Raw genomic sequence first — 142,305 nt, 5'->3', positions numbered from 1 at the left:
ATGTCGGGGGGATATTTTCGCTGTGGCTAAGGGTTTGGACGTTCGTTTTAAGTAGTCGTCAAGCTGGAAGCCAAGTTGTCTTGCCTTTAGTCCCCACGGCGTGTCGTTTTTTGTGTCCCGGACGTATTCTACTTACATCACTGAGCTCCCCGCTAGCTCGTCTTCGCCTGCCTTTCTCTATGTCACTCCAGACGGGCAGGCTCATCTAGGGGCGTCCCGCAGGCCCATCTCTTTCGAGGCCACTCTTTTCGCCGTGGGGGCGCTAATCATTCATTTGCGTTAGGTATTCCTGCGGAGATTATTCAAGTGTTCGGAGACTGGCGCTCAGATGCATACAAATCGTATTTAGAATTTGAGAAGCCAGCGAAGCTTCGTTCAGCCTCCGCAATGGCGCGTGGTATGATTGTGTCATAATTTATAATTTTTCTTCCTCCCACCCTTAGATAGTGGTGGGCAGAGAGGTCGTATTTCTTTTCGGTGGTAATTTTATTGTTCTACCGGTTCTCTGGAAATAAACCTCTCTCTGTGCCAAACAAAAATCGAGTGTGTGTCTTTTCTTATAGGGGTTCATTTCTGGGTAATTAAGATTGCGGTAAGCTGTATAAGGTTTTATAAGCTTTGCAAGGGTGTTTAATGCATATAACGCTGTATAATGTCGATACAATTATATTAATGTCAGTATAATATAATATACCATATGTCGGTACAATATAATAGACCATATGACCATAAGTCGGTAAAATATAATAGACCATATTTAACAATTATACTACGAGTTCGAGTTTTCTATGAGTCAATAGATAATAAACGAGGCGCGTATTTGACTCATAGAAAACGAGAACGATTAGTCTGATTGTTTTAGTATAAATCCACCCAAATACTATCTTCGAATAGCTGACAATTTTAATAATAATTCATGTTGTTTTTGTGAAAAACGCCGGTTTTTTCGCTACTCGCTATCTATCGCTCAAAAGATAGCGAGTACGGGAGCCAATCAAATAGCAGGATTCGTGATAGTATGTGAGTAGATTTATACTAAATATAGAAATATATATGGTACAATATAATAGACCAAATATGAAGTACCTACCTGTGCTTACACAGGCCAAACATCGCGGGCTCGACACTTGAATTTGGCGCGCAAAAAAATTGAAACCAACCAAAGCTCAAAACTTTTGGCATCTTCCACTCAAATTATCCTCCAAGAATTTATAGATGAAGCACACGCTACGTCGATCATGTGAAAGAGGACTCCTATTTGCTGATTGAAGGGTTTTCTGAGGTTTTGCGGCTTGTACGCGCTTGATGTCGGCGAAAATGTTGGGCGCTGCTTCGATGGCCAAGGAAATTGACGAGGCAAAGGTGATAAAGTTAACAATTTATTATTATTTTCATTCCTCACTTGATTTTACCTTTTATGCCGCCTTGATCGATCGTATGAATGCTGTGTACTGCAAAGTGTAATGTTGTTTGACGTATTTCTGTGCGAAGTTATATCACGGGCATCTTCTGTGGTTTTACATCGACGGAAAAGTACTTTGTAGAAATGTACAACCTCTGTTAGCTTTGGCTTGAATTATAATTCACTTTTTCAGTCCAATTATAATTTCACACATTCTTCATCGTGAATCATACACAAATATGATTGTTATATCACAAATTCACTTTCAGCATCTCTCCCCTTCTTGTTGGCTAAAATTCTAGAATGCAATCTTTAAAAGTGGCTCAAAATTCTGTCATTATTCTAGGTGTCTCCTGACAGGCCCTCAAATCAAAGTAAAAGCATCAAAAGCTTTTTCCAGAGCCGGTCACCCGAGAGTGACAGCTCCCCTATCAGAGAAAGCCCATCCCAAGAGAGTAAAGACAGTAAAGATGCTCCTAGCGAAAGAGATACTGCCCAAGATGATGCAGTTCTTGAGGAAAAACTTGATGGGATGACTAGATTGCAGGGTAGTGGGAATAAAAGTGAAGAGAAATCCATTAAAAAAACTAAACAAAAGTGGTCTTTAACATGGAGGGTTGCCAACAAGTCCAAACAAAATACTACCACCACCCCAGACTCTGATTTTGAAGAGGATTCCTTGCCCACTTTAGAGTTGGAGGATAATGATGAGAAAAATTTTAATAAAGATAACAAGAATACCAAGGCAAAGAAGAAGGGAAAAGTGGGTAAAATTAAAAATGCTGATGAATCCATAACTAAGGATGATAACACAAGTAGAAATTATAAAGCAGCTCAAGATGGGCGAAGTAAAAACAATGTTTTTACTGTGTTGATGAGTAAACCAACATCTCGGCAAGAATCACAAAGATCACAAGCTGAAGTTGCCCATCAATTACAAACTGATGAGAATGTTGACAAGAAAGATATAAAAAAGGTTGAAGTATCAATAATAGAATCACCATCAACTGCTAAATGTGTGGATAGTGCTGATCTAGAAGATGATACGGGAGTTTCAAATACAACAGAAAAATCATCTATGAAAGGGCCTAATGCATTTAAATTGATGATGCAAAAAAGTAGAAGCCCTACATCTGACAAAGAAGTCACTAAAAATGTAACTGCAAAGCCTGCTGAAAAGAAATTTAAGCTGAATATCTGTTACTCTAAGAAGAGAACAAACTTTGAAATTGAAGATGATGATATTTTCACTGGAGAAATTATTGGAGGTAATAAGAAGTACAAATCTGCTGATGCAAATAGTAGCATAAATAGCAAAGGTAGAAGAGGGACATCTAGGAAAGCAGACAATACTGAGAAATGCTCTGATGAAGGTGTGGATGACAATGGTGGAAGCAGGGGGTACAATACTACAAACCCAAATGAATCATCTAAGAAAACTAAAATCAAAAATAAGAATGTAAAGAAACAAAATGAGTCATTAGATGCTAAGGAACCAGTCAATATCTCAGACAGCTCAAATCTGAGCAGCCCAAATAGCTGTCAAATTGTTGAAAAAAAGGAAAAGTCAGTGAAAAGAAGAAGAAAAAGGGAGGGTGACCAAGATTCTACCATAAAGTCATCAGGAAGCGAGGACTTTGACCCCCCTCCTAGACGGCCAGGCCTTAGAAGTAGAACCAAATTGACGCAAAGTGTAGAGGAAGTTGATACTGAGAGTGAAAGAGATGAGAAAGAGAAAAAGAAGAGAAGTAAAAAGAAGGAGAAGGAAGGGACTTCCCTTAAAAATCCTTTGACAGACCAGGAGGCAAGGTCACAGAACAACACCCAAACAATTGGTAAGTGCTCCATTAATTCCAATAAATTGGTAAAAATAGAAATAATGGAAGAGTGTATAGTCAAACCTTGCTCTATGAACCCCCACTGGTTTAGGGTACATCTTTATTGAGAACAGTTTTCAAAGTTGTGATAAAAAAGTAATTATTTTTTCTGTAAATGATGACCCATCTAATGAGGATGCTGTTTGGGTCCCAGAGGTTCCCTTATTTACAGGTTTCCACTGTACCCAAACATCTTATTGGATCCAAAGGATGATGCTAAACTTAATTTGTTTATGCTAAAATACGGTATCTTGTTATCCTAGTTCCGCAAAAGCTAGCCCCCATTTTCCTGCAAAGACCAAAACCACAGAAGAATGTAACACCTGCTTCAACATCAAAAGACCAAACAGAAGCTACTTCCACAGACAAACTCAAGCAAAAATCAGCAGAAGTTATTAGACCTGAGATCCCAGCAGTTAACCAAGAAGAATTAGCAGCAGCTAACAAGGTATTTAACTCCCTCTTTTCTGGGAGCAGAGGGGTGAAGGGGATATCATCCACTGTGCAGATTACAGCTGACATGCCAGCGCCATGGCCGACTGTCAGTCATGTGCTTCAAGCGGAGGAGTCGTCATGGAAACTTGAGGAACCAGTCTGGGGTCGGTTTAAGTTGGGTGATTATAAAGGTAAATTATTTCTGATTGGTTGACCTTACAATATAATTAGGGCTGTGAGAGAGTTTGGGAGAGGGGTTAGAGCAGCTCTCTTTCCAGTCAATCTCTTGGAGGGAAATGATTTGCCATCACACGTGCCCATTCAGCCCCCTCCCTGTCTACAGCTTTGCACTATCAATCTTAAGAATAAAATCTTTATTTGTTTGCTTGCTTGTTTTTTTTTTCTTGATCTGTATGTTTGCTTGCTTGTTTGTTTGTTTCTTTGCTTGTTTGGCTAGCTTGGTTTACAAGAGCAGAGATGCATGTTGACATATTATGTTTGTCGTCGTTTTAGTGAATGTAATGCCAGAGATGTCAAGTCTTGCTTTAGGAGATGTCACCCACTCCTCCAATCGATACCTTAGAAGAGAAAAGCAGGCAAGTTGTTCACTCTTCCCTTTATTCTGGTGATAACTGTTTATTAGATATTTTATGGTTGTTTCCATTTTATTTTAAAATCTCTAGAAACCCCTGTTTACGTTATTACATTATCCAGAGGTTGTATGTGAAAGTTCAGTATTTGACTCTTGGGCAATATTTATCCAATATCAAAATTACAAGTAGCAGTGCAGTGGACTTAGCATGTGCTAAGGCATAGCTGTAGCAGGGGGGCGGGAGAGTGAGATGTACAGAAACGTTAAGAATAATATATTTGGGGGGGGCATGCGTACCCCATTTGAGAGGCCCGTGACCCTCTTAAGATTCATTATTCATTCCTTGAAACTTTTTTTTTACAATGTTAGGAACAAGTCCCCCAATATGAGCCCCTGAGCTCTGCTATGGTAAAGAAAGTCCTCTCTGACATCTCAGCCCATTATCCTGGCATTCCAGTCAAGAAGCTGTATAAGCAATATAAGGCAAAGGAGGATGAAGCTAGAAGCTTTGCCAAAGTGAAGGCAGGGTATCCTACAGAAAAAGAAGACAGTATAGATGGAATGGTTGATGAGAAAACCAAGGCAAAGATCAGCAAAAATAAATCTGTAAAGACAAAGGGAGGATCCAAGAGGAAGCTGTCAGTTGAAAGTGGGGAAGAGGGGTCTTGTAAAAAGCAGCTGAAGAAAGAACAGTTCGATGAGGAAGTCCTGGACAAAGGTAAAATAAAAGAGGATAAGAAACCAGATAAACGCTTTTCAAGAAAAGGACAAAAGAGAGAAAGAAGTGTTGATTATCAGTCAGAATGTCAGAGACGTTCTACTCGTACAAGAACACCGTCTTCAAAAATTGAACCAGAGGGAAAAGTGGAAAAGAAAACAGAGACTTCAAAAACAAAAAAGCGCAAGACTATGGATGATTCAACTGATGACATTAGAAAAACTGATAAAACAGATGGTGAAACAAAAACCCCCAAGACCTTGCCATCTGAGGACTCTAGGTTATCTCAAGAAGGTCAAAGGGCTGCTAGTGTACAGGAACTTCCCTGGAGTGAAAGGTTTAAGCCAACCTGCTCATCTGAAGTCATGGGGAATGCGTCGACCACCACACGGCTCAGAACATGGCTGGAACAATGGAAGATCAAGCGGGAGAAGACACTACGCAAGGAGCTTGAGTTACAGAAAAGGTTAGCTCATAAATTCATGGTGTCAATCTGTAAACATTAGGGCTGAGTTTAAACATGTGTGAGAAAACACTACGCACTGGAGTTAAAGAAAAAGTAAACACACAAAATTTGAAATAAATGGAGTAAACTACAAAACTATGTTAGCATGTAGCCTTGATAGAGCCTACTTCTATGTGTTAGCATGTAGCCTTGATAGAGCCTACTTCTATGTGTGAGCATGTAGCCTTGATAGAGCCTACTTCTATGTGTTAGCATGTAGCCTTGATAGAGCCTACTTCTATGTGTGAGCACAAGCAAAAGGATTAGAACTATATTTTAATTTGAAGTAGTTTGACAGGCTATTCCCAAACAAAACAAGGATTTTGCATTCACAGAAGTCAACAACAAATTTGACTATAAGCCAATTTTAGTGGGAAAATTCTCGAAAACAGGCATTTTTAAATACTGTTTTCTAGGGTGATGGTACTGTACATTATTTTTCCAACAAAACTGATTTAATCCGTAAGTCATATGCAAAGAGTAATATTTAACTTTTTTCCATTTTTGGGAGATTTCTCTAAGCTCACGGCTCTAAAACTGTGGTACTGAACCATATCAATACAGTACAGTATATGTTAGAAAATTATGTACCACACCAATGTACACTTTTTCTGATATCAGACTCCTTGCCAAACAAAATAAGTCCAAGGCTGCAAGCTCATCCATGTGGAAGGAGGACAGCGACTCAGACTTTCAACAAAGTGACTCAGACAGTGAGGGAAGCTGTGTGGAGGACAGTGGACTCTGTAATGCCATGCTTGTTGTCGGCCCAAGGGGTGCTGGGAAGACAGCGTCCATTTATGCATGTGCTGGAGAACTTGGATACAAGGTTGGTTGAGTTGTTTGCTCCTGTGGCATTATCAATGTTTGTAGTTGGCCAAAACTCATTAAGATGTCTGTATGTGTTTATCAAGGTGTTTGAGGTTAACTGCACTTCTAAGCGCTCCAGCAAACACATCATCTCCCAACTGGAAGAAGCTACACAGTCTCATCTTGTGATGACCAACCCATCAACCACTACCCCCCACTCGTCTGCTTTTGGTGGCCTGTTCAAGAATATCTCAGAAAAAATAGAGCCCCCAGTGAAAAATCCTGTCTCAGCATTCTTCAAATCATCAGAAAAGGATAAACCTAAAGAAAAGTTGTCCAAGAAGAGAGGGCGCAAAAGTGAAAAAGGCCAAAAAAGTGAGCGAAAAGAGAAAAAAGAAGAAAATGATCAGAGAATGGATGGCTCTGATGGCAGCTCAAGTAAAAAGATTTCTATCAAGGCAGCATCTCTGATTTTATTTGAAGAGGTGAGGTGTCTTTGTTTATTATTCTGCTTAGCAAGATGCTGCTGATTCCTCTAGCTTAAAGCCTTTCTGAAGACCTTCACATTTATCCCTTCCAGTGAACAGGGTAATATACCATTTCAGACTTAATGACAACAATGGAATCTCAAAAGTTTGTTTTTTGGCTTTTTAGAAATTGGCTTTTTCTGTACATTGGACTGTTCTACCTCGCTTTCTGCCATTTTCTACTGACCTCAATTTAGGTCTGGGTGTGTCTCATGAACATGCAATCGTGAGTGAGGAACAGTTTTCTTACTCAGAATAAAAAACAATCAACAGCTTATGTATTTTGTGGCAAAAATATGCAAATCAAAATAGAAATCCTGAAAGCATAACAAGTTTTCCTCTCTGCATGCCGTTTTTTTTGTTGCTTGGCTTACTGAGGAAAATGCCCATTAGATTGCACGCTCGTAAAAATCAAAGAGGGAGACTTGGGGAGGTCTAAGCTTTCTAAACCTGGAATGTTTTTTTTTTATACCCATTAAGCACTGCAGGTTATGACAATGGATTTTTATAATAAAACCCCACTTGAGATAGGTGTAAAATGATCAAATACTTCATTCAACATTTTATCTATCTCAGGTTGATGTAATTTTTGAAGAAGACCGTTCTTTCTGGGCCGCAGTCAATTCCTTCATGCGCAACACAAAGTGTCCGATCATCATGACTAGTAATGGTGAGAGTTCAGTTTATCTAGATAGATCATGACTAGTAATGGTGAGAGTTCAGTTCAGCTAGGTAGATCATGACTAGTAATGGTGAGAGTTAAGTTCGTCAAGATCATGACTTGTAATGGGTTTGATTACTGGTCGAGACATGGATAGTATCTACTGTATCTATATCCCATCCCTGAATTTGACTTGTTGAACGTCATGGATGAATGTTGATGAAGGCCATATAAAAAGTATTGGTAGATAAATCCAGCTAACCCAGATCAAATTTTATGCACTATTTAAAGAACACTTTCCTGGAACATGTTGTAGAAACCCATCCATGACTCTTTACCATGTTACTTGTAGTAACAAAGCTGAGAAGTAAGTAATAATCAAATGCTGCAAAGAAAAACTTGTGAATCATTTTTTTTTTATCATTGTAGATGTACATGTTGGATGTGACGGGCGGTATGAACAGCTGTTATTCAAACTCCCGTCAATCAACCTCTTGTCAGCCCATCTTCAACTTACTGCACTCATTAATCATGTGGTTATCCAACCCAGCGACATCAAGGCCCTCGTCTCTTTATATGGAAGTGACATTCGGCAATGTTTCCTAATGTTGCAATTCTGGCTACTCTCTGGGGGAGGGAAGAGTATGGAATATGCACAGTCTTCCTTAGATGAGGCTGCAAAGAATGTAAAACAGACAGGGTTTCTCTCTGTTCAGGTGATGTACTTGTAATTGTCTTGTAAGTCCATTACTGTACATAGCAAAGTTGTTTTGTTATTATTCTGAAAAAACAATTTCATTGCACTTTTTGTTGGAACTAGAAATATGAATGGAAGATCCGTATTTATTGCAGGTTCAAAGGACTCCATAAATTTTGCTATCTTTTCATACAGACGGAGCCCTCAAGCCAAGGTGTCAGCAGTCTTCCAACAGGGAGCATGAGCATTATGGAGGATGCCGGAGAGGAGAGCATGTTCCTTTCATTGGATGATTGGCAGTCACTCAGAGAGACGAGAAGAAGAGGCAAGGCAGGAGCCGATATCATCAACAGCACACAGCTATATCAGCATAAACAACATGAACTTTACCATGGCAAAATGATAAGTCAACCATTGGGACAGGTATACCACCATTTTACACAGGTAACCTATCCACAGGTATACCACCATTTTACACAGGTAACCTATCCACAGGTATACCACCATTTTACACAGGTAACCTATCCACAGGTATACCACCGCTTCATACAAGCAGCTCAAAAACTAGGCAGGAAATTGTACAGAAACCCTAATAAACATGTAACCCAACAACATGTATAGCACCACTTCATACAGGTAGTCCAACAACTATGCAGCAACACTACCCCCTAACACAGGTAACCCAACACCCTTTTACACAGGCAGCCCAACAACTATGCAATGCAGGAACATGTGCAGGTACACTACCTCAATACACAGGTAATCCAACAACAGGTATAGCACCACTTTACACAGGCAGCCCATCATAACCTAACAAATATGACATTCCCATTATTGCCTCAGGATGTAGAATGTGACACGGATGCATCTCAGGGTGTGGTCTCTGACATGCTTGAGGACACCCGGACAGAGTCCATGCTAGCAGAGGCCATGACGACAGAGAGTCAGTCACTACAAGTGACACCTGGCACAGCAGTGGATGGGCCACTACCCAGAGTGCATTTCGGGCTGACTGAGAGTGCCCTTGGGATTCTGAACTGTGCAAAGGATGCTGGGAAATGCTGGAATGAGATGTTTCAAGAGGAGGACACACGGGAAAGGGTAGGTTGCCATCTTTTTCTGCATCTTTATTTGATTATATTCATAGAATAACCATTATCATGTATTGTACATATTATTTGCATTTTACTTGCATATATCCATGTAATCTTAAGAGACAAAAACAATACCCTTGTATAGTACTATGTAGTCCAGTTTACATGAAGAATTTAATAACTTTTTGTTTTGAAATCGCGAGCATTACTGCAAAGCCTTGTGAAAAAGATTTGCATGAATTTAATTTTGTAAAATTAAATGCAAAATGTATTTCTTTCGCGTGGCTACTACAAACGAGATCTTTGGCTGGATTTGTTCACGAGTTAACGTCTTTCATCTGGTAGAGGCAAGTTAATTAATGGAATGCATATTATACTGATTTTTCGAGAAAAATATATTTTCACATTTAAATCATGGAATTAAAAATTCACGAAATATACATATCAGGGGCGGATCTAGCTTTTCGCTAAAGCGGTTGGCTTAATGACACATTGAGGGAGAGGGTTATTTTTTACGTTACATATGGCTTTCTGGCAGCCCAAAGGGGGGAGAAACCCCCTAAACCCTCCCCCTAGATCCGCTACTGATCATTTTTTCCTCTAAAAACATTTCTTGCTTCTTTTCTTTTCTGTCTTTGATATTTTCCAGTTAACATAAGCGATTTATTTATCATTCAGAAGTTAACCAAAGACTTCACTTGTCTGCCTTCAGGTCTTCAGATCTGAGAAACTGACGAACCTCACAACGTTCACACAATCCTCCGGCTTCTCCATCGTAACTAGCAACCTCGCCTCTTTCCTACCGAGGCTGTTTGCCCCCAAACACAGCATCTCAAAATACGAAAAACAGGTTACAATACATGACAAACCTGTTTTTGAAAAGACAGCTGTTGGGTCCCTCTTCATGGACAAGAATATTTTTGATGATGACGTTTCTAGTGAAGGTGCGCAGGCAGGAGTTACAAATATGGACATGGAAACAAAGGCAACCAATGGCAAAGAGGAGGAGCAATCACGTGGTAAACATCCCCGGACGCAACTCACAGGTAACCTAAGCAAGATTTCCAATTTTCAGTTCATGTTACGCTTAGTGGAGAGAAATTGTTAATTCCAAACTGTCAATTCTTTGGCGTTCTGTATGCGCATGGTTGTTTTTCTTCTGCGTTTTGAGAACACGTCTTTACTGAGTTTTATTGGTGATATGCAAGAACAACGGCAACGCGAACGACAACGGCGAAAACAAATGGACATCCAAAGAGCCAGACATGAAATGCACTTTGATACATTTCAGCCGTTTTCCTTGGGTCTAGATAAATCATGACTGGGCGAGGACGGGAATGTGTGGGCTAAAACTAGACTATCCATGTTTGCTATTGTAGAGTTAAGTTTCTAAGTTTCTAGGCTTGTCTTGTAGTTTTGGGGACTATATAAACGAGTGAATCTTATCGAAGCTGGGTGGGTTTTTTTTTAAGAATTTTAAATTTAGATTATTTATAAGTTGCTATTAGAAGCGATCAATGAACATAGGATTTTTTTATCCTTCAGGTAAAGCAAAAATTCTAAACGACAAAGCTCTGGATGTGTTCACAAACCTTGTTGAAGACAGGTCATTCATGGACTCCTATATTCCGAGCTCACACCCCAAACCAGCGGTATTCGGGTGGTGGCATGCGCACATCAAACCAGGCATCAGTGACGATGTCATTACCATCAGAGACCGCCGTGATTTGCTAATGAAATCGAGGCTGACTGCCATTCGTGGTGCTCTAGAAGTTGCAAGTTTTAGAAACTCTCAGTCGACCTATCGTGATTTTGTGGAACTTACAGGGGAGGGCTCAGGAGAGGACTTGCATTCCCCTCCTGAAGAAGACTGGGTCGGTGTTTTACCGCTGGGTGAAATGTCTGACGTCATAGGATTGGAAGAGCTCACAGACCCCCATCAAAGGTAATAAGATTCCCATAGGAATATTAGATTTCTTAGATGACGTCCTGTTTCTAAACACCTTAACTCAGGAGATTGGCGCCTTGCGTTGTGGGCTAATTACGCACGCCATGATTATATTCAAGTCCTCTTTTGATCGTTTTATAATTCCTGGCATGAAAAGGCTATTAACAAAGAAATAAGAAACGTTTCGCTCTGCAAGACGTTTTATGTTATTTTTAAAACTATTTACAGATGGAATGAACTGAAAGGCAATACGGACAATCTTATTTACAACTTGTTAACATATTTAATGTGTCATTTATGTCAATACCTCCAATTGTCTGATAGAAGGGTGTCGTCGCAGAGCAAGTTGTACCGCAGTGTGTCCTCCGCTCTACCCCCGAATATTTACTGCTGTCATCGCGCCGTCTGCACGGAGTACCTCCCCACACTCAGGGCAATCTGCCACACTGAGAGGCTTAGGGAGGCAGCCAACACTAAGAGAAGGTGAATGGCACCTGTCAATCATAAGTAATGAGGGTGCCCGTGAGAAGATATATCTTTCCATTTTTGTCTTTTTTGACTTTTTTTTCTTTCTTAACCTCATACTTTCCATCTATTTTTCGCCCTTCTTATCTGTTCGACTCGTTTCCATACACTTATCACGTATATATACAATTTCTTCTATATTAATTTTTTTTGTTATTTTGTTCGTTAGTTGATTATGATTGTTGCTGTTTAATTAGATCGCTAGTTGATTATTATTATCGTTGTTGTTGTTATTATAATAATTGTCGTTGTTTAATTGTTTATTTATTCATTTATTTATTATTTAAGTAGTTTTTTTAGTTTTCTAGTTGATTATTGTTATTTTTGTTTGTTTCTGTTGTTGTTTATTAACTCATACGTTTCTTATACATTCCAGGTTTCTCCATTATCTGAACTCAAACTCGTTCCCATTCTCTCGCACTACACTTCAGTCTATTGCTGATTCCTATCTTGGGTGAATGACACCTGTCAATCACAGTAATGGCACCTGTCAATCACAATAAGCATGTCTATATATGTGGAAATGATAAAAGTTCTCCTTATCCATTTACCATTTGGTAATTGCTCTAAAGTTTATCGAGTGAGTGGCATCTGTCAATCAAAAACAAATGAGCATTTCCAAAAAAAAAAGATATAAATTCTCTCCAGCCTTTCGCCATATTTGGTAAAAACTTCTGTGTATGTGAAAGCAATGAGCATTTTTATATATGAAATGATGTGAAGTTCGCCTAACCCATTAACCATATTTGGTAAAAGATCGTGTCTATATATAGTCCTATTATCTGTACCTTACCAGGACTAATAGATGTCAAAATGAAGAATAAACGCACAGTCAAATTGATCTAGTCATTCAGCCATATATGGTGAGCGCTCTACCTATATGGAAAGATGCATTCCCATATTTGGAATGTCCATATTTGTAGACTGCACTTCGCGCCATATATAGAGTTAGCTAGTGTTATACCTTATATATTTGTAAATACTGCATCTGAATAAAGCGACAATACTGCACTGTATGTACGTATTGATAGAAACATGTTCCTTTTTATTTATCAGAACACGAGATTGCGCCACTCGAAAGTCTTAAAACCCTTAACTTGAATAGCATTTCTGTTCTTCGTAAATACGAGAGCGAGAGAAGAGTATGGCCGCGAGAAGGCAAATAGTTTTCAGCGTTTTGTCATCAAAGTGACCACCAAAAGTAAGAAAGAGGACAACTTGGATCACTAAATTCGAGGATATACTGTATCACAGAAGTATTTGAAAAAGACGGGGGAGTGGGCGGGAGAAATGAGGGAGAGCACGCTCATTTCTCTTCTTTCCCTAGCCCCCCTCCGCCGGCCTTGTTCTGCCTCGTTCTCGTGCCCTTGACCTTGATGCCCTGGGTTCCCGAGGATGGAAGAATAGCTACCACGTGATCTCCTTATCCAGTCTATAATGGTTGTCAAAGTATATGTTATCCCATTACGGGATTACTTTAACGTTGGAGAAACTACTTAGTGAATTTACACATTTCTTTTCATGGGGCACGTAGTTCAGGCTAAAGCTCCGGTATTTTTTTTAGAAGGAATCACAAAATCGACCACCTCTTCCTCAATCTGTGTGATGTAGAATCCAAAATGTTTCCAAACCCTATGCAGATTCATGTGCATTTATTTTGTGCGTGTGTTTGGGTTCCTTGTGGTCCACTCCTAAAGTCTCCATTCCCCGCGCGGCCTTTCGGTCACCCTCTTCTTCAAGTCGAGGGCTAGCCTCGTTCGCAGGCGTCTCGTAACAGCATTCTGTTGTCCGAATATTCTCTGAGATAAGCTGTCTATGATGCCTGGCAAAACACCAGGACTATTATTATAAGTCTGCCCTGAAGAAGTCTTATTAAAGACGAAAATTTGGCAGAGTCGAATTCCAGTTTTTGGTGTATAGGACTATTATTAAAAATCACTTGTTAATCTAGCTATGGCGGTAAATTACAAATGTTTCACGAATAAGACTTCCTCCCAGGCCCCCACAAAATATTAGCATTGGGTTAGAGGTTTCTAAGGCGATCAGCACTGCAATTTATGCGGGAGATGGAAATTATCCGCGGAGGATGTGTTTGGTGATGGTTGAGAAGATTTCGTCTGCTTGTCCCCAGAGAGTGATTTGATGGTCTGCCATATTTGCATCTCCTTGGTGTTCGTCAAAAAACGAGCTGTAAAATTGTACTTTCGCAGACTTGATAGCATTTCTGTTTCTGGCTGACTTACCGGTATACAAGTCCGCAGCTGTATTTGATTAACAGCGTATCATTCATATGGATGAGGTTAAGCGCGTCTTGGTTTATCCACAAAGCTTAGTTTTTCACGTGACTAAACTATCGAAAACTAGGAGACATGTTTCCTAGTTTAACCACCTCGAAAATCCTCGAAAATCATTGTAGCGGGCGGCAAATCTTGTAGCAGCTAAAAAGATATGTTTCTCGGATAGTTGAGTAATCCTCGTGTAAACTTTGATGGATGCAGTATGATCCAAAAGCTATGTTACCCATGAGCAACCGCGGGCTGAACACCTCTGTCCCGTGAACACTTGCAGACGAGGTGTTTGACCGCTCTGCGGTATTCCTTCATACGGAACATGTAGATCACCGGGTTACACAGCGAATTTCCCCCACACGCTGTAAAAGCCAAAGTTTGCGTCATGTAATCAATACGACCAGTTATGACCATTCTAAGCCCTACACCAATCTGCGGCAGCCACGTCACCAGTGACGTCATAGTTACTAGTAGCAACGTCTTGGCGAGTTCCCGCTCTTTCTGGATGGTTCTCTGAAGGTGGGACTGATTGTGAAGCTGATTCTGTTTCTTGATTTTGATGAAGATGGTGGCGTACGATACAACAAGTACTGCGAAGGAAATGAGAACGAAACAATAAACCACTCGGGCACTCTTGATCGTGTCAACATAAGTCAACCCTCCTGATCCAAGGCCTGAAACCCACGTAACTACTATAAACACAATGTACATCCGGGGCTTTGTGTTACGATGACGTAACGGCCACACGGTGGCGTGCATTCGTTCGATCGCAATAAAAGCGAAGGAAATCATGTTAGTGCTCATGAAAGCTGTTGAGATTATCTCAAAGACTTGTTTCAAACCTAAGCCAATCCCTTCGTCGGTTGTTCTTATAAATAATACGTTAGGGACATCAGTTTCGCGGGTAATCATTTTCCATATAAAATTCCCGAATATCGGAGCGAGTACGGCGCCGGTAAGAAAGTCAGCCAGAGCCAAATTGGTGACAAAATTAGGAACTCGGTTTTCTCAGATGCGAGTTGAAGATGAAAACGAGAACAACTAGAATGTTTGCTGTGATAATTCCAAATCCTCCCATAATTATAAGTGAAAACATCGAAATAAGAAAACCATCGGAGGGAAGCTTGATGGATGACCCTGGCAAAGTAGTCTCTCGCGTTGTATTCATTTCAAAATCCGTTATAATTATTATAATTATTTGTGAATTGGCTTTTCTCCGGTACGATATGTCCAGTGCCACATTAGATCAAGATTTAAAAGTTTTATTCACTTTTTTTATTAGTTTTTATTGTCAACAAAGAGTATTTGCTTTTTAGATAATGAAAAGTCGCCCATTGGTCAAAGAAAATTGCATAAAGCGAATTAGCAAATTGCAGTCTGTTGAAATAGGTGATCTCAAAATGTGTTTAAAGTATCGACAACTACAAATACTGTTTTTATCAGTTAGGTGCCTGCCGTTTACAAGCTCAATTTTCTTTTCTTTCCTTTTTTTTCTTGCTCGCATGGAAAACACTCCCTATTTTATCGATAGAAAAACTAATTTACTGCGCTGGTGATTGATGTAAAAGTATTGGAATCTTGAACATTGTACACAAGCGGTAGAATGATAGACTGGTAATTAGATTCGCACATGTTGGTTTGACAAGATCATACATTAAGTCCATATGGGACCTTCAAAAAGTAATCAAAGCTCATACCCGAAGCAGGACTGGAATTATCTGTGGGGGGGGGGGGGGGGGGGGGCATGATACAGAAAAATTAAACAAACAATGAGTGGCACAGTCACGCCCCTTCTGGTCATTTCCTTATAATTTTTGAAAAATATTGGTGGGGCACGTCCCCCTAAATCATTCGCTTCACCTTCCCAAATTTGCCAGTTTATTTATTTAAAAAACGGAAATGAATTTTAGCTTGAAATATAGTGATGGAAAACGACAGAAAAATATTGATGGAAATATGCTAAAATGATAGATTGGCTTGTCGGGCAAAATAAATAATAAACGAATAGATAAACAGATGAATAATAGATATAATCTGAGATAGTAGAAACCCACAAACAGACGGCCAGGCAAACTGACAAGAATGAAATAACAACGAACTTCAGGCGCGTACACAGCGGGGTGCGCAGGGTGTGCTTATTCGAGTCCCCCTAAAGGCTTATTCGAGTCCCCCTAAAGGCTTATTCGAGTCCCCCTAAAGGCTTATTCGAGTCCCCCTAAAGGCTTATTCGAGTCCCCCTAAAGGCTTATTCGAGTCCCCCTAAAGGCTTATTCGAGTCCCCCTAAAGGCTTATTCGAGTCCCCCTAAAGGCTTATTGGAGTCCCCCTAAAGGCTTATTCGAGTCCCCTAAAGGCTTATTCGAGTCCCCCTAAAGGCTTATTCGAGTCCCCCTAAGGCTTATTCGAGTCCCCCTAAAGGCTTATTCGAGTCCCCCTAAAGGCTTATTCGAGTCCCCCTAAAGGCTTATTCGAGTCCCCCTAAAGGCTTATTCGAGTCCCCCTAAAGGCTTATTCGAGTCCCCCTAAAGGTTTACTCGAGTCCCCCTAAGGCTTATTCGAGTCCCCCTAAAGGCTTATTCGAGTCCCCCTAAAGGCTTATTCGAGTCCCCTTAAAGGCTTATTCGAGTCCCCCTAAAGGCTTATTCGAGTCCCCCTAAAGGCTTATTCGAGTCCCCCTAAAGGCTTATTCGAGTCTTATTCGAGTCCCCCTAAAGGTGTTGGACTGTCACATTAGTTCTACAAAGGAGATTGTATCGAATATTTATCGTAAAAATAAAACAACTTAAGCCTGAAATAGCGTGTTTGAGTCTCCCTCTATTTTATTTTTGGGGATAGAATGCTCATATAGCGAGTTTCAAATTTTATGATTCAAATTTTTAAATCATTTAAAAGACTCAAACAGGATACACTGAGAGAAACTCATCTTAAGGTGCATTTTATCTGCTATCCATTTAGAGGTTGTTCAAAGAGTCTCGATTATACCATCCCTGGGGGTCTCGCGCTAATGGTGTCGCGAGACAATCGGCGCTTTTAATACTTCCTTCTTTTGGCAACTAACGGTAGTGCCAAATCGAAGGGTTATAAATGCATCCGGCACATGTTGACCACAACCAAAGTGCTAACTAACCCTTCTTGGTAAAAATGGATTTGCCTGACTGCCATCTGTTTTTTCTTTTTTAGCGTTTTACGTGCTATAATTGCATCTCTAGCAGGGGTAGTAAATTGTATCAGAGAGCATTGGCGAGAAATAAAAGTGAAAACCTATTAGGCTTAAGTGGGCGTAAAAGTGGGCGTCCTGTAGTCTGCGAATCTACAGGTAGCCCGCAATGTAGATTCTATTCACCGAGTCCACAGGTAGACCGGCCCGACCCGCCCCCACCGCTCAGTGATCTAACAGGCATAAAGTTGAGCTAAAATCTTCAGTTTTATTTGGATTCCTCGACAACCACCGAGAACCGGAATAGTGATACAGCAGTAAGCCGTTTTCAAGGTAAAAAAAATTGATTAAACCATAACATGTTTTGATGTGTAATGTGAGGCTATGATCTGGTTGCCTATGTACGGTTTTGTCAGGCCGATTTGTAAGCATTACTTATGCAAGCTTGGTATTCAATAAATTAAACCACGATTTATCCGGGACCCCGGAAATCGCTAACACGAGTCAAGTGATGAGTCAAGTGATAAATTAGTTTGATCAGATTTTCATCGGTCGGGCAACAGGCTTACAAGCCTCTCAGTCAGTCTCCAGTCAATCTCAGTAACAAGCTCGAATATTTTCACGATTGATCACCTCCTATAATTGTCTTATATCCTGAAATAAAGGTCAGAGTTAGCTCTCATTGCTTTGTGATGTGTATTTATTCAGAATTAGTGGTATTTCTAATATTTTAGCAGTTGGGGGATTCCGCGTTTACTTGATTCAATAACAGGAGGTGATCAATCGTGAAAATATCCGAGCTAGGTACTGAGATTGACTGGAGACTGACTGAGAGGCTTGTAAGCCTGTGGTCGGGCGGACAGCGAAACATAATCTCGATAATACAATGCATTGCCATAAGATATTGACTAATTTTTCGAAGCTATTAACTGTGAGTTCAACTTCTATTTATTTCGATCAGAACTAATAGAAGCAACGATGCCACAATCACATCTATCAAACGGTGACCCAAGACCACCCCCAGGGGATAAGCTTCGTCTCTATAGTATGCGGTTTTGCCCCTATGCGGAGGTATGCGTATCATCAATCTTGTCTAGTTATAACCTGACTGCAGGTCAAACGCCTCACCTCACAGCGGGGGAATATTATGTATGATATACAGTAGCTGATTTAGGGGAGAGTTTGAGGGTTCTACCCCTGCATATCCCCTTACCCACCCCCTCCCATGTGTAAAGAAGAAGAATTCGATATTAGAGGTTTATCATATGAATGGTACACCATGTTTTTTCCTGTTGGGTGTTTTCACTGTAGCGTTACTGTTTATAGCCATACCTCTTGTGTGTTTTCACTGTAGCCTAACTTTTTATAGCCATACCTCTTGTGTGTTTTCATTATTGCCGTACTGTTCATAGCCATACATATTGCATGTTTTCACTGCAGTCTTTTTGTTCATAGCCGTAAGTTGCAAGTTTTCACTGTAGCCTTACAGTTCACAGCCAGCAAGTTTTTTTTTTTTAGTTTTGTGGAGGTTGACAATTTTCCTGGGGGAAAACATGCTCAGTTTTAGATTTTGGAAGCCTTTCTATCTAATCAATTGTTTTTTGCAATTCATGATTATAATATTTACCATATTTACTACCAAAACATTAGCACTTTTTTGTGAACACCTCAAAATACTGTTTCCAATAGAAAAACATATTTTCTCTCAGATACCCCCTAAAGGCTCACTTCTGGCACCTATAACTATCATACCTGTCAGGTTAATATGGAAGGAAACCCTCCAGGGATTTCTGTTTTAAGTAAGAGGGACCAGATGGGATAAACATGGTCTTTGATATCTGATGGGGAATAAGTTTTCTTACTTTGCTAAACTACCATGGCTAAATATGTGCTTTTCAACTCCAGAGACCCCGACTTGTCCTAGCAGCAAAAGGGGTAGATTATGAATGCATCAACATTAACTTGAAGAACAAACCTGACTGGTACCTTGCCGAGCCAAATCCCAGAGGTCTTGTACCAATGATTGAAATGCCAGATGGGAGATTGCTCCCAGAGTCATTGCTTTGCTGTGGTAAGATAGATTGCTTGACAACACAAAGGTGCACCCAGTGAGGGGTTTCCAGTGGGGAATTTTATCCAGGAAGGGGTGTACCGGTGGAGAGGTGTTTACTGGGGGTCTACCTATGGATAATTTGTGTACCCAGGGGGAGGTGTACCCATAGGTGGGTATTCCCTGGGGGAGGTGTACCCAGGGGGAGGTGTACCTATGGGTGGGTATTCCCTGGGGGAGATGTATCCAGGGATGGTGTACCCAGGGGGAGGTATACTCAGAGGGGAATGTGCCCAGGGGGAAGTGTACCCAGGGAGAGGTGTACCCAGGGCGGAGGTGTACCCAATGGGAGGTGTACCCAGGGGGGAGGTGTACCCAGGGGGAGGCGTACCCAGGGGGAGGTGTACCCAGGGGGAGGTGTACTATTATTATTATTGTTGCTGTTGTTATTTTTTTTTTCTTTTTTTTTTGCTTAAAAACTTTGCCTGTGATTTGTGGGGGGTAACAATACAGGAGGTGCATAATAGCCTAAAGTATTCCTATTCACAATGGTTAGGGATTGCATTGTTGAGAGGTTTTTAGTACTTGGGAAAACCTTTTCTTTTTACTCTTCAAGAACCCCTTTTTATTATGTTAATATCTGAGCAACCCCCTGTGAACTGGTTTTGTGTAAACCCCTAGCAGAACTGCTTTCCAGGGCGCCACATTATGACATCATTTTTTTCTGTCGTAGAGTACCTTGACGAATTATTTCCACAAAACCCAATGTATCCGAGTGATGCATTTGAGAAGAATCGTCAGAGACTGCTTATTGATAGATTTGGAAAGGTACTTTTTCTTATTTGCTTATTTCTATTTCTGTTTTTTAATTGTCAATATCTTTACAATCATGGAACGTTTTTTCTTAAGTAACTTGGTTTTGATATATACAAAGATCTAAATAATCAGTTGAAGCATACAATAATATGAAACATATCAATGTCTTCATCAAAATGTCACTATGATTACCGTGTGAGCCTGGTAAGAGGAAACGATAACTAATGATGTACCCCATGATATACATAGCTCTCTTCCTCCCACACCCCTGCACCATGCAATGTTTGTATTATATCTATTGATCCTAGAGCAATCTGGTGTTTTACAGGTGACGTCCAGTTTTTACCAGATGTTGATGAGAGACATGGACGAGGACGCTCTTAAGGGACAAACAGAAACCTTGAACAAAGACTTGAGTCTGTATGAGAACGAGCTGAAAAACAGGACATTTTTTGCAGGTTAGCTTTAAATAAAACGAATTATATGGTATTTTCCATAGCAAGATCAGAGGCAGGTCTAGGGTTGGGCCAAGTGGGTCCCGCCCCCTATTGTCAGATATTTGGCTTAACAGAACATTAAAAGTAATATACGGAAATAAATAAGGTTCCCCACATCATCGTTCATTTAAATATTTGCCACAAAAAGTTAAGGGGGGCGGGGTGGCATCTGTTGATGCATACACATTTTACCAGAAATGTTCAAATGTGGAAAACTTTTAGATATGAAAAATATTCAGATATGGAAAAGGTTTAGATGTGAAAATATGGTTATTAGGAAAGTGTTTAGATGTCACGTAAATGTTTAGATGGAAAACTTTCATATATGGGAAATGTTTAGAAGTTCTTCCATTGGTAAGAATCTCCAATATAATCAGGCTCGTACCCAGGGCTGGCTGAGTGGTTAGGGGGGAGGGGGGGCACAGCAACAAGCATAATATGGAAGGATAGTATTTAACAACCCTTAAATAAGAATGACCCACTTTTTGACGGTCACGTGGGGAAGGGTGCGCACATCCTGTTTATTCGTCTGACGATCAGCCATTTATTCACATTCTACCAAGCCCCCTTTTCCAAAAGTGTAGAAGGGCGGGCCTTTCCCAGGCCTCCTCGTCCGCCGCTATACTGGGATAAGAAAAGACCGTGGACATCCCTCCAAATTTTCGCTCCGCTAAAAAATTCCGTTATTTGTGACTCCCGAACCATCGCATTCAGATAGGCTTGAGATACACTTGTACTAGCATTTGTCTGTCTGACGTTAGTTACGTAGCTAGGGGTGAGCGCAGGAATGCGTGTCCCTCTCAGCCGCAATATAAACCGATGATTCTTTCTACACAAATTTATAGTGTATTTTAAATCTTTTTTTTTATGATTATCTATGCCTGCTAACTCCCCCCTCCAGTTGCCCTAGGTATGCCAACACCAAGTGTGGTTTCTCCTTAATAGGTGAGAAGCCCGGTATGGCCGACTTTATGCTCTGGCCGTTCTTCGAGAGGTTCTGTCTCCTAGAGGGGAAGTACGAGATATCGGCGAAGTCTTTTCCTGCCTTGACTAAGTGGATATCATCCATGCACCAAGACCCGGCCGTCAAAGATGTTGAATTCAGTCCTGCCCTCCACAGGCGGAATTTCGTGGACTCCGTCCACAAAGGCATTCCTGAGGCAGCCCTCTACGAGTAGCCGCAAACATGACTCTTATTTAGACAAACACGTTGCACTTTAGACACAAGACAAGAGACGCCAATAAAGTACACGGAAACGGAAATCTTGCTGAATAATATTGTGACATAAACCTAGACAGAAAGGGGGGTCAGTGCTTTTGGTCAGGCGGGTGGGTAGGGGGGGGGGGGAGAGACATCTTCTTTGTAAGGTAATTTGTTTGTACCCCTCCCACTTTACCACCCAGAGCTCACTTTACCTCCCCTCCCCTCCCCTCCCCTGTTTAATATCTTAACGTCATAAAATGCTTCAACTTTTTTATCTGTTTTTCGCGGATTTTTAGCTCTCTTTACAGCATACTTCAACTTTTTTTATCTGTTTTTCGCGGATTTTTAGCTCTCTTTACAGCATACGTCAATTTTTTTTATCTGTTTTTCGCGGATTTTTAGCTCTCTTTACAGCATACTTCAACTTTTTTTATCTGTTTTTCGCGGATTTTTAGCTCTCTTTACAGCATACGTCAATTTTTTTTATCTGTTTTTCGCGGATTTTTAGCTCTCTTTGCAGCATACTTCAACTTTTTTATCTGTTTTTCGCGGATTTTTAGCTCTCTTTACAGCATACGTCAAATTTTTTTATCTGTTTTTAGTGGATTTTTAGCTCTCTTTACAGCATACTTCAACTTTTTTATCTGTTTTTCGCGGATTTTTAGCTCTCTTTACAGCATACTTCAACTTTTTTTATCTGTTTTTCGCGGATTTTTAGCTCTCTTTACAGCATACGTCAATTTTTTTTATCTGTTTTTCGCGGATTTTTAGCTCTCTTTACAGCATACTTCAACTTTTTTTATCTGTTTTTCGCGGATTTTTAGCTCTCTTTACAGCATACGTCAATTTTTTTTATCTGTTTTTCGCGGATTTTTAGTTCTCTTTGCAGCATACTTCAACTTTTTTATCTGTTTTTCGCGGATTTTTAGCTCTCTTTACAGCATACGTCAAATTTTTTTATCTGTTTTTAGTGGATTTTTAGCTCTCTTTACAGCATACTTCAACTTTTTTATCTGTTTTTCGCGGATTTTTAGCTCTCTTTACAGCATACTTCAATTTTTTATCAGTTTTTCGCGGATTTTTAGCTCTCTTTACAGCGTACTTCAACTTTTTTATCTGTTTTTCGCGGCTTTTTAGCTCTCTTTACAGCATACGTCAATTTTTTTATCTGTTTTTAGTGGATTTTTAGCTCTCTTTACAGCATACTTCAACTTTTTTATCTGTTTTTCGCGGATTTTTAGCTCTCTTTACAACATACGTCAAATTTTTTTATCTGTTTTTAGTGGATTTTTAGCTCTCTTTACAGCATACTTCAACTTTTTTATCTGTTTTTCGCGGATTTTTTACTCTCTTTACAGCATACTTCAACTTTTTTTATCTGTTTTTCGCGGATTTTTAGCTCTCTTTACAGCATACGTCAATTTTTTTTATCTGTTTTTCGCGGATTTTTAGCTCTCTTTACAGCGTACTTCAACTTTTTTATCTGTTTTTCGCGGCTTTTTAGCTCTCTTTGCAGCATACGTCAACTTTTTTATCTGTTTTTCGCGGCTTTTTAGCTCTCTTTACAGCATACTTCAACTTTTTTATCTGTTTTTCTCGGATTTTTAGCTCTCTTTACAGCATACGTCAACTTTTTTATCTGTTTTTCGCGGATTTTTAGCTCTCTTTGCAGCATACTTCAACTTTTTTTATCTGTTTTTCGCGGATTTTTAGCTCTCTTTACAGCATACGTCAATTTTTTTATCTGTTTTCCCCGGATTTTTAGCTCTCTTTACAGCATACGTCAATTTTTTTATCTGTTTTTAGCGGATTTTTTAGCCGCACTTTCGAATTCGGAGAAAGCGATTTTCATTTGATATAAGATTGTAAGTGTGCGCAGAGTCAACTAACAATCATTTATGTAAAATATGTTTTCTCATTCGTATAGTAATCCTTTATCAAAAATGGAACAGTACGGTTAAGATCTAGGTTCTTAAATTCATGATTTTTCCCAAAACAGTCGACTGCCGGCCACGGAGTATTTTCAATATCTTGGCGGCTGCCAGCCAAGAAGACAATTCGTTTTTAAAAGGGCAAAAGAAATTGATTTGAGATACTGTATGTCAAGAACTATCGGGAAATCCCAAAGTGCATTATATATTGGTGCTTGTTCTCCTTGGAAAATATAAAATGTGCACCAGAAAATGTAACTAGCCAATTTATTGGGAGAAGGACAAGATATATGACTCGAAAACAATATGGCAAACCAGTTAAAAGGCAAATATATATCAATTGGGCACCTCGCCTTTGCTGAGGAGGCCCGGTTTTTACAGAGGTCAAGATATATAGAGAAAATTACTTGAAAGGAAAAGATATCATTTCGGGAGTTTTCAAAGAAAACGGGTTAAAATACAGTAAATATACGGGACAGATCCAAGAAAAGTTGACTACGTTTCTATTGGGGAGGTTTAAGTGACCTAGGGTTTGAGTTACCGAGGGTTAACTGTAAGGATTTGACCTTGGCTTGACAATACTATATTGCTTCACTACCCGCCAATCGAGGTGCTGTTCTTGAACGTCTTCAGAATAAGTGCAGTTCCGTTAACACTTCAGCGGGTTAAAAGTAACAGTGCTGTAACTATTATGTGAGCCCTTTGGTGTGTGCATTAAGCACGGGTAGAACAAGATTGGCCTAGGAGCGTGAATGAGGATAAAAGCCCCTTCTGTTTGACACTGGTAACAATGCCAGCTTTATTCTACGGCTATCCGTGGAATGTAAGGTATCTTATTATGAGTACAACGCACTCTGTCACTAGCTGTATCAGTTCTTCATAAGCCACAAGGGTGAAGCTATGGGAATACTTGCATCGCAGGAGATTTTACGCTGAATTCGAGAGCGGAAAACTAGAGGAAATACCCAGGAGAAACTATGTTGATCGATCTTCCCGCCACTGTGTGTGATCTTAATGTCCTGGAAGTTCTTACGAGATTGGCGACGTTTAACAACACTCTGGAATACAGAGGTGTTTGGAAGGTTTGGAAATTTTACGAAAGAGCTCTGCAAGGGAAGGTCGGGTATTTCAAGAGGATTACTTTTAGGGAAATTCTTCTATAAAGGTATAGGATCTTGAAATGAGAAGGGGAACTGCAGCTCGTGTGTTAATGACGGCATGGTAGCGACACTCCATCGCTCACTCGACCGGTTGCAGAAACACTGCGGATTTTTCTTCATAAAAGGTAAAATATTTAATATGAGCGCAAATCAACCAAGAGAATTAAGTTTATTATTACATAAAAAAGCTTTTCGTTCCACAACAAAAAAAATAGAAAAAAATGCGAGATTTGAGGAGAAACCATTTTCGCGGCTGATAGCGCCGCTTTTTTCTTTTTACAATGTGTTTAAGGTGCCGAGCGCATATGTCAGAAAGAATAGAAATCCCCAGTAAATAACATAAGGCGGCCTTGTAAGTGTGCGGGGCTCATTAACTTGTAAAAAGGCCTTTGTTGTTTGATCCGTGAGATAAGTAACGACTAGACACAAGGGACCAGTACATCGCTAGATACTACGCCAGCTTATCCTTGGAATAAGACGCGTGGACGATCCTAGGACCGGGGATAACATGGACCGGGGGTAACATGGGCCGGGGGTAACATGGGAGGCCTGTGGTACCGTAACCCTTCCAGCGGTATAAAATACGCGATCTAGAACTCTAGCAGGTTGAATAAAAGGCTCCAGCGCGGTGCTGCTTCACTAAATTCAATGATTTCATATAACGCATTGATTTCATGAAAACAATGCTGAACGGTAAATAAACTAAGTAACCTTTTTGCTCCACTTTCCATTCATTTGGGCCCACGGATCATTCTTCTTCTTAAGTCTGAAGGGCTATTTAAACCAACATCTCTCACTCCAAGGTCTACTCTATGTGGTACTGGATCTTGTTTTCTTCTTTAAAAGTTGAATGTTTTCACTCTTTTACATTTTTTTAGTTGACAGTGCGCGAGTTCTTCTAGTTTTCCCGCCTTTTTGAAATCGATCGATAAAGTAATCGATCTTCGCACGAAAGCAAAAGTTGAGCTGTTTTCTTGTCGCTTGTTCGGGCTGTACGGAGAAATATCAGAACCCCGGTCTTATATTTCTCCGTACAGCCTCGAGCTCGGTTAATAAATAGGTATTAGTGCGCTATATAGAATAAGTGCGCTATATAGAATCAGCGTGCTATAAAGAATCAGTGCTTTATATGAAATCAGTGCGCTATATGGAATCAGTCCGCTATATGAAATCAGTGCGTTAAAAGAAATTAGTTCGCTATATGAAATCATGCGTTATATGAAATCAGTGCCTTATATGAAATCAGTGCGCTATATGAAATCAGTCCGCTATATGAAATCAGTGCGTTAAGAGAAATTAGTTCGCTATATGAAATCATGCGTTATATGAAATCAGTGCGTTATATGGAATCAGTGCGTTATATGAAATTAGTGCGTTATATGAAATCAGTGCGCTTTATACAATCAGTGCTTTAAATGAAATCAGTGCCTTATATGAAATCAGTGCGTTATATTGAATCATTTCGCTATATGAAATCAATGCGTTATATGAAATCAGTGCGCCAATGAAATCAGTGCGTTATATGAAATCAGTGCATTATATGGAATCAGAGCGTTATATGAAATCAGTGCGTTATATGGAATCAGAGCGTTATATGAAATCAGTGCGTTATATGAAATCAGTGCTTTATATGAAATCAGTGCGCTATATGAAATCAGTCCGCTATATGAAATCAGTGCGTTAAAAGAAATTAGTTCGCTATATGAAATCATGCGTTATATGAAATCAGTGCGTTATATGGAATCAGTGCGTTATATGAAATAAGTGCGTTATATAAAATCAGTGCGTTATATGAAATCAGTGCGTTATATGAAATCGGTGCGCTATATGAAATCAGTGCGCTTTATAAAATCAATGCTTTAAATGAAATCAGTGCCTTATATGACATCAGTGCGTTATATTGAATCAGTGCGCTATATGAAATCAATGCGTTATATGAAATCAGTGCGCCAATGAAATCAGTGCACTATATGAAATCAGTGCGCTAATGAAATCAGTGCGCTATAAGAAATCAGTGGGCTATAAGAAATCAGTGGGCTATATGAAATCAGTGCGCTATAAGAAATCAGTGCGTTTTATAAAATCAGTGCGCTAATGAAATCAGTGCGCTATATGAAATCAGTGCGCTATAAGAAATCCGTGTGCTATACGAAATCAGTGCCTTATATGAAATCAGCGCCTTCAATGAAATCAGTGCGCTATATGAAATCAGTGCGTTATATGAAATCAGTGCGTTCTATGAAATCAGTGCGCTTTATGAAATCAGTGCTTTCAATACAATCAGTGCGCTATATGAAATCAGTGCGTTGTATGAAATCAGTGCGTTGTATGAAATCAGTGCGTTGTATGAAATCAGTGCGTTCTATGAAATCAGTGCGTTCTATGAAATCAGTGCGCTTTATACGATCAGTGCTTCAAATGAAATCAGTGCGTTATATGAAATCAGTGCGTTTATGAAATCAGTGCCTTATATGAAGTAAGTGCGCTATATGAAATCAGCGCCTTCAATGAAATCAGTGCGCTATATGAAATCAGTGCGTTATATGAAATCAGTGCGCTATATATGAAACCAGTGCGCTAATGAATCAGTGCGTTATATGAATCGGTGCGCCATATGAAATCAGTTTTTTTAATGAAATCAGTGCGCTATATGAAATCAGTGCGTTATATGAAATCAGTGCGCTATATATAAATTAGTGCGTTAATGAAATCAGTACGTTATATGAAATCAGTGCGTTCTATGAAATCGGTGCGCTATATGAAATCAGTGCGCTAATTAAATCAGTGCGTTATATGAAATCAGTGCTTATTTCGTATTACCACAGGAAGCCCATTCGCACGGGCGTCTGTCTCCGAATGCAGAATTGCTGAGTGACAAGGACCCTGTGCTTGGGAGGTCAAGGGGTTCAAGAGCCTCAAATCTGCACAGAGTGGTGAACTCGCAGAGGTATTTGTTGAATTGTTCAGTTGCAACATGTCTAGACAATCATCTTGTGCTTGGACCCGTGTGAAACGTGACGATTTATGCTGTGCAGTAAAAAGCTTAATCGCTTGCAAATAAATTAACTCAAAAACGGTCCCCAAAAAGAGCTCAATCAGCCTTCCTCTAAGAATAATTCGTGCAGTTGTTTTACTTTGTTTTTCCTTTAAACGAGTAACAGAGATAAAAAGAAAAAAATAAATTAACGAATCATGAGTGATCGTGAGAAGACACTAACTAAACTAGCCATGTCCTTCATCACAGATCTTGGTTTGAACCAAATTTAGCGGCTTCTATACGAGTGCCTAGACGCATACATTACCTCGACCTCAAAACTAAACAGGGACATGTTGGTGGAGAAACATAGCGCGCACGCAAACGCTTTAGAGATGGGTCCTTTTCTAGCCAGCAGAGGAAAACACTGTGAAGACACGAAAATGTTTCTTTACTTGCGTGCTGGTTTGGTCCGTGCTTTTATTATGTCATCTTAAGTGCCCGGCAAAGCTTTTGCGTAACATGGTTGTGTTTAAGCACGTTGAAAAATAACCATCCACCTCTAAGGGTTATGAGTATGGCGATGAGTACCCAGCTATAACCACCCCACCACCCGGGCTCTTCTCTCTTTACAATCTGTCATCTCTTTATTCTGACACTTTAGAGTTAATAGTGTTTGGACAAAGCAATGAACCATGATCCATGATATTGATCCATCTTTTGATGGAGAGAATACAGGCGAAAACTCAAGCATGCTCTTTACCCTTTTTCTACGGACGAAAAGTAGAAGATAGCCCTCTCACCTCCACATTGCTGCCGAAACCACCGTTATCATCGATCACCATCACCATCATCATCATCACGAACCGTCACCGGCACCACCACCACCACCGTCACCACCACCACCACCATCACCACCACCACCGTCACCACCACCATCACCACCAGCATCACCACCACTACCACCACTGTCACCACCGTCACCACCACCACCACCACCACCACCGTCACAACCACCACCACCACCATCGTCACCACCACCGTCACCACCACCATCACCATCACCACCATCACCACCACCACCACCACCACCGTCACCACCACCACCGTCACCACCACCACCACCGTCACCACCACCGTCACCACCACCGTCACCACCACCACCACCGCCACCACCACCACCACCGTCACCACCACCGTCACCACTACCACCACCACCACCGTCACCACCACCGTCACCACCACCACCACCACCGTCACCATCACCATCACCATCACCACCACCACCACCATCGTCACCACCATCGTCACCACCACCACTACCACCGTCACCACCATCACCACCACCACCACCACCGTCACCACCATCACCACCACCACCACCACCGTCACCACCACCGTCACCACTACCACCACCACCACCGTCACCACCACGACCACCACCGTCACCATCACCATCACCACCACCACCACCATCGTCACCACCACCACTGCCACCGTCACCACCATCACCACCACCACCACCACCACCACCAACACCGTCACCACCACCACCACCGCCACCGCCACCGCCTCGGCGGTCGTCATTTTCACCATCTCAATAATTATCATCTGCATCATTGCCAATATCATCGCCACGTGCTCGCCTATCGATCATCAAAGATTCTAAATGTGGAGCCACGCACCCGCTCCACCCTAAATCAAGTCGGTTCCGGGCCCGTGTCCTCTGAGGCCACGTTTAACTGTGGCAAATCATTCTATCTGCCGAAACAAAACAAATGCAAATACCCCAAGTACATTTTTGTCGTTTAAACAAGCCTACAAAGCATCCATGCAATCGGCATTGTATAGACAGTTTTCTAGCTTGGGTACCCAGACTTTTGAAACTGTTTGAGTACATAATAAACTGCATATAACAGGCACCCTGGTAACCTCGATGAAAACGGACACCCTTGCTTATCTTATTAACAGTAAGAAGCAGCAGAACCTCTATAAAACGGACACACTTACTTATCTTATTAACAGTAACATGCAGCAGAACCTCTATAAAACGGACACACTTACTTATCTTATTAACAGTAACATGCAGCAGAACCTCTATAAAACGGACATCCTTGCTTGTCTTATCTACATTTAGATACATTAAAAACCTCCATATAATGGACACCCTTGCTTGTCTCATCAACATTCAGAAACATTGGAACCTCTATTTAACAGACACTCTGGCTTGTCTTTTTTGCCGTTAGATATAGTGGACTCTCCATTTAACGGACACCCAATTAAGGTTTTATTTATAAAGTTTTACAAGAGAATTTATAATCAGGGGAGGCTTAAGACGTCGGCCAATGTTCTGAAGCCTTGAGATTCACTGTAAAAGGTGAACGTCCTTCTAGATGTCTCTGTATGTATTCTCCAGTTAAGGGAAGGGTCATTATTTAACGGGGGGAGGGCTGCTATGTTTGGAGGGAGGGTTGGCCTCTACTATTTTCATCTATTGCAGTATTTTCCATACTTTCCATCAATAAATTTAATATTAAATAAGTCCCCCCCCTACTAACTTTTCAGATTGGTGGTATGAAAACATCTCTAAATAAGATTTCAATTAAGAAAGAACTAATGATGCTGTTTTCTATTCAGGTTTTAACAATAACTTGCATTTCATATTTTTGAAAATGGCAAAATTGTAACGGGGGAGCATGCCCCCAAACCTCTCTATACGATAGTATTTACACCCCTGAAAAATGGGCTGGAAATCAACTTTTTCACCAAGTCATGGCATGGCTTGGTGGGCAGCTCCGCCGCCCCGGCATGTCTAAGTCAGTGCCCCCCCCCTCCCTCCCCCAACACACACACAATACTTTTAGTCCCTCCCCCCAACCCCCCCCCCCCCCCCCCCCCCCCAACACACACACAATACTTCAATACTTTTAGTTCTTTTTTGTTCTGGGGGAGGGTCTTAATGTTTGTTCGCCTTTTGGCGGCAGGGTCACCGTGTTTGTGCTTTAGATTGGAGGAGGGTCGCAATTTTTGAACCAGAAAAAAATAGGTTAGCAGCCCTCCCCCCCGATAAACAATGACCTTCCCTTAGAATATGTTTCCGTGTTCGCGTGTATACCTGTACAAATCGCCCCTACATTTTGACGTCCGACTGAACATCACTGAAATCCTTACACAAGAAGTCATGACAAACTACACTGTCCATACTTCTAGCGGCAGAAAAAATAGCTTTCATCATATATTTTGATCATCCAGTTTGTAGCGTTTATATGGGTCGAGAATTTTGACCTCATTTGCCGAAAAAATATCATATTTCAAACGGGAGACAAGATATTCTAGACAGGAAACTTCTTGCTCAATAATACAAAATCACAATACTTTAAAATTTTTAGTTGCTTCGAAATTATTGCTAGCGGTTCTGCTTGATGTACGTCATGGTCCATGGGCGAAGGTGTCATTTGACGACAGCTTTTGTTGTCAATATCGTGTTGCCACACGAAGCAAACATTTGGATGGCTTTATTCTGATAAATCTCGACTTTTTAAAAGCCTAGATAACTGTGTTATGTCATTGCCTTAACACTCATAAAGAACATAAGGAATTCATGAAACCCTTCAAATAGTTTGCACACTTTCTAGCACTGACAGAAACATGCAAAAGATAAAACCAGTATTTGCATGTTGAATTTGATTAGAAGTCATAATTATAATGGGGCACGACGGATTAAATCTCTGGTGCGGTTTACGCATCTGTCGCTATGATATTGAGAATTATATCATCTTAAACACTTGTGTTGTACCAATAGGAAAACGCAAATTTATAGCTGCTTGTGAAATTACTTTTGCGAATTTCTAAAAAAAACGAGTCGTGTTTAAAGTTTGTTGGCCGTGTTTTTGTCAGAGGGCAATGATCCCCGCGGCACTCGAACGGAACTCCGATGATAAAAAAAAAATCAGATAAACTCACAACAGACATGGAAATAATTTTCTGTTTATTAGAATAAAATATATTTGTATAGGCATGGCAAAAATCTGTTGTGGAATGCTCTTTGTCAAAAAAAGACAGAGCGATCGTTGGTCGATTTTCAAGTCGCCGCTTTTATGTACATGTGAGCCCTAAAATCACGCAACGGACGGGTCGTTGTCGACTATACTAAACAATGTTCTCCATATCTATGAAAACGACTAAATTCTACACTAAAAAACTCGATCTTATATAATTAAATCCAATTAAAAAATATTAAATCAATCTTAATTTTGAACACCTTAAAATGGTATTCCATGTTCCAGAATAAGCATATGATACAAAGTAAAAAAATAAATGACTCAAATAGGTCACAAAAAGTTCGGGAAAAATACCTAAAATCCATACGGTTCTTGAGTGAATGGTTAGGCATTGTTACATAGAAGTGATGCTAGGACAGTTCGCTCAAACTATTGCATGCTCTTCCCATCTGGTCACTTTGTTTACTTCCAGATTAATGTGTGTGTGCGTCCCGAATTAGAGCTACTCGAGAGGGTACCAGAGGTTGATGGAGAACTCAAAAAAGCCGGCTGCCTGGTGGCGGCGAGAGAGGAGCATACGTTAACCTCCGACTCGGAGAAAGGAAAGAAGGAATTGGAATCAGGTTGATTGCGCTGTTGCATGGTTGCAGATGGAGCGACCCTGTTAGGTGGGAAGGAACCCTCGCTTGGAAGTTTCTGTAACTGCACCATGAACTCCCTGTAACTTGATGGAAGAGGCGGGGGGGACTGCACCGCCTGGCTTGTCGTAAAACGAGAGTTTGAAAGCGACTGAGTGTTTATCTGTGTCGTATTGATAGCTTTAGTGAGGGTTGAATCCAGCAATGCTTGTGAGTAGGTCGGCAAATATTGATCGAATTCTGTCGAGTCGACATCTCCCATTGCCATTAAATCGGTGGTTAGATCACCAACGTCAAAATCAATAGCGTGGCTATTAGAATCGTCCTTCTTGGAACAGGATGGAAAGCCTGGCTGGGCTGAGAGCGCCTCGTCGTTTTTAACATCTTCGTTCTTGACGGGAACGGCAGTCGGTGTCTCGGGGCTTGGGACAGAGCAGGATTCCGAGCTGCTGACTTCTCCATCACTCACGCTCTCAGGGCTGGCGCAACTTGCACTCGCATCCCCATTATTAGGAACTAATTTGCTGTCGCCCTTTAAAACTTTAAGGAGATCATCCGCAGAAATGGTCGCATCTCCGGCATCCCCGTTTCCATTGCCTTTCTGTTTTTTTCGTCTCGGTTGGTATTTATAGTCTGGGTGCTCACGCTTATGTTTGATTCTTAACCTCTCTGCTTCCTCGATAAAAGGTTTCTTCTCCGAATCGTTTAGTAATTTCCATAGTTTTCCTAGTGTTTTGCTAAGTTCAGCATTGTGGAGGTGAGGATATTGATCGGCTAGTTTTCTCCTCGCTGCCTGCGCCCACACCATAAAGGCGTTCATCGGTCGTTTCACATGCGGCTTTTGAGTTTTAATTCCATTCACCCTCACAGGCAATGGGATCAGGCTCCAGTCATATCCATCTAGTACATGGTTGACGGCCGAGGCGATCGCGTTGCTCAGCTGATGGTTGCGAACTTGTGATCCATCCGTATCGAGGCCTAGTACCGCTTGTACTTGTTGTTCCGTTACTTTCTTGTCCATTGCGGAGGCTGTCAAAAGTTGTCTGCACTCGACGAAATTCTTCTCCTTTTGAAAATCGAACTTGGTGCCAAGTGATACTATTGGTATATAATTATACAAACAGAGATATAATTACTTCGGCCCCAACCGAGCGTGACATGTATACATTTACTAGCTTCCGATTGGCGCACCTCAAACCTGTAGCCAATCACAAACACGGGTTTTCAATGTGCGGCCACGGGCGTGTGACGAGTTTAGCGGTCGCGTCACGTGTAGGTTTTGGGTGTGTAAAAAACAGACAGCTTGACTCATTCACACAAAATACTGTCCTTCCGCTCCCTTTATTATCAGACTAAAACTAACATACCATTCCCACCACGTAGAACTCCCAATTCCCAGCGCTAAATACACAAATCGGCCCAAAAGGATTACCTCCTTAGAGACAATATTTATACACATCACAACCAAACAGCGACAATGACAGATCTAGAAATATATTCACCGATAGCGACTAGCGAGTAAACATCCATGGACACCTAGCGCGCTCTCACGGAAGGGAACACGAGATTCGTGACAGTGTGTGTCTGCGCACACGAGTATCCAGGCGTAGCGTGAGGCGAGAGAATGACCCGTGTCTCAAACACGAGCCCCAGCAGTTAGAACTCGGATCTGCGTAACAGAAGGGTGTAAGGGAGGCACCTCGTGGGTAGTTTGCTGCTAATGTTACCGTGGGTAGAGAGTAGGGGGGAGGGGTGGTAGTATGGTGTCATACGGTGTAAGGGAGGCACCTCGTGGGTTTGCTGCTAATGTTACCATGGGTAGAGAGTAGGGGGGAGGGGTGGTGGTATGGTGTCATACGGTGTAAGGGAGGCACCTCGTGGGTTTGCTGCTAATGTTACCGTGGGTAGAGAGTAGGGGGGAGGGGTGGTGGTTTGGTGTCATACGGTGTTAGGTGTGTCGTGTTCAGATTTCATAATATTTATTTTTCCTTTCCGGTGAAAATTCGATGTTGCGTGACGATGCTACTCGATGCTGCGTCAAAGGTCTATGTAACCTAACCTTATCCCCTCCTAAACCTATTCACGCTGTCGCGACGGGCTTTTAACACATGAGGATTTTCAGCTTGTGCTATCGCAAGAAATAATTGCATAAGGATCGGCGTGAAAACTAATAGTAGCTTTCATCATCCATAGCTACCAGCTCCTATCCCACCATTACCATCCATAGCTACCTGCACCTATGTATCTGGGAATGTGCGCAGTGTTCCGATTGAGTAAATTGTAACAGACGCAGGCGATGTAAGCCAAACACTTGCTTGCGGCGGTACTGAAGAGTTAAGAGCTATTGGTCTGACCGCTCCGGCTAGACGGGAAATGCTCCTCTTCGGCAATAAACCGGGGTTAACAAGTTAAGCAACCCCAGTAGTGGTTAAAAACAAATATAAAAAATCGTTCCCTGTTCAATGTTATGTTTCCACTTGTATAAGCCTACTTTCTGATTCATGTGCTGGTGTTATAGACTTATTAAGAGTTTGAGCGAGTGGATAGCGGGTTGATAGCGAGTGGATAGCGGTTTGTCACTAGGAGTGTGTTTGCGTTCCCCGACAAGGCGAGCCGCGGTTCAGAGACCGACTCAGCACACAAACCGCAAAGTTTTACACCCAAGATAAACACAAGAACAACTCAACGACCGACGACTGCGCGGTCTAGTGCTCTATCTATCTGCGCCTAATTTCATATCAATCTGTGGTATCTTGCACACCCAAATTTAACGAGATTTAGATTCGCGATCATGATAATTTGACAAGTTGCATAACTTGGGATAGAAGCCATCAAGACTCTGAAATATGATTATAATAACAACATGCTTTACCTCATTTGACGTCCTGTTTTTTGAAAGAAAGAAAAAACAGGACGTTTTTTTTTTTAGATCTGGAGGCCCGATGTCCCAAACACAGCTCTTACTCATCGAGGAGTTTGTTTTGTTTATATTTCTTGGGATCAAAAATCTTTTCGAACGTGCTCGTCAACAAATCCTAAATACCGGAAGTGAATCTTTAATTCAACCACAAATGCCAATCAACTATTGTTTGACGTATTTCCTGTTGAACCACAATTTATCCGACCGGAAATGTAGGCGGAAAGGCGCCCGTTTTCGGTACAATACGGAAAGTAAAGCGTAATAGATGTAAACAACTTTAGGAAATGAACTGCAAGGATCGCTGGCCTAGTTCGTCGAGCGTTTCGAGGGGATTGGATTAAAGTAATCGCAAATCTTCGCTAGAGGGCCTGAAGGGTACCTAGAGCGAGCGGCGAGACCCATAAGGCTTTACCTAGCCTAAGGCTACGACAAGCGAACACAACAGACTTTATAGCCAGCCCCCTGCCAGCGTGATCATACTGGGGGTTTGAAAATCACAGTTTCCTGATTGAATGTACTTGCCGATAGAATGCTAAACTCGCGCCTAAATTTTACCCTCGCCCCACGCCCTCTATAGGGTAGACAAACAGATAGGCCAACAAATATAGCCCATCAAGTAGCATGAATTAGTAACATCGGACAAATTTTATTGTTTATAAGAAGATATTCAACAAACATGTCTTATAGAACTATAGTGTACACTTTCGTTAGGGTTGGCAATGGCTTTTTAAATATTTGAGTAATCGACAGCAGTTAAAGATGTCATTTGATGCATTTGGTATTCCGTTATTATCATTTTTTTACAGCTAAAAACATAATCATTCATGATAGAAAAAAAATTCAAAATAATCATCTACGATTGAAGTCTGATACTATTAAGACTATTTAAGATATTTCAATTAGCCGATAGAGATGAGAGCATGCGAGCCTAAGCCAAAGGCCCTGGTACCCATGATACCCCAAACAAGCAGTCACACACTGTCCTGGGTCCCAAAAAGATAATGATACAGGGTGCCAATTCAAAGATTAATTTAAAACCCTTGGCATAATGTCTTGCATTCGCAAAATTGCTATTCGAGGTTTTCAGCTACAGGGTGCAAACTAAAGCCATGGGTTTCCATACTCTCTGAACAGCAAGTTATTTACAAATTTTATTTTGCATATTATTTCATTACTTCCCTATATTTGTTATTATTTATTGGGACAAAAATGCAGAATCAAATTACTATAGATTTATTGTATACGCGGGATATGGGGCGCAATGGGAGGGACTCGACCCTATGAGGGGTACGGCCCCACCCAACCACAACCCCCTATTGAATTCGACGGTTCTGGAAGCTCGACAATGTGTGGAAAAAGACATCTATATCCGCTTTAGTGGCCATGGTATCTTGGCGATGTAGACGATATAGTTAAGCTGCGGGGGTAATGATTACTGGCCGATAATGACTAAACAATATCCTTCCGCGGGATGAGAATAGAAACAAGTCAAGATATCACACCCAGCCTGTGTGGGGTAAGCTGCAAGAATGTTCTGTGATACAATAACCCCGTATGCTCTAGAGTAACAAAAATAAGTTTGAACCAGCGGGGGTTTCGAAATTTAGAGCCTTTTTCTAATAAAAACGTCCCAGATATTTCTCCAAGCTCTAAGATTGACCATTTGTGTAATTCTCTTCTATTACTTTATTGGGTATAATATTTTTATATTTCCTGAAAGTAATCTAATCCGTAAAATGCTTAAAGAATGTTCACTAAACCACTCCTTTGTTATTGTTTATCATTGAAAATACAACGGTTTAATCGCAATCGCAAAATAACAATCTACAAATAAAGCAATTGACTATATTTGATTGAAAATATATTCGTTACTTGCCTGGATTGGCCGATGAAATGGATACTTCGTGTTGTTTGCGTGACTCGGCATTGAACAGGCGCATACAATGGCGGCGTAATTGGTCTTTTTTAAGAAAATTAGAACTGCCCAGTCTCAATTGAAAATTAATTAGACGTTCTTAAAAAAAAAGAGTATATGTATATGCATGGCAATTACCCAATATGATAATAACCAATAGGAACGATCGAATTATTTTATTGCAACTTTAATGACCGCACAACTTGTTGAGCTCCGCGGTCTCCCTGTGTTTGAGCTCCGCGGGCTCCCTGTGTTTCAGTAATTTCTACCGGGAAACTTAAACGTCTTCGTTGATCTCTTTGCCTAAATTTCCAGCTCGAGGCAACAAATTTCTACGTATAACCAAAATTTTGCTTTACGAATATGGCTTTAAGTCTCTGACCGTAGCGTAGGAATTAGTTTGTTATGGCAGGAAAAATTAAGAGAGTGGAGACGAGAAAAAAGAGAGGGTTTATAAACACAGTGTAGACAATCGCTACCTAGTGAAGAAAAATGTGGAAAGTTTATATGATAGAGAGAGGCAGAGTTTAGGCTCTTGTAGTAACGGACCTTTGGGAAAAGGATAGGGGGAGGGTGAAAAAGGGTAAACAAGCAAAAAACGAGGGGAATTTCTGAAAAAAGTTAGCTTGTAAGTACATGTCCTACTAGCGATAACATCAGGACACATTCGATCACATTGAATCACTCTACATACAAACGATCAGTATCTCTACCTTCACCTTGGCGAGACCAAGATCTTCGAAAGACTCGAGAATCATAAAATCACTTGTATGGGACAGAATACCATACGATAAGGGGATAATACAGCAAGCTATGATAATAGTGGCCATTTCCTTGATAAGTTATTGCGGGCATATGGACGACATTCTGTGGCTGCACCACTTCGCTCGTTTTATCGCGCAAGGAAGTATGTTGAGTTCTAGAATACTAGGATGGGGGTTATCTTTTTTATCGCATAATGGCGGACTTGGACCACACAACCTCGGTAAGTACAAGAGAAACAGCCGAGGATCACACAATCTACACGTACACTTCTTACGTACACTGGTACAAGAGAGACAGGCGAGTATCGACCACACATGCATCAACCTTGCGAATAAATGAACTGATATGTTAAATTGATGCTTACAAATGGCTGTTTAATTGTGGTAGTGGCAGGAAAAAACAGGGGGGAAGGGGGACTGACTGAGCACAGAGTACCCAGGATTTGCTGGAGAGGGGGTGTGGGGCAGCAGCGCGTACCCTACGGAGGGTGGTTGGGTGAAGAAGGTTTCATGTCATCATGTTTTTATTGTCATTCCTTGTAATTGCAAGGGGAGGAATGGGGAAATTGACAATAGTGTTAATTTACTGACAATGTACCTAGCATTAGAGCGGGGTCAATATATTATGGCCTTGTATACCTGAGGACTGCCCTAAGACGGGTTTTATTCACGTCATCACCCCATTTTGAATGCTATTTTGGGACGTCCCAATTCTTCCACTTCCTAGTTCGTCTAGGGCGCGGTAGACTGCGCCTCGGCCCTGTAACCATCATCCGCCGAAACCGAAGGGTTTCTTCTCTCCTGGGTGAAAAGGGTCAGAAATATCTAATCCTGGGATTGTTAGGCGTTAGCGGAGGGAGCCTCCGCCGTCTCTTGGAATGTTGAAGAGGGATACGGGACATTTCGAGGTGTGGGGAGGGGAGACTGGGGTTCGCTTGTATATTTCGTCTGTTTTCAGGGATATGGATACGGGAGGTTTATGGGGATGATGGAGGAAGGTCGCGCAACGGTCCCCCAACCTTCAGATTGATGGTATCAAAATATATATACCAAAGTGGAGGAATCGAAAGAAAAGGTATTTATTACGCCATTTTCCATAATTTTTTAACAATTTTTAGTGTTATAAAAGCCAAAAATATTAAAATTCCTTCGGATAAGCATGCCCTCTAACCCCCCTACAGTCGTAAAATTTCTTTCGTGAGTTTTGTCTTATCCCCCCCCACACACACACACACACATCACCCCCCCTCCCCCTTCCCTTATAGACCAGCTCCGCTGTCCCTAAATATGCTCAACATCTCTCACTTCACCGTCGAAACTATAATCTTCATAGAGGCGGAATGATAGGATTCATAAAATAATAATGAAAAGGGGAAATACCAACACCGACTTATCGGAATAAAATAAAGAAAGGAAAAGAGGAATAAATGAATAATCGAGCAATCTAGCTAATAGCCTGTTTAGCAGCCGCTCTTATTGTCACGTACGCATGGAGTGTCGCTGTATATTAAAGCAAGGGTTGCTTGTTCGATTTTTTTTATTGCTGTTCCAGTTTTTGGTCTTATGATATGAAATCATCTTTTTTTTTTTTGCGGGGAATTTTCATGTAGAGTATTCTTGTTTGGGTTGCCTGTGCCATTACTTCTTGAACAGATCAACTCGTCCAAACATGGCTTCCGCTTTCGCTGGAGTTCTTGTTGTTTTTCTGGGTTGTTGTTCGCTGATCGTCACCTCTGAGGTAATTAAAATCTCTTTTTATATATCTTAAAGGCTTTTCTTCCGCTATTTTTTGCATATATCATCGTTTCTCACAGAAACCTATGCCTAAACCTTGGTCTCTTCGTAGTAAAAATGACTTCCAGAGCTTGTTGGTTGTTATACGCGCTCTGCTTGTACGTTCTTCGTAAATAGATACTGCTGCACTTGATTTAGAGTGTACTTGAATATGATTTATGTGCAAACTGCAAGTTTCCGTGCTGTTTGATTTCTTGCGTACTTCCCTCCTCGGCTAACAGAGGTTTCAGTATCTCGTAAGAGCTCTAAGCGAGAGAGCTTCCTCTGCGTATCGTTTTATCTATAGAGGATATGTTGTACTATTGTTAATTTGTTATGTTATACCAAACAAATAGACATAACTTGTATATATATTTTTTTACTAAAAGAAGGAAGGGTGTTAATCTCACCCCCGTCACAACCCCCCCTTCCCCCCCCCCCCCCCCCCCGGCCTGGATCTTGGGGTTAAATTATTCCATCCCAATCTAGCCTGCGTAGCGGCGGTTTTATTGTGTTTTATGCAGTGCAAAACTAGGGCTGTGGAATTTAGGTAAGGCGAAGTCTGGTACTAGGGTTTGGGGTCTCTCTGATCAACCGTCTGCAACAGAGCCCAGACGAAATGCATAAATCCAGTTCACTGGCAAACTAGAAAATCAAGGATCGGCTCCGTTTGTACTATCAATCAAAAACTCATAGCTGTCTAGTCTGCGTCTAGTGTCTAGTCGGCCTCTAGTATATTTCCGGCTTGGATATATTTAGCAATCATCATGCGAAGGCTTTGGAAGACCTCGAAGATCTCAGATTCTCAAGAATTTTGAAAAGTGAGCAGAAGGATGCTGTTTGACAGTTAGTAAGAGGGAGTGATGTATTGACAGTTGGTAAGAGAGAGTGATGTATTGACAGTTGGTAAGAGGGAGTGATGTATTGACAGTTGGTAAGAGGGAGTGATGTATTGACAGTTGGTAAGAGGGAGTGATGTATTGACAGTTGGTAAGAGGGAGTGATGTATTGACAGTTGGTAAGAGAGAGTGATGTATTGACAGTTGGTAAGAGGGAGTGATGTATTGACAGTTGGTAAGAGGGAGTGATGTATTGACAGTTGGTAAGAGGGAGTGATGTATTGACAGTTGGTAAGAGGGAGTGATGTATTGACAGTTGGTAAGAGGGAGTGATGTATTGGCAGTTCTCCCATCGGGGTTCAGGAATATCCGATTTTCTTAGTTTCGAGTGCAAAGGATCCAAACTTTGTTTTGAAACTTACTTTACAAAGTCGACAAGAGCTTTTTTGCGACATATCCCTTTGCCATTTCGGCAACAAAAAGAGCCCCAAACAGACGTTCCCGCCTGCCAATGTGTACATTTCACACCATTTTGAATGATGTTGGCTGTCAACCATTTGTCACTATCTGACAGCAGCTTCATTCAATTTGACATTGCAAAAGCAGAGGGCTCTGGACCGAGTCAGGCCCATGGTTGCAGGCGTTTGTTTTAAACCAACTGATTGTTGGTTTAGAACATAGAAGGGCGAGACTGAAACTGAAAGTAGCAAATTGGGGGTTATTAAGTGTTTCTGAAACATCAAAATTTCCTAGGGGAGCATGCCCCAAGATACCCCTAAAGGGTACGGATTTCACAGTCAGGAAAATTATAAAAATAAAAGTAACATTTAAATTTTTAAGGCAATCTTTGCATACAAAAAGCTTTGTTGTTATTCTTTACATATTTGCTACCACAATTGTTTTTGAAAACTAGTAGTCTTTCTTCTCTATGTAGGCTTAATCTAAGGCTAAGGTAGTCTTTCTTCCCTATGTAGGTTTAATCTATGTTGCTAAGGTAGTCTTTCTTCTCTATGTAGGTTTAATCTATGTTGCTAAGGTAGTCTTTCTTCTCTCTGTAGGTTTAATCTATGTTGCTAAGGTAGTCTTTCTTCTCTCTGTAGGTTTATACTTTGTTGCTAAGATAGTCTTTCTTCTCTATGTAGTTTTAATCCATGTTGCTAAGGTAGTCTTTCTTCTCCCTGTAGGTTTAATCTATGTTGCTAAGGTAGTCTTTCTTCTCTCAGTAGGTTTTATCTATGTTGCTAAGGTAGTCTTTCTTCGCTATGTAGGTTTAATCTATGTTGCTAAGGTAGTCTTTCTTCTCTCTGTAGGTTTATACTTTGTTGCTAAGATAGTCTTTCTTCTCTATGTAGTTTTAATCCATGTTGCTAAGGTAGTCTTTCTTCTCTATGTAGTTTTAATCCATGTTGCTAAGGTAGTCTTTCTTCTCTTTGTAGGTTTAATCTATGTTGCTAAGGTAGTCTTTCTTCTCTGTGTAGGTTTTATCTATGTTGCTAAGGTAGTCTTTCTTCTCTATGTAGGTTTAATCTATGTTGCTAAGGTAGTCTTTCTTCTCTTTGTAGGTTTAATCTATGTTGCTAAGATAGTCTTTCTTCTCTGTGTAGGTTTTATCTATGTTGCTAAGGTAGTCTTTCTTCTCTTTGTAGGTTTAATCTATGTTGCTAAGATAGTCTTTCTTCTCTATGTAGGTTTAATCTATGTTGCTAAGGTAGTCTTTCTTCTCTTTGTAGGTTTAATCTATGTTGCTAAGGTAGTCTTTCTTCTCTGTGTAGGTTTTATCTATGTTGCTAAGGTAGTCTTTCTTCTCTTTGTAGGTTTAATCTATGTTGCTAAGATAGTCTTTCTTCTCTGTGTAGGTTTTATCTATGTTGCTAAGGTAGCCTTTCTTCTCTATGTAGGTTTAATCTATGTTGCTAAGGTAGTCTTTTTTCTCTCTGTAGGTTTAATCTATGTTGCTAAGGTAGTCTTTCTTCTCTATGTAGGTTTAATCTATGTTGCTAAGGTAGTCTTTCTTCTCTATGTAGTTTAATCTATGTTGCTAAGGTAGTCTTTCTTCTCTATGTAGGTTTAATCTATGTTGCTAAGGTAGTCTTTCTTCTCTTTGTAGGTTTAATCTATGTTGCTAAGATATTCTTTTTTCTCTATGTAGGTTTAATCTATGTTGCTAGTGTAGTCTTTCTTCTCTCTGTAGGTTTAATCTATGTTGCTAAGGTAGTCTTTCTTCTCTGTGTAGGTTTAATCTATGTTGCTAAGGTAGTCTTTCTTCCCTATGTAGGTTTAATCTATGTTGCTAAGGTAGTCTTTCTTCTCTCTGTAGGTTTAATCTATGTTGCTAAGGTAGTCTTTCTTCTCTATGTAGGTTTAATCTATGTTGCTAAGGTAGTCTTTCTTCTCTCAGTAGGTTTTATCTATGTTGCTAAGGTAGTCTTTTTTCTCTCTGTAGGTTTAATCTATGTTGCTAAGGTAGTCTTTCTTCTCTCTGTAGGTTTATACTTTGTTGCTAAGATAGTCTTTTTTCTCTATGTAGGTTTAATCTATGTTGCTAAGGTAGTCTTTTTTCTCTCTGTAGGTTTAATCTATGTTGCTAAGGTAGTCTTTCCTCTCTGTGTAGTTTAATCTATGTTGCTAGTGTAGTCTTTCTTCTCTCTGTAGGTTTAATCTATGTTGCTAAGGTAGTCTTTCTTCTCTCTGTAGGTTTTATCTATGTTGCTAAGGTAGTCTTTCTTCTCTCTGTAAGTTTAATCTATGTTGCTAAGGTAGTCTTTCTTCTCTTTGTAGGTTTAATCTATGTTGCTAAGGTAGTCTTTCTTCTCTCTGTAGGTTTTATCTATGTTGCTAAGGTATTCTTTCTTCGCTATGTAGGTTTTATCTATGTTGCTAAGGTAGTCTTTCTTCTCTCTGTAAGTTTAATCTATGTTGCTAAGGTAGTCTTTCTTCTCTCTGTAAGTTTAATCTATGTTGCTAAGGTAGTCTTTCTTCTCTCTGTAAGTTTAATCTATGTTGCTAAGGTAGTCTTTCTTCTCTTTGTAGGTTTAATCTATGTTGCTAAGGTATTCTTTCTTCTCTCTGTAGGTTTTATCTATGTTGCTAAGGTATTCTTTCTTCTCTATGTAGGTTTAATCTATGTTGCTAAGGTAGTCTTTCCTCTCTCTGTAAGTTTAATCTATGTTGCTAAGGTAGTCTTTCTTCTCTTTGTAGGTTTAATCTATGTTGCTAAGGTAGTCTTTCTTCTCTCTGTAGGTTTTATCTATGTTGCTAAGGTATTCTTTCTTCTCTATGTAGGTTTAATCTATGTTGCTAAGGTAGTCTTTCTTCTCTGTGTAGGTTTAATCTATTTTTGTTTGGAAAGAGTGCACATCTTGGCTGCCATTGAAATGGATTCCTATCCATTCCAGTTTATGCAGATCAGCAGATTAATTAATGGCCCCTTTTCGACCTCCACAAGTAATAAATCATGCCTAGTTCAATCCTCCCTTGGCCAAAAGCTAGATAACTTCTCACTGATAAAAACTATAAGTGAAATGCATTCTGAAAATGTTTCTATTTGCAGGAGAACAGAAATGCAACACATCACAAGGTAACAAGAATTATTTCCATTTGTTTTGGACACCTGATGTTACCTGTATATAATACAAGAACATGACCCTTATACAACATCATCATCTCAAAGGCATCATCATTATCGTATGTCACCATCTCAAAAGCTTCATCATCATCGTCAACATCTCATAAACCTACATCAACATCTAAAAGAATCACCTGATGTTTGACACCACTTGAAATTTGACACACTGTTTTTGTGGTTTTTGCAAAACCTGTATCAGTAGTTCTTAAACTTTATTTTTGCAAAAAATTTTTTTCCATAAATCGCATTCTAAGACGGCTTAAATGGGCCTTTGATGTTTCCTTTGACCTGTTGACCTTGTTCACGCCAATCTTTGACTTTTCTAGCATATTATTTGCGGCGAAAACTCCAGCTTGTCAGGCATAACCTCGCGACATGTTTTAAGATATCACCTTCAAATTTTTGGGATCTGATAGATAATTATGCCATGTCATAAAGTGTGCTAGGAATTTTCGACTGAAGATCGCTTTTATAGCACTTTTCGTGCCAAAATTTTGCCAGAAACGAGAGTTCCAACTTTGATTCATGATATTTTGTTGACAGTGTCAAATAAAAAGTCTTCACACACTTTCGTAGATCATCTATCTGTCATTGAGATGCAATTACGTGCAAGTTCACGTGCAATAACGCGAAGGTGCACTAGGTGCATTAACTCCATACTTTTGAGTTTGAGGCATCAAAACTTAAACATGGAATTAGCTATTGCAAAAATAAAATAAAAATGCAGGAGATAATTCAATCTTTTGTCTTTTATTTGATATATAGTTTGTACATTTAGTGAAAATTGTGGCGTGACAATATTTTTTTCCTCAGACACGTCCTTTACCGAGACCATTGATATTTGTATTTGTCTGAATTCATAACGGTCTGAACTGTGTGTCTAAACTGATGTGTTTCTAAACTGATGTCTGTCTGAACTGATGTGTCAGAACTGATGTGTGTCTGAACTGATGTGTGTCAGAGCTGATGTGTGTCTGAACTGATATTTGTCAGAACTGATGTTTGTCTGAACTGATGTATTTTAGAACTGATGTGTGTCTGAACTGATGTGTGTCTGAACTGATGTGTGTCTGAACTGATGTGTGTCTGAACTGATTTGTGTCTAAACTGATGTGTGTCAGAACTGATGTGTGTCTGAACTGATGTGTCTGAACTGATGTGTGTCAAAACTGATATGTGTCTAAAATGATGTCTGTTTGAACTGATGTCTATCGACAGGTTAAGATGACGTGTGATGAGGATTACTGTGCATCTTATTGTTGCTATGACAGCTGGAATAACTGGATTTGCTGTAGTGAAACTGATATCACAGACATGTGGTGTAAGTATTGCTATATATACCGATCAGGTGTTCCCCCTGGCTACCCTAAGAGCTGGCCATTTCAGCAAAATGACAGCAAACCTTAGAAGCTAAAATGCATGTTTCACATTTCACAGAAAAATGATTATGTACCTTAGATAGTGTACAGAAATAATGTAATGTACTGAACAGAAAAATGTTTTGGTACAGAAATATTTTTAGTTCTTGGTAAATATGTGGCACCCATAAAATAAATAATGTATTTTTCACAACAGAATTTCAATATTTCTTTTGTTTTCAGGGTTCTGGGTCAGCTTTGCCACAGGGCTATTGTTCCTGTCTTTGTGCTGCGGTCTTTGCTGTCGCCGTCACTTGCGCCACAGACGTTATTTTATCATTACAGGAGAGCAGCCAGCCACTGTTATAACTTCATATGGAACTGAGGTACTATATTACAATGATGATGATGACAACACTGGTGATCATGATTATGACGACAATGACAATGATTATGATGATGATAATATCAGAAAAAAATAATTAATGATAATTGTAATAATGATGATAATGAGGATTAATCGATCCCATAGAGGTTAAACAAGTATTTTACAGGAGTTCATGGGGTGTGTGGAAGGAGGGGGGGTGTTATTTCTTGCCTATATTTCATTTCTATAGGTTTTCAAAAAATCCTTGGGATAATCCAAGATGATTCCATTATCTTATCAAACATTTATGCGTGAAAGAACTTTGAATAACCCAAAATAATGTACAATGACATTCTAATTTTTGAACTGTTTCAGAATGTTGCCCCGATTTACAGTATTGTACACCCCTACCATGGGTACCCAGAGGCCCACCTACCACCATACACGCCAGTACCTGAGAACAAAGGGAACCCACCAAGTTATACCTGATGTATACCCTCCAAGATATACCTGATGTACCCACGAAGTTATACCCACCAAGATATACCTAATGTATACCCTCCAAGATATAACTGATGTATACCCACCAAGATATACCTCATGTATACCCAGGAAGATATACCTGATGTATACCCACAAAGATACAAATATATAATTGATGTATACCCACCAAGATATACCTAATGTATACCCTTCAATATATAACTGATGTATACCCACCAAGATATACCTGATGTACCCACCAAGTTATACCCACCAAGATATACCTCATGTATACCCACGAAGATATACCTGATGTATACCCACAAAGATATAATTGATGTATACCCACCAAGATATACCTGATGTATACCCACCAAGATGTACCTGATGTATACCTACCAAGATATACCTGATGTATACCCACCAAGATATACCTGATTACCCACCAAGATATACCTGATGTATACCAACCAAGATATACCTGATGTATACCCACCAAGATATACCTGATGTATACCCACCAAGATATACCTGATGTATACCCACCAAGGTGTACTTGATGTATACCCTCCAAGATATACCTGATGTATACCAACCAAGATATACCTGATGTATACCCACCAAGATACACCTGATGTATACCCACCAAGATATACCTGATGTATACCCACCAAGATATACCTGATGTATACCCTCCAAGATATACCTGATGTATACCCACCAAGAGATACCTAATCTACCCCCCACCAAGATAAACATGATATATACCCACTAAGATTTTTCTGTGTTTTGTTATCAAGATTATTCTGTGAATATGTCATGAAAAGTCACAAATATAGCTATTCAAATAAACTTTAGATTTTTTTAGCATTTCATTTTCAAATAAAAAATATGTGATGGATCTTAGTGGATAAAACGTAGATGGATTATTTAGCTTGTGAGACTCATGTAATCCTGATTATCCTATGATGATTTTGAGCAAGTAAAACAGATGGTGATGGACATAGTAATAGCTGTAAGAGGTCCTTTTACGGAATAGAAATGGGAATAGCTCTATAGGTTAGTTTTGTTATCTTACGAACCTCTAGCTAGGCGGTTTCATGTAAGCAACAACAACAACATTATTATCTTTGTTTTATCTTATATAGTAGATTTTTATTTTAGAATTCAAAGGCTCAGCAAAAAATATGACATGCTTGTTTAAGGTGTGAAATTATTCATCATCCAAAAAGTTGCATTTTTATTCGTTTTTACACCATTCACATTATTGGGGGCCGTACGACCTAGGTGCATACCATATTCCTGACCTGTAGTTACGGATAAAAATAAATGGTGTCAGAGGTGTAGCTTTGGGACAGGCATAATGCCACACCTGAAAGTAAGGGGTTCATTTGTACAATTTTGAACTATAGAAGGTTTGTAGAAATTATTGAAATAAAGTGAATGCTTGTTTTGTTGGTTTTAACATGATAAGTACAGAGGCGTAGCCAGGGGGCGTGCCCCACCCCTCCCCTTCTAGCAGCCAAAAATACAGTATATGTATGAAACATCATCTAAAATACAGCAGAAAATGACTTGAAAGAGCCTAAAGAGTATTGTTCTTTGCTATGACTTTTGATTAAAATAAAGTGTCGTGAAATATCTTTTATCTCAATATTGCGAACTGGAAATACTCGATAGAAACTCAGAATTACCCAAAAGTGAGATGAACAAATCTAAAGACTTGTGACTTTACTCACCTGGCGTGTAAGTTGGTCCCGAGAACTTTCTTAATATTTAAGCCATGTGAATTTCGGGCCCGAGAAGTTCGGGTAGGATTAAAATCTATAAGAGAATCATCCTTTACATGAATCTTTGTGGTTAAATACGATGTTTGACGATATTTCAACACAGATACCATAAATTTTATAGAAATTAGCCAGCTTTTCAAATTTAAAAAATAAATCGTTTTCGGGCCCGAGAATTCTCGGGTGTTTTGAGAAACGAGCCCCGGGCGTGTAAGTTGTGGGAAAAAGAAAAACAAGAGCTTTTTCTTTGAATATTGGACGCCTGTTGTTTACAACGCGTTCGGTCAGCGGTCTCCGAATTCAAGATGGCGGACGCAACGTAAATGGCACGTTGTTCAGGCTATGGACGATTCTACAGTAGAATATCGAGTCTATATACGAGATATACTCACTTCAGGCACAGGACAGCTGGAAACCGTGCTGGAGAGTCGCCTGGTTGAGTATCTTGCCTTCTTTAGCCCTCTGATTGGTGACTACATTTGGCAAAACCAGGCATTCAATTTGACAAGTGTTAAAAGTGAGTCTGAGTATATAAGTACATATAAGATACTCTTGTACCTATCAACGGACACTTAGGTTTGCACTAAAATCTTTAGAGATCAAAACATAATTGATTCCAGGGGGATAATTTTTATTTTATAAAGAATCTGCAGAAAAGGCCCTTTTTGTATATAGCTACTTTTTTTACAGAAACGCGACAGCCAGTCTACAGATCAACGTGTATCTTTACATTTTTCCGAAAATGCATCAATAGCAGCGTATTGTAGATCAACACAGCTTACACGAAAATAGGCATTCTGCGGTCCAGACATTTTTGGGAATATTGGCACGAGGTCTTGTGGTGTTTTTCTTGTCAATTTGACATAATATTTTTCTTGGAACCCACTTGTCAATACCCCATCCTATCAGAACACTTTTTATTTAGGAAAATAGGTATATATTCCACGAATGGGGGAGAGTTGGCATCTCTGTATGGGCCATGCACGAAAAACAAAGACCATGCAAATAACATCCTGGGGTATCAAAATACAATGGGGATTTGATTTGCAGCTCTAAATGCAATTGGCAATTGTTGGAGAATTTTACAGCAGAGCTCTAATGAAATTTCTCTTATCATGTATCAGTGCATATTATAAGCATATAAAATATATTGCATAAAGAGGCTTTTAGTTGGTCAAATTGTCTTTTGCATTTTCAGGTGAGAGTCCGCCATGTCTGATGGGTCGTGTAGACTTTGGTGATAGCGTGGATGATGAATGGTTTATTGTCTATCTACTCACTCAGCTGTCAATAAAATACCCTGACGTTTGTATCAGGTAAACATGTCATATTGTATTAATAATATCTGCCATGTCTCATGGGTCGGGTAAACTTTGGTGATAGTGTGGACGATGAATGGTTTATTGTCTATCTACTCACTCAGCTGCCAATCAAATACTCTGACGTCTGTGTCAGGTAAACATGTCATATTGTATTAATAATATCTGCCATGTCTGATGGGTCGGGTAGACTTTGTTGATAGCGTGGATGATGAATGGTTTATTGTCTATCTACTCACTCAGCTGTCAATCAAATACTCTGACGTGTGTGTCAGGTAAACATGTCATAATGTATTAATACTATCTGCCATGTCTGATGGGTGGGGTAAACTTTGGTGATAGTGTGGACGATGAATGGTTTATTGTCTATCTACTCACTCAGCTGTCAATCAAATACTCTGACGTCTGTGTCAGGTGAACATGTCATATTGTATTAATGATATCTGCCATGTCTGATGGGTCGGGTAAACTTTGATGATAGCCTGGACGATGAATGGTTTATTGTCTATCTACTCACTCAGCTGTCAATCAAATACTCTGACGTCTGTGTCAGGTGAACATGTCATATTGTATTAATAATATTTTCTTATGGGCTTTTTGCACAAATTGCGTCATCCTGTTTATTAAAAGAACACCCATGCAGGACCTTGGTACTAGACAGTACTGTTGTCATGTGAACACAGTGCGAAAGTCATTCCAGTATGCGAACAGCCCCTCACTCACTGCCTTTAGGGTCCCCTAGCCTGCAATGTGTACTGTTGATTGAGATGGCATAAAGGGAAGACCAAGTACACTTGCGGCTCATCCTGTGTTATGATACAATGTACCTTAGCATACATTTTGTCCAATTTCCAACCTTATACCCAAGCTCAATAACCCGCTAAAGCTTTGACTACATGTGGAGAAAATAGTGTACATACATGAATGTATAATGGCAGTATGCATGATAGTGATGGTGAATGCATGTATAATTGCAGTGTGCATGATAGTGATGGTGAGTTCCTGTTGATTGAAGCAGCTCATGTGATTCCAAAATGGCTGAAACCAGAAAGTAGCAAGAATAGGGTAAGAATACATCCCCCCCCCCCACACCCCCATACCCCCCACCATACCCCCATACCCCCCACCATACCCCCATACCCCCCACCATACCCCCATACCCCCCACACCCCCATACCCCCCACCATACCCCCATACCCCTATGAGGAATGCAGAGGGGACAAGAGGGTTGTTCTCTTAAATACTGGAAATGCATTTTGAAATAAATGTGTAATGTTTGAAAAGATGATAAAATTTTGCACTAACACTGGATGATTATAATATAATCTTGGCACCACTGAAAAGCTTATAAAATTGGGAGCTTTTAAATTCTTTATTAACTTCCTTATTGCAACTCTTTCTTTGGACTTTCTTTTCCAGGTCTTCATTCAGGGAGGGAATGTCCACATCATTCCCCTCCCCTCCTCCCCTGGGGAAATAACTATATTCCCAACAGGATGGCCAACTCTCATTATATCACTGCAACTGGTGTTTGGTCCTCATGAAACAGCAGCTGCACAAGAGATACAGCAGGCCATTAAGCAACGGCTAGACAGGTAGTATCGTGTAATCCCATGCAGATATATGTGACTTTTTTGTTGCATGTTGCATAGGTTTCAGCTATTCCTAACACAAGCCTCGGATTGGTGCAAATTTTATGTGCAAACGAGGGAGAAATCCCTAGAGCTTATAATATAGGGTCATCACTTACTAGGTAAAACTGGTCTTTGATTGATCCATTGCTTTTTTTTTTCATTTTGGATTCTAAATGGGGTAGCATGTTTTCTGACTCTTCACTGCAGCTTCACTGCAACTCATAGCAAAGATAAATAATTTCTTAGCTTATCGTGAAGGAGTTCTCCTCAAAAGGACTTCTTTTTGATCTCGCTGTTGTATGTGAATCTTTTGCCTGCAACTGAGACTCACTGAGACTCACTCTGTATTTATTTGTGTCCTTGGCCTACAACTAGTAGGAACTTCAGAATCTCAACATTTAACTTCATTATTTGAATATTCTGCTATTTGCAGATTTTATTTATGTTTCTACCCAAAGAATAGCAGTGTAGCGATGGGTACCTAGAAATGTCAAAAGTCTAGCAAAAATTTCTCAAAGTTATGGAATCTCAGCTTTTTTTAGGCATGTCTCCAAGTGTTTTTTTTTTTAATTTTACGGGTCTCAGAGCCTCGTTTTTTTTACTAAGGTCTCACAGCCTCGGATTTTTAAACACTGTCTCAAAGGGGTCAGTACGCAGCTCTTACACGCTGCAATTTGATTGGGCAAATGAACAATATCCGCACCTCGACACAAAGAGCAATAAGAGACAAAAGAACTCCTTTGTAGAGCAAAGATAATAGGAGACAAAGCAGCTGCGTACTTACTCTCTCAAAGTCCTTTTATTTTGTTAAACGCTATCTGTTTTATGTTGTTAACCATGCTACTGGTTTTCCCTACTTTTCCGAGTCTTGAGCCTTTCCGCTCTAGGCAGAAACTTAAGCTAAATAGCAAGACTGTATTTCAACTCTAAAATTATTCTTTTTCAACTGATGTTTATGACATACCTCAGCAAGTTATCCAAAAATAAGCTCGAAAAAGTTCAGTCTCTGATTCCAAAATTTGATTAATGTCTAGGGCTTGGATTCTGAAACGCGGGTCTCAGCGCCTTGGCAAGTCTCGGATTTACCCATCGCTTCCCCTAGGATAATAGTTTTTTGCAAATAAAATGCAAAAGTTTGTTGGAATCCACAGGGTTGCTTACTGATGATGAACAAATCCCCCCTACTTGATTTTATGCTGAGTCATTGTAGAATTCAAAGAATTCTGAAACTTTATAGCCTGCAAGACAGGCTCTTTTTGTAGTGAAAACCAGCCAGCCATTTTCCCGACACAGGGGAAAATGCACCAATCACAGCTATCACAGCGTACATAAAGTCTTATTATTTTACTAAGCATCATATTTTTTTCCAGGTTCCCTGATGCAGTACAGGAGATGTTCCACCATGCCAATTTGTATGTTCCTCCTGGTGTTAAATATTTATTGGAGAAGAATCTGGCACTAGTTAGCCAAGCAGTAAATGCCTTCTACCACAGGGACCCCAGAGATATGAAGGTAGATTAGTAGCATATTCAGCATTATATTATCATGATATACTTTTTATTGTGGGCACTACTCTGTAACTCTGAAGATTCTGGGTCCTTTTCTTGTGTGACACATGGTTTCATAGGTAAGGGTCGAGTTTAAGGTGTTAATTCCCCTCAGGCTGCAAAAAGAAAAGTTCTGTACAAAAAATGCCAAACAGAATATTCCTCTTGCATTCAGTACCCCTGTTTATATGTCTTTTTGCCCAGAAGGCATTCAGTACATGGGGATGCAAGTAACCCCATTATATAAGGAGCCATTTAAAAGTTGTGTGCGAGTAAAAGCCAAACATAGCCACCTTGTCTTTAGGTGATATCCCCCCACCTTGTCTTTAAGTGATATCCCCCCACCTTGTCTTTAGGTCATATCCCCCCACCTTGTCTTTAGGTGATATCCCCTCCACCTTGTCTTCAGGTCATATCCCCCCACCTTGTCTTTGGGTCATATCCCCCCACCTTGTCTTTAGGTCATATCCCCCCACCTTGTCTTCAGGTCATATCCCCCCACCTTGTCTTTAGGTCATATCCCCCCACCTTGTCTTTAAGTGATATCCCCCCACCTTGTCTTTAGGTCATATCCCCCCACCTTGTCTTTAAGTGATATCCCCCCACCTTGTCTTTAGGTCATATCCCCCCCACCTTGTTTTTAGGTCATATCCCCCCACCTTGTCTTTAAGTGATATCCCCCACCTTGTCTTCAGGTCATATCCCCCCCACCTTGTCTTTAGGTCATATCCCCCACCTTGTCTTCAGGTCATATCCCCCCACATTGTCTTCAGGTCATATCCCCCCACCTTGTCTTTAGGTCATATCCCCCACCTTGTCTTCAGGTCATATCCCCCCACGTTGTCTTCAGGTCATATTCCCCCACATTGTCTTCAGGTCATATCCCCCACCTTGTCTTTGGGTCATATCCCCCACCTTGTCTTCAGGTCATATCCCCCCACCTTGTCTTCAGGTCATATCCCCCACCTTGTCTTTAGGTCATATCCCCCACCTTGTCTTTAGGTCATATCCCCCACCTTGTCTTCAGGTCATATCCCCCCACGTTGTCTTCAGGTCATATCCCCCACCTTGTCTTTAGGTCATATCCCCCACATTGTCTTCAGGTCATATCCCCCCACCTTGTCTTTAGGTCATATCCCCTCCACCTTGTCTTTAGGTCATATCCCCCACCTTGTCTTCAGGTCATATCCCCCACCTTGTCTTTAGGTCATATCCCCCACCTTGTCTTTGGGTCATATCCCCCACCTTGTCTTTAGGTCATATCCTCCACCTTGTCTTCAGGTCATATCCCCTCCACCTTGTCTTTAGGTCATATCCCCCACATTGTCTTCAGGTCATATCCCCCCCACCTTGTCTTCAGGTCATATCCCCTCCACCTTGTCTTCAGGTCATATCCCCCACCTTGACTTTAGGTCATATCCCCTCCACCTTGTCTTCAGGTCATATCCCCTCCACTTTGTCTTTAGGTCATATCCCCCCACCTTGTCTTCAGGTCATATCCCCCCACCTTGTCTTCAGGTCATATCCCCCCCACCTTGTCTTCAGGTCATATCCCCCCACCTTGTCTTCAGGTCATATGTCCCCCCACCTTATCTTTAGGTCATATCCCCTCCACCTTGTCTTTAGGTCTTATCCCCCACCTTGTCTTCAGGTCATATCCCCCACCTTGTCTTTGGGTCATATCCCCCACCTTGTCTTCAGGTCATATCCCCCACCTTGTCTTTAGGTCATATCCCTCCACCTTGTCTTTAGGTCATATCCCCCATTTTGTCTTCAGGTTATATCACCCCACATTGTCTTCAGGTCATATCCCCCCACCTTGTCTTTAGGTCATATCCCCTCCACATTGTCTTCAGGTCATATCCCCCACCTTGTCTTCAGGTCATATCCCCCACCTTGTCTTCAGGTCATATCCCCCACCTTGTCTTTGGGTCATATCCCCCACCTTGTCTTTAGGTCATATCCCCCACCTTGTCTTCAGGTCATATCCCCCTCACCTTGTCTTTGGGTCATATCCCCCACCTTGTCTTTAGGTCATATCCCCCCACCTTGTCTTTAGGTCATATTCCCCACCTTGTCTTTAGGTCATATCCCCCCACCTTGTCTTTAGGTCATATTCCCCACCTTGTCTTCAGGTCATATCCCCCCACCTTGTCTTCAGGTCATATCCCCCCACCTTGTCTTCAGGTCATATCACCTCCAACTTGTCTTCAGGTCATATCCCCTCCACCTTGTCTTTGGGTCATATCCCCCCCACCTTGTCTTTGGGTCATATCCCCCCACCTTGTCTTTAGGTCATATCCCCCCACCTTGTCTTTGGGTCATATCCCCCACCTTGTTTTTAGGTCATATCCCCCCCAGCTTGTCTTCAGGTCATATCCCCCCCACCTTGTCTTTGGGTCATATCCCCCACCTTGTCTTCAGGTCATATCCCCCACCTTGTCTTCAGGTGATATCCCCCACCTTGTCTTTGGGTCATATCCCCTCCACATTGTCTTCAGGTCATATCCCCTCCACCTTGTATTCAGGTCATATCCCCCACCTTGTCTTTGGGTCATATCCCCTCCACATTGTCTTCAGGTCATACCCCCCCCTCTCCCTTCAGCAAAGTGCTCAGCAAAAAGCTAGATCTGCCCTGAAGTCAAAGTTACAGCCAAGTCTCGCTACAGACTCCCTTGGTAATTTAGCGAAAGCCTTAAAGCTTTTGTGTTTCAGTTTCATCAGGGATTGTTTTCTGTCTTAAAGGATACTTTCACGGGTGAAGAGTGATTTTATCGTTCTTAAAAAAAAAACTCGGGAATAGTCAAAATCATGCAAAATAATGATACGTTTATTCAATTGCCTTTGATCTTTGAGATAAATGCAATGTTGTACTTAAAACGCCTCTCACCATGCAAGATAGAAATAGATTGAAATTACCACTCTAGTGGAATCATTCAGATCCTCTGCGTATGATCGATAGGCATAAGGGATATGTCCATCCAAGGTCTGATGCAGTTTTATTACCCACCTTTTCATATTAGTAGAATTGGCATAGTACAAGTATGCAAGAGCCCCTTCAAAGGGGGAAAGTCGACCCTATATGGCTAACAAGCTTGTTTGTTGCATACCACAGGCCTGCAGACAGATGAAGTATTTCCCGCCTGACCAGACTGTGAGGACAAGGGTATGTGTACACTAGGGACCTTTCACAGGTGATGGCGACTGCATCAAGGATGGCGCACGCTCACAAATTGCTCAAGCCAGGCGCATACCGTAAGATGAATTGCAAGTACCTCACTGTCTCCCGAGTCAAACAACTCACAGTTTAAGCAGGAGAGAATTTTTTCCTCAGTTGCTCTGAGAGGTAATTTTGTTTGATCGACGCCTGCGTTTTGTGAAGTTTTTGCCTCGCGGGGCAGTGAGGAATGTGCACCCGCGTGAAATGTTCCACACAGTGTGCGCCAAGCTTCAAATATTACAGCAAGTCTAGAACGATGGCACGCACGCGGCCACGGACCTGAATGATCATTTTGGAATATTTGTGAGCGTGCTGACTGATCCTTGTGGCGCCATCGTAAGTTGTGTATTGTACTTCTCTGTTTCACAGAGGCGTACAACATAACCTTCCAACCTTGTGTTCATTTATACCTTGTCTGAACCACGCCTCTAGTGTTTCTACAGTTTGTCAGTAGTCTTTCTAGTTATACCATTCAACTCATTAATAATTTTTATGCCCTTACCTTTCATGTTATGCTAGTAATTTTTGCCAGTGCCCCACAAAAGAAATATCTAATATTTTGCAAAATAACATTTCATTTTGCTCTGACTTCAGGTTCGTTTCACCAAATGCTTGTATGCCCAGCTAGCGCAAAGACAGTTTTTACCTGACAGGGCATCGTCATGGAAACTGCCTCCAGCGTCACACCCTCACCATGGCAACCATGCCCTGGGCTATAAACTGGTATCAATATCACCTTTTTTATCAATCAATATCATAATAATTTCTAATAATTTCTTTTTCTAAACTGCTTCTACATATTTCTCCAAATTGAAAATCTCCAAACATAAATGCAATAATGCAATATTGCTTAAAGTGTGATGATAAATTGCTGGACTTCTATGTTACAGGGTTCGTACAAGTCCTTGAAAACCTTGAAAGTGCTTGAATTTTAAAATTTGAAATTCAAGGTTTGGAAAGTGCTTGAATTCTTATTATCAGTCCTTGAAAGTCTTTGAAAAATATCTGATTTTAAAGAGGCAAAAGTAAAGCTTATGGAATGTGGATTAATCGCAAATTGTAGCAAACTATATCGTTTGCGAGCTATTGCTTTATATAATTTTGGCCGCAGTTCTGTATTTTAGGCTACCTGTATTTTTTACGGGAGAACCAGTGGTAGCAGGTGTTTGGCCTTGTTAATGATGTCAAGTCTTGGTGAGAGCAGAAATATACTGAGGTGACATGTAGACTTTGCATAAAGACATTCAATATCCAGAGCATGGGCATTTCGGCATAGAAATTACGGATGTACAAGATAAAGTATGTATAATCCATGCCCCAAAACAAGATCAGCATAGATCATTAGCAGATTGTACAGTGAAAGGAAGTATGCTTCGCCAAGTTCAAGCTCTTTGCTGATGGTGATGAGAGATTGTGATCTCCTGGTGCTCCCGTACACAGAATTTGTGGAGAAAGCTGAGCAAGCCCAGAAGACGATCTTCTTGGATTTTAACTACAAGAGAGGTGGCGAATAATGGTCCCTAGATATATTGGTTTTCTCTCCAAATTTCAAGGCATCTCGATTTCTCGGATTTTAGAGATTTGACTTCACGTTCTGGTTCTCGAGAAATGCAAGATCTCGTTTTCTCTGATTTAAAAAAAAGCCTACTTGTCATCTCGGAACTATTTCTCAGATTTACCATTCGCCTTAAGCTTAACAGGCTGGGTGCGTCCTTCTTACAGCATCTAGCCTGGAAGAGTTGTGCTCTGGAAGTTTAAGATGCTGTTGACACTTTTTCATGGTCAGGCAAGAGTCGAAAGAGACTTCTCTATACATTTCAGTTGAAAACGTGCGCTTGCTAACTGCTAGGTGCGGCAAGTCAAGGGAGGAAACATTACACCCAATGTCATGAAGACTAGGGGAGGGCCAAGGAGGAGATTGTTTGAAGTCGTAAGCGAAAATGGCAAGAAGAGCTAGAGAACATGTGGAGGTGAAACTGTATTCCAAAATTAACGTCACCACTAGGGACGGTAATTTCAGTTAATGGAGCCGGAGCCAGGCTCAAAGGTCACTCATAAATCATATCGTACGGGTACGCGTATCATGCTACGATAGCACAGGTATGACTCAATATGTTTCACGTTAGATACCTCACTATAAACGCTCTTAATTCTTATTGGTCGCTATCTACCTATATAAAGTGCCACACCTAAAGTAAAGTCTTTCGCTTAATAGCTAGGAGTACTGTAAAGAAACATTTGAAAATCGGTTAAATATGCCTAAACGTTTGCGTTTGTCTGGAGGAGACGAGTTCTCTCTACCGATGTGCTTGGTCTTCGACTACAAGCCCTCAACTGCCCCTCTAGTGGAACGCGGCAGCAACAAATAGATCGCCTCAGGCAAGCCACTCAAGGCGGTGAGGAGGCTTCACCCTCAGCCCTGAGGTGTGCTTGTGCATTGGTGGACCAGCCAATACTCTCGTCCGATCCTTCACGCGGAGTGTAGGGGAGATGAGTGAGGCCTTAAGGTCATATGCTTACACTACAGTTGCTAAGGAGAAGCAAAAGGCTTTGAAAGAAGAAAGTTTTGAACGTTTGAAAAAAGTTTAAAATCTGTAGGCGAACGTTTGCTTGAAATCACCGTTTAATAACAGTTGCTCACCAGTGAGTTATGATGCTTGTGTATGTTTCAAAGAGTCCAATCGTCTTCTATTTTCGTATTAAAAATAGACCATGTACAATTGATAAAAGCTCTGGTAAAACTTGGAAAAGTACTTTGCCCTATATTTAATTTTCCTTGAATTTCTCCTTCAAGGACCTTCAAGTCCTTGAAAAAGTCCTTGAATTTGATTGTTGGAAAATTGTACGAACCCTGTGTTAGATACCGTCATGCGATACGTTATTGCTTATGGTGTGATGATGAATTACTGGACTTCTATGTTAGATACCGTCATGCGATACGTTGTTGCTTATGGTGTGATGATGAGTTACTGAACTTCTATCAGTTAGGTGCCGTCATGCGATGCAATATTGGTTATGGTGTGATGATAAATTACTGGAGTTCTATGTTAGATGCCGTCATGCGATGCAATATTGATTATGGTATGATGATAAATTACTGGACTTCTATGTTAGATGCCGACATGCGATGCGATATTGCTTATGGCGTGATGTGCACTAATGTAAACCGCCAAGAAAATTATCTTAAAGTAGAACTGGTTTCTACTTTTTGCAACATTGCGAGAAAAATTGCCGTGTGTACGATCCCTCTGCGACCTGTTTTTTTTTTTTATTCGTCAATCAGATGGCACGTTTCTTATCCATTTTGGCTGACTTTCTAAGTTGCCAATTGAGTAGCGGCCGTTTTACTGTAACACATTACACTCTCAGGTGCTCTACGGTACGGTAATACGAACAACAACAAGCAGCAAACTTCCAACTTGTCTTATTTCAACCAAGTGTCAGAGATGTGGCTTGAAATGTGTTGACGTCATTTTGCTGCGAGACAAGTTTTTTCATGGTAGGAATCCGCGCAACGGTCACAAGTTTTGTTGCAAAAAGTAAAAAGACCTTCTACTTTCTATAATCAAATCATCCATTAAATGCCGCTATTTGAGCATAGCTTTACTTTTTATACCAGTTTCGATTTTAATGCGTTTCTTTAATTGTAGACTTGTGGATTTGAGATTCTCTGTTCCAAAGCATCATCCGATTGTAAACAGGTAAGTCAATGAGAGAAGCATACAGAAGAATACAGTTTTCTCTGTATTCCAGTTGGCAGAATCATCTAGTTTTCTCTGTATTCTCAGCGCGCAGTCAGAACATGAGTGCAGTGTTGGCGTGAAGTAAAACAAGAAGAAAATACCTTTTTCCCTTACAAACTACTTACAAGTAGTAATGGCTCATACATAAAATCGCACCAGAAGGGTTTTTTTGAAGGTTTATATGTTTTGCGGAAATATTCATAAGATAGCCTGACTCTGACGAAACGGGTTTGTTTGGCCATTCACAGCACAAAAACAAAGTTGAGTAACCTTTTTTATTTTAAACTCGTTATATGATAGAGATATTATTTTAAAAGCATAGAAAATTTGACCATATCTTTGATTTCAGAGAATAGCCGCAAAGGGACTTTTACTCTAGTTTCCCCGGGTATTAACAATTTGAACTTGAATAATATCGTGTTTTTACGGACCCCCTATTGTATCATACAATTATACATCAATGGTTTATGGCGTTCCGATCTAAACGTCGTGAGGTGTTCTTGTGGTCAAAGCTTGAAACGGCATGCGTATATATACTTAGAAATTAATGATCACTACCACTCGAGCAATCAGCGCCCTCCATTTGGACCTCAAACCCCTAAATCTTATAGTAATTAAGGTGTCCAAGCGGTAAGGGCATTGAACAATAGGGAATGAGTTAAATGTAGTTAGCGATAAGTGGTAATCTACCGATTAGTATTTCCGAAGTTGCACGGGCACGGAAAAATCAAGCGCTTCGAGTCTTGCTGACAACCATACAATGGCCTTCGACAGTAAGATATTATTTTGATTGTTTTACATTTAATGGTGTTGATTTGCTACTGACATCTAGTATAAAAGCATTTCATGTCTCGTGGCGGTGTTAATTTTCTAAGAAAGTTAAATAATAATCTCTCGTGTTCTATGGAATTTAGGACACTCATTAACAAAAATCTGCTCGTGCTAACGCACTCGCTGATTTTTGTTAATTCGTGCCCTAAATACCATAGAACACTCGCGTCCATTATCTAACCCTAACGCACTCGCTGATTTTTGTTAATTCGTGCCCTAAATCCCATAGAACACTCGCGTCCATTATCTAACCCTAACGCACTCGCTGATTTTTGTTAATTCGTGCCCTAAATACCATAGAACACTCGCGTGCATTATCTACCCCTTACATAGGCACTAGTATCGATCCTCGAGAGGCAACTGTACAGCTCTGGCTATAGGCCCTTATCGTTGTTTTCAACCACGACCTGGCGATACATGTATGAGGACGAAATATCAAAATAACCTTCTGAAAAAATCATGCTTTATTTACCAAATTCAATCTAAAATATCACAACAGCTTTGTCAAATTGGTTGCTCATAATTTGCTAGGGTGGTAAAGAGATATAGAAATATGACAGAGATATACCCACGATACTTGGCGAAATTTATTTGAATGATTGATTTTTTTCACTTATTTGTATTTCTGGTGCTATATTAAAAATTTTAAAAACGAATATTTGATGTTTTTTTTATTGTTTCTATGTGACCAAGCACCGAAATAAAAAAATTCCCAGTTTAAACCTTAGCGTTTATGCCAAAAACTGCTACCAAAAAAAATATTTCAAAACACAGAGAAACAATAACTTTTTAAAAGCATCAGCAACAACAAAATAAACATTTTTAATGAGCCTTTCATTTCAAATTATCAAACAATTAAGGGTTTTCGAAACGTTTTACACACATTTATTTGCTGATTTGGTTCACACTTCACACAAAATTCAATCAAACTTTGTCAAGTGCAACACAACATCATTACTGTAGCTTTGTAAAACAACAGTTTTCTACTATTTAATATTATTAGAGTATTGTTTTCGTAGGTGTTTGAAGGTGGCCAGAATATGAAAATAAAGTAATACAGGTCTTTTGAAATAATATTATTATCTTACAGCCGAATTCAAAGTTTTGCTTCCGCCCAGAATTAAATTCCTTGTTTCTTGTTTGCGAATAATGTATAGTCAATCAAAGCAAACAAGCAGGGCAATAAATCAACACAAAGGTTGATAAAATGGTATGTTTACGGTGACATGTCGAGCAGTAGCCCTTCGCCAGATCCAAAGAGACTGGACAACAAGCAGACATCTTTTACAAAGTTCGATTTACTAAGAGGTATTCCTTAAAGAGACAAGGGCAAACACACCCTAGCCAACCTTCCAATCACGCGCGCTTCTTTGTTTTTACCGTTTCTAATCATGCGGGGTTTCCTTAAAGAGATGCTCATTAATCAACGGTGATCAATTGAAGGCAAAATTATCGATTAAGCTATAAAACAGTTTATTCAACTGTACATTACTTATCTCCTATGGTACAATCGTCTTGAACCTTCAATCTTAAGTCATCCTCAATCTTAAGTCTTCTTCAATCATCTTCAATCTTCAGTTACTATTGAGAAACCAAAAATGGCTTTCCCTCATGTGTTCTGTACTAATGAGACTGCTCCCTCGGCTCTCCCATTTGTAACTGGCGGGATTTCTCTATTGCTCTTCCTTCTCGTCGTGCCAGGGAATTTTCTAATCCTCCTGGCTATCTACAAAGACCCAAACCGAGAACTTCGCAAGAACCCTTTCAACCTCTTCGTGGGAAACTTGGCAACGGCGGACCTCTTAGTTGGATTACTGGTACTCCCCATCTCGGCGGCAGTTCACATTCGCGAAGGACTCTTCATTCTACCGATCATCTCTCAGATATTAGCGATTCATATGTCTTATTTCGTAGCTTGCACGGCCTCCTTGCTCAGCCTCGCCGCCTTGACGTTAGACCGTCATATCGCGGTCATGTACCCCTTGTACTACCGTACGGCGCTGAACCCAAGGCGAGCTTTTGTCGCGTCCGCCCTCATTTGGGCTCTCTCGATATCGCTTACATTTACTTATCTCAAAGTTGGTTCAAATATCTTTGCGTTCGTTTTTGCCAATATCTCTATCGCCGTGTCTTTGTTCTTTCTATTTTCTTGCCTTTACATAACAAGAAGGGTTGGAAGAAGAGATGTCATTCTGGAAAATTCTTCATGCCCTGTGAACAGATGTGGCAGAAGGCGTCACAGTAAACTCCAGACGCGGACTACTAGAGTGTTCAGCTTTGTTCTAATCACCTATATTCTTTGCTACGGGCCCTCTTGTGTGCTTATCTATCTGATGAATTTTTGTGTTCGATGTAGCTGCGCGCAGATTCACTGGTTTCGGGACTTGCAATTTTTGTTTGTACTCGTGAATAGTTGCACAAATCCGATTTTATATTCATGGAGATTAAAAACTTTCCGAAATGCATTGAAGAAGCTTCTAGGAATTAAGTCAACAAGGCAAAGTTCCAGCTCTTCCACCTCAAGCAATATTTGCCAGCAGCCATCGAACTCGATAGCTGAAGTGAGAAGTTACCAAAATGACGCCATTGAACTTGTGAGCTTTAAAACTCTTTAAAACAGTAAACAAGAGACCTGTTAAAAGTTACGGAAAATCGAAAGATGACACAGTTCTCGATATAGAGTAAACATTTTGCAATTCAAATAGATCAGCTAACCTCGATATTGAAAAGGTGATAAGTGCTTAACGGGAAGTTGTTTGTTTTTTTTTCGAGTATTTTAAAAATAATTGTCCATGTCCACATTTGCAAACAAGAACTGATTGAACTGATTTATTAATAAGATGAGAACTACGTGAGTAAATAAGTTGATTTAGATTTACTGCAGTTGCTTCCGCTTTTGCAATATTGTCGAGTACACTTTTATGCATATGAATAAATACATTACGATATGAGATTGTCTTTGCAAATTACCCTACAGAATTCGAAATGAGGAAAAACTTTCTAAAAAACAAGAACAAAATGTTTTATTTTCTAGAGTCGCGTGTATCTAGAAAATTCAAGCGTTTCATATTTGTGTTACTGTTGTAAGGATCTGTGGCCGATTTCTTAGAATCTGGTTATTTTTTCCCTAGAATAAACTTCGGGATAAAATTTGTTTTCGAAAGGATGGCTAACTTACGGTTAATATACCGTCCCCAATGCCAATCCGGATTCACGGGCCGTTGTGGGATGAGCGAGTTAAGTCTGCGGGGTTTTACGACTATTCCTACCGGTCAGTCAGCAAATTAAAGCCTGCATTGTGGTAGTTTAGTTTCCCTAGAGAGGCTTCAAATCATCTCTATGAGACGTTCTTATAAATAAAAGAGTGAATATCACTTGACACCCGTGATCGCTCGTAATCAATTACATTCTTAACGGTCACCAAGAAGTTCTAAGAACGGCCATTAGATATTTAACGGAAGAATTCCCACGCAATCCCACACACAGAAAAAAAAAAACAGAATATATCCTGTGTAGAAATCTAGCCGAAAAATATTAAACACAATATTAGCCCCTCCCCACATCAAATTACATACTACAAATTTGTAGGCAATAACAATCTTAAGTTATACAGAAAAAAGGAAGAAATGATTTTTGCGTTTCAGACTGACATAAGTCACCAAGAAGTTCTAAGGACGGCCATTAGATATTTAACGGAAGAATTCCCACGCAATCCCACACAGAAAAGAACACAGAATATATCCTGTGTAGAAATCTAGCCGAAAAATATTAAACACAATATTAGCCCCTCCCCACATCAAATTACATACTACAAATTTGTAGGCAATAACAATCTTAAGTTATACAGAAAAAAGGAAGAAATGATGTTTGCTTTTCAGACTGACAGAGTCTATTTCTCATCTGCTGTTTAATAACCGTGTCCCTAGTGTAGAATGAAATGCCTTTCGTTGCGGAACTCGACCCATTTGAAAATATGCATTTGAAAAGGCAATGGGTGTTATAAAGAAATCAAGTGCATGAATATCCTTGGGATGTTTCTAAGTATATCCAACAAACGAACAAAAAAAGCTTGCTTAAATAGCACCAAATAAGCGCGCAAACAGGATGCGGTTATGCTAATGCATCAAGTTTGTATTATACTTTTACCGCGGGCTCCAGTGGTTTTTGCTTTTGTCATTTTCGTTCATCTGTTCATTTGATAACAAGTTGTTGTTCTCAGATTAATTGTAAATGTACCGGTGTTTGATGCTCGGATTAATTTTAAATGTACCGGTGTTTGAAGGAGTTTTCGCCCGGTTGTACTAAGAAAACACAAGGAAATATGACAGAGAATGAAGCCACAAATCTAAGAGGAAGGGGCTAAGATTTCAAAAGGAATGAATAATTTTCCGATTGTAAGCAGAGGATATTGTTCACCCACGCACGCTATAAAATTACAAGGTTTAATGTGCCTTACGAAGAAATTTCGCATCGTGCTAAAGATGTGTGAAATCAAACTAACGTATTATGACGGCTTGAAAATCGTTGTTTGTGCACTTTGAAAATATAGGAGTCAATAAAATCAATCTGGATTAGAATTTTGAAAATCGCTCAAACGACTTTTTAGCCCTTGCAGAGATGTTGAAGCAGCGATTGGATTGTTGGTTAAAACATATTGGGTCTGGAACTCGGCAGAGGTGTTTTGACAAAACAATGCAGTACACCTGGCCTGGCTCAACTTTAAAATGACAAACTAGACGGAAAGAGGATTCCCATGAATCACTGCTTTTTTTTTTCACACGAAAACTGGGCGTGTAGAAATCCGCATTGATTATCTCTAACTCGCTTTACCCCTTGCAGGCGATTCCAAGCGGGCCTCGGTGGGAGAGATATCTCAATTGCTTGCTGAACCAGGGATACTTCAAGGTCAGTGAGTAGATTCTCCCTACTGTTGTCAAATATTTCCTTTATGTTATGGTTACACGAAATTAAAGATAGAAATGGCGAGATAGTCAATCACTTATCGAGAAATCCGTGGCATTCTCTATATAAAAGTAATAATTTTCCATAATAAGTAAACATTGCAAGACTGCTAATTTGTGATTTATTTTTTACAAAGCAAAGCAAAGATTGCCGTTTTCGGCTTTGTCACACTGAAGGTCATAGCACACGAAGCAATGTTTCCAGCAACTTGCGGCATTCTTTTTTTTGCGTTGTTAGTCGCAAGAATAACTAGAAGTTGTTTTTTGGTTTTCGCAACATTGCCCTTTAAATCATGTTTCTGCAACTCGCAGTGCAACCTGCAATACAATCTCAGGACTTTAGCCAATCAGTGCATGTTACCTCAAGGCAACGGGGGAAGATTATAATTATGCACGAAATATTACGAGCGTGTATCATTTCACTGCGACCTGCATTATCCTTCATTCGTTATCGTTGCAATACAAGAGAAATTGCGAGCGTGTATCATTTCACCGCGACCTGCATTATCCTTCATTCGTTATCGTTGCGTTTATCATTTCACTGCGACCTGCATTATCCTTCATTCGTTATCGTTGCGTTACAATAAATATTGCGAGCGTGTATCATTTCACCGCGACCTGCATTATCCTTCATTCGTTATCGTTGCGTGTATCATTTCACTGCGACCTGCATTATCTTTCATTCGTTATCGTTGCGTTACAAGGAGGTAAATTGCTAGACTTTCAGTTTTTTTCTCGATGGTTTCTTTATGCAACCCTGTGTGTACTTGTCTTTGTAATGTCATCAGTTGTCATCTCTCGTGGATTAGGGTGAAGTGGACGGCTCCCAGGGGTATAACAAACTGTTACAGAGCGCTCGGATACACTTTCAAGAAAGCTGTGCTACCGACGAATCGTTTGATACCAACAATTGGTCACGTGGTAGTAACAGTGACGTCGGAAGTACAATCCTCGCAATGCTTGATGGGGCGGACATTGATGTGGAGCAAATGAAACGGGAAGAGTCTCAACTACCCCCTGAAGACGGTAAGTGAGGAAGAGGGGGGAGGGGAGCGGAGGGGGGCTCAAGGCAAGTAACTTGTCAGGTGACTCCAGTAAAGAGCCTGACAGGGGAGGTGTGGGGACAAGAACATAACATGACTTCTTAAATCTAGCAGAAGCTTCATGAAAGTCTTGGATGACACCATGGATAAGCCCCAGGGGAGGGGTGAGGACAAGGGACTAAGATGATTCCATGAATGAGCCCTAGAGGGGAGGGGTGAGAACAAGGAACTAAGATGACTCCATGAATGAGCCCGAGGGGGGAGGGGTAGGAACAAAAGATTTAGATAACTCCATGAATTAGCACTAGAGGGGAGGGGTGAGAACAAGGAACTAAGATGACTCCATGAATGAGCCCTAGAGGGAAGGGGTGAGAAAAAGGAACTAATATGATTCCATGAATGATCCCTAGAGGGGAGGGGTGAGGGCAAGGAACTAAGATGACTCCATGAATGAGCCCCAGAGGGGAGGGGTGAAAAAAAGGAACTAAGATGATTCCATGAATGATCCCTAGAGGGGAGGGGTGAGGGCAAGGAACTAAGATGACTCCATGAATGAGCGCTAGAGGGGAGGGGTGAGAAAAAGGAACTAAGATGATTCCATGAATGATCCCTAGAGGGGAGGGGTGAGGGCAAGGAACTAAGATGATTCCATGGATGAGCCCTAGAGGGGAAGGGTGAAAACAAGGAACTAAGATGACTCCATTGATCAACCCTAGAGGGGAAGGGTGAGGACAAGGGCTTAGATGACGCCATGGATCAGCCCTAGAGGGTAGGGGTGGGGATCAGGACCTGCCTAATGATCCTTATCGGAGGAGGGGGGACAAACTTGATCAAAGGATTGCCTGGGATGTTATCATTCCTAAGGAGACTCCTTGTTACGGTAGATGACTCGTGGCTTGATGTTTCGCCTGAGCAGTTAGACGCGTTATTGATGAGCTACAGAAACACGCAGCAGACCGCTGACCCCGCATCGTCCCATCAGGAGGCTCAGGACACACAGGTGGATCTCGCTTGTTATAGACTCTACCGTAAGGCGTGTATTTGCTGAATTGAATAACTCTGTCATTTGTAATAGAATCTTCAGTAAGGCGTGTATTTGCTGAATTGAATAACTGTCATTTGTAATAGACTCTACCGTAAGGCGTGTATTTGATGAATTGAATTACTCTGTCATTTGTAATAGACTCTACCGTAAGGTGTGTATTTGCTGAAAAAAACAATCTGGAACCAGTTCGAACAGTACAAATTTCGGCATATTAAAATAGTAAACAGCCGATAACATACAAAGACTACCAACATCGGGGGACGGGGCCATCCCTACACGCGATGAAGACTCTACTTCCTTTCTCTTCTCTCCCTCCTCCACACGCGATGAAGACTCTACTTCCTTTCTCTTCTCTCCCTCCTCCACACGCGATGAAGACTCTACTTCCTTTCTCTTCTCTCCCTCCTCCACACGCGATGAAGACTCTACTTCCTTTCTCTTCTCTCCCTCCTCCACACGCGATGAAGAATCTACTTCCTTTCTCTTCTCTCCCTCCCCCACACGCGATGAAGACTCTACTTCCTTTCTCTTCTCTCCCTCCTCCACACGCGATGAAGACTCTACTTCCTTTCTCTTCTCTCCCTCCCCCACACGCGACGAAGACTCTACTTCCTTTCTCTTCTCTCCCTCCTCCACACGCGATGAAGACTACTTCCTTTCTCTTCTCTCCCTCCTCCACACGCGATGAAGACTCTACTTCCTTTCTCTTCTCTCCCTCCTCCACACGCGATGAAGACTCTACTTCCTTTCTCTTCTCTCCCTCCTCCACACGCGATGAAGACTCTACTTCCTTTCTCTTCTCTCCCTCCTCCACACGCGATGAAGACTACTTCCTTTCTCTTCTCTCCCTCCTCCACACGCGATGAAGACTCTACTTCCTTTCTCTTCTCTCCCTCCTCCACACGCGATGAAGACTCTACTTCCTTTCTCTTCTCTCCCTCCTCCACACGCGATGAAGACTCTACTTCCTTTCTCTTCTCTCCCTCCTCCACACGCGATGAAGACTCTACTTCCTTTCTCTTCTCTCCCTCCTCCACACGCGATGAAGACTCTACTTCCTTTCTCTTCTCTCCCTCCTCCACACGCGATGAAGACTCTACTTCCTTTCTCTTCTCTCCCTCCTCCACACGCGATGAAGACTCTACTTCCTTTCTCTTCTCTCCCTCCGACGCCTCGTTCTCGCGCCTCGGTACGCTGACCTCGCCCTGGTCGCCCGAGGATGCAAAATCTTTTTGTAATGTATGCTTCTTGTCTTTTTTTCACAGATAGATGCGGGGTTTGACTTGGATCACGTGACTCGTAGTATGAACGCGTTTGTCGAGAACGTGTCGAGTTACGAGGGGGCTGAGTTCCCAAGGTGCGTCACGTGACATACCCCACCCCCACCCCCCCTATTTTAAGATGTTCAATTCGAGAAATGAAGAACAGAAGTGGAACATTTTATGTTCTCGGTAGGCATGATTCGCGAATCTCGGGTCGAGTTCTGTTGTGGGTAATATTTTAGGGCAAGTTCGTTATATAAGGAATTACAGCTCAACGAATTCAACCGTGAACACTAAATATGTGTGGAATGTTTATTGTCTTCTGACGAATCAGACGCGAGAATTCAGAAACTGAGACTTGTTGAGACATGTTACTAGTTGACTGTTTGAATATCTCGCGAGTGATTGGTCGGAACAAACGTTCCATACATATTTCCCGTGTTCATGGTTTTACTGGTCGCGCTATAACCATGGAGGCCGTATTCCGTCTCAATAAATTCAGCACTACCCCCCCCCCCCCCCCCCCCCGAGGTTTTTTAATCTTGTTTTAACAAACGATCGACATTTTGGTGCCAAAAAAATATGCATGACATTATATAAATATTTTATTTTAATTATAAAATTATAAAATAATTATATAAAGGCTTTCAAGCTTCTGTGTGTCTACCGTTATTGCAAGGTGGAAAATTGTAAAATCGGCAAAAGGATCTGTTCTCCTATCTGGAAGTCCTGCCAAGATTGATTCTTCACGCCATGTCACACGAGTAATGTGTGAGTTTCATGCAACTCAGTTCTACTTTTCTAGCGGCGCAAAATGTAAGTTGCCAAAAGAGGATGTTACAGGCGAACTTTTCTTGCAACTCGCAACGCAAGAAAGAATTGGTTGCAAGTTGCCGGAAAAGTAGCCTGTGTAACCTGGCCTTTGTCCATTACGTTCCAGTGAGACGGAGACGGACGAGGTTCGGCTTGACGCTGATTCGTTTATGGACACCATGAGGCGGTTACTAGGTGCGTCTGATATTGGATTTGTTGACTGGATGGAACTCCTGGAACTCGAACTGATAGCCAAGAAGTCACGCGACCTTTTAGGTGGCAGAAACAAGCAGGCGCCGGCTTTTGGCTTCAAAATAGCAACACAAAAAACCTGTTATTCACCGCTTACAAATCAACCAGAAAAATACTATATCTTAAGGGCTTATTTTCATTGAAATGTTTAATTTTTTCGTTGCTTTCTGGCGTGACGTTGAGTTTGCCACTCAAAAAGACGCATGACTTCTTAGTGTGAGTCGCATATTTTAATTTCTTTTTTTCGGTAATCGTAATCAGTATTTTGATGCTGAAATTAAAAATATTCTTGGAGAAACGTTTATTTCTCGTTTGAGTCTAGCTAGTATAGTCAGCATTACTATTTAATCGACATAATCATCGTCGTCATATTCACCATTAATATCATCATCACCATCAATTTCACCATTATCATCATCATCATCATCATCATCATCATTTTCAACATTAATCACCACATTTTCATCGGTTTCCGCTTTCAAGAAAGAGCCGAGGAAATAAGAGACCCAAAAGGTAACCAAGGCAACGAAGAAGAGGACGACGACGATGAGGATGATGACGACGACGATGATGATGACGTTGACGATGTTGATACGGATGTCGTGCAATACATGCATGGAATGGACGAAGAGTTAGAGGCCACCCACATTGCCGAGAGTTTTCAAAAGGTACAAAGCTCAAAACATGTCTCTCTCCCAGCACGCCAAACATGCCTTATTGATCTCCTTGTCTCTCTCCACAGCACGCCAAACATGTCTTATTGATCTCCTTGTCTCTCTCCACAGCACGCCAAACATGTCTTATTGATCTCCTTGTCTCTCACGCCAAACATGTCTTATTGATCTCCTTGTCTCTCACGCCAAACATGTCTTATTGATCTACTTGTCTCTCACGCCAAACATGTCTTATTGATCTCCTTGTCTCTCACGCCAAACATGTCTTATTGATCTCCTTGTCTCTCACGCCAAACATGTCTTATTGATCTCCTTGTCTCTCTCCACAGCACGCCAAACATGTCTTATTGATCTCCTTGTCTCTCTCCACAGCACGCCAAACATGTCTTATTGATCTCCTTGTCTCTCACGCCAAACATGTCTTATTGATCTCCTTGTCTCTCACGCCAAACATGTCTTATTGATCTACTTGTCTCTCACGCCAAACATGTCTTATTGATCTCCTTGTCTCCCACGCCAAACCTTTCTTATTGATCTCCTTGTCTCTCACGCCAAACATGTCTTATTGATCTCCTTGTCACTCACGCCAAACATGTCTTATTGATCTACTTGTCTCTCACGCCAAACATGTCTTATTGATCTCCTTGTCTCCCACGCCAAACCTTTCTTATTGATCTCCTTGTCTCTCACGCCAAACATGTCTTATTGATCTCCTTGTCACTCACGCCAAACATGTCTTATTGATCTCCTTGTCTCCCACGCCAAACCTTTCTTATTGATCTCCTTGTCTCTCACGCCAAACATGTCTTAATGATCTCCTTGTCTCTCACGCCAAATATGTCTTATTGATCTACTTGTCTCTCACGCCAAACATGTCTTATTGATCTCCTTGTCTCCCACGCCAAACATGTCTTATTGATCTCCTTGTCTCCCACGCCAAACATGTCTTATTGATCTCCTTGTCTCTCACGCCAAACATGTCTTATTGATCTCCTTGTCTCACGCCAAACATGTCTTATTGATCTCCTTGTCTCTCACGCCAAACATGTCTTATTGATCTCCTTGTCTCCCACGCCAAACATGTCTTATTGATCTCCTTGTCTCTCACGCCAAACCTTTCTTATTGATCTCCTTGTCTCTCACGCCAAACATGTCTTATTGATCTCCTTGTCTCTCACGCCAAACCTTTCTTATTGATCTCCTTGTCTCACGCCAAACATGCCTTTTTGATCTCCTTGTCTCTCACGCCAAACATTCATGTTTATTGAATCTTCAGGAGAAACCGATATCGCCTAATTTTGACCAGCGTTCCTCTGTACCTGACGAATGCTCGGCTGATGACGTCACGTCTGACGACGGCCCTGTTGATGTGGATTTGAACCTAGTGCAGAACCTTCTGGAGTCGGTCGCAAGTCAGCAGGGGCTCGCTGGTCCTGCCTCGAACATCTTGTCCTCGATGGGCATCCGACTGCCCGCCGACGAGACTTCGTAGCCTGATGAAGATACTTATATACTCAATAGATATACCCGATACTTCGTCGGGAAATGGTTGATTAAGTCAATACTTCGTCGGGAAATGGTTGATGGAGTCTACTCGTATGCGGGTCATGAAGTAATCGGTTTTACTTTGAAATCTTGGGAAAAGCGTTGGTTCATGTACGAGTGGATAGAGTTGGTAGAAACAAGCATGGAAACCCTTGAATTATTAGAGCTTGTATAATAGGAAGTCAATATGCGGTAGATAAGAGTCGATAAGAACTCGGTTACTGACGATAGAGTCGACAAGAAATCGGTCACTGACGATAAGAGTCATTATTCCTTTATACAATTCACAAGTTACCATGGGCAAACCCGACCAAATGTTCGTGTATCGAACATTATCTTTAATTTGTGTACCGAATATATCTGTAATAAAGCCAATTTATTTAGATTGTTTTCATAGATTGATCTGGTTCCGTTTAGCCGTAATTCTTAACAGTTTACGAGATTTTCCTCCCTCATCTCGATTCACCTCCTTCCTAACTCGTAATAAAATACAAGGGTAGGAAGGTTCAAGGGCTGGCAATCACAACTTTCACTCTTCGAGGCAACTTTTTCGGCAGAAAATGGACAACTTTTCCCTTCAAAATCCAATGTGCCATAAAAGAATACTTTTTAAACACATCTTTCGAAGAAAATAATCAAAAAGGCCAGAATTACCCCGCAATTTTTCGCTGCAAAGTCGAACTTTATCGTTCTTTCGAGGGTGCTGCAAACGGTCGGTCCACTGAGCGCGGGGCCTGGACACAGTACAGAATACAATGCAACGCATGAAAACGAGGTATTTGAATGTAAATCCACTGCGCAGTTTCTGTGTGCTCGGATAAGATTGCCATACACACGCTACTGAAACATGTGCGACGACTGTTTTTCTACTACTGTGACTTTTGGTACTTGGGGTCTGATAATGTTAATTCTGTCTATAAAAACGTCTTTGGTTTTAAATATTTTTGTCCATTTTTTTACCAAGGCAAGTGCCTCGCTCGCCTCATGCTGGCTACGGCCCTGTGGTTAGAATTAGTTTGACTCTAATTTTTGCCGCGAAGCTCGCTGATTGGTACATGCTGGCGTATGCAATAAATACTGGACCCTTTCTCCTGCGAGCCAGAATGTCGAGCGCAAAAAGAGCCCAAGTCTGGACTCTTGTGGAACCCAAGAACCGGCAATAAGAAAGAGCTCCTCTTAAAGCAGGTATCATCCAAATTACTCCCAGATGAGTATTGTTTATTATGTCTCAGTAGTTCGCCTACGTCCTTTAGACTCAAGACAGTGCAGTAAAGCCTAAAGGAACAGGCCATCTTTTAGTGTTCTCATCCGAGAAGACTGGAAAGACACCAGACTTCCGTTTGTAATATCAAATTTGATTCAGGATTTGAATCTGGGCAACATTGTTGGGCCAAATCATATAACAATCAAGTCCCCCCGGGCCTCCATAAGATACTAGCTATAGTAGTTGCACACATATAAGAACCTGCTTTTACTTGGTAAGCCTAAACATTTTTTCGCCCCATGACAGGTAATCCGGAATCCATGAAAAAATGAGATATGGGATCCGGAATCCATGAAAAAATGAGATATGGAATCCGGAATCCATGAAAAAATGAGATATGGAATCCGGAATCCATGAAAAAATGAGATATGGAATCCGGAATCCATGCTGCTGGGATCCGGAATCCACGAGAAAAAACCCACATGGAATCCGGAATCCACGCACTAGGATCCGGAATCCAGAACCCTATTGGAGAACCTGTCATGGGGCGAATTTTTAGACAACTTCCCATACATTTACTATTTATATAAATGGCGTATAAGATACCAAATGTTAGCCTAACAGGTTCTTGATTTGCAGGTTCTTACTTGGGGAACTGCTGTACTCTGTCTTCATTGCATCTTGCTATTTCCCTGGTAAAGTGTGTCAAATAAATTGCAGTTCGAACGAGGCAAACATTGTTTTTATTTTCGTATTTTAGAAAAATACTGATAAGACTGATCATAACACAAGACAGTACGGACATAGTTCAAGCCACCTATTAGCAATTTAACCAATAATAAACTCATTTTGTACTTCAAGTTCTGTTTGGTGATGGTAGAGGTGAGTTGTCTTGATGTCGAGCTGGTGTAGTTCCGAGGCAAAGTGCTTGGATGCAGGGTGTTAAGTAATCACTGTCTTTGGGTGCTGTACACAGGATTGTTATCCAGTGATTCAGTGCTATACTGTGAGAGGATTAAAAGACATTGTCTTTGGTGTCTGAAAATTTGAATGATAGTCACCAAGGGCTTCATACTCGGATAGTGTAGTCATTGTCTTCAGGTACATAAGTGATTTTCGCCGAGACACTCTGCGAGAGACTTAGAAGTCATTGTCGCTGTCGTTAAGGCTGCCTTCTGATTGCTGTTCTCCGTCGACTCCACCCTCACCCACATCATCATCATCCAACAAGTCATCATCGTCATCCACGCCGATCTCGCTGTCACCAGATGACAAGGAACCGCTCTCGTCCTAAAAACAAGATGACAAACACTCTCTGTCAGCCACCATTTTGTCATCCTAGCACTGCAAGAAGCCTTCCATCGGTTGATTTGGGGAAGTTGTTGCAATATCGTCTGACTTACTGACTTAGGTAAAGTGTACAATTTTAGTTAGTTAGTTAGGTATTTCGAGATTCAGCCTGAAACCAAGAATAAAATAATAATAATAATAATAATAATAATAATAATAATAATAGTAATAGTAATAGTAATAGTAATAGTAATAGTAATAGTAATAGTAATAGTAATAGTAATAGTAATAGTAATAGTAATAGTAATAGTAATAGTAATAGTAATAGTAATAATAATAATAATAATAATAATAATAATTCACCTCATCTGAATCAACGATGTCATCACCCATGGAGCCGAAAACACGCTTGCCTTCACCTGCAATAAATACAGATAGAACCTGTCACATACTTTTTCCTTTAAACCATCAGATACTTTATCCAGTCACATACTTTAACCTGTCACATACTTTATCCTTTAACCTGTCACATACTTTATCCTTTAACCTGTCACATACTTTATCCTTTAACCTGTCACATACTTTATCCTTTATCCTGTCACATAATTTATCCTTTAAACTGTTACATCCTTTATCCTGTCACATACTTTATCCTTTAACCTGTCACATACTTTATCCTTTAACCTGTCACATACTTTATCCTTTATCCTGTCACATAATTTATCCTTTAACCTGTCACATACTTTATCATTTAACTAGTTACATACTCTATCCTTTATCCAGTCACATACTTTATCCTTTAACCTGTCACATACTTTATCCTTTATCCAGTCACATACTTTATCCTTTAACCTGTCACATACTTTATCGTCTAACCTGTCACATACTTTAACCTGTCACATACTGTCACATTTAACTAGTTACATACTCTATCAAGCGATTCAACCAAGTTACTGAGAAACGTGGCAGCCTCTAATCTGTTGCGTTTGTTATATCTATTTCCTTCGTCAAAGACTGAAAGTGTTTCCTTTTTGTTGAAATAGCTTGGTTGCTCTAATAAGACTCTCCTGTAGTTGTTATCTTTATGACACTCACCTGGTCTATTGTTTTGCTTGTTCCCTGCGTCCAGGACGATCTCGTCCTCGCCATCCTCCACGTCTAGGCCTCCTAGCTCGTTGCCCGGCGCCATTCTACGCTCCTCCTCCTGTAATCTCTCCTGCAGGCTCTTTGCTTCGGTTTCCTGCAACACGTCAGAATAGTAAAAAGGTCAGGGTGAAAATACGATGAGAATCTCGCGCAATGCGACACCAGGCATAACCCGCTCAGCAATACCCTTTTTTATATTTAATATTCTCCCCTTCGTCATTCTGTTCATCTATTATTACATTGTGTTATAACGTGACATTACAAAGGGTTAGCTTCAAGTAAAACTGATACATGGTCCACGTCTTCTACAGTATGTATATTCTTGCCAAACGTTATGTCATCTATTGTTATTTACATGTGAAAATTTTTAAAATACACTTAGAAAACCACAGATATACGGCGGCGCTTTTTTTCAACACGCGGGGAAGTGCGGAAATTAATTTTGTAAACTTTCCCTTTTTGTCGTGTAAAGCATGGCTAACCGTTGCTGGCCGATGTTGCCATTGCTTGAACATGATATTTGACTGTATCCTAGAATCCTGGAAACAATGCTCGCATGAGCCGATGGTAACGGATGCCTTGTGTCATTATTTCCTGGAGCGGCACGATTTCAACTTCAACCCACTGGTTCCAGATCTCATGGCTGTTTTGATCGTTAAGTAAAAACTTCTTAATTACCATACAACCGGCAAGCAGGTATGTTCTTTAACTTGAGTGATGAATATTTTATACGAAAAATGGCAGTAGACTACCAGTATTTAATACACTATACATTATCAGAAGTGCTAACCTCAAAGCGGTCCTGTTCTGCTCTGTTTACGTCATCTAGCAGCTGTTCCATGTACGACAGATTTCTATGTTTCTCCATATATGTCTGCAATTAAGTCAACGATATCAAACAGAAGGTCTGGAAATCGAAAGGCAAATTGTGCAATTCATATCAAATTATTACCGTCCTGAAATTAAAACCAAAAGATGAACTAACTTCACTGCTATTTACCTCATAGACTTTCTTTAATTCTTCTTCGAGTTTTTCATATTCATCCATGAATGCCGGTCTATAAAAGCAGAAATTTAGATGATAATATTTGACAATATCATCCGATTTTTAAAATGCTTACACTCCTAGTTTGAATCTACACTACATGCAACCAGGGTCCAAGAAATTCCAAGAAAAAAATGGAAGTTGACCCACACACCCGCTTATCACATACCAAATGGTTCCTGGAACTAAAAAACCTGAATACAGTATTTGGCTTTGTATGTATTTTTTGGTCAATAACAAAGAGATTTTATTGAGAATCTAAGCTACTGTATAGTCATTGTAACATTCCCCACAATATCCTTCTTTGATACTGATCTTTATATGTTATAGTATAAGTGAGCCATGCAGGGTTATATGTTATAGTATAAGTGAGCCATGCAGGGTTATATGTCATAGTATAAGTGAGCCATGCAGGGTTATATGTCATAGTATAAGTGAGCCATGCAGGGTTATATGTCATAGTATAAGTGAGTCATGCAGGGTTATATGTCATAGTATAAGTGAGCCATGCAGGGTTATATGTCATAGTATAAGTGAGCCATGCAGGGTTATATGTCATAGTATAAGTGAGCCATGCAGGGTTATATGTTATAGTATAAGTGAGCCATGCAGGGTTATATGTCATAGTATATGTGAGCCATGCAGGGTTATATGTTATAGTATAAGTGAGCCATGCAGGGTTATATGTTATAGTATAAGTGAGCCATGCAGGGTTATATGTTATAGTATAAGTGAGCCATGCAGGGTTATATGTTATAGTATAAGTGATCCATGCAGGGTTATATGTTATAGTATAAGTGATCCATGCAGGGTTATATGTTATAGTATAAATGAGCCATGCAGGGTAATATAGTATAAGTGAGCTGTGCAGGGTAATATAGTATAAGTGAGCCATGCAGGGTAATATAGTATAAGTGAGCCATGCAGGGTAATATAGTATAAGTGAGCCATGCAGGCTTGAACCCTGAAATATCTGACCTGGCTTGAGCACGTATTTGAAAGGTTTGGGTTGGATATAAACAGGCAGGCGCGTAGACAAAACTAGGTCATTGCAGGGTTATATGTTATAGTATAAATGAGCCATGCAGGGTAATATAGTATAAGTGAGCCATGCAGGGTTATATAGTATAAGTGAGCCATGCAGGGTAATATAGTATAAGTGAGCCGTGCAGCGTTATATGTTATAGTATAAGTGAGCCATGCAGGGTAATATAGTATAAGTGAGCCATGCAGGGTAATATAGTATAAGAGAGCCATGCATGGTTATATGTTATAGTATAAGTGAGCGGTGCAGGGTTATATGTTATAGTATAAGTGAGCCATGCAGGGTTATATTGTTACATCATGTTAATGTCTTCAGCAGATAAAGACATGTAGTTTTCTGACCTGACACTTTCAAGACTGCGTAGTCGCTTCTGATTCCTTTCCAGCTCCTGCTTTTTCTTGTCAATTTTGGCCTCCAGATTCGCCTCATCTGATGCAATGTTGTCCAGCATCTGAGTTGTTTTTCTGATGTCATCCTGTCATCAGCAACAACAAAAAATCATTTTAAAAGCTATTTCACAGCTAATACTTAGTTTTAAAAACACAAGCTGAGGTACAGCCTTTACCTGTGCCAGTGATATGCTTTTCTTGATACCATTTTCCAGCTCATTCACCTCCAATGGTTTGGCGATAGCTCTCGTCCGAATGTCACGGAGCTCCACCTCGTGTCCCAGCAGATCATAAAGGGCAGCACCCCTTGTTGTAATCTCAGAGGCAAGTTGCCTTGATGCTTTCAGGTCACTGATCTATAACAAATCACACTTAAACTATAAAATAGCCTTTGGCCAATCAAATGATGATCAAAACTAGACATAAAACTCTAAAAAGATTATTATCATAACTTCTATTTTAGAAATAACCTTAAGTACTGTATGATTGGTTGTTAAAAATGAAAACTACAGCTAGAACCCCTAAAAAAGATAAAGTTAAAATCAAAGGGGTACGATATGATTAAGGAAAATGAGAGTAGTAAAAGAGAGGGTAAAAATGATTGGATAGTAGGTCCAAATCCAAGGGAAATCACACTCCGTTTAAGTAAGCAGGGAATTGGTCAAGTTTATGTTAGCAGGGTTGTATAGCAAAGCATTTCTTGATAGAGCTGTCTAAATTGGATTGATTAAAAGTTGGATTTCCCTTAAAAATATTTAAAACAAATTAATTCGTTTTTACATTACCCTTGAAGAAATGTCAAATGTTAGTGAGGTAACGTCTGACGGCTCAGCCTCGTCATCCGTCACATTAGACTTCATTGCATTGTAGAGTACGCTGGTGACCTTGAGAAGTTCCTTGACAGCATAACCGTCAGCTCCATACAGCTTTTTGGTGTTCAGCTTGATGTGGGCCTTGGTTGCCTTAGAAGAGATGGGTAATATGTATCTGCTACACTAAATAAACACTTGTAGCTTAGCACCCCTAATAAATAAGCACCTAAGCAAATTACTGAAAACACTTGTAGCTTAGCATGCCTGACAAATGAGCACCAAAACAAATTACAGAGCACCCCCTGACAAACAAGTACCCCCAGATGAATAAGCATCCTATAGATTAGCACCCCCTTATAAATGAGTACCGCTATTAATGAGTACTCCCTATAAATAAGTAACCGCTATAAACAGGGCTTCCGCACAAGCGCGTAATTTAACTTTCCCCGCGTAATCCACAAATTTCTGCGTAATCCTGCGTAATTTGGCTAAATTTTGAAAGACAAAACATTTAAGTGCACAGCTGATGTGTTCTTTTAGGAATCTTACCTCTATTTCTCGTAAAAAAGAGATATATTCTTCATAAGAAAGCGATATTTCAAACTGAATTTCGAAAACAAATAAAATGACTAGGCGTTCTTTGCTAAACCGCGAAGGCCTAGAACTAATAATAAAATACCTTTTTTAATTGGCTGGTGGCTAGGAGCCAATGAAAACTCGCCTAAGATATCTTCGCGCAAAAAAATAACCTTTTCAAGTTATTTTGTGCTTTTACGCCGAGTTTGGGCGTAACAGTTGATATTCCGTGTAATTTAGCACATAATTCAGTAAAAAATCCCACAAAATTTTGATTTTTAAAGAAAAATGTATTGCAAAATCCCACGTAATTTAGCGCGTAATGATTGATTTTCCGCGTAATTTAGCAAAGAATCCCGTGTAATTTTTAGTTTTTGTCCGCGTAATTCCAGAAGCCCTGTATAAATGAGTACCCCTATAGATGAGTACTCCCTATGAATAAGTACCCGCTATAAATGAGTACTCCCCTATAAATAAGTACCCCCTTTAAATGAGTACCCCTATAAATGAATACCCCCTATAAATGAGTACAGTACATTACCTCCTATAAATGAGTACCTCCAATAAATGGGTACCCTCTATAAATAAATACCTCCTATAAATGAGTACCCCCCTACACTGTGCTATTCAGTTGAGTGGGAAATTCCAGTAGTTTTGTCGATAAGTTTCAGCCAGTAACAAAATGTTAACTCAATGTTTTCAAGGTTCCAACCACGGTATCACTAAAGGCGCACCAGTTGAGGAATGTTTAAATGAAAAGAATAAATAAGAAAGGCCGAACATAAAAACCACTTTGTCCTCTCGGTAATAATTCAAGAACGTTGATTATTGACTACGGCGGGTTTGACTCAGCCATGATGTTTTATCCCGGGAAATTGACTATTGTCGTGAACAAGTAAAAAATATTAGTTTCTTGGTCACTAAAATTTGGAAAGAATTTTGTGCAAAATAAATATAATACAGTTTGGGCCTTCCCTTAATTGACAAATACATTGTAATACACTAAGCGAATCTTCTCCCACTAAATCCCAAAATAGCTCAAAATGTATTTATGTGTGTTGCAATCCCAGCCTGCTAAATTTCTGCTTTCCTTTTACCTAACAACATTCACGCTTGCATTGACAACATGCAGTTGTGGCATTAAAACTTATAGTTTTTACACAAAAACTTATCAACAAAACTACTGGATTTAAAGCTCAACTGTGTAGCGCAGTAAATGAGTACCCCCTATAAATGAGTACCCCCTATAAATAAGTACTCTCCTATAAATGAGTTCCCCCGCTATGTATAAACAAGGAAGTGTAAGGAGATGGAATGGCAACTGCATTTATACGATTTCACACATTCTATGTTCGTTTCGCTTCTTTAATTTGAGTTTCGAAATTGATTTGGACTTTTATGCATTGCTCGTTGAATATTATATTTTACACACAACAAAATAGGTTGATTCCAAAATACCTAAAGCTTCTACATACATCTAAAAATCGGGGCTTGCTAGAGGTAGTTTTCACAGCAAAATATGTACCGATGCTTGTAGTTCGAGTTTCCCTGTGATCAGCTTTGTTTTTGTGCGGCCAGGCCCTACAGAGCATCAAAATCTGTGGTTTGCTTGTTGAATTTCGATATATTACACACAAATAACAAAATAGGTCAAAGGCAATATACCTCAAGCTTTCAAATTTAAAAATCGGGGCTTGCTAGAGGTTGTTTTTACGGCAAAATATGTACCGATGCTTGTAGTTCGAGTTTCCCTGTGATCAGCTTTGTTGTTGTGCGGCCAGGCCCTACAGGGCATTGAAATTTGTGTATTGCTCGTTGAATTTCGATATTTTACACACTAATAACAAAATAGGTTCATGGCAATATACCCAAAGCTCAACATCTGAAAAAGGGGGCTTGCTAGAGATAGTGTTCCTGGCAAAATGTGTACCGATGCTTGTAGTGAAAGTCGTGAAACGCCTTTAATATATTCAGTTGCAATTCCATCTCCTTTCACTTCCCTGGTATAAATGAGTTCCCCCTATAAATGAGTACTCTTCTATTAAATGAGTCTCCTTTTGAATAAATAACCAATCAATAACCTTATGTGTCTATCTCATCACTAGTAGCATATTTATTGGGGACAACAATTACCAACTGGCGACACCCTTGCAACCCAGAAAGCTGTGCCAGATTTTGTGATCGATTGTTGTCATTTCCACTTAATCAACGACCCTCATTTACCATGAATTGAGCAACAGCCTTGATAAACAGAACTCTGTCTTGTTCAGTCTCGACGTCCATTGGCAACTCCACATTAGGATCATATCTACAAATGAACGAATGTACACAGAATACAGTATTAAAGACAAGGTGTTTTAGCTACCAGTGTTTACAACTTACAAAGAGTCTGAATATGAGACAACAACTGTAAAACTCTTACTCAAATTACATAATAACTTTATACCCCGATAGTATGAAATATAAACAGCAGTTACATTTGTTATTCACTGGTCCCAGAGCAATATATGTTAAATTTTCGTATAGCCTTAAAATATGTTTTAAAATGTTTCCCACCTTTTTACTAGCCATATTAGTACTTCAGCGACAAGAGCAAAGTTTGGTGAGCGAAAATTCTCCATGGATATCAGCCTTGGATACCCCAACGATCTCATCATTTCCGTGAAATCTGCCGACAGAAATTACGATCAGGAGAGATCAAGGCAAGCTAGCTGCTACTATGTTGGTTCATTGACACAAAATATTCCATAAAAATCCCGAGAGATGTATTTTTCTCAACTTACTTCGCAAATCCCTGTACGACATTTTGAAGATTAATTTTTGTGTGTTATTTGGTCCGTTCGCGAGATGTGCGCATACTCGACCATGTTTCCGCTGACCCAGCGTTGCTCGTGTTGCCATGACAACCATCTCCTATCTAAACAAAATCCAAAATGGCGGCTACACCGGGAGGGGAAGAAAGTGTGTACGATAGCGGAAGGCTTTCCTTATTGGATTTGGTCCTCGAGAAAAACAGAGCTCAAAACAAGGTTATTGTACGCTGCTAGACAGCTAGTAATTTATCGCTGGATGTGTTTAAGGTGGATGTATTTATTGACGATCATCTGCAATGTTTCAGAAACAACTTGTCCATCGACTTGTGTATGTTTCTAAGATTCGTCCTGAAGTAGCCGACAGAAGAGACATTGGAGGTGAGATTTTACTAAAACTAAAGTATGATGGCCACGAAAACATCATTAACGTATTATTTACAGTAGTCAGGCAAAGAAACAGTAAGCTTAAACTTATTGAATCTTCAAGGTATTGAATATCCTCTCAATGACTTGCATGCAAATGCAGAAATGTTATTGTCTTAAAGAATTTCTGTCAGCTTTGTAAAATAGCAAGTGTAAGAAAGCTCTCTCCTGTTTGTGTGTGGCATGGTGTGGTGCAAGTGTTAGAAAGCTCTCTACTGTTTGTAACTGGCATTGTGTGGGGCAAGTGTTAGAAAGCTCTCTACTGTTGGTCTGGCATGGTGTAGGGCAAGTGTTAGAAAGCTCTCTACTGTTGGTCTGGCATGGTGTAGGGCAAGTGTTAGAAAGCTCTCTACTGTTTGTAACTGGCATTGTGTGGGGCAAGTGTTAGAAAGCTCTGTACTGTTGGTCTGGCATGGTGTGGGGCAAGTGTTAGAAAGCTCTCTACTGTTGGTCTGGCATGGTGTGGGGCAAGTGCTAGAAAGCTCTCTACTGTTTGTAACTGGCATGGTGTGGGGCAAGTATTAGAAAGCTCTCTACTGTTGGTCTGGCATGGTGTGGGGCAAGTGTTAGAAAGCTCTCTACTGTTTGTAACTGGCATGGTGTGGGGCAAGTGTTAGAAAGCTCTCTACTGTTTGTAACTGGCATGGTGTGGGGCAAGTGTTAGAAAGCTCTCTCCTGTTTGTAACTAGCATTGTGTGGGGCAAGTGTTAGAAAGCTCTCTACTGTTGGTCTGGCATGGTGTGGGGCAAGTGTTAGAAAGCTCTCTACTGTTTGTAACTGGCATGGTGTGGGGCAAGTGTTAGAAAGCTCTCTCCTGTTTGTAACTGGCATTGTGTGGGGCAAGTGTTAGAAAGCTCTCTCCTGTTTGTAACTGGCATGGTGTGGGGCAAGTGTTAGAAAGCTCTCTACTGTTGGTCTGGCATGGTGTGGGGCAAGTGTTAGAAAGCTCTCTACTGTTGGTCTGGCATGGTGTGGGGCAAGTGTTAGAAAGCTCTCTACTGTTGGTCTGGCATGGTGTGGGGCAAGTGTTAGAAAGCTCTCTACTGTTTGTGTCTGGCATGGTGTGGGGCAAGTGTTAGAAAGCTCTCTACTGTTTGTGTCTGGCATGGTGTGGGGCAAGTGTTAGAAAGCTCTCTACTGTTGGTCTGGCATGGTGTGGGGCAAGTGTTAGAAAGCTCTCTACTATTGGTCTGGCATGGTGTGGGGCAAGTGTTAGAAAGCTCTCTACTATTGGTCTGGCATGGTGTGGGGCAAGTGTTAGAAAGCTCTCTACTGTTTGTGTCTGGCATGGTGTGGGGCAAGTGTTAGAAAGCTCTCTACTGTTGGTCTGGCATGGTGTGGGGCAAGTGTTAGAAAGTTCTCTACTGTTGGTCTGGCATGGTGTGGGGCAAGTGTTAGAAAGCTCTCTACTGTTTGTAACTGGCATGGTGTGGGGCAAGTGTTAGAAAGCTCTCTACTGTTTGTAACTGGCATGGTGTGGGGCAAGTGTTAGAAAGCTCTCTCCTGTTTGTAACTGGCATTGTGTGGGGCAAGTGTTAGAAAGCTCTCTACTGTTGGTCTGGCATGGTGTGGTGCAAGTGTTAGAAAGCTCTCTACTGTTTGTAACTGGCATGGTGTGGGGCAAGTGTTAGAAAGCTCTCTACTGTTGGTCTGGCATGGTGTGGGGCAAGTGTTAGAAAGCTCTCTACTGTTGGTCTGGCATGGTGTGGGGCAAGTGTTAGAAAGCTCTCTCCTGTTTGTAACTGGCATTGTGTGGGGCAAGTGTTAGAAAGCTCTCTACTGTTGGTCTGGCATGGTGTGGGGCAAGTGTTAGAAAGCTCTCTACTGTTTGTAACTGGCATGGTGTGGGGCAAGTGTTAGAAAGCTCTCTCCTGTTTGTAACTGGCATTGTGTGGGGCAAGTGTTAGAAAGCTCTCTCCTGTTTGTAACTGGCATGGTGTGGGGCAAGTGTTAGAAAGCTCTCTACTGTTGGTCTGGCATGGTGTGGGGCAAGTGTTAGAAAGCTCTCTACTGTTGGTCTGGCATGGTGTGGGGCAAGTGTTAGAAAGCTCTCTACTGTTGGTCTGGCATGGTGTGGGGCAAGTGTTAGAAAGCTCTCTACTGTTTGTGTCTGGCATGGTGTGGGGCAAGTGTTAGAAAGCTCTCAACTGTTTGTGTCTGGCATGGTGTGGGGCAAGTGTTAGAAAGCTCTCTACTGTTGGTCTGGCATGGTGTGGGGCAAGTGTTAGAAAGCTCTCTACTGTTGGTCTGGCATGGTGTGGGGCAAGTGTTAGAAAGCTCTCTCCTGTTGGTCTGGCATGGTGTGGGGCAAGTGTTAGAAACCTCTCTACTGTTGGTCTGGCATGGTGTGGGGCAAGTGTTAGAAAGCTCTCTACTGTTGGTCTGGCATTGTGTGGGGCAAGTGTTAGAAAGCTCTCTACTGTTTGTAACTGGCATGGTGTGGGGCAAGTGTTAGAAAGTTCTCTACTGTTTGTGTCTGGCATGGTGTGGGGCAAGTGTTAGAAAGCTCTCTACTATTGGTCTGGCATGGTGTGGGGCAAGTGTTAGAAAGTTCTCTACTGTTTGTGTCTGGCATGGTGTGGGGCAAGTGTTAGAAAGCTCTCTCCTGTTTGTGTCTGGCATGGTGTGGGGCAAGTGTTAGAAAGCTCTCTCCTGTTTGTGTCTGGCATGGTGTGGGGCAAGTGTTAGAAAGCTCTCTACTGTTGGTCTGGCATGCTGTGGGGCAAGTGTTAGAAAGCTCTCTACTGTTGGTCTGGCATGGTGTGGGGCAAGTATTAGAAAGCTCTCTCCTGTTTGTAACTGGCATGGTGTGGGGCAAGTATTAGAAAGCTCTCTCCTGTTTGTAACTGGCATGGTGTGGGGCAAGTGTTAGAAAGCTCTCTACTGTTTGTGTCTGGCATGGTGTGGTGCAAGTGTTAGAAAGCTCTCTACTGTTGGTCTGGCATGGTGTGGTGCAAGTGTTAGAAAGCTCTCTACTGTTGGTCTGGCATGGTGTGGTGCAAGTGTTAGAAAGCTCTCTACTGTTTGTGTCTGGCATGGTGTGGTGCAAGTGTTAGAAAGCTCTCTCCTGTTTGTAACTGGCATTGTGTGGGGCAAGTGTTAGAAAGCTCTCTACTGTTGGTCTGGCATGGTGTGGTGCAAGTGTTAGAAAGCTCTCTACTGTTGGTCTGGCATGGTGTGGGGCAAGTGTTAGAAAGCTCTCTACTGTTTGTAACTGGCATGGTGTGGGGCAAGTGTTAGAAAGCTCTCTACTGTTGGTCTGGCATGGTGTGGGGCAAGTGTTAGAAAGCTCTCTACTGTTTGTAACTGGCATGGTGTGGGGCAAGTGTTAGAAAGCTCTCTACTGTTTGTAACTGGCATGGTGTGGGGCAAGTGTTAGAAAGCTCTCTACTGTTGGTCTGGCATGGTGTGGTGCAAGTGTTAGAAAGCTCTCTACTATTGGTCTGGCATGGTGTGGGGCAAGTGTTAGAAAGTTCTCTACTGTTTGTGTGTGGCATGGTGTGGGGCAAGTGTTAGAAAGCTCTCTACTGTTGGTCTGGCATGGTGTAGGGCAAGTGTTAGAAAGCTCTCTACTGTTTGTAACTGGCATGGTGTAGGGCAAGTGTTAGAAAGCTCTCTCCTGTTTGTAACTGGCATGGTGTGGTGCAAGTGTTAGAAAGCTCTCTCCTGTTTGTAACTGGCATGGTGTGGTGCAAGTGTTAGAAAGCTCTCTACTGCTGGTCTGGCATGGTGTGGTGCAAGTGTTAGAAAGCTCTCTACTGTTGGTCTGGCATGGTGTGGGGCAAGTGTTAGAAAGCTCTCTACTGTTTGTAACTGGCATGGTGTGGGGCAAGTGTTAGAAAGCTCTCTACTGTTGGTCTGGCATGGTGTGGTGCAAGTGTTAGAAAGCTCTCTACTATTGGTCTGGCATGGTGTGGGGCAAGTGTTAGAAAGTTCTCTACTGTTTGTGTGTGGCATGGTGTGGGGCAAGTGTTAGAAAGCTCTCTACTGTTGGTCTGGCATGGTGTAGGGCAAGTGTTAGAAAGCTCTCTACTGTTTGTAACTGGCATGCTGTGGGGCAAGTGTTAGAAAGCTCTCTCCTGTTTGTAACTGGCATGGTGTGGGGCAAGTGTTAGAAAGCTCTCTACTGTTGGTCTGGCATGCTGTGGGGCAAGTGTTAGAAAGCTCTCTCCTGTTTGTAACTGGCATGCTGTGGGGCAAGTGTTAGAAAGCTCTCTACTGTTTGTAACTGGCATTGTGTGGGGCAAGTGTTAGAAAGCTCTCTACTATTGGTCTGGCATGGTGTGGGGCAAGTGTTAGAAAGCTCTCTACTGTTTGTAACTGGCATTGTGTGGGGCAGTTGTTGGTGACAATCCCCTCTTGCCCCCTGCACTCTATCATGTGGTGTCATCCTTACCATTACACTATTGATTTATTATTTTCTGTCCACAGAACATTACGAGCGTCTTTTTAAGAACTCTCCTGCAAATGGTGAAGCTGTGTCTGGTTTGCTTTTAATCTACCCTGTGCATATTGTACACGTGTTAGAGGTATGCACTATATTTATTTATATATTATCCACTATGAGCTTATTACTAAGATTTACAGCTACAGTAGGGACAACCAGACAGACAACTAGGGGCAAGCAGACAGACAGCTAGGGGCAAGCAGACAGACAGACAGCTAGGGGCAACCAGACAGAAAGACAGCTAGGGGCAACCAGACAGACAGACAACTAGGGGCAAGCAGACAGACAGACAACTAGGGGCAACCAGACAGACAGACAGCTAGGGGCAAGCAGACAGACACACAGTTAGGGGCAAGCAGACAGACAGGTAGCTAGGGGCAACCAGACAGACAGGCAGCTAGGGGCAAGCAGACAGACAGACAACTAGGGGCAAGCAGACAGACAGACAGCTAGGGGCAAGCAGACAGACAGCTAGGGGCAACCAGACAGACAGACAGCTAGGGGCAACCAGACAGACAGACAGCTAGGGGCAAGTAGACAGACAGACAGCTAGGGGCAAGCAGACAGACAGACAGCTAGGGGCAAGCAGACAGACAGACAGCTAGGGGCAAGCAGACAGACAGGCAGCTAGGGGCAACCAGACAGACAGACAGCTAGGGGCAAGCAGACAGACAGACAGCTAGGGGCAAGCAGACAGACAGACAGCTAGGGGCAAGCAGACAGACAGACAGCTAGGGGCAAGCAGACAGAAAGACAGCTAGGGGCAAGCAGACAGACAGCTAGGGGCAAGCAGACAGACAGCTAGGGGCAAGCAGACAGACAGCTAGGGGCAAGTAGACAGACAGACAGCTAGGGGCAAGCAGACAGACAGACAGCTAGGGGCAAGCAGACAGAAAGAAATCTAGGGGCAAGCAGACAGACAGACAGCTAGGGGCAACCAGACAGACAGACAGCTAGGGGCAAGCAGACAGACAGACAGCTAGGGGCAAGCAAACAGACAGGCAGCTAGGGGCAAGCAGACAGACAGACAGCTAGGGGCAAGCAGACAGACAGACAGCTAGGGGCAAGCAGACAGACAGACAGCTAGGGGCAAGCAGACAGACAGGCAGCTAGGGGCAAGCAGACAGACAGCTGGGGGCAAGCAGACAGACAGACAGCTAGGGGCAAGTAGACAGACAGACAGCTAGGGGCAAGTAGACAGACAGACAGTTAGGGGCAACCAGACAGACAGCTAGGAGCAAGCATACAGACAGCTAGGGGCAAGCAGACAGACAGTTAGGGGCAAGCAGACAGACAGACAACTAGGGGCAAGCAGACAGACAGACAACTAGGGGCAAGCAGACAGACAGACAGCTAGGGGCAAGCAGACAGACAGACAGCTAGGGGCAAGCAGACAGACAGACAACTAGGGGCAAGCAGACAGACAGACAGCTAGAGGCAAGCAGACAGACAGACAACTAGGGGCAAGCAGACAGACAGACAACTAGGGGCAAGCAGACAGACAGACAACTAGGGGCAAGCAGACAGACAGACAACTAGGCGCAAGCAGACAGACAGACAGACAGCTAGGGGCAAGCAGACAGACAGCTAGGGGCAACCAGACAGACAGGCAGCTAGGGGCAAGCAGACAGACAGGCAGCTAGGGGCAACCAGACAGACAGGCAGCTAGGGGCAACCAGACAGACAGACAACTAGGGGCAAGCAGACAGACAGACAACTAGGGGCAAGCAGACAGACAGCTAGGGACAAGCAGACAGACAGACAGCTAGGGGCAAGCAGACAGACAGACAGCTAGGGGCAAGCAGACAGACAGACAGCTAGGGGCAACCAGACAGACAGACAGCTAGGGGCAACCAGACAGACAGACAGCTAGGGGCAACCAGACAGACAGACAGCTAGGGGCAACCAGACAGACAGACAGCTAGGGGCAACCAAACGGACAGACAGCTAGGGGCAAGCAGACAGACAGCTAGGGGCAAGCAGACAGACAGACAGCTAGGGGCAACCAGACAGACAGACAGCTAGGGGCAAGCAGACAGACAGACAGCTAGGGGCAAGCAGACTGACAGACAGCTAGGGGCAAGCAGACAGACAGACAGCTAGGGGCAAGCAGACAGACAGACAGCTAGGGGCAAGCAGACAGACAGGCAGCTAGGGGCAACCAGACAGACAGACAGCTAGGGGCAAGCAGACAGACAGACAGCTAGGGGCAAGCAGACAGACAGACAGCTAGGGGCAAGCAGACAGACAGACAGCTAGGGGCAAGCAGACAGAAAGAAATCTAGGGGCAAGCAGACAGACAGACAGCTAGGGGCAAGCAGACAGACAGCTAGGGGCAAGTAGACAGACAGACAGCTAGGGGCAAGCAGACAGACAGACAGCTAGGGGCAAGCAGACAGACAGACAGCTAGGGGCAAGCAGACAGACAGACAGCTAGGGGCAACCAGACAGACAGACAGCTAGGGGCAAGCAGACAGACAGACAGCTAGGGGCAAGCAAACAGACAGGCAGCTAGGGGCAAGCAGACAGACAGGCAGCTAGGGGCAAGCAGACAGACAGCTAGGGGCAAGCAGACAGACAGACAGCTAGGGGCAAGTAGACAGACAGACAGCTAGGGGCAAGTAGACAGACAGACAGTTAGGGGGAACCAGACAGACAGCTAGGAGCAAGCATACAGACAGCTAGGGGCAAGCAGACAGACAGTTAGGGGCAAGCAGACAGACAGTTAGGGGCAAGCAGACAGACAGACAACTAGGGGCAAGCAGACAGACAGACAGCTAGGGGCAAGCAGACAGACAGACAGCTAGGGGCAAGCAGACAGACAGACAACTAGGGACAAGCAGACAGACAGACAGCTAGGGGCAAGCAGACAGACAGCTAGGGGCAACCAGACAGACAGCTAGGGGCAAGCAGACAGACAGACAGCTAGGAGCAAGCAGACAGACAGACAACTAGGGGCAAACAGACAGACAGACAGCTAGGGGCAAGCAGACAGACAGCTAGGGGCAACCAGACAGACAGGCAGCTAGGGGCAAGCAGACAGACAGGCAGCTAGGGGCAACCAGACAGACAGGCAGCTAGGGGCAACCAGACAGACAGACAACTAGGGGCAAGCAGACAGACAGACAACTAGGGGCAACCAGACAGTTAGACAGCTAGGGGCAAGCAGACAGACACACAGTTAGGGGCAAGCAGACAGACAGGTAGCTAGGGGCAACCAGACAGACTGGCAGCTAGGGGCAAGCAGACAGACAGACAACTAGGGCAAGCAGACAGACAGACAGCTAGGGGCAACCAGACAGACAGTTAGGGGCAACCAGACAGACAGGTAGCTTGGGGCAACAGACAGAAAGTTAGGGGCAAGCAGACAGACAGAAAGTTAGGGGCAAGCAGACAGACAGGTAGCTGGGGGCAACCAGACAGACAGAAAGCAAGCAAACAGACAGACAGCTAGGGGCAAGCAGACAGAAAGACAGCTAGGGGCAAGCAGACAGACAGACAGCTAGGGGCAACCAGACAGACAGACAGCTAGGGGCAAGCAGACAGACAGACAGCTAGGGGCAAGCAAACAGACAGGCAGCTAGGGGCAAGCAGACAGACAGACAGCTAGGGGCAAGCAGACAGACAGACAGCTAGGGGCAAGCAGACAGACAGACAACTAGGGGCAAGCAGACATACAGACAGCAAGCAAACAGACAGACAGCTAGGGGCAAGCAGACAGAAAGACAGCTAGGGGCAAGCAGACAGACAGACAGCTAGGGGCAACCAGACAGACAGACAGCTAGGGGCAACCAGACAGACAGACAGCTAGGGGCAAGCAAACAGACAGGCAGCTTGGGGCAAGCAGACAGACAGACAGCTAGTGGCAAGCAGACAGACAGCTAGGTGCAAGCAGACAGACAGACAGCTAGGGGCAAGTAGACAGACAGACAGCTAGGGGCAAGTAGACAGACAGACAGCTAGGGGCAAGCAGACAGACAGGCAGCTAGGGGCAAGCAGACAGACAGCTAGGGGCAAGCAAACAGACAGACAGCTAGGGGCAAGTAGACAGACAGACAGCTAGGGGCAAGTAGACAGACAGACAACTAGGGGCAAGCAGACAGACAGCTAGGGGCAAGCAGACAGACAGCTAGGGGCAAGCAGACAGACAGACAACTAGGGGCAAGCAGACAGACAGACAACTAGGGGCAAGCAGACAGACAGACAGCTAGGGGCAAGCAGACAGACAGACAGCTAGGGGCAAGCAGACAGACAGACAACTAGGGGCAAGCAGACAGACAGACAGCTAGGGGCAAGCAGACAGACAGCTAGGGGCAACCAGACAGACAGACAGCTAGGGGCAAGCACACAGACAGACAGCTAGGGGCAACCAGACAGACAGACAGCTAGGGGCAAACAGACAGACAGACAACTAGGGGCAAGCAGACTGACAGACAACTAGGGGCAAGCAGACAGACAGACAACTAGGGGCAAGCAGACAGACAGACAGCTAGGGGCAAGCAGACAGACAGCTAGGGGCAACCAGACAGACAGGCAGCTAGGGGCAAGCAGACAGACAGGCAGCTAGGGGCAACCAGACAGACAGGCAGTTAGGGCAACCAGACAGACAGACAACTAGGGGCAAGCAGACAGACACACAGTTAGGGGCAAGCAGACAGACAGGTAGCTAGGGGCAACCAGACAGACAGGCAGCTAGGGGCAAGCAGACAGACAGACAACTAGGGGCAAGCAGACAGACAGACAGCTAGGGGCAAGCAGACAGACAGTTAGGGGCAACCAGACAGACAGGTAGCTTGGGGCAACAGACAGAAAGTTAGGGGCAAGCAGACAGACAGAAAGTTAGGGGCAAGCAGACAGACAGGTAGCTGGGGGCAACCAGACAGACAGAAAGCTAGGGGCAAGCAGACAGACAGACAGCTAGGGGCAACCAGACAGACAGGGGCAAGCAGACAGACCAACAGTTAGGGACAAGCGGACAGACAGGCAGTTTGGGGCAAGCAGAGTGGAGGACCCGGGGGAGTTCTTCAGGGTAAAAGTGATAGGGTTGCTTGTCAGGAAATTCGAAAAATACCCCTAAAAAATACCTGCACACCTAAAAATGCTCCCCTAAAAATACCTCAGAAGCCTCAAAAATACCATTTCTAAGAGAAAAGTCTAAGTTTTCTCAGAAACCCCCTAAAAATACTTGAGACCCAATTTTGACCCCTAAAAATACGATGGGTATCCCTATCAGGTTGACATGGGAAGAACCCCCCCTGGGGGGAGGGGGATGTGTACCTATTCTCCCAGCCAGCATAACATTATACTAAAATAACTCAGATGTGGGAGGGGGGGGGAGTGTACAGTACTTATCCAAGCTACCATGACTATATATCTCCTACCTCATACAGTACCATATACTCAGGCATGTAGCTAGCGTCGTGTACCTACAGTATATTAATAACTAAGTACTTCCTACTACCTATGTACTGTACCAAGTACAACTGTTCTTTAAGTAGTGAAAAGTATCTCTTTTGCTGGGAAAGTTTTCCAACTGTTGCCCCATGTTTTCGCTGTTCACCCAAGAGCCCCATTCAAAGTCCCCAGCCCTGGCATGAGATGGTCTTTGTCTTCCTTCTGCACGATTTAGCCTGCAGGCCTAAAGAGGTCAAAGCCTTACAGTAAACCTCAAGATTCTTCCTGGTAGATTTACACCAGCGTGCTTAATAAAAGGTTTTCAACCAGCCAGACAGGCTGTGTAGCCATACAGGTCATTTATCAGATTATTTTGGTATTTTTGACGGGCAAGGTGTTGCACATGTTTGGAGGAAGGAAGGCTGCAACAAGTTGAATATGTCATGTCTTCCTGTTAAACAGTAGGGTACATTTGTATGAGAATATGTTACTCATAGCGTATGCCAGGCTAAAGGGGGTGTCACAGGTATTATATAAAAAAAGGGAGTGTGCAGTCATAGGTATTATATGAAAATAGTATATAGTGAACTATAGTATGTACACCTTTTGCCGGCCCAGGGGGAGGGGGTACGGAGCTCCCTGTATACCCCCCTAGGTAACCACCCTGTATACCCCCCTAGGTAACCACCTGTGCACAAAGTACAGGAAGCAAAGACAGGGTTACTAATGTTATGTGACTGAGCTCCTTTTTTTCTTGTCAGTCATCAGCCAATGTTCTACACGAAGTAATTAATGACTTGGTGGAAGAAGAACAAAGTATTAGGTAGTGTGCACAAATCTTATTCAATAAAAATAATGATGGCCATGGTCATGGTGATGGTGGTAAAGATAGTGGTAATGATAGTGATGCCGATTGTGATGTTGTTGTTGTTGGTGGTGATTGTGTTGTTGTTGTTGGTGGTGGTGATGATGATGGTGGTGATGGCGATTGTGATGTTGGTGGTGGTGGTGGTAGTGGTGGTGGCGATTGTGATGTTGTTGGTGGTGGTGGTAGTGGTGATGGCGATTGTGATGTTGTTGTTGGTGGTGGAAGTGGTGATGGCGATTGTGATGTTGTTGTTGGTGGTGGTAGTGGTGATGGCGATTGTGATGTTGGTGGTGGTGGTGGTAGTGGTGGTGGCGATTGTGATGTTGTTGTTGGTGGTGGTAGTGGTGATGGTGATTGTGATGTTGTTGGTGGTGGTAGTGGTGATGGCGATTGTGATGTTGGTGGTGGTGGTGGTAGTGGTGGTGGCGATTGTGATGTTGTTGTTGGTGGTGGTAGTGGTGATGGTGATTGTGATGTTGTTGGTGGTGGTGGTAGTGGTGATGGCGATTGTGATGTTGGTGGTGGTGGTGGAAGTGGTGATGGCGATTGTGATGTTGTTGTTGGTGGTGGTGGTAGTGGTGATGGCGATTGTGATGTTGTTGTTGGTGGTGGTAGTGGTGGTGGCGATTGTGATGTTGTTGGTGGTGGTGGTAGTGGTGATGGCGATTGTGATGTTGTTGTTGGTGGTGGTAGTGGTGATGGCGATTGTGATGTTGGTGGTGGTGGTGGTAGTGGTGGTGGCGATTGTGATGTTGTTGTTGGTGGTGGTAGTGGTGATGGTGATTGTGATGTTGTTGTTGGTGGTGGTAGTGGTGATGGCGATTGTGATGTTGGTGGTGGTGGTGGTAGTGGTGGTGGCGATTGTGATGTTGTTGTTGGTGGTGGTAGTGGTGATGGTGATTGTGATGTTGTTGTTGGTGGTGGTAGTGGTGATGGCGATTGTGATGATGTTGTTGTTGGTGGTGGTGGTGATTGTGATGTTGTTGGTGGTAGTGATGATGGCGATTGTGATGATGTTGTTGGTGATGGTAATGATAGTGATGCCGATTGTTGATGAAGTTGTTGGTGGTGGTGGTAGTGGTGGTGATAATGGTCATGCTAATGATAAATTGGGAGCATCCTATAGATAATCATCATACTGATGTAGTCCTTTATTTCAGTGGAATGTTACAAAGCACAAAGATATTGGTGTATACTGGAGATGTATCCTTTTAAAGAATGTCAATCAACCACTCCTTTGTTATTGTTTACGACTGAAAATACAGTGGTTAATTTGCAAGAAAACTCCAAAATAAACATCTACAATGGAAGTCTGATATTTTACAAGTGATATTTGATTAAAAGTATCTTTGCTTGAAATAGCCAATGATAATGGATTCTTTGAGTGCAGGATTGTAAAATGGCACGATTGGCACAGAAGTGGATTTACCTCTATTAGCTACTGTAGAAAACACCAAAATATCTACTTACCCTGTGCTGTATCCAGATACATAACTCTATTAATCAGTCAAAATTAAGTTACCAATCATACAGTAGGTAACCAGTCAATCTTCTTTAAGTTACCAGTCAACATACATTAAGTTACCAGTCAAGATACATTAAGTTACCAGTCAAGATACATTAAATTACCAGTCAACCTACTACATTAGGTTACCAGGTAACCTACTACATTAGGTTACCAGGCAACCTACTACATTAGGTTACCAGGCAACCTACTACATTAGGTTACCAGGCAATCTACTTTAAGTAGACATAGATTAAGTTACCAGTCAAGATGCATTAACTTACCAGTCAACATACTAAGAGGTACCACAGCATACATTATGTTACCAGTCAACATACTTAGAGGTACCACAGCAGAGCAAAAACACGGGGGGAAAATAAACTGTGTTCCTTAGTCAGGCATGAGTCGTATTACCGGCTGCCAGAGGCACCTTGTATATATATATATGCATTCAACTAAACCACATCTGAATCGGGTCCCTCGTAATCCCTGTATCTAGGCTTCTGAGTGTTTAACCTATTTAGGGGAATAAGTTCTCTTTTCTCTCATTTGGGCAGACATGTAGTTGAGTAGAACGGTTCTTTCAAGCCCCTCTGACTACCAGGCCTCCACAGTATTGATGATGTGACAGTTACATTATACGTCCTCTTATTCAATGTGCCAGCATAATCTTTTATTGGTTTCTTGACTTTTCTCAGATAAGTAATAGATTATACTCACAGTGGTGCTTTAGGGCCTTAAACCTGTCATCAGCCAGAATGCAAGAATACACCACAAATGAAACTGTGGATGTTGCAGTAAGTTCAGAAGCACCAAACTGCATCCAATAACTGTAACATTTAGAAACACAAGACAACCAAGAAGCCAAAAACGGACCTACCCTAGGGATGTGTGCATTGGGTAGCAGTTTAAGAAAGCAACCCCCCCCTTAGACATGTCTATATGTTTAAATTGTTATAGCGATTTATAACTAGAACAGAACATCGTTATACATTTCATGGCTTTTTGAAACCGTATTTTGTCACTTTTTGTCTGTACTGGTCGCTATTCTACAAACTATAACCTTCGATTATTCTCAGTTATTCTGCAATCAGTTTGAATCTAACCTAGCATTACTTAGAATTAACTTTTTTTCATTAGTATTTGAAAGAATCAGGGAGATCGCGCAAATATTGATTGTGCTGGAGTGCGTTTTCTGGGAAACAGTCCTTTAGAATAGACGTTGGCCGTTGGCAACTTAAAACGAATAGTAACTTACAATGTTTCTGTTTAGGTCATGGAAGGATTGACACTTGTGCTAAAGCTTGGAGAATATCTTTCCAAATTGCCAAAGGTATTGTTAGTTTACTGCTACCATTCCCCTAATTTGTTATCAAGATGACACGAGTATCTGGACATGTTGCATAACATCACATTATACAGCAACCAGTACAACCGTGAACACCTAAAATATGTGTGGAATGTTTATTGTCTCCTGACGAATCAGAAGCGATAATTTAGACATGAGACTTGTTGAGACATGTTTCTAGTTGACAGTTTGAATATCTCGCAAGTAATTGGTCGAAACAAACATTCCATACATGTTTCTAGGGTTCAGGGTTTTACTTTGTTTTTACAGATGCCACCATCCACGTGTCGAATAACATTACACTGACTCTCTTTTCCCAGATCAGTCTCAGTAAAACCATGGACATGCTACCAGAAAAAGCCCCCGACCTCCTCTTACGACAAGGTACTAAACAACTTAAAGGCAGGCCTACACGCGCCGATTCATCGGACTGATATTGCGGTCATTCGGTGTCAGACCGACTTTTAATAATGCGACTCAACAGATGCTTGGGGTCGACCAGATTATTCCCTGAGAAACTATGTACGTAAAGCAAGGATCCGACAATTAACAGTATGTGAATGCGATAACAACTCGATGAGTATAAATCTACCTTACGCAATGACATAGGCAACTATGTACACTTAAAGAAAAGCATGAAAAAATGATAAAGTTTAATTTTCAGATTTCTTCAGATTTCTTCTAATACTTTAATACATCTATTACCCCATTTGTTTGCTTTTTCAGATCTCATCAAGTACCTGATTCTTTTTTTTTTCTTCAGATCTCATCGAGTACCTGATTCTTTTTTTCTTCAGATCTCATAGAGTACCTGATTCTTTTTTTTTCTTCAGATCTCATCGAGTACCTGATTCTTTTTTTCTTCAGATCTCATCGAGTACCTGATTCTTTTTTTTTCTTCAGATTTCACCGAGTACCTGATTCTTTTTTTCTTCAGATCTCATCGAGTACCTGATTCTTTTTTTCTTCAGATCTCATAGAGTACCTGATTCTTTTTTTTCTTCAGATCTCATCGAGTACCTGATTCTTTTTTTTTCTTCAGATCTCATAGAGTACCTGATTCTTTTTTTCTTCAGATCTCATAGAGTACCTGATTCTTTTTTTTCTTCAGATCTCATACAGTACCTGATTCTTTTTTTCTTCAGATCTCATAGAGTACCTGATTCTTTTTTCTTCAGATCTCATAGAGTACCTGATTCTTTTTTTTTCTTCAGATCTCATAGAGTACCTGATTATTTTTTTCTTCAGATCTCATAGAGTACCTGATTCTTTTTTTTCTTCAGATCTCACCGAGTACCTGATTCTTTTTTCTTCAGATCTCATCGAGTACCTGATTCCTTTTCTCTTCAGATCTCATAGAGTACCTGATTCTTTTTTTTCAGATCTCATAGAGTACCTGATTCTTTTTTCTTCAGATCCCATAGAGTACCTGATTCTTTTTTTTTCTTCAGATCTCACCGAGTACCTGATTCTTTTTTTTCTTCAGATCTCATCGAGTACCTGATTCTTTTTTTCTTCAGATCTCATAGAGTACCTGATTCTTTTTTTTCTTCAGATCTCATCGAGTACCTGATTCTTTTTTTTTCTTCAGATCTCATAGAGTACCTGATTCTTTTTTTTTTCAGATCTCATAGAGTACCTGATTCTTTTTTTTCTTCAGATCTCATAGAGTACCTGATTCTTTTTTTCTTCAGATCTCATAGAGTACCTGATTCTTTTTTTTCTTCAGATCTCATAGAGTACCTGATTCTTTTTTTTCTTCAGATCTCATAGAGTACCTGATTCTTTTTTTCTTCAGATCTCATAGAGTACCTGATTCTTTTTTTTCTTCAGATCTCACCGAGTACCTGATTCTTTTTTTCTTCAGATCTCATCGAGTACCTGATTCTTTTTTTTTCTTCAGAACTGATAGAGTACCTGATTTTTTTTTCTTCAGATCTCATCGAGTACCTGATTCCTTTTCTCTTCAGATCTCATAGAGTACCTGATTCTTTTTTTTTTCAGATCTCATAGAGTACCTGATTCTTTTTTCTTCAGATCCCATAGAGTACCTGATTCTTTTTTCTTCAGATCTCATAGAGTACCTGATCAACAATAAGGAGCTGAGCTCGCCTTCTCAATACCTGAAGCGCTACAACAAACCAGTGGACGTCGTGTTAGACAGCGGTAAGCGGACAAGCGTTAGGCCCTGGCCGAACAAGGACACCTATTGCTCGCAACATTGGGCAAACATGTTCCCTAAATGTTTTCGGTTGAAGGCGGGTATTCGTACCAAAGCACCTGGGGTAGGTGGGTGGTGGGGGGGGGGTTAGGTGGATAGATAATCTGGAAGGGAGGAAAATGTGGAACATATATGATGGCGTGGAATGGCAAGAATGGGGATGACAAAAACAAGTATATAGAGTTACAAAATGGAAAGGTGGAATATTTCTTAGAGCTCTTCGAAATGTAAAGCAACCTTACGTGTATTCTAGCACCATCAGGAGGTAAGACCAGGTACTAGTCAAATGCGAAGGGGAGAAATAAAACTGGGAGCCGAGGGATGCTAGGGGGTGGGAGGAAAGATGAAGAAGGTCTAGTGAGAAAGGAGTTCGCATTTGAGACGTGTTTCAAAGTGAATGAGTGGCCAAACGGTCACAAAACATCGGGAGACATGTTACACGCGCTTGGAAACATGAAATGTGTCTACCTTGCTGTGGAAACATTTTAATTTGTGGCGCGCAACAATGTTCCTGTGGTGGCCAAACTGGGAAACATCGAGGAAACATGCGCGCGGACATGTTTCCGGCATTATGTGTCCTTGTTTGGCCAGGGCCTTACTTTTTTAGTGGTAAACTCTCGCAAAAATGATCTCAGAAATCGGTACGCCGTCACGCTAGAGAGAAAATATTATTTCATGAGAAAGCCACATATGAGCTATCAAAAATAAGCAAAGTAAAACGTTCTTCTTGTCTCACACATTATTGACCACATTCTTTAATATGATCCACACCAACCTGTTTTACTGAAATAAACCCTCGGTGTGATCCACACCAACCTGTTGTACTGAAATAAACCCTTGGTGTGATCCACACCAACCCGTTGTACTGAAATAAACCCTTGGTGTGATCCACACCAACCCGTTGTACTAAAATAAACCCTTGGTGTGATCCACACCAACCTGTTGTACTAAAATAAACCCCCGGTGTGATCCACACCAACCCGTTGTACTGAAATAAACCCTCGGTGTGATCCACACCAACCCGTTGTACTGAAATAAACCCTCGGTGTGATCCACACCAACCCGTTGTACTGAAATAAACCCTTGGTGTGATCCACACCAACCCGTTGTACTGAAATAAACCCTCGGTGTGATCCACACCAACCCGTTGTACTGAAATAAACCCTCGGTGTGATCCAAACCAACCCGTTGTACTGAAATAAATCCTCGGTGTGATCCACACCAACCTGTTGTACTAAAATAAACCTCCAGTGTGATCCACACCAACCGTTGTACTGAAATAAACCCTCGGTGTGATCCACACCACCCTGTTGTACTGAAATAAATCCTCGGTGTGATCCACACCAACCTGTTGTACTAAAATAAACCTCCAGTGTGATCCACACCAGCCGTTGTACTGAAATAAACCCTCGGTGTGATCCACACCAACCCGTTGTACTGAAATAAACCCTCGGTGTGATCCAAACCAACCCGTTGTACTGAAATAAACCCTCGGTGTGATCCACACCACCCTGTTGTACTGAAATAAATCCTCGGTGTGATCCACACCAACCTGTTGTACTAAAATAAACCTCCAGTGTGATCCACACCAACCCGTTGTACTGAAATAAACCCTCGGTGTGATCCACACCAACCCGTTGTACTGAAATAAACCCTCGGTGTGATCCACACCAACCCGTTGTACTGAAATAAACCCTTGGTGTGATCCACACCAACCCGTTGTACTGAAATAAACCCTCGGTGTGATCCACACCAACCCGTTGTACTGAAATAAACCCTCGGTGTGATCCAAACCAACCCGTTGTACTGAAATAAATCCTCGGTGTGATCCACACCAACCTGTTGTACTAAAATAAACCTCCAGTGTGATCCACACCAACCGTTGTACTGAAATAAACCCTCGGTGTGATCCACACCACCCTGTTGTACTGAAATAAATCCTCGGTGTGATCCACACCAACCTGTTGTACTAAAATAAACCTCCAGTGTGATCCACACCAACCTGTTGTACTGAAATAAACCCTCGGTGTGATCCAAACCAACCTGTTGTACTAAAATAAACCGTCGGTGTGATCCAAACCAACCCGTTGTACTGAAATAAACCCCCGGTGTGATCCAAACCAACCTGTTGTACTGAAATAAACCTTTGGTTCCTCGCAGAGCTTGTTTGGCCTATGCAGACACCTCTCCTGCCGGTCATCTAGTGTGATTCTGCCGGTCATCTAGTGGTATTCTGCCGGTCATCTAGTGGGATTCTGCCGGTTATCTAGTGGGATTCTGCCGGTCATCTAGTGGGATTCTGCCGGTCATCTAGTAGGATTCTGCGGTCATCATAATATTGTACAAAGATGTAAATAAACAACCTTCATTGGCATTTTTCACCATTGAATTACGAGTGGGGTTGCCAAGAGAATTAGTCTGATTCACACTCTACGACTTCTTATAGTTATTAAAAGTCCCTTAAAAATATATGATTAAAGAAACAAAAGTGAAGCTTATTGGAATTATAATTCATCGCAAATTGTAGCCCAATATATTATTTGCTAGCTACTGTATATTGCTATATATTATTTGCTAGCTACTGTATATTGCTATATGTTATTTGCTAGCTACTGTATATTGCTATATGTTATTTGCTAGCTACTGTATATTGCTATATGTTATTTGCTAGCTACTGTATATTGCTATATGTTATTTGCTAGCTACTGTATATTGGTATATATTATTTGCTAGCTACTGTATATTGCTATATATTATTTGCTAGCTACTGTATATTGCTATATATTATTTGCTAGCTACTGTATATTGCTATATGTTATTTGCTATCTACTGTATATTGCTATATGTTATTTGCTAGCTACTGTATATTGCTATATATTATTTGCTAGCTACTGTATATTCCTATGTTATTTGCTAGCTACTGTTTATTGCTATATATTATTTGCTAGCTAATGTATATTGCTATATGTTATTTGCTAGCTACTGTATATTGCTATATATTATTTGCTAGCTACTGTATATTGCTATATATTATTTGCTAGCTACTGTATATTGCTATATATTATTTGCTAGCTACTGTATATTGCTATATATTATTTGCTAGCTACTGTATATTGCTATATATTATTTGCTAGCTACTGTATATTGCTATATATTATTTGCAAACTACTGTATATTGCTATATATTATTTGCTAGCTACTTTATATTGCTATATATTATTTGCTAGCTACTGTATATTGCTATATATTATTTGCTAACTACTGTATATTGCTATATGTTATTTGCTAGCTACTGTATATTGCTATGTATTATTTGCTAGCTACTGTATATTGCTATGTATTATTTGCTAGCTACTTTATATTGCTATATATTATTTGCTTGCTACTGTATATTGCTATATGTTATTTGCTAGCTACTGTATATTGCTATATGTTATTTGCTAGCTACTGTATATTGCTATGTATTATTTGCTAGCTACTTTATATTGCTATATATTATTTGCTTGCTACTGTATATTGCTATATGTTATTTGCTAGCTACTGTATATTGCTATATATTATTTGCTAGCTACTGTATATTGCTATATGTTATTTGCTAGCCACTGTTTTTTGCTATATGTTATTTGCTAGCTACTGTATATTGCTATATATTATTTGCTAGCTACTGTATATTGCTATATGTTATTTGCTAGCTACTGTATATTGCTATATATTATTTGCTAGCTACTGTATATTGCTATATGTTATTTGCTAGCTACTGTATATTGCTATATATTATTTGCTAGCTACTGTATATTGCTATATGTTATTTGCTAACTACTGTATATTGCTATATATTATTTGCTAGCTACTGTATATTGCTATATATTATTTGCTAGCTACTGTATATTGCTATATATTATTTGCTAGCTACTGTATATTGCTATATGTCATTTGCTAGCTATTGTATATTGCTATATGTCATTTGCTAGCTACTGTATATTGCTATATATTATTTGCTAGCTACTGTATATTGCTATATATTATTTGCTAGCTACTGTATATTGCTACATATTATTTGCTAGCTACTGTATATTGCTATATATTATTTGCTAGCTACTGTATATTGCTATATATTATTTGCTAGCTACTGTATATTGCTATATATTATTTGCTAGCTACTGTATATTGCTATATGTTATTTGCTAGCTACTGTATATTGCTATATATTATTTGCTAGCTACTGTATATTGCTATATGTTATTTGCTAGCTACTGTATATTGCTATATGTTATTTGCTAGCTACTGTATATTGCTATATGTTATTTGCTAGCTACTGTATATTGCTATATGTTATTTGCTAGCTACTGTATATTGGTATATATTATTTGCTAGCTACTGTATATTGCTATATATTATTTGCTAGCTACTGTATATTGCTATATGTTATTTGCTAGCTACTGTATATTGCTATATATGAATTTGGCCTCAGTTCTGTAGTTTAGGCTACCTATTCCCTGTTTTTGAAGCGGCAAAACAAGTGGCTATCGTGATCAGGTGTTTGGCCTTGCTAATGATGTCAAAATCTGGTGATACACTGAGGCGAAATGAAAGCATGGGCATTTCGGTATAGAAAAGTAGTACGAAGTCCTAGGAACATCGTAAGGATGTACAAAAGAAAGTTTGTATAATCCGTGGCCTGAAACAGGATCTGCATCTAAAATCATAGTAAAAATCATTGGGACATTTTCGGAATTTGTCCAAATTTTCAAAAAACAATAATCCATGCAAGAACACAAAACCCGTAAAATAACATTGGAGGGGAGGAGACGGAAAGTGGGGGGGGGGCGACTGAGGGGGGATTGGGGTAAATGGCGCGTTTAATAAAGTATGTGAAAGCAGCACTCAAGGCCTTATAACTTAAAACTATAGGTTCTATAGGAGCATTCAACTCAACAAACAAAAATAGATTATGCGCGCACGCTTTTTTAATCGCACCGGAACCCTGTGTCACAAGGCAATGTGACCACGATTGTAGGTCATGTGACCACGATTGTAGGTCATGTGACCACGATTGTAGGTCATGTGACCACGATTGTAGATCCTACGCAGATTGTACAGTAAAAGGAAATGTTCTTCGCCAAATTCGAGCACTTGTTGACGACGATGATGTTGACGATCTCCTGGTGCTCCGTACACAGAATGTGGAGAAAGCTGAAAAAGCTCAGGAGCCTTTGTTTTGTAGATTTTAACTACAAGAGAAGTAGTGAATGATCTCTAATATATTGATTTTCTCATATTTTAAGGCATCTCAATTTCTCTGATTTTCAAAACGGCTTTTTCAGTCTCTTGGTACTATTTCTCGGATTGATCATTCGCCAGCCCTTACAAGCTAGACAGGCTGGGTGCGTTCTTCTTAAGGCACCTAGCCTGGAAGAGTTGTATTTGAAAACTCTGGAAGCTCGTTAAGATGCTGTTGACACTCTCTAATGGTCAGGCAAGAGTCGAATTGCCAGAAAAAAAAAATCAGAAAATTTGTTCACAATCGTGATAGCGATCGGTGGGCTTGCCAAAATAGATATGAGTAAGGCTCTGCTAGATGAGGCAAGTCGAAAGAAAAAAACATTACACCCAATATCATGACGACTAGGGAAGGGCCAAGGAGTAGATTAGCCAAGAAGAACTAGAGAACAAGCGAAAGTAAAACTGTAGCCAGGCCCAGATTCCAATCCTCGTCTATTTTTGTTTTGAAAATAAACCATGAGTATACTTGATAAAAGCTTTTGGTAAAACTTGGAAAAATATGTCTGCCCTATATTGTCTGTAATGAATTTATCTTTTACTAGTCCTTGAATTTCTACAAAAAGGCCTTGAAAAAGTCCTTAAAAGTGCTTGAATTTGATTTGTGGAAAATTGTACGAGCCCTCAATGCTCCTCATATATATAGCACACAGATATCCAGATATTTGAGACATGTTTTCGGGACTTCCACAAAGAACGGTAGCTAGACGGTTTTGCTCAGAAGAACTTCCCCTTAACTGCGGGCACAAGAGTGTACGCAAACCTACTGCGGGAGTCCATCTCGATTTCTCTTGATAAAAACCTTCGTCCAAAAGTTCCCACAATCCCCTTGGGGTGTATCTGAGAACACGTGCAAGCAGCAATGTGTTCACCTGACGGACTACCACGAGAGTCGTGAGGATTATTTTAATTGAGTTTGTCTCAAGGATTCGATAATTTGAGGTTTACGCTGGAGTTACTGTTTTTTAAATTTTAATAAACAATTTCGCTGTTATAAAATGGCACAACTTCAGCTGAATCGCTTTTATCTCGCTCGAGTGAAAGCGAATCCGATTAGCACAGTTTTGCCGCAATCTGACCAAGAAACGGGAAACAAATTGTGATGCAACTTCTGTTATTTCTGAAAGGAAAACCACTGTCCTAAACAGCCATTACAATCATCTAGTCCGCAATTTCTAACCTATGGTTACTCCTAGTCTCATTATAGAGTCCAAGCTTATTAGCACAAGAAACCCAGTACAAAGCCTTGTTAGTGGATCGAACCCTGCACCGAGAATAAAGTTAGCAAACAAAATTAAAAGCTACGGTGGCCCACAAACAGACAAAGGCACGGCAAAAAAAATTTCTTCAAGGCAAAACTTTATAATCTTACGGCAAAACTTTATTATCTCACGGCAAAACTTTATTATCTCACAGCAAAACTTTATTATCTCACGGCAAAACTTTATTATCGGCAAACCTTATTTCTTCACGGCCAAATTTTTTTATTCACGGCAATTTTTTTTTTCACGGCAAAATTAGTTTCTTCAAGGCAAATTTTTTTCTTCACGGCAAATTTTTTTCTCCACGGCAATTTTTTTTTCACGGCAAAATCTTCACGGCAGTGGGAATAGTGCAAAGTAAGGATCGGCTCGGGAACCTGGATTAGGACTCGAGGATTCCGACTTCGTATCTTCATTTGAAAATTATTCGCAAGGTCATGCGCTCCCTTGAAAGGCAGAGGCCTAAAGGCGCCCTTGAGCTAAATATTTATGCGTAGTATCCCTTAAAAACATGGCACTAGATTTCATTTCCCTGCTTTGACTTTGGGCAAATTTAACAGCGTAATAACACAGGGAACCCAAGCTCTTATTTTGTAACAATTACTTGGCTGTTAGAAGAAGTGCTTTTCTTTATTGCCCTGTGGAGTTTAAAAAATACCAATAATGCCCTCCTTTTTACTGTAGACGGAGGGCGAGGTTTGCCGTATTTTATAACTTCACAGCCTCATCACCGGAGCGTTGATTCATGGATTTTATCAAGAATTCTTCCTATCGTGACTATTAGCTGCTGCGCGATGTATATAGTATTTCTAGCGATGAACTTTCAAAACAAACATTACTAACACCAGTTTATAACGTAGTAATTGATGTTAATAATTTAATAACAGTTGAATAACAATGTAATTGGGCGTTTCACTTTGCAAAGGCGCAGCACATTTCATTGATGGCATTAGTCAGGTATTGTTTATACCTTTATCAATAATATTCTAAGGCTCAATATATCAATAAAGCCTTTGCTTTATTGTATTCATCCTTTTTAGGCCTTTATGATTTTACTTGTGCTTCCTTGATAGTGAGGGATTTCCCAAATATCCCCCCAGCACACACACACACACACAAAAAAAAGATGATAAATTATCAGGCGCCTAAACAGGGGCAGGACATCCCTCCTTGGCCGCCAGAAATTGGGTCATTTCTTTTTGAAGCATTGTCAAACACTGTTCTTTTTCCATGATACCTAATTTTCTAAATCTTCGTGTCCCTAACGCAGGAATAAATACAAAAAACATTACAACAAAATAGAGAATAGATAAATGAGAAAAAAAACCTTCGAAACTTGGCTCTTTCTTTACAGCTACAAAACCCGTCAATCAAACGATCGTTTCCACAGGAGCACACGGGGTGTGGGAAGTATGGCTATATATAGATTTTGCTGTCATAAATAGCCCATCTCTTTGCTCTTGGTAACGCGGTAACGCAACGCGCACGTACACAACACATCCGAATTCGAGTCCCCTGCTCTCATTTCGTCGCTTATTTCAAGATTTCTAGCGCTCAGATCTGCCATCAGGTTGGTGGTCGTCTCCACTCTACGGCTATCCTCGTTTGCTGAATGCTACATATCAGCGGAAAAGCTCAGTTTTTACTGTTCTCTCGTTTCGGTGCTTTCAGTGGGCTGTGCGTTTCGATTCGCAGAACATAGGACTGGCAGTAGCAAAATAAGAGGGCGATCGAGAAAACGAAACGCTACTTTGACCTGTGAACATTATCATTATCTAAGGGAGTCTTGAAGGGATTCGTAGTTTCACCATAAAGAGTTCTTCACATTGGAAATACGAGATGTCGGTGAGTTGATGGTCAGCTGTTGTGTTAAACATGAGCCTCCAAGTAATATCGGAGAATATCCTGCCAGTCCCAGACCCACAGAAAGAGGACGAATCGCTTCACAAAGAAATCTTCTCAAGTCTTAAAGGTGAGAGTAGAAGTTTTATTGCTCGAGCAGCGAAACGAAGAGTCGAACCTTGCCAATAATAACCACCGCAACGGAACACGGTAACTATAGAAAGATCGGGATTCTATTATGTAAATAGAGTAAGGCCCAACACGGTGTGATATTATATGCTGCTTCCAACTGGAAACTGATTTAGTGATTTCTATCTGATATGGTCCAAATATCCCCCACGCAATTGGAATAACGTATAGAAAAGAAAGAATTTTCGCTCCAAACCGCAAAAGACATCGCGTTTCTGTATATTGATATTTACTTAGAATCGCTCGCTTCACCCGATTGGCGATTATTGTTATTCATATTTCGGCTGAAGTGAGAATCGCAAACCAAGGGAAGTTAATTATTTTGTCTTCCATAACCATTTTTTTCTATAATGCTAATTGTGGCAGAGAACCGCGGTATCTTTTGAGTATCAGCTAAACTTATAGTCAACCATTATTATTCACCGAAAGATCAGACAAGTTGTAAAAAAAAACGGCAGCACGAGAGCCTGGTAGTATTTCTATGCAAATAAAAGATAATACCTAGAAAAATACGTGCAAACTAAACCCACAATTGAAGAGGTTATAGCTGTACAGTAAATTCGAGGGGAAATTGAGCAAAATATTATCAAAGTGACCGGCAATGTTTATATGTGTTTTGTAAACAAGAGAAGCGTTTTGACACTATAGGCTCATCGCGAAATTTTGATAATTTGAACTGTTTTGCATTTTAGATCGCCTATAATTTGTTTTGTGTTGTCTTACACATTTTAATAAAAGATTTATTCCCCTCAAAGTATTACGTGATCTTTCCCCTCTAAGGAAAGCCTGGAGATCTAAGTGTTTAATTTGCGCATTGAATGGGAAAACACGGCTTTTAGGTGGTCTTTTTATTATTACAATGAATATTTCCTCGGGTCAAAAACAATCTTTTCTTCGAGCCAGCACTGTGACTATCTTATTCATTAAGAAAAGATCTAATCTTTTTTATCCCCTCAAATAACCTCTGGCAAATAAAATACTTTTTTCAAATTACAAAATTATCAGTGAAATCGCTAAGCAGCAAGACAAAAACATCAACCCAAGCACAATAACAACAATTCTTTTTTTTTTTCTTGATCATGAGACATTATGAAGCCATTTCGCAGTCATGTTGCCAATCATCTCTGACGGAAGTGCTGCTGGCTTTCAAATAACAGTAAAAGGGTTTCCGCGAAAGTCTAAAGTCTTTTAAATTAGGTATAATCAGCCTCCCAGACAATCTAAAACGCTGGGAATGTCTTACTTTCTTCGCGTAATCACTAGAAGGAGACTCATCATGATTTAAGTATTTCCTTTTATATTTAAGCCTGGGCAAATTGTATAAACCCAATCTTGAAGTTCTTATAGAGCTGTAGAAGCAGATTTAGCCTAGACCTTGCGATATCCATTGATTCTAAGAGTGAACTTTAGAAGCACACTAACATACACACATTGGCACCAGTCGGGCCAAGACGGGACGCTAGCACAGTCTATTACCCGTGCAGTTCGGCAACCATGGACAGCTGTTTCGTCCTTATTAGGACTCGTCAGCATGGCATAGCCGGTTTGCCTCAGTTAAACTTCATCGGCAAAAAAAACTGCACGGGTAATAGACTGTGCTAGCGTCCCGTCTTGGCCCGACTGGTGCCAATGTGTGTATGCTAGTGTGCTTCTAAAGTTCACATCGATTCTAAGAGATCCGACTGAGATATTAAAAAGACACACACAAAAAAAACAAAGGCAGTCTGTGGAGAGGAGTAATGCCTGATTAATAGACATGGCCATCCCCTTACACCACACCCTGTCTGTGGCCACCTCTCTCCCCTTTCACCACACCCTGTCCGTGGCCACCTCTCTCCCCTTACACCACACCCTGTCTGTGGCCACCTCTCTCCCCTTACACCGCACCCTGTCTGTGGCCATCTCTCTCCCCTTACACCACACCCTGTCTGTGGCCACCTCTCTCCCCTTACACCGCACCCTGTCTGTGGCCACCTCTCTCCCCTTACACCGCACCCTGTCTGTGGCCACCTCTCTCCCCTTACACCGCACCCTGTCTGTGGCCACCTCTCTCCCCTTACACCACACCCTGTCTGTGGCCACCTCTCTCCCCTTACACCACACCCTGTCTGTGGCCACCTCTCTCCCCTTTCACCACACCCTGTCTGTGGCCACCTCTCTCCCCTTTCACCACACCCTGTCTGTGGCCACCTCTCTCCCCTTTCACCCACCCTGTCTGTGGCCACCTCTCTCCCCTTTCACCACACCCTGTCTGTGGCCACCTCTCTCTCCTTTCACCACACCCTGTCTGTGGCCACCTCTCTCCCCTTACACCACACCCTGTCTGTGGCCACCTCTCTCCCCTTTCACAGCACCCTGTCTGTGGCCACCTCTCTCCCCTTACACCGCACCCTGTCTGTGGCCACCTCTCTCCCCTTTCACCACACCCTGTCTGTGGCCACCTCTCTCCCCTTACACCACACCCTGTCTGTGGCCACCTATCTCCCCTTACACCACACCCTGTCTGTGGCCACCTATCTCCCCTTTCACCACACCCTGTCTGTGGCCACCTCTCTCCCCTTTCACCGCACCCTGTCTGTGGCCACCTCTCTCCCCTTACACCGCACCCTGTCTGTGGCCACCTCTCTCCCCTTACACCGCACCCTGTCTGTGGCCACCTCTCTCCCCTTTCACCACACCCTGTCTGTGGCCACCTCTCTCCCCTTACAGCGCACCCTGTCTGTGGCCACCTCTCTCCCCTTACACCACACCCTGTCTGTGGCCACCTCTCTCCCCTTACACTGCACCCTGTCTGTGGCCACCTCTCTCCCCTTACACCGCACCCTGTCTGTGGCCACCTCTCTCACCTTACACCACACCCTGTCTGTGGCCACCTCTCTCCCCTTACACCACACCCTGTCTGTGGCCACCTCTCTCCCCTTTCACCGCACCCTGTCCGTCGCCACCTCTCTCCCCTTTCACCGCACCCTGTCCGTCGCCACCTTTCTCCTCTACCATGCACCCCCCCTTGTTGTGGCCACCTCTTTCCAATTCCACCCCATCCTATCTGTGGTCACCTCCCCTTCTCACACCCTTTTTCTACGTCAACCCGCTATATAAAATAGTAATAAATAGCATTTATATGTATATATAGGTTATAAAGTATAAAACATGTCAGGGGGTCAGCTTACATACGTCCAACAATGACATGTTTCTACCGGGAATCTGTCTGACACTAATGGCTGACGTGCTAACACACTGGGCCACCTGTGGCGAGAGCCCCAACATGCTGACGTGCTAACACACTGGGCCAACTGTGGTGAGAGGCCCCATACGCTGACGCGCTAACACACTGGGCCAACTGTGGTGAGAGGCCCCATACGCTGACACGCTAACACACTGGGCCACCTGTGGTGAGAGGCCCCATACGTTGACACGCTAACACACTGGGCCACCTGTGGTGAGAGGCCCTGTACGCTGACGCGCTAACACACTGGGCCACCTGTGGCGAGAGCCCCAACACGCTGACGTGCTTACACACTGGGCCACCTGTGGTGAGAGGCCCTGTACGCTCACGCGCTAACGCACTAGGCCACCTGTGGTGTGAGGCCCTATAAGCTGACGTGCTAACACACTGGGCCACCTTTGGCGAGAGCCCCAACACGCTGACGTGCTTACACACTGGGCCACCTGTGGTGAGAGGCCTCATACGCTGACACGCTAACACACTGGGCCACCTGTGGTGAGAGGCCCCATACGCTGACACGCTAACACACTGGGCCACCTATGGTGAGAGGCTCCATACGCTGACACGCTAACACACTGGGCCACCTGTGGTGAGAGGCCCTATAAGCTGACACGCTAACACACACCTGCAACACCCCTCTGCTACATATGTACCCCCCACGCCCATCCTGTATCCGCCCATGCTTGAGTTAAATTTTCTTCGTCTCTCTTTTCCACTTTTTCTTTCTCTCGTTTTTCTTCCTTTCTTCTCCTCCCTTCTCCATTTCTTTACTTTCTTCTCTTTCTCCTTATTTCGAGAAAAAAATGTTTTAAATGATCGCCTTTAAAACGTCCTCAATGTCGCGCACATCACAGCTGAGTCACTAAACGCTGTGCTTCTCTTGCAGAAGTGTCCAGCTTCCTGGTGGAGTTGAGACTCGCCCACCTGTCAGACCGACACGAGAAGGAGCGCGGCAGACTCGAGAAACTCGTCTCGGCCCTTCGCCTCAAGATCGCGGAGCATGTTCACTCAAGCCAGCGGTATAACTGCGTCAAGTCCCCCAGACCCGTCCGCAAAACAGGACCTAGCCGCCAAAACGTGACCGATAGCCTCTACACGTTTTCCACTCAGCTACATCACGCTGATCGCGAGGAGCGCAAGAAAAGCCTCTCGCCTGAGCTGCTTCGCCGTACATCTTACTCGCCAGAGGCGAAACGAAGGCTGGAAGTGCAACGTCCGAAAATCCGACCACGGTCTATCTCGTGTCCGGAAATTAAGTACATTCCTCCTCATAGCTGGAAAACTTCGCTGGCTAAGGTCCCGGAAAATGAGGAGGAAGACGAAGGGCCCAGATCACCAAAAAACTGACTAATTGATTTCGTGCGTCTCGGGATTATTTCTTTTCTTGGGCAATTTCGAGGGCGAATATTCACCAAGAATTCACTGCCTCGGTCGCCATGGATACGGTCTTTGAGTGACGTCTTCTATACACCATTTGGAATATTCTTATGGTTTATATATGGTTTATATACGTAAAATAAAACACCAGACGCTGATACTGACTGTGAAATGGGAGGAAGTATTTGGCCAAGGTCAGGCCAATTCTAGAAAGCGAAGCAAACATAAGAGTTCAAACACATGGTGAGCGGATAATTCTCACCAGCAAAAAGTTGTTTTAGGGGTCTTGATTGGTTAAAGTTGTCAATCAGGTCTAAAAACTAATAAAAGTAAATAATTCAGCATATAATAAGACGCAGGTTACTGTGACTACAGTTTTGAGAAGTTAGCCAATCAGAGTGTGGGAAATATAATTGATTAACAAGAGCTCCACTAAGCTAATGAGCCTGGCAAAAAGGCTTCATTTCCGAAGAACTGAAAGAGCCCTTGGCAGCCATACTTTTGTTATTGTTTTCATTTGGATTGGTTTTCAAAATCCCGTACAACAAAATGTAATGTTAAAGTGTAATAGTCAAGCCAGAACAAAAGAGAATAAAGACATTACAGTGTATTAGTACTAAATAAACATTTAAATGCTTATAATAGTATTCCATGGGTTTTTGAAAACCACTTTTATATTGAACGAGAAATAATTTGCTAAAATCTCGAAACAGTCAACATAACTATCTAAAAACAAAGTTTAATACTTCCAAATTCAATAGAAAATATCGCAATAGGTTCCCTAAATCAGCCGATTGAAATGGATGCTTTCTGACACTTGGATGACAAATTGGCGGCTGACACCGGTGGACTCGGGAGATCGTGTCTCAAACTGCCCGCTTCCTCATAGCGATATGCTTACTTCAAGCCACAATAATAGATTACGTCAAATAAGACATAGCTGGAGTTTGGATGGGGTAAAATATATTTAGAAGTGCTTGAACAGTCGGGGGAACATAGGTGACAGTGAGTGTGGTTACCGGATAGCCGAGATGTCAAACGCGTAACGCTATCCATAAAAAATATCCTCCTGCGTTTGTGATAATGTTTTCTTTACTTACCAGTATTTTGGCTGGGGGGGGATGAAGCCCCGTAGTATTGATGCAGTATTGGGTGTCCCCCTGGCCACGCCCCTGATAGTTGTTTGGGCGTCACCTTAACCTTGTACCGTGACAAGAGTACCAAATGTTGCCAATGACTACAAAGGTTACATTCTAAATACATGCTGCGCTAGTGCGCATGACAAGCTCCACCAGGGTTTTCGTGCAGTTCGCGAGGTGAGATATCTTAACCCGTCAACTGAGTTAAGAAAACCTTTGTGTAACCGTATTGGTGTGACCCTCTAGCCCTCCTTTCCACACAAGCACAGGCATCCCCCGACACACACACCCACTCACCCCCCCCCCCCCCCCATCTCACGTTAAATCAGATGGACTCCACTATATTTCTCTCTTGTGAAGATGTATAGCAAATCACAGGCTGAAGTATCGCGCAACTGAGCTGGGGCTAACTAGCCCCATATACATAGGATGGTGGCTGTGACCACGATCCACTCTAATGGTCACACTCGCTTAAAGGGGCACAGTCTGCTTGAAGGGGCTGTGTCATGGTGTGCTATAGTTATCTCTCCACTCTTATGGACACCCGACAGTCTGCATAAAGGGGCTGTATGTGTCATGGTGTGCTATAGTTATCTCTCCACTCTTATGGACACCCGACAGTCTGCTTAAAGGGGCTGTATGTGTCATGGTGTGCTATAGTTATCTCTCCACTCTTATGGACACCCGACAGTCTGCTTAAAGGGGCTGTATGTGTCATGGTGTATTATAGTTATCTCTCCACTCTTATGGACACCCGACAGTCTGCTTGAAGGGGCTGTGTCATAGGGTACTATAGTTATCTCTCCACTCTTATGGACACCAGACAGTCTGCTTAAATGGGCTGTATGTGTCATGGTGTACTATAGTTGTTATCTCTCCACTCTTATGGACACCCGACAGTCTGCTTAAAGGGGCTGTGTCATGGTGTACTATAGTTATCTCTCCACTCTTATGAACACCAGACAGTCTGCTTAAAGGGGCTGTATGTGTCATGGTGTACTATAGTTCTCTACACTCTTATGGACACCCGACAGTCTGCTTGAAGGGGATGTGTCATGGTGTACTATAGTTATCTCTCCACTCTTATGGACACCAGACAGTCTGCTTAAAGGTGCTGTATGTGTCGTGGTGTGCTATAGTTATCTCTCCACTCTTATGGACACCCGACAGTCTGCTTAAAGGGGCTGTATGTGTCATGGTGTACTATAGTTATCTCTCCACTCTTATGGACACCCGACAGTCTGCTTGAAGGGGCTGTGTCATGGTGTACTATAGTTATCTCTCCACTCTTATGGACACCAGACAGTCTGCTTAAAGGGGCTGTATGTGTCATGGTGTATTATAGTTATCTCTCCACTCTTATGGACACCCGACAGTCTGCTTGAAGGGGCTGTGTCATGGGGTACTATAGTTATCTCTCCACTCTTATGGACACCAGACAGTCTGCTTAAATGGGCTGTATGTGTCATGGTGTACTATAGTTATCTCTCCACTCTTATGGACACCCGACAGTCTGCTTAAAGGGGCTGTGTCATGGTGTACTATAGTTATCTCTCCACTCTTATGGACACCCGACAGTCTGCTTAAAGGGGCTGTATGTGTCATGGTGTGCTATAGTTATCTCTCCACTCTTATGGACACCCGACAGTCTGCTTGAAGGGGCTGTGTCATGGTGTACTATAGTTATCTCTCCACTCTTATGGACACCAGACAGTCTGCTTAAAGGGGCTGTATGTGTCATGGTGTGCTATAGTTATCTCTCCACTCTTATGGACACCTGACAGTCTGCTTAAAGGGGATGTGTCATGGGGTACTATAGTTATCTCTCCACTCTCCACTCTGCTCAAAGGGGATGTGTCATGGTGTACTATAGTTATATACTGCGAATCCAGACTAGGTGGCACGTAGCGGCGATCTACTTACAGACAGTTGTATATCTTGTGTTACTTGGACGATCTTATTACAGTCAAAGAAACTAGCTTAGCATAGAAGACAGTCTACATTTCTCAGGGAAGCATTTCATCAGATTCCATTCATATTTTAGTCTTGATCTTTCAATTCTCTTTTAACGTAATCCATCTAAACCCGCCGTACTTTCTCGCCTTTAAGAGCCTAACCTTCATCCTTAAAGCTATCTTCGATGCCGTAATGTAGCAGCTTTGTTAACGCTACCATGTGGAGATTGAGGAATTGAACAGAGAACATGCGGGGTCAAATACGCGTAGAGGGAATTCAATACTATTTCTACGAGAATCCCCGATTTTGGTTGATAAAGTAAAACGTTACTTGTTTTTATGGAAAATACAGGGAAAAACAGACAGACGTAAGACATTGATATACAGCATTTTTATTGAGGTCCGTTACATATTCAAGGACTAGAAATAATCAAGTAAAAAATTATTTATAATGAGTAACTAATTCGCATATATAAAAAAGGCTGTCTGCAAAGCACAAAATCGTATTAAGTGCAGACCACGTGATTGGTTGAGAAACCACTTGTATACAAGACATGTGATTGGTGGAGAGACCACTTGTATACAAGACACGTGATTGGTGGAGAGACCACTGGTATACAAGACACGTGATTGGTGGAGAGACCACTGGTATACAAGACACGTGATTTGTGGAGAGACCACTTGTATACAAGACACGTGATCGGTGGAGAAATCACGTGTATACAAGACACGTGATTGGTGGAGACCACTAGTATACAAGACACGTGGTTCTTGGAGAATCGGTCGCAATTTAGCTTACGTAGCAAGCGTTTTTGTTGGATTTCATAGAGAGCGAGAGCAGAGTATGGCCTCGCGGATATGTCAATATATCCTCCCAAGAAACGCTTGCTACGCAGGCTAGTCGTAATTAGGACAGATGCTAATCTTGTATAAAACGAACCAATATCACTTACAGCATTTGACCTCTAATAGATGCAGAGAAACGTGACAGCGTGTCATGAACAACGGCAACACAAGCAGGCTCAGTCTTGTACTTGTAGTTCATGTCACGCTACGACGTCCGCTGTGCGTAACGCATGCCAAAATAAGAGCTAAAAGTATAAACGAAAATAGGATGAACGTCGCAAAATCATAAACATAAGCTATACAGGACTAACATATACGGTAACTGGTTCATTTCTAAATATCTTAATCTAATCACGCGCCATATCCTAGAAAAGCGGCGTTCTTGAGAAAAACATGTTATTTTCAATTTAGGATATATTTCTTAAAACCATTTTTATAGTTGGAAAATACTTTTAGACCGTTAGCTAAGTTAACTAAGATAAGTAAATTTTCCTGGACTAAGGAATCAACCAAAATTCCTATATAGTCGTGTTCGTTAACCGGAGTATAAACATGGTTCACCAAACTCGACTCTGTCTTAATAAGATTCTGTTATAATGAGAGATGTTATAATGATAAGGCAAGAGGAGAGAGAGAGATGTTATAATAATAAGGCAAGAGGAGAGAGAGATGTTATAATGATAAGGCAAGAGGAGATAGAGATGTTATATTGATAAGGCAAGAGTAGAGAGAGATGTTATATTGATAAGGCAATAGGAGAGAGAGAGATGTTATAATAATAAGGCAAGATAATAGCCTAAAAATTCACTTAAATATCACCATTCACTGGTTACCATAGCGACCATCCCTTGCAACGCAAGATGCTTCAAATTCATTGCCATCTATCCGAGTATAGTCTCCCGTCGTTTTATTTTGATTTTGACAAATTCAACGAGTTTTTGTTGTAGGGTAGTTAATGGTATCATTTGTTTCGTTAGATTCTGATACAGCAGAAGAATGAATCAGTATGACTTTTAGTCTGCAGTATGACTTTCAGTCAGCGCTGACTTTAAATCAGCGGTCAGCAACCAGGTGAATGCATCAGTATGACTTTCAGTCAGCGCTGGCTTTAAATCAGCGGTCAGCAACCAGGTGAATGAATCAGTATGACTTTCAGTCAGCGCTGACTTCAAATCAGCGGTCAGCAACCAGGTGAATGAATCAGTATGACTTTCAGTCAGCGCTGACTTTAAATCAGCGGTCAGCAACCAGGTGAATGAATCAGTATGACTTTCAGTCAGCGCTGACTTTTATTAGCGGTCAGCGACCAGGTCGGACGTGTGCGAACTCGGCTCCGTAATTTTCTTCTCTTTCAACGACTTCGGAGCCCCGATGCATCTGAAAATCTCTGTAAATGTCTTGGTACTAAGCTTAGTTCTGCTACAAGTTTACGAGCAAATGGATCGGCTTTTGATGGTTTTCCATTCAAGTCAATCAACCAAATCCAGCAAGCCTGTTTGCATATATTTTAAAAAGCGTCACGCCACCGTTACTCGTCGCCATACTGGTTTAATTCCAGAACGCGTCAAACGTCATCCAAGTCCTATTTATTATTGCCTCAGACTGCTCTACACTCAATCCCGGTCCACAATTTGAATCTCCGTGTAGATGCTGTGCAAAGCCAGTGAAATCAAATCAAAATGTGATCTGTGTCATTTATGGTTTCATACACGATGTATCTCTATGGCCTCGGTGATTTACGAGGGGCTAGGTTAATTCATCATCGGTGTGGACATGTGCAAGTTGCGGCGTGCCCAACCTCGCTAGCCTACCGCCGAAGTAATATTGGGGCTTTTTTCTATTTCAAGATTTTCACAGTTTTCTAATTCTATATTTCTAATAATAAATGTCACAGCCTTTACCCGTGACCTTTGCAATTTCTAAAAGGTACGAGCTTCTTCTATTCCCCTACTAACCTCATGGGGTTGCGCTGGCAATCTTGTTTTTTCACTTCCCGTTTTCTACGAGCACTGTTGCCATGGAAGTCGCGGTGAGCCATCCCTTTTCCCGAAGCCCTACCTCAGTTCTGATTGTAATAGATGTCCAGATCGTGGAAATTTTTCCAGTACAGATATTTTACACGAGATCGCCAATGAGTTGGAAACAAAGCACAAGTCAGGGTTGGTCCAGAATATGCCTAGACCAGAGAAGACAGACTTGCTGCTATTAGCATCGTAGAGTAGACAGACGTCAGATGCTTCGGCCACTTGGACAGTCGTCTCTCAGTACAACTTGATTTACTGTGCGACGCGTGCTTTTGTGGCCATTTTGATAGTTTTGTGAAGTAAAGCAATGAGAATGCTGTCTAAATGACATCATATTCACTAGCCAACCAGCGAGGCTAGAATAAAGGGCGTAGCCGGGATTTTCTGGGGGGGGACAGCCCCGTATTGGTTTTCACCCTGGCCACGCCCCTGCTAGTCCTTGTACCGTGACAAGCGTACCTTGAACCGAACTGAGTCCGGTTTCCCTCAGATTTGGACCTAATTTTAGTCATTTTTACTCGGGCTACTTGAATTCCCCGCTAACTCGACTGTTTTTCTTTTCCCTTGGCCTAATTTAACCCCGATAACTCGAATTTTAGCTAATGACTGCTCATCAAATGAAGGTAATGGTTTCTGTGTTACTGTGAAGCCCGATTGTGGCGGAGAAAATTGCTCAACGTTCTCGGCGACAGGGAACAATCACGTCATTCTTCAAGTACACTATTGCATAGTGATCTTTTTGCTAACAGGACAGGACATCTAGACTCTACATCTACAGTGCACGTTCATGTTATCTATCATGCTGCTTATAATGAAAACGAACTTCTTTAAAGGTTGGAGTACCTTACAACGAGCGAGATGTTGAAAATGGTTTGACTGGTTGCTGAAGTTTATTAAATCATTGCTTCTCACAATTTTTATCTCAGGTGATGATAGAAATCGCTAGTAAAAGCTAGTGAAAATCTTGATATATACGATAAAGGTTTTGGATAAATCTAGAACAAAGACATTAGAGAGTATTTACTTCAAAAGCATTTCTCCACTATTGCTAACAAAACTGAAAAAGGGTGAGGCCTTTACCTGACATTTATATTAGCATAAAGGGGCTACGTGTGGGGTTAGTTAGCGGAATTCTAGGACATATGCTAATAATATTTTTATTCAAAATAATAATAGAAAAAGAATTTGTCTGGCATTATTGATTTTCCACAATACAATGAAGGGATTAGCTTTTTAGGAATGCAGTCATACGTTTCAACAATTCACTGCAAAGGAGTCACAGATGAGTGGACTTCTCAAGATCATTGAACTATACTCTCAAGTTTTTCCACGGAAATATGAAGAAACGTTGATGTTATTGTGGACGTTTGAAATGAAGTTAGCACTGCAAAATCTACATCCTAGCCTAGGTGAAAGGATTTGAAATGTCTAATCAAAAAGCTACAAGAGGATTCAACCAATTGACAGTCCTAGTTATGCGTTAACGCATTTCGCCTAAAACCCTGGGGAAATCACTTCAGGCCCACACAATGTAGTACTGTATTCTTTGTATGTTGTTTGTCGAATGGGGCATTGTTCATCTAGTACTTAAGTCTTGCAGTGGAAAGCTGCTCCATTACCCTCAAGGCAGAGCTCCGAAAAGGTAAGTCAGTAAAGCCAGCTAAACATTTTTATTTTCCAACCAACAAACAACAATTTATGTATACTTGAAGTTTTAAAAGTATCAAGCGGGGACAATTTAGCTTAAGTTTCAAATTATATGAGTTAATAATACACATTTAAACGAACCGAGCAGAGCAAATGCATTAAGAACTTTTCGGGCTATCCTCCACGTCTCTCCTCTGCCGAGAAGTTGTTAGGAACACTCGAGCCTCTCTCCTCCATTCCTTTGGCTGAACTGGGGTATGTACTGTCATTCGGCCTGTTTTAGCCGGCCTTTTTTATACACAAAGTAAAGGAGTAAAGCTGTTCCAAATTACCGTCAAAAGAGTATAAACTTTATTTTCTGTCATTTTGCTTTTCGCAAGCGTTATGTCTGTGTGATTTTCACTGGATGTATCATTCGCAATAAAAGAAAGCAAGAAGTGGGTTTTCGTGTCCATGCGTATTTTGGATGTAATATTAAAATTTCTAATTATTTTCCAAAGGGGTAAAATCCACAAGAAATACCTTAGTGCTTATTTGTAATACGAGCTTTACGTTAAGCTGAAAGATTTGAAAGATTTTCAAATGCTCGCGTTGAAAGATACATAGTTCAGAACTTTTATTTTTATAAAAAAACGTCCAGCCTGAGATTTCACCAAATTCTAACAAAATGCTAAGAACATGTTAAGGCTCAGATAGCATGAAAATATGTTATGTTGGGGTAAGTGCGATAAGTCCGAAAATGCAGAATCGTTTATATTGTGTTCATAAAACGACCTTAACCATCATTGTTTATTAATCATGTGGGTAATTCTCTTTCCATTAATTTATGTAGTACCATTTATCTGACCATTCCTTTTTTCCCCAGCCAGCAGTGGCTAGGCATTTTAGCACAATAGTAATTGCCCGCATAGCCTATCGGGACGATTTTGATTCCAAGCATCCGCTCCAGAGCCGCAAAAAATATTCCTAGCTCAACTAGTTCGACTCCACAAATTTGCCAGCTGACTTTGCAATTATTTCTATCGTACACATGCCACCACGAGCTGTCACTAAAGAGATGCCCGCCCTGTTCAAATGTTTTATACTCGGCCAGTATGTTAGAGTATAAGTACAAATGCAGGGAGAATCCAGAAGTTAAAAAAGGGCGGCCGAAGCAAAATTGTCAAGAAAAGGGGGGGCCCCGACCTATTGTTCTTCCGTATATTCCCTTATATTTCTTGTTATTTTAAGCCAAATGTCAGGAAATAGCTCAAACTGCTCAAACTGGTTTTAAGGATGATGTAAGAATAGAAGTTCGGATATTGACTTTGGGAAGAAAATAAACTATGAGATAATAAATGACTAAGAATAAATTCCTTCGATAGAAATAGCAAGAGCAGGATAAAGGGAAGAGTTCGACTATAGTAATATGCAAAATTAAGTAATGTAACAGCGATAAGATTAAGGATAATCATTAAACTATTAGCGTGGCATATATAAACCTGTTTTGCTAAACAGTAACTAAATCGTAACTAGTCAAACAATGAAGATATCCACGTAAAGCAAATCAGTGAAATGTCGAATGGAAAATGAAAGCAAATGTTTAACTGACGTGTCGGAAACGACTTTTGCATAGATTAACAATTCCTTCATAACAGCGGATAGATAGAAACGAGTGAAGGAACAAATAAACACCAAGCTAACAGCTCGACAAAGAGGGAGGCGCACAAGTTTTTCAAGAAGGGTGGTATTCATTGTTCCTCCGTGGATTTCCTTATACAGATTTTTTTGTCAAACAACTGAATAGAAGGGGGCGGGGACTAGATTCGCCCCTGAATAGTACTCCTCTCAAGTAATCAATGATCACACGATTTATCTTTTCCATTCTCAGTGTCCAGGTTGTGATACAATGCGTCTCTCTCAGCTTCGCCTCGAGGGACTGGCACTAGCCCTCATCGTGTTGTCTGCTCTAACGCGTGACACCGCTGGTCGGAAGTTCGATGTCCGCCGTTATGATACGGGAACTTGCAAGTATAAAGGCTACAAACCTGGTGGAGGAGTTCCAGACATTCAACCAATCCAATCGCCTGTATGCAAAGGTAAGATTTTTAATGATTCCCTTTTTTTAATTTCAAACTCGGGTGAACTTTTAAAGTTTCATCTGATTACAAGAATTTATAGTTCATTGGTAATTCCGCACTTATTTCTCGGAGCCAATCAAGGATTCTCCCATAGGTTTGGGGAATTTTAGCGGCCCAAAGAGGTAATAGGGAACCCTCCCCTTCCGCCCTCCGCCACTTTGTCTATGTATTTTGGGCAGCCGTGGTAACGAGTAAGTACCGGATATGGTACATTTATATTATATTATTGGCTCTTCCGATTGCAGGTTTCACCAACTCTCTGGGGTTCGTTTCCGGTATAATTGACAAGACCGCCGGCGCGGGAAGGGCTCTTTCTCAGGTCGCCAGGCTAGCCGAGAGCGCCGCCAAAGTCGGCAAGGTCCTCAGTGCTGGTTTGGGAGTATTTGCTTCAGCTTTCGATATTGACTCTTCATTGTCAAAGCCGACATCTGACGACACCTTAAAAAGGGTGAGAATAATCAGAAAATCACCCTCCCGCCCTGCGTTCCCCTCTCACAACCCCTTAGTAGTTCCTCCTCGCCTTCTCTTTCTCGTGGGTAAAGCCCCGAAATGAAATGAATGCATTTCGCGGAAGAATATAGCATTGTGTACCAACACGAAACCAAGTGTACCCCTCCCTGCCTATCGGAGAGTTAATTTTTTTCATCTAATTTGTCACGATTGCCACCTAACTGCCATTATTCATAAACAAATCGGGTTTTGCAAAGTAGACTAAATCCATTCATTTAGATCTTTGTTAGAGTCATTCTTTCCTACAAAATTGAGTGCTTCTTTCTATTTCTTTGATTGTGTTTTAAAGGTTGGCAAGGCTTTCGAGAAGCTGACAGAAGACGTGTACAATAAACTGAGAAAGATGAGGGGATACGTGGACTGTTCAGTACTCAAGCTGGAAAAACAAACTGTCAAGAACGAGTTTGCGACTCTGAAAGTAGGAGACATCAAACATAAATTCTAATTATTTACGGCTTGTAGTCAACTGCTATTTATTGATTTCCCTCTGTCCCCCGATTACATGTTTTAGGGTTTAAGGCTTTTTTGGCATCAAGAAACACTTCAATAAACAATGACTGGACTTTGTGTGTTTCAGCGTTACCTTGGAAACTGCTTGCAAGAGACCACTGAGCCCTCAGTACGAAAATGTCTGCAAAATTCTGTCATGGACATTGACGCGGCATGGCCCAAATTTGAGAAATTGAAATGCCATTTCAACAAAAACTTAAAGGACATCTCTATGAATAATATCAAAACGCTGGAGGCCGGTTTGATTCCGTTCAGGGACTTCGCCAGTTTGCATCTCTTTGCTCTTCAACTGCTGATCAACTATTACAATAACGACCCTGATACTAAGGTAGTGACGCTTGGGGTGAGAACAGGGGAAGATAGCAATGATACCATTGTACATATAACAATCCTTTGGAGTGGGTGGTGGTGAAGGTGAGGGCAGACGCGATGGAGCCTCGAATAAGCTAATTGAGACAATGATCCCATGAGCTGGTGTTTACTTAAAATCTCCTTATTTGATTTCCTTTGATTTGGAATTGTGAAAAAATACCAGTAGATAAGTGAAAAAAATGCAATAACTTTTTTACAGATATCCTTGTGGTAAAGTCCCATCTGAATAACGCTTTCTTGTTATAGGAGAAAAATAACCGTCTAAAGCTTTACATGAATATGTTGAATGAACGTGGAATGTTCTACAGCAAGTACGCGAGATGGGCTTACGAACGGATCTACCATGGACAGGTACGGAGAGAGCACGTGGGTGGGGAGGGAGGTCAAAGGCAGGGGGAGATTCTAACATACGACACCAAACTATTATAAGAAACATTTAAGCATTTAAGCACTTTCTACTGTATTTTTCGCGGGTAAAATGTGAACAGTAATCCATAGAAGCTAAGAACCATAAAAATAAATTCGTTATTACATAATGATGACACCCTTTCTCGGTTCATATCCCCTCTCCTCCCCCCTCCCCCATAATTGCTGCATCCGCCGCTGTTTTGTTTGAGGCCCCACCTCCAATACTAAAAAAATCTACACTATGCATTCCTAGGTTGAGAGGCATTACAATGGCGGTGTGCTGAGAGACGAGTATATCATGGATAAGAATGTCTACAAACTGTACGAGGGAGGGTTCTGGTTGATTGTAGGAGCAAACACTGAGAAGCAGATCTCGGTCAAGCCCAACTGCGCTAACGGAGACGAACACGCGCCCATGAACACGTGCAAGTACAAGTACCACATGCGAGTGGACGGGAAGGTAACATAACGTCAGTGCAAGATGCCAAAAAGATCCATATCAAGAAAAGAAGAACTTTCATCCTTGATATATTCCAACAGATTATCTATATCCGAGTTCTTATAAGTTAATTTGATTTTTCTGAAAAAAAGTTCTTTAAATAAGGAGACATTCAGTTGACCTTAATCTTTTGATATGGCCTTTTCATAACTTACTTTCGCCTAATAGGTTCTTGATCGCTATCCCGATCGCATGGCTCCTGTTAGTAGCAGCGATAGCGCCTTGAGGTACTTCGCCAAGGAGGATGCCCACCACACGTGTACAAGGTACTTGGGCAGCCTCAAGCATGACGTGGCCACTTACTGGAAGACGGAGCTTATTAGTCTTGCTGATCTGTGGGAAAAGGTAACTTTTTTACCTTAGTTCTTAGCAGCATAGAAAGAGCAGAATAAGCCCTCTTTCGTGGAGATAGTAATTTGCGGGGCTAGTCCCGCCCACAGTCGCCATGGCAACCCTGGAGGAATTGGGAGGAACAAAAGATTCGGTGTTGTGATCCTTTTTTAAGGCGAAAATAACCTCATCATCGAAAACTATAAAGTTGTTTACATGCCCAAGTTAGAAGCCGACCTTGGTTATTTAAACGTTTTATATAAAGCTAAGGGTTCCTTTCACATAATTTGCCTTCCTATCGTGTGAAAAATCTTAAAGCCCTAGACCGAAAGTCACGTCAGTATCCTCAGGTCGGACTATACATGCCCATGGTGTCAAGTCTTACAATGAGAATTACGATCTGTTCAATGAGAATCAATGTCAAGTCTTACAATAAGGGTTACGTTCTGTTGAGTGAGCGTCAATATGGGGCTTCGTTTTCGATAGCGCCGACAATTATTATTTACCAAGGGATCATTATTTAAAATGACGCTTGCTACGTTGTGATGTCATTTAGGCTGCGACTCCATCGGCGCAAGTCGGCTCCACAAAACACAATGTTTCCCCCGTTCCCTGTCAACAAGTGTTAATCGATAACTTCATTATTCTTTCTTGAAGATGGCGGAAAAGGCGAAGAATGAGCTAAGCAAATTTGACAAGAGAGCATTCAACATCGCAGGGGGTCGCTCTCGCGTGTAGGCAATCCTCAGTGGTCACGTGGGAGACGAACCTCTATAATAGGACGTGCAACTTGACGTTTCCAGCTTTGTGAAATTAAATGCCTGATATCCAAGCTTGGTGAATATAAGTCAATAAAACTCCTGTATTTGTTAGAATTATTGCGTGGTGTGGGGGGGGGGGGGGGGGGGGATGTGGCTGCGACTTCAGTCCTACGATATGTTTATGATTTCTTGTTGAGTTTAGTGCAACAGGGGAAATCCCATCCAAAATTTACTAAACCTACGTGAACAATGTCTCGGATCCACGCCTGTCTTGTCTAATTGGGTCGGTAGCCTCCCGAAGAGTAAACATAATTGTTAACATTGACTCAAAATCTTGTGGTTAAGATTTCCAATGTAATAAGGCAAAAGTGCCGTCTCTTGACCTGTTCTTGGCTCTATCAGATTTTTTTAATGCTTGAGTTTCTTGTAGCGAGTTTTCAAATATGGCAAAAATATGATAGTTTAGGAATCTTGATTTTGACATAAAATATGCCTGCGGAGAGGGCAGATAGAGATGAAATAAGCGCTAACAAGGGAGCATAGAGATATTCTGTATACCATACAGTATGTACTGCATACCATTTTATTATACACATACTGAGAAATACTCGCTGAAAACATATTCTTATTCCTGTTCTTATTCGTTCGTTCCCGGTTCTGATTGGATGAACGATAATTTTTCACTGCACTTGAATGGCTTCAATCCCAACGCATCAACGAGTGCATAAAAATCATACAAGCATTTTCCATTTAGTGATTTATTTATTTCATAGATGTCGAGATTTTAGAGATTAAAAAATGGACCACTTGTGTAACATGAGCTACAGTCTCGTGTGTGACATTAGCGAGACAGATTCATTTTAATGTAATTTTCTGTCGTCTTCAACTGAACCGCCGAACAGCACAAACTCGGAGCCTCTGCAGCCAAGTCTAATAAAATGTCATGTAATAAGGTTAATATATAGGTTGAGGCGTTGCCTGAAGGCGGAGCTAGAGCATGTGTATTCCAAATATGTTTCATAGTTTTTTAATATATAGATTTAGGCATTCCCTAAAAGCGGAGCTCCAAACGACCAAATCTTTGCTTTATTCTCGCTTAATAATTTAAGAAATTTTAAATATTATTATTATATTTCTGTTTTTGACGATTTCAACGATTTCACAAATCACGCGCCCAATTTGTTAAACCCCCTTCCCTCACATAACAAGTTTAGCTGTCATACGATGTTTCGACGTCAGGGTGGTTTTACTTTTACTGACGTCATCGATGACGTCACGCATCACGTGACCATATCTTGGCACCGCCCTTGACACATACATGACACCTACCAAGTTTGGTTGTTATACAATGTTTCTTTCACGAGATATGAATGTTATCTACATTGATGACGTCACAATCACGTGACTATATTGGTGCATCCCCTTGACACATGCATGACACACCAAGTTTGGTTGTCATATGATGTTTCGTTTATGAGGTATGAATATAGATATGACATCGGGATAGTTTTCTTGAACACTCCTGCAGATTGTAAGGTCAGCTCAGAGCAAAATGAGACACACTTTCTTGAGATCAATTCATCAGAGAGATTGCCCATATAAACAAGGAGGACCTTATCCGAGTTTGCTAGTTTGGACAGTTTGGACTTTGGCCCAGGCCTTTTGGGTTTATAGTGAATACACTATTAACACCTTTCCCGACTGTGATATTGTATCATTTAAAATTGAAGTGTCACTAAAAAAACGATTTTATGGTATGTACAACACGCAAGGAAAAGCATTCAATTCCGACAACAAAGCTCAATTCAGAATCTTATATAGCGTCATCGAATCATCAAGTGACGCTCAACAGCTGCAATCGGACCTCACTTTCATTGAGAGCTGGGCAAATAAATGGCTCATGAGCTTTAATCCCTCTAAATGCTTTGTCATGAGAGTAACCCGTAAAACTAATCCGGTCCTCATTCACAATTACAGATTGATGGGCCATACCCCATACTTAGGAGTCGAATTATCTGATACTCTCGACTGGAGCCACAATAGCGATAGTAAGCGATAAGTTCTAAGGCTAACCAAATGCTTGTTTGTTTTTTTTTACGAACAAACTTTAGTAATTGCCCTGAATCCATCAAAGAACACTCATTTACAAATTACTTGTCGCTCATTTGGAATACGCAAGTTGAATATGGGATCCTTGGCTGGACAAGCACGTAAAACAATTTGAGGGCGGTCAACGCAGAGCCGCGCGTTTTGAAAAACATTGCTGGGAACGATCTCCAGGTACAATGACCAACCTACTGAGCGAGCTTGAATGGCTCTCACTCCAACAAAGAAAGAGAAATGCCATGGTGACATTGCGCTTGAGGTTCCTTTCTATATTACTAAACGTAAACGCCAACTTAGAAGACATCATATAAATAAATTTATTAAACTCAGCCCAAACACCGAGGCGTATAGAAACTCGTTCTTCTGCAAGACGGGAAAAGATTGGAATAACCTGTCAACTGCCACTCTGGAATCCACTTCAGTTAATGTATTTAAGAAAAGGCAGCTTTCTAAACAATTTTACTTTAATTTTATGTTTGTTAATTTGACATCACTGTTTTAGTTTTGTTGTCCCTTATTCTAATCTTTTTATTATTCTCTTATTTCATTTTAAAACACAATACACCAAAAACTGGTATTCGACTTTGCCAAATTTTCGTCTTTAATACAGCTTTTTCAGGGCCCTTAAAAAGTCTACGAAAATTTGGCAGAGTCGAATACCAGTTTTTGGTGTATTTTATTTTATTTATTCTTATTTTCATGTTTCTTTCCAAAATTTTTTTTATCATATATTTTCATTTTGTATTTACATTTTTGTTGTATCTTGTAAATTTTCCCAAATGTCTTTCCTGATGGGTAACCCCGTTACTTTCCTAGTCCCCCAAGCAAATAATATCTCACACAGTTGGTCTTCCTGTGTCCGAGGGGGTCTTGGTCTACCCATAAGTCCCTGTTTTCCCGCGGTTTCGTGTTTCTTCTCTCGCCGAGAAAGACGCGTTTGCTCCACAAAGTGTTGGGGATGTCCGCTAAACTTTGGTATTCACGGGGAGAACTTGGCTGTATGTCCACACGACACTTGCACAAAGCACGATCACTCTGAGCAAGATCAGTATTTGTACGCAGAACCATTGAACTGTGAGTATTGTATTGTGTTTAGTTCTCACAGAGAAGTAAAATGCTCGAGCTGAAAGATTGGTCGGTCATTCAATTTAATTTCCAAAAAGCCCAAGCAGCCCGGAAAGTTATTCTTAAGGTTGTATAAGCTTACCAGAAGAAGTGAAATAACAACACTGGTTCCCCCTTTACGCAAAGGTAAACTCTATATTATAGATGTGTTCGGGGAATTTGGCACATTTTCCATAGCGCCATTACAAGACTTCCTTTTCTTTGCAGCCACTGTCTTGGTTGATCACTAACCCATTGTTTTAGAGTTTAAAACAGAATATTCATTAAAATATTTAACACAAGCCGGAGAATGAACTCTCTTAATTTGCGGCGTTTCCGAGTTCCGGGTAGCATAATATTTTCACGAAGAGGATAATTCTTGACAATCTCCAGTTACTATTGGTTGTCATATTGGTACTAAATTTCGCGGGCACTTTTTCGCAAGAAAAAAGGTCGGCATATTTTGCGAAATTCATGATTTGGGTGCAAAATCATTTTCAATTTCGCAAAAATTTCAAAAACGCATTTCTCCGACAATTTGATTACACGTTAGAACAAAACAAAAATGTAGAAATCATATTGTGCTTGATGCTATTTTCTAACATATTTACATACATCGAAGCTGTAAGACAAAAGTTAAAATAATAAGTTCTAAATCATCTTCGTCTTGGTCTTAAAAAAACAAACAAACAAAATGAAAAGGTTAAAGTTTGTAGGGATGGGATTTCGTGGGGCTTATATGTTGCAAAATTAAAAAGAACAATAAGGCATTTTGATTCAATTGTTCGCTATAGCTTTCGGTTGTCGCTAATTCCCCATCAGTTTGGCTAATTCCTTTGGCTTAAAATTAGCCACAGTGGCTTGTGCCCTCAAGACCCTAGCGCACACAGGGCATCCAACTAAGGTGATAGCAACTACTCTTTAGCAAAATAATAGCTCAGGTTCTTTGACAAATTTCAAATTGAACAAGGAAAAAAGCAGAATCACCCCTCTCAACAAAACGCTCAAAATACCACACAAGAGAGAGAGATCAGCAAACCTGTGCGAGGTGGACTAGGAAAATCCTAGGATAACCTAGGAATATCCTAGGATATCCTAGGATTTTAATCCTAGGAATTCCTAGGAAATCCTAAGAAAAACCTAGGAATGAGGTGTGAAATTTCACGGTAAATTGGGACAAAACAAACAAGAGTTTCCTAAGATTTTCCTAGGAATTCCTAGGAAATTCTTAAGATTTTCTTAGGAATTCCTAGGAAGAAAATTGCTTGTAAAGCCTAAGAATTCCTAGGATTTTGCTAGGATTGCAATATAGAATAGAGCAATATAGAGGAAATGATAAACACTAAACCACATACAATGAAAACATTCTTTTTATTCAAAGTTTACTGTAGGTGCATCACATTTTCTTGCAGGTTAATTGTAAATACAAACATACATTAGAACTTACATAAACAAGACTATTGTCTATTTGTGCAAAATCTTGGACTTAGAAAACCAGTCCCATGTATTCCAGCACAACTAATATATGTGGGTCCGGTTTGGATAGTTTTATGTTTAAAATAATCTAACCTCATTCAAACAACCCTAGTGCCTCAGTATAAAACAAAATGGAAGCAAAATGGCATAGGAAAAAAGTATTCTAGCTACATTATAATAGGCATCTTTGTATAGTCATAGTTTATAACTTTGTATATTCAGATAAGAAGCTAGAAGCCTAAAGCATGAAAAGATAACTAGGTTCTTCATTTGCAGGGTTTTACTGTGATCAGAATATTAAAAATAATAACTTATCTGGACAAGAACCACTTACAGTAATATTGGATATTCGAAACAAATACCTGGACAAATTTTTAGGTGCAAGACTGATTACTAGGTTTTCACTAAGCTAAGTTAGCCAATTTTGTGCTTCAAGCAACAGTTTATAAAGCATAGAAACTTTATATGTAAGCAGTGAATTTGTGTATCAGTTTGAAAAGTTTTTATTCGATTCTTGCTATTCACGCATTGATACGTTCCTTGTACCTCAAATTTCTTTCTTTTCTGGCTTTGCAACTCGGGCACATTTTGCTATCTCCATCATAATGTCCTGCAAAGATATTAAGAGAAACACATAAGAAGGTAGTAGTGTTAAGAAGAAAAGAATCACAAAACACATCTAGTTCGAAAAGTCCGCTCACATACGATGATTATATGCTAAAGTTGATCGCAGAAATCACATTTATTATAGGTAACTTTCACGTGACGTCACAGCCATATCCAATTACCATGTCCGCCATTACTGTGCCCCTCAGCAGTAAGGAAATGTATGTAAAGTAATGTCATTTCTGTAGTGTTTTCTAATTTTCTCGTCAAAAAGTGCTTGTTTAGACCCGCAAATGTCAGTACCAGTATTGTCGAAATATGCTACATCACTAGAGGGTAATATAAAGAATCATTACATCCAGAAAATCGGCATCGATCCAGCTACTATTCCCGATGAAGAACTGAATCCTGAGTGTTTACCGCCAATAGAGCAGTCGGACTTGTTTAGTTTCTTGGTTTTGGAAACAAGTCATTATACTAACGACCAGTTCAAGAACTATAAAAGTCTTGAAGCATACAACCAAGTGGTTTCTGGGTTTGTAGCGTCCGTGAAGGGAAGAATTGTTTCTGACAAGTATGTAGTCGTAGCCAAAGTTCGCCATTCTCAACGAATGAATGATCCTCTCGTCGATATCTGGCTCATTACAGGAAAGGATGGAAGAATTTTCTCCGCTCATTGCCTGGGCTGTAAGGCAGGACTAGCGGAATCGTGTTCACACATTGCCAGTGTCTTATTTTATATCGAATGCTGGACTCGAATCAACGGAAAGCTGGCTTGTACGCAAGTAAAATGCTCATGGCTCCTTCCAACTTATGTAAGTAATGTGACCTATGCTAGGGCAAAAGAAATCGATTTTTCTTCTGCTAAAAAGTTAAAAGAAAAACTTGACGATAACATTGAATCTTTTAATGAATATTCTCAATCTCGAACTGTTGGAGACGCAACGAACAAGATCACGACCCCTAGCGTTTCAGCGGAGGATGTGTCGGAGTTTTACAAAAAGCTGAATCAGTGTGAAACAAAAGCTTCAATATTAAGTTTGATCGACCCATATGCCAATCAATTTATTTCAAAAAGCAGAAACATTCCAGTTTTAACAGATCTTTAAGAATCAAGTAATTTAGATCTGAAATACCCCGAACTTTTACGGAAATGTTTAGAAATTAAGATAAACATTTCAGACGAAGAGATTGACATCGTCGAACAGGACACGCGCACTCAAGCTAAAAGTCCAGGATTTTTTAGGCATCGTGGCAGAATTGGAGCCTCTGTCTGTGGTGCTGTGTTCCATGGAAATCTTGCACAGCCTTCTCAAAATCTAATTCAGTCTATCTGCTATCCGCATCTATTTAAAATAAACAACAAGGCAACCAAACATGGTTGTAAATACGAGGAACAAGCTATCAAAAGTTATGAACACCACATGAAATCGCTACACACCAACTTTCAAATTAAAAGATGTGGACTTTTCATAAACAAAGACTTTTCTTTTATACATGCTACACCAGATTTTCTAATATCGTGTGACTGCTGTGGATTGGGCTGCGGGGAAGTTAAATGCCCCATTTCCGACACAAATGGTAACTTCAACGAATACAGCCTGAAAGCAAGCTCTTGCCTCGAAAATGTGAATGGAGTATTAAAGTTAAAGAAATCCCACAACTATTACTATCAGGTACAGCAGCAGCTATTTACATTGCCTGATCGAAAGTATTGTGACTTTGTTGTTTTTGCCATTGATTCTGATGGGAACTCACATGTTTTATGTGATCGAATCAACCCTGACCCATCCCACTCAAGCGGTGTTATGAAAAAGATCGAAACATTTTGGAGAATTTGCATTCTTCCAGAAATGCTTGGAAGATGGTACACCAGACGGTGTGATCTACCTGAAAGCAAACTCATTGATAATGTCATATGTTTTTGTAGGGGACAGCCTAATGATGACATTGTATCCTGTACCAATGCTGACTGTCCATATGGACAATTCCATACTAAATGCCTTTCTTTACATAATGTGAAAATGCCAAAGCAATGGTACTGCCCTCACTGCTGTAAACTACCACAGCTCAAAAAACGGGCAAAGGCTAAAGTTGCACCATCTCAGGTAAACCAGGCTGCTATGTTAAAAACTACAATTTGTATCTGTAATGAAAAGGCAACCATGACTGATAGACTCATTGAGTGCCACAATGTAAACTGCAGCAATGGAAATTTCTTCCATCTGAAATGCTTGGGGTTGAAAAGAATGCCTAACAATTCCAAGACAACATGGCTATGTAATATCTGCCGAGGAAAAAAGGGCAACACAATGCCTTGTGATAAACCTACCACTTCTACTTCTACAACACCTATTACAAATCCTAAATCACCTGCAACAACATCAAACTTATCAGATGATGATGATAATGATAGTGAAGATGAAATAGAAATTACAAAAGTGTCAACTAGTTCTGGTTCTGTTAACAAGTATGCTATTCTGGCTAATTTAAACAATGCAGATTATGACATCATTAGTGATCCTGCTGGATGGCTTACTAGTGACATTATCCAATATGCTCAAGTCCTGATAAAAGAAGTTAACCCAGCAATTGAGGGCTTACAACGACCAACTCTTGGAAGAGTCAGAAACTTTGATGTAGTGTCTAGTGAATTTATTCAGATTCTACACACTAGAAGTGATCACTGGGTCTGTGTTAGCTCACTGGGCTGTCCACCTGGATATGTTCACCTGTATGATAGTTTATATCATGATGTTATAAGTCAAGAAATAGAGGAACAAACCAATGACCTCCTAGGTGGAAGTTTGATTAGTTTAGATTTTGTACCCGTCCAGCAACAGAGCAATGGTAGTGACTGTGGGGTTTTTTCTATTGCATTTGCCACATGTTTAGCTTTTGCTACTAATCCAAGTCACTTTACTTTTGACATTCCCAAAATGCGCTCACACTTATTATCATGTCTCAAAGATGAGACAATTAGCATGTTTCCATCCTTCTAATTTCTTGATAAATTTTGTAATTAGAGTGCAAACAATGCAGCCATTGAGCTATCCACAAAACCTGTCTAGTAATACTAAATAGTGCGATCTGTTGTTTACTATCCTTAATTAGCACTATTCTGCAATATTTAATCCTTTTTATTTTGCAGTTAAATTGTTTTCAATCTAAATGCAGTAAAAATCACTGAATTTTGTAAATAACAAAACATATTTGCATGTCCATTGGTGTAAAATAATGTAAAATCATTCACAATGATACATAAAATTTACAATAATTTGCCATAGAATTTACCAGAGACATGAAATTAAGCAATATTGTCATGTTTTGAAATAATTTTGCTAAATATTGAAATTATTTTGTTCCTGTTCTTAATATTATATTGACAATGTGCAAGATGACTTTAGATATATAAATAATATTTGATTCAAAAATTCAACAATCTTGTTGTTGCTTTTTAGTTTAAAACCAGTCACTATGAGTTTGTTATTTGCCAACTTAGACATGCATTTACATCATAGATTTTTAAATGATTAACACTTGTTTACAAAAAAAACTTTTTGTTAACATAACATGTATCTTTGCTGTTTTAGATCACCTGATAAGCAGCTAAATAATTTTGTCCAATAGCGCGATAACACTTAAACCATGAAATAACTAAAATATGTCTACTATTAACTATAGAGACAAATAGTAGCAAAATCCTTTGTTTTCTATTGCTTAATTAGTACTATTTGTACTTTTTAGTTAGTCCTTGTTTCACAGTTTCAGTGCTATTGCTTTAGTTAGAATGATTTACATTAACCTTTGATATAAAGTATGGTGAGTAGCTGTACAAATAAAAGAACACAAATGGATCTAAGGTATATTACCTCAGAATGTATTAATAGGTTAATGAAAACCACTCTATTAATAAATATCAATAATTATTTACAATAGCAACAATGTATATGCTGAAAGTAATCAAGTAGTCCAAAAATGGATTTAGGTATTTTGGCCAGAGGTAAGTGGTTGATCTTTAGTCTAGTACATAATTCTTGCACTCCCCTTGTGAAAATATTTTCCAGGATCCTGTAAGATTCTATAGGGATCCCAAACAGGATTCTGTCCAGGATTAGGATTTACCAAAGTCTTAGAGTCCCACAGGATCTTGATAGGATGATTAAAGATCCAATATCTACTAGGATTCTGGGAAAGATTTCCACCAGGGTATTGTCTTAGAAAACAATAAAAATTCATTTAAACTAGCTAATCAAATGGTACTATTGATGGGCAAAAATTTACAAGGGCTGAACAAACTCTTAGAATACGGTCTATTATGGGTACCTGGTTTTCTGTGGGACCGTTCTGGTCACAACTCAAGAATTTAGTGGGGAGTGTTCCTTCTAATATAGTATATTTCCTTCGTAGTAGACCTATCACTCGCTCCACATGGATCCTCACATTCGCTATGCCTCTTGAACGCTCTACATCTACTGGGTGCAGCTGAGCTTTTCCTTTGGTGAATGCAGGAATCACTAGCTTTCCTTGCTTCAAACCAACACTCTCAGAAATTGTAAATCCTCTATCTGCCATTATAGTATCTCCTGGTATCAATTTTTCTAGGATTCCACAGTTCTCAGTCAGAAATTTATCTGATGTTCTTCCTCCCCAAGCCTCAGAAACAAATGAGATAGTGCCTTGGGGTGTGATTCCAATCAAAATCTTAACAGTGTTGTGGTTCTTATATGAAGAAAAGGTCTGAGCTCTGGCCATAAGGTTTGTTGGTTTCTCAATAAAAACTTCGAAACAATCAATTATTACAGTAACCTTACGACCAAAGGTGTACTGAAAACACATTGGCATAGTTTTCCACAGCTGTTCCCTTGCAGGCCAATGAATGAAGCAAGACAGCCTCGAGTCCATTGCATGTATCCATGAGGTGAATATCCTTGACACACTTGTTAAGGACACCTCAAAACGGTATGCGAAGTCTTGAAATGGTACATTTAACCGTAACTTCATCAAAACAATGATAAATTCTTGAAAGCTGTTCAAGCTGGTTAAATCTGATCGTCGTGATACGTACGGGCTTACATGTTCAAACACTACCATTAGTATATCAAACGAAGACAATCCAGTGTAAAAACGAACTTTATCTGGAGATTGGAAGAAGTCTTTATCTGGAGCTTGATATACAGAGTTCTTAAACAAATAATTGATTTCTTGAGTCTGCATTCCTCTATTTCTCCTGCCTTCAGAAACTACTTCAAAGTCCTCCGTTGAAGTGGAACGATCAATCATTTCGTGGACGACTGTTTGAATTCCCTTCTCTGTCTCGTCGCTGTCAAAATATTCATAACTTGTACTGCCACAAGCTTCGTCAGAATGAGCGTCTAGGCCTGAAACATCTTCAGTAGATGTGCTAGCAATAGCAAAATCTATGTTTTGCACAGTCAGACCAGTTTGTTCCAGCTCTTTTCTCTTCTTAGCTGCTTCGATTTGTTGACGCTCGATGCTTCTCTTCCTGCGCTCCTTGGCCCTTTCAGCCTTCAAACTCGCTTCTTCTTTTTGTTTATCGACTGTAGGCTGCTTCGCTTGTGGCTTTCCAAGGTTTAGAGTTGGCACCCAGTCGATGTGATATCTATCCCAAGAGGCTGCTGCTTTTCCAGTCACAAAATGTAACCCACATACTCGTTCACTGTCGAGGATTCTCTTCGTCTCTGTATCGCCTCGACTTATTGCTGAAATCCAGCGCCTTCTTCTCTCTCTAGTGAGTTCTTCGTGCTCTTCTCCTTGATTTGATACAATCTTGGGTATTGTATGAAAGCTAACACGACTTTTTCCGCTTTTAGAAGCACATCCAACCACTATACAATGAACCATATTGAGTAAAAGTACTATATATCTCTGTTTGTTTACGCTTGAGGGGCACAGTAATGGCGGATAGCAACCGTTGTCAAGTGCGGTGTCACGTGGGTGAAAGTCAAGAATTGATCCTATTACATTATAAAGCCCATTGCACACTAACCTTGCAAACCACTGCAATCCATGTTCTGCTCATCAAGTTCTTAAAATAGGTGAATTTCGCGTAGAAAAGACGGGAGTAAACGGCTATTTGTTTGGAGGTTATGATAATGGCGTTCGTTCGACCGTTATGGTTTTGCGCCTTGGGCCCAAGCCCCTCTCGGCCACTAAAGCAAAGGACGCCCGGTACATTTTCAATTTACGGTCTTCTATCTGCAAAGCAGGACTTCTTTTCTTATAATCTCAAGAAGCATTTCTATTAGAAACAATATATATTATGTCGAAATCAGATCTAAGATTTTAAAACAATTATCACCCTTCGTATTTTTCTTTTCAATGTAGTACTAATTCTGAAAAAAAGTACACCTCATAAAACTCGTGTTCGAGTCCAATGCCTGTCTTTGATTACGTTTCTTATTGTTGTAGTATAACTTACAAAAGTATGCTGAGGCCTGTTCTTGTGATAAAAATGTTCGTTTAGGATTTCCTTAGAATTTCCTACGAGTTCCTAAATATTTTAGAATGCTTCAAATCTTCTTTTTAAGAATTCCTAAGATTTCCTAATCCCAATTATTCTGATTTTCTGGTCTACTGCTTATACTAGGAAATCCTAGGAATTTTTAGGAAGTTTAATCATATTTTGTTAACACCTTTAGATCAAACTTAGGAAATCTTAGGAAATTCCTAAAAGAAATTGGGTTCCAAAACTCACTGGGGACATGGAGACATTTATATTCTACCGCACTGTCGTGGGCGATTTTCGAGATTTTACTCGTACTTTAATTCTGGTCGCGTGATCTGATCGCATGTCTCAAAAGCCTGCCTGCCTTTACTTCTTTTTAGAGGCATCAAGTAACATTGAATCCCACAACTGCTCAAGCGTTAGAAATACCGCTTATTCTGAATAAATACACCACAAAACAATAAGACTTAGTTGTGACTTTTACTCTAGGATATACGACAATTATAGGACAATTACAGGAGGTGATCAATCATGAAAATATTTGAGCTTGCACTGGGACTAACTGAGAGGTTGGTAAGCCTGTGACCCATGATAAAGTTTGCAAATTAGGCGCGATTCATGATAAATTACTAAATTGCATTATGCTATTGTCACTATCATCAATTTTTGTTCTTGATTGTTTTCTCTCAAGCCAATTGTCGTTGCTTTCGGACATATTGCAGGGGCGGATCTAGCTTTCCGCTGAAGTGGGGGTTTGGCTGCATGACAAGGGAGGGGTAATTTTTCTGTAACATATGGCTTTCTGGCAGCTCAAAGGAGGAGGGGGGGTTACCCCCCTAAACCCTCTCCCTGATCTGCTACTCTATTCTTTCTTGTATCGCTCGAAAATTTAAACGTTCTTTGATTTGTATCAAAGAGGATCATGGTTAGTTTTGAGCCCAAACTGTACAGCAGTCTTTCTGATAAAAAAAGTGTCTTTAACCGAAGAAAATAGGTAGAAAAAACCTTGTTCAGTACTGTTCTATCATTTTTTTTTTCACAAGAGTTCACATCTGTCGTTGTTATTTCTACTCTGTACAAAGTAGCATTAGCAATTAATAAAATGATAGATTTGGGATTGTGTGAATCAAGCTGTTGAACCCTTATAACTTGTCTTTTTAACCAATTGCATCATTTTCAATTGAAATTAAAAGAGATGGAACACAATATTTTTAATGACTATTCTGTTTTTACACGAAGAATTGGATCAATTTTAATCAACTGGTGATATGCCCTATCCTATCTGGAGACCTTGAGCCATTATTCTATGCATCAATGCCTGCTTTCCCCTTGAAAAAAAAAAACAAGCACCGTTGGCCATCTTTATTTTTAACCTACTACACAATCTCCACAGTATAGGATGCTAATGGTAATTCCTCCATTTTTCCACTACTAACTTTTTTTTGGGGGGGTTTTCGTACCTTACCAACTTTAATGTTGAATTGCACAAATTTTGTATATATCATACTGTGATTTCCAAAATCCATAATAATCACTAAATGGAATATGTAACATTTATATTTGTAGATTATAATTTGTTTTGAGTGATGTGATTTTTTATGTGAGCTATCTAAAATGGCTTTTTTGAATTTGTTATGAATGCTTCTTTTTTAAATGATTGACTTTTATTTAGTCAGTCGTTATGGTAATTCCCTTGAATTGCACTGCGCACCCCTTCTGCGCATAGTGGTGCACGCTGTTTGTTCGGATTTTCCGGTATTAAAGTTCTTAAAACCTTTCACATATATCAATCTAGCCAAAACAAAGCATAGATAAACTTTCAAATTGTGAAAAGGGAATTGAATTTGATTGAAATTTGAATTTGCTACAGATCTTTGAAAATTTTTCTGGCCGCGCGAAAGGAGATTGAATCAAGTGAATAATTCCAAGTTTTGGCGGGAAAATCTGAAACAACTTATTTTCCTTAAATCCGTTAAAAATAACGGCAGTACCACAAAATATTGGCAAATTGTTTTCTATTGCAATGCTACCCACAATTAAGCGAAGAATAATGTAAAGTCGTGAATTGTATGCGAAAAAAGAAAATATTGTTTTGTTGTAGGTTTCAAAAACAGCGCACGCCCGTGAGAATGTCGCCATTCTTGATTGCGAATGCAGAGCGCGCGCACAATGCAAAAACAATTGGAAGACTAAAAAATGTCTGCTAAATTTTGCAGATTTGTTCCCTGAAGTTAAATAATCATTTGACTACCAGGTTAAGATATAAAGATGACGGTAAAAGTTGTAACAACACAGTGTTCTTCAGCAATTAACTAAATAGACATAAAGACGGGAACCGGTTTAGCGTGGGCATTATGTTTTCTCATGTAATTTGGTTGACATCTCGATCTACGTCACAAATTACTGGACCCGGGCCTTTCAGTTCACGACCTTTTTTCCGAAGGTTGACCAAAATACCCCAATATTGCAGATTTGAGTTATTCGCGCGAACGCGTGTTTTATAGGGTCCATACGAACCACATACCATTTGGAAGATGAAAATATAAAGAATTGACAAAGTCTATCAACTCTGAAAGGTTATATGGACTTTAAGTGCGCGTGCGCGCCACAGTTGTACAAGAAAACAAAGCAAAAGGCACGCGTTTTTTACTTAAAATCGCTTTGGCAGAAAAACGAAGTCGGTTACCCCCATTTTTTATTTGCTGAAATAGTTAAATATATACGGAAAAATGATATACTGAAAGAAGAAAAAAAGTTGGGTTGTAGAAGTTTTATTATTTTCTCTTAAAAGCCGTAAAAATACTTCAAAATGGCGCTTTTTACCGTATAAATAGTGGCGAAAATAATGTCTTTAAGTGGAATCTCTTAAAATGTCATTTGTTTTGAACATTAGCTACTACGGGTTATTGTTTAGGAGATCGGATTTTGGCAGCTCGACAAACAGAATTTAATTTTCTAAAGACTATAGGCACTCTTTTTGAAAACTAAAGGGTTGGTATTTTTTCTCGCGCAATCAGTAAAACCACGCCAACTCTACGCCCCTCTGTTGAGAAAACGAGGTGGCTACCCCCATTTTTTATTACGTATTTTGAAAGCCCTTAACTTCAATATTGTTTATGCCAAGTTTTAAAAAATTCTGGGTTGTAGAACTATTTCAAGAAAATTTCCTTAAGCAGTCGTTGGCTACTGTAAATGTTCGATGGGCAAACACATGCAAGAGGATAATTTACATTTACTAGTTAATGATAATAATAATTTATAATGATAATAATTTATATGATGATAATAATTTTTTCAGTGGTATCCAATTCTCTAATTCTTTTAGTAATTTTATCAGCTTTTGGTATGTTATCAAGCATATGTAGCCTTTTTATCCATCCATATTTTCCCGAGAGCTTTTATATCTGAAGGTATCTTGTGGTGGTCTTCTGGTGCTTGGCGTTCGTGGCCTCTTTGTAACAAGCTAGATCGCTTTCTTTTGCTTTAAGAAGCACTTGCCATTTGGCTAGATGACACCATATTTAACAAATAATATTTGATACGATATTCACCTAGCAGTCGTACGACTGAAATATGTGATAATATTAACAAACGTCTTATAATAACTACAGTATGGTATAAGAAAACTATATAAAATTTATAATAAAAATTGATTGAATAGCTAGGCTAACGTATATTTATCAAAATGTAGTCATAATAATAAATAATAAATATCTCCTAATCTAAAAAATCTTTCTTCGGTAAAAATATGTACAAACTCAATGAAGAGGCAACAAGGACCTGTAGCACAATCACCATGTACATTTGTGTAACATAGCCTATTTATATCAAAATTTGCAAACTTACCTCAAAGTACAGGATATGTGTACGGTGTTGTTGTTGATAACTTCCAAGTTTAATGTGATTTGATTCTCTACCTTGCATTTAATTTAACCCTATGCTATAATTAAGATTTTGGTAAAGCTTCTCTGTGTGGTAGGGAATCGCATAGCCCACTGTCCAAACCTTTATATCAATGTGAGATATTTCCATACTCTAGTACAATGCAACAGCATTGCGCAACTTCACTGCAATGAACAGGAGACCATGCAGTTTTACTAGTTCCGCATTTGGAAGTGATTGTGTTTTCAGCAAGTGCTCTATGAGAGACGATGAGCTCAGTGAAAATTTCTTTGACTCTGACCCGGTGAAACGATATGAGAACTCCATTCCTTGTGGTCTCTTCTCAGAAAACCATCTCTTGATAGCGTTGTTAAGGCGACTGCATTGGAGGGTTCCCTTCAAACACTCAATGGCACCAAAACCGCTGTGCTTGACAAGTCACACAATGCTGTTGCACGCTTGAGCTGGGTATTGTCCGTTTACTGTAGAGCAATAGACTATCTGATGGAACCAATGCTGCCATGCATATTTAGTGTTATTAGGGGCTCTGCTTTAAATAGATTGACATAATTGCCTGAAGGAAGTACAAACTCTTGTCGTGATTTCTGAGATGGGTTTTTAACATCACTTCTCCTTTGGTCCATTGGGTAGTTTTTCTGAAGTTATCTACTTTTCTAGCACTTTCAAGCCTGGTGTTACAGTCTCAAGGCTTCCACGTTGCCTCTTGACCATCTCCAATTGAGCCACCAATCTTTGTCTTTGACTTTTGATTAACATCAGCAAATGATGAAAAGTTATGTGCAGCATTACTGAGTTCACCTGACATGATTGCCACCCAGTGCTGATCAGAAGGAACAAGTTTGAACTTTAATGTAACCTTCACATTATTTGAGGGGGTTAGAAACAGAGTGGTCTTACCCACATTTTGTAGTTTTTGAAAAAATGGGGTTCAAAGTTTTGGGTTTCCAAAAAAAAATCATGGAGTCTGTGTAAGCAATTATATGTCACCTAAGACACCTTTGCAGTGTTCAGAGGTACATACAGACATTCTGGGGTAATTAATTTATCACTTTGCTTCCAACCCCGAAATAGAAAATGTGACAGAGTGGTATAACCCACTTTCTGTAGTTTTTTTTTTAGAAAAATGGGATCAAAGTTTTGGGTTTCCAAAAAACTCATGGAGTTTATATGAGTATGTATGTCACCTGAGGCACTTTTACAATGTTCAGAGGTACAGGCAGATATTCTGTGGTAATTAATTTTATAAATTTGATGGCGACAAGTTACTTGCCAACTCGGTATCTTGTTGACGCCTATTATTACCAATTCAGTGTTCAGGTGTTAAAGTTGTATGGTAAAGTTATGGCTCCTTTGATAAAGAGGGATAAAACTTATTCTTTGTACCCATTACATTCTCCTGGAATGCTTAATTGAGCAGTGAAACTCCACGTATTCTGTGATTAAAAATGGCAGACAGCGCATCGCTGTCAGTGAATTGTACCAATAAGTTGGTACATTGGTACATAAGTTGAACATTCTTGCACGACAGATATCATGACACAGACACATGTGATGAACACAATTTTTATTAATGCATGAATGTGGCTGAAACAA

General features: G+C 41.0%; 12 protein-coding genes across 16 annotated transcripts; 9 read left to right on the top strand and 3 right to left on the bottom strand.

Annotated features, from left to right (window-relative positions):
- Positions 1-1,123: 1,123 nt before the first annotated feature.
- LOC5509540 (ATPase family AAA domain-containing protein 5) lies at positions 1,124-12,802 on the top strand. 3 transcript variants are annotated; one of them, XM_048719941.1, is made up of 15 exons: positions 1,124-1,362; positions 1,749-3,237; positions 3,543-3,905; positions 4,228-4,310; positions 4,676-5,490; positions 6,151-6,358; positions 6,444-6,824; positions 7,443-7,536; positions 7,957-8,243; positions 8,420-8,581; positions 9,065-9,325; positions 10,031-10,364; positions 10,864-11,263; positions 11,591-11,749; positions 12,168-12,802. In XM_048719941.1, exons 1-15 carry the CDS (start codon positions 1,306-1,308, stop codon positions 12,247-12,249), a joined length of 5,175 nt encoding a protein of 1,724 aa, XP_048575898.1. In that variant the 5' UTR covers positions 1,124-1,305; the 3' UTR covers positions 12,250-12,802. The 3 variants fall into 3 exon arrangements, with proteins under 3 accessions (XP_048575898.1, XP_032234369.2, XP_048575897.1); XM_032378478.2 differs by having other exon boundaries at positions 8,420-8,647; positions 9,068-9,325; XM_048719940.1 differs by having other exon boundaries at positions 8,420-8,668; positions 9,068-9,325.
- A 4,635-nt stretch (positions 12,803-17,437) lies between these two features.
- On the top strand, positions 17,438-21,861 carry LOC5509538 (glutathione S-transferase omega-1). Its single transcript, XM_032378488.2, has 6 exons — positions 17,438-17,568; positions 18,197-18,306; positions 19,141-19,306; positions 20,019-20,113; positions 20,430-20,559; positions 21,544-21,861. The coding sequence occupies exons 2-6, from the start codon at positions 18,214-18,216 to the stop codon at positions 21,774-21,776; spliced, it is 717 nt and encodes a 238-aa protein (XP_032234379.2). The 5' UTR covers positions 17,438-17,568; positions 18,197-18,213; the 3' UTR covers positions 21,777-21,861.
- Positions 21,862-31,838: 9,977 nt separating this feature from the next.
- LOC5509537 (transcription factor SOX-9) lies at positions 31,839-33,633 on the bottom strand. The gene has a single exon (XM_001629987.3). It carries the CDS (start codon positions 33,525-33,527, stop codon positions 32,331-32,333), a length of 1,197 nt encoding a protein of 398 aa, XP_001630037.1. The 5' UTR covers positions 33,528-33,633; the 3' UTR covers positions 31,839-32,330.
- A 5,398-nt stretch (positions 33,634-39,031) lies between these two features.
- Positions 39,032-48,004, top strand: LOC5509536. Its single transcript, XM_032378489.2, has 6 exons — positions 39,032-39,180; positions 39,759-39,843; positions 44,268-44,294; positions 45,561-45,663; positions 45,944-46,086; positions 46,443-48,004. Exons 2-6 carry the CDS (start codon positions 39,775-39,777, stop codon positions 46,554-46,556), a joined length of 456 nt encoding a protein of 151 aa, XP_032234380.1. The 5' UTR covers positions 39,032-39,180; positions 39,759-39,774; the 3' UTR covers positions 46,557-48,004.
- A 608-nt stretch (positions 48,005-48,612) lies between these two features.
- Positions 48,613-72,609, top strand: LOC5509535 (protein ecdysoneless homolog). 3 transcript variants are annotated; one of them, XR_007305175.1, is made up of 16 exons: positions 48,615-48,854; positions 49,536-49,653; positions 50,634-50,721; positions 51,076-51,251; positions 52,661-52,802; positions 55,953-56,003; positions 56,652-56,780; positions 59,708-59,758; positions 65,471-65,536; positions 66,402-66,618; positions 67,520-67,635; positions 68,946-69,037; positions 69,883-69,950; positions 70,491-70,675; positions 71,958-72,229; positions 72,261-72,609. XR_007305175.1 is itself a non-coding variant. In XM_048719446.1 (15 exons), the coding sequence occupies exons 1-14, from the start codon at positions 48,680-48,682 to the stop codon at positions 69,936-69,938; spliced, it is 1,614 nt and encodes a 537-aa protein (XP_048575403.1). In that variant the 5' UTR covers positions 48,613-48,679; the 3' UTR covers positions 69,939-69,950; positions 70,491-70,674. The 3 variants fall into 3 exon arrangements, 2 of the variants coding, with proteins under 2 accessions (XP_048575403.1, XP_048575402.1); XM_048719446.1 differs by lacking the exons at positions 71,958-72,229; positions 72,261-72,609 and adding an exon at positions 69,622-69,758 and having other exon boundaries at positions 48,613-48,854; positions 70,491-70,674; XM_048719445.1 differs by having other exon boundaries at positions 71,958-72,609.
- On the top strand, positions 60,607-65,000 carry LOC116616361 (galanin receptor 2a). Its single transcript, XM_032378460.2, has one exon. It carries the CDS (start codon positions 62,230-62,232, stop codon positions 63,244-63,246), a length of 1,017 nt encoding a protein of 338 aa, XP_032234351.1. The 5' UTR covers positions 60,607-62,229; the 3' UTR covers positions 63,247-65,000.
- Positions 72,610-74,154: 1,545 nt separating the features above from the next.
- On the bottom strand, positions 74,155-82,655 carry LOC5509534 (clusterin-associated protein 1). Its single transcript, XM_001629986.3, has 11 exons — positions 82,517-82,655; positions 82,290-82,401; positions 81,957-82,041; positions 79,131-79,307; positions 78,522-78,701; positions 78,298-78,431; positions 76,867-76,924; positions 76,657-76,740; positions 75,816-75,960; positions 75,084-75,139; positions 74,155-74,720 (listed from the first exon to the last, which is right to left on the bottom strand). Exons 1-11 carry the CDS (start codon positions 82,641-82,643, stop codon positions 74,571-74,573), a joined length of 1,308 nt encoding a protein of 435 aa, XP_001630036.2. The 5' UTR covers positions 82,644-82,655; the 3' UTR covers positions 74,155-74,570.
- LOC116611570 (testis-expressed protein 47) lies at positions 82,620-101,244 on the top strand. The gene is made up of 10 exons (XM_048719447.1): positions 82,620-82,762; positions 82,852-82,924; positions 87,401-87,498; positions 93,572-93,633; positions 94,839-94,881; positions 95,881-95,979; positions 96,456-96,515; positions 96,851-96,914; positions 98,601-98,696; positions 100,912-101,244. The coding sequence occupies exons 1-10, from the start codon at positions 82,667-82,669 to the stop codon at positions 100,953-100,955; spliced, it is 735 nt and encodes a 244-aa protein (XP_048575404.1). The 5' UTR covers positions 82,620-82,666; the 3' UTR covers positions 100,956-101,244.
- Positions 101,245-106,746: 5,502 nt separating this feature from the next.
- On the top strand, positions 106,747-113,001 carry LOC116611571. The gene is made up of 2 exons (XM_032371965.2): positions 106,747-107,265; positions 111,437-113,001. Exons 1-2 carry the CDS (start codon positions 107,169-107,171, stop codon positions 111,895-111,897), a joined length of 558 nt encoding a protein of 185 aa, XP_032227856.1. The 5' UTR covers positions 106,747-107,168; the 3' UTR covers positions 111,898-113,001.
- A 6,441-nt stretch (positions 113,002-119,442) lies between these two features.
- LOC5503672 lies at positions 119,443-125,162 on the top strand. The gene is made up of 9 exons (XM_001624633.3): positions 119,443-119,533; positions 121,409-121,616; positions 121,904-122,106; positions 122,458-122,586; positions 122,746-123,006; positions 123,297-123,401; positions 123,712-123,918; positions 124,126-124,302; positions 124,945-125,162. Exons 2-9 carry the CDS (start codon positions 121,427-121,429, stop codon positions 125,023-125,025), a joined length of 1,353 nt encoding a protein of 450 aa, XP_001624683.1. The 5' UTR covers positions 119,443-119,533; positions 121,409-121,426; the 3' UTR covers positions 125,026-125,162.
- A 2,897-nt stretch (positions 125,163-128,059) lies between these two features.
- LOC116604217 lies at positions 128,060-137,989 on the top strand. Its single transcript, XM_048719762.1, has one exon. The coding sequence runs from the start codon at positions 131,765-131,767 to the stop codon at positions 133,340-133,342; it is 1,578 nt and encodes a 525-aa protein (XP_048575719.1). The 5' UTR covers positions 128,060-131,764; the 3' UTR covers positions 133,343-137,989.
- Positions 134,589-136,205, bottom strand: LOC125557476. Its single transcript, XM_048720119.1, has one exon. It carries the CDS (start codon positions 136,203-136,205, stop codon positions 134,589-134,591), a length of 1,617 nt encoding a protein of 538 aa, XP_048576076.1.
- Positions 137,990-142,305: the final 4,316 nt, after the last annotated feature.

Source organism: Nematostella vectensis, chromosome 12 (genome assembly GCF_932526225.1).
Source record: "Nematostella vectensis chromosome 12, jaNemVect1.1, whole genome shotgun sequence".
NCBI classification, from domain to species: Eukaryota; Metazoa; Cnidaria; class Anthozoa; order Actiniaria; family Edwardsiidae; genus Nematostella; species Nematostella vectensis.
Note: the sequence above shows the minus strand (reverse complement) of the source record. Positions and strands in the feature narration are given on the sequence as shown.

Coding starts and splice junctions, on each gene's coding strand:
- LOC5509540 (XM_048719940.1), top strand. CDS start 1,306: ATGTCGGCGAAAATGTTGGGCGCTGCTTCGATGGCCAAGGAAATTGAC. Junction 1,363..1,748: donor AGGAAATTGACGAGGCAAAG/GTGATAAAGTTA, acceptor TCATTATTCTAG/GTGTCTCCTGACAGGCCCTC. Junction 6,825..7,442: donor CTCTGATTTTATTTGAAGAG/GTGAGGTGTCTT, acceptor TATCTATCTCAG/GTTGATGTAATTTTTGAAGA.
- LOC5509538 (XM_032378488.2), top strand. CDS start 18,214: ATGCCACAATCACATCTATCAAACGGTGACCCAAGACCACCCCCAGGG. Junction 19,307..20,018: donor AGAGTCATTGCTTTGCTGTG/GTAAGATAGATT, acceptor TTTCTGTCGTAG/AGTACCTTGACGAATTATTT. Junction 20,560..21,543: donor AAACAGGACATTTTTTGCAG/GTTAGCTTTAAA, acceptor TCTCCTTAATAG/GTGAGAAGCCCGGTATGGCC.
- LOC5509537 (XM_001629987.3), bottom strand. CDS start 33,527: ATGGACAAGAAAGTAACGGAACAACAAGTACAAGCGGTACTAGGCCTC.
- LOC5509536 (XM_032378489.2), top strand. CDS start 39,775: ATGGCTTCCGCTTTCGCTGGAGTTCTTGTTGTTTTTCTGGGTTGTTGT. Junction 44,295..45,560: donor GAAATGCAACACATCACAAG/GTAACAAGAATT, acceptor GTCTATCGACAG/GTTAAGATGACGTGTGATGA. Junction 45,664..45,943: donor TGATATCACAGACATGTGGT/GTAAGTATTGCT, acceptor TTTTGTTTTCAG/GGTTCTGGGTCAGCTTTGCC.
- LOC5509535 (XM_048719445.1), top strand. CDS start 48,680: ATGGACGATTCTACAGTAGAATATCGAGTCTATATACGAGATATACTC. Junction 66,619..67,519: donor TCAACTACCCCCTGAAGACG/GTAAGTGAGGAA, acceptor TTGTTACGGTAG/ATGACTCGTGGCTTGATGTT. Junction 69,038..69,882: donor GAGGGGGCTGAGTTCCCAAG/GTGCGTCACGTG, acceptor ATTACGTTCCAG/TGAGACGGAGACGGACGAGG.
- LOC116616361 (XM_032378460.2), top strand. CDS start 62,230: ATGGCTTTCCCTCATGTGTTCTGTACTAATGAGACTGCTCCCTCGGCT.
- LOC5509534 (XM_001629986.3), bottom strand. CDS start 82,643: ATGGTTGTCATGGCAACACGAGCAACGCTGGGTCAGCGGAAACATGGT. Junction 75,961..76,656: donor CAGAACAGGACCGCTTTGAG/GTTAGCACTTCT, acceptor GACGTGTTGCAG/GAAACCGAAGCAAAGAGCCT. Junction 75,140..75,815: donor CAAGCAAAACAATAGACCAG/GTGAGTGTCATA, acceptor TATTTATTGCAG/GTGAAGGCAAGCGTGTTTTC.
- LOC116611570 (XM_048719447.1), top strand. CDS start 82,667: ATGGCGGCTACACCGGGAGGGGAAGAAAGTGTGTACGATAGCGGAAGG. Junction 82,925..87,400: donor CGACAGAAGAGACATTGGAG/GTGAGATTTTAC, acceptor TTCTGTCCACAG/AACATTACGAGCGTCTTTTT. Junction 98,697..100,911: donor GGACGTCGTGTTAGACAGCG/GTAAGCGGACAA, acceptor GGTTCCTCGCAG/AGCTTGTTTGGCCTATGCAG.
- LOC116611571 (XM_032371965.2), top strand. CDS start 107,169: ATGAGCCTCCAAGTAATATCGGAGAATATCCTGCCAGTCCCAGACCCA. Junction 107,266..111,436: donor AATCTTCTCAAGTCTTAAAG/GTGAGAGTAGAA, acceptor CTTCTCTTGCAG/AAGTGTCCAGCTTCCTGGTG.
- LOC5503672 (XM_001624633.3), top strand. CDS start 121,427: ATGCGTCTCTCTCAGCTTCGCCTCGAGGGACTGGCACTAGCCCTCATC. Junction 123,402..123,711: donor AACGGATCTACCATGGACAG/GTACGGAGAGAG, acceptor ATGCATTCCTAG/GTTGAGAGGCATTACAATGG. Junction 123,919..124,125: donor ACATGCGAGTGGACGGGAAG/GTAACATAACGT, acceptor TTCGCCTAATAG/GTTCTTGATCGCTATCCCGA.
- LOC116604217 (XM_048719762.1), top strand. CDS start 131,765: ATGAAATCGCTACACACCAACTTTCAAATTAAAAGATGTGGACTTTTC.
- LOC125557476 (XM_048720119.1), bottom strand. CDS start 136,205: ATGGTTCATTGTATAGTGGTTGGATGTGCTTCTAAAAGCGGAAAAAGT.